This window comes from Lygodium microphyllum, unplaced genomic scaffold, assembly GCF_053477565.2.
Source record: "Lygodium microphyllum isolate KBCC unplaced genomic scaffold, Lygodium_microphyllum_v1.1.10 scaffold_76, whole genome shotgun sequence".
NCBI lineage: Eukaryota > Viridiplantae > Streptophyta > Polypodiopsida > Schizaeales > Lygodiaceae > Lygodium > Lygodium microphyllum.
Window position 1 is genome coordinate 347,414 of NW_028229559.1, and position 144,179 is coordinate 491,592.

Sequence of the window (144,179 nt, forward strand, 5' to 3'; positions counted from 1 at the left end):
CCAAGTGTATACATTCGGAGCATCCAAGTGAAAGTAGTCAACAAAGCATCCATTGTAACATCCGAGTAGGTAACTGACAACTAATGTCAATGTCCAAAGCTCCATAGTAACTCAAATGCAAGTCAAAAGGCAAAGCCCAGTGTCCATCAAGCATAGCCAATACATGTAGCATCCATATCAGACATAAACATCGAAGAGGATTCCCCAAGTATTATCCAAGGATAATAGGCATAAATAGTCTCAAAGAATGCTAGTTGTAGGCAAATGACAGACAATGACAATGAAAATGAGCTTCAATCACTACTCAAAGGCATTCTAGAACAATGACATAGCATGTTACATCAACCATAAGCATAGATATATCAAATGCAAGTAGTTAGTAAGCACCCGAGAAGCAATAGTCATGTAGTTCACTGGCAAAATAGTGCTCAAATCAATTCCAAAATGAGCTCAAAGCATAGGCATATCGTCCTTGAATATGGTGATATCATACATAGCCATTCATGCATCAAATGAGCATGCCATTGATCATGAGACATTAAAGACAAGGGGCTACCCTATTATAAGAGCCTGTAAACTGTAATGCACAGTCAATAGCTAAAGGATAACACTCCAATGAAGTGCTCAAGTAGCATGATATCAACTGAAGGGAGTGAGCCTTGAAGTGGAAGCATGGAGCTGAAGCAAGAGCTATGGTAGAGAGAGAGAGAGAGAGAGAGAGAGAGAGAGAGAGAGAGAGAGAGAGAGAGAGAGAGAGAGAGAGAGAGAGAGAGAAGATGTGGAAACTCCAACAATCACAATGTGTGACCGACCTTCCCTTTATTCAAATGTCACTAAAAGAATAAAGAATAAAGTGATAATGATGGGCGCTTGCCACTTATAGAAATAGGTGTGCGGGTAATCGATACATGGTGTGGGTAATTAATGCATGGTGTGGTATTGCCAATGTAACTAATACATGGGTGGCTAGGCATAGACGCCTTTTACCCCCAACAAAATTTCCTTAGATTTTGCATGGGTTTTTAATCGTATTAGTTGAATGGGAGATCCTTTCTCCCAAAATTTCAAAGTTTTATTTTTCCAAATTTGACAATTCATAGAGATCAAGTACAATAGTCAAAGGAAAAAAGGAGCTAGTATTTTGTTTCTACATTCTCTTTATGCTATGAAGGATATATGGCACTCTAACAATTGCTTCATCTTGGTTCATCTAGATTCTAGGGATTGTCTAGCTCTTTTAGGGAAATGGGGCTTTTCTTCCCTAGTTTTATGGTTTGTTTGATAATGTCTTGCTTCAAAAATGTTAATGTGACAGATAAGAGGCCACTTTAGAGCAAGTGTAGAAAATTTACCTTGAAACATAGCGTCATTTCTTCAAAGCCAGATTTTCCAGTAAGTGTATCCCTTGAGAACCTTTCAGATTTTTGTAAGGATACCATTAGCTACCCCAATGAGGAACTCTCATTGATTTCTTCTTTGCGATACAAATTTAACACTTTCAATACTAAATTCCAATGTAATTCAATTGATATTAACCCTCGTGCATGGACACTAATTCCTTCATAATTTGAGGTTGGTGATATATATAAGGGCCCCATCGCATTCGGGGTTGGAGGGGTGATTGGAGTGCTACTCCCCCCACTAACCCTATGGTCACACTCTTGTGGCTAGGGGAAATGGGATTAAGTTAACCCCCACCTCCCCCTCCTAGCATCTCAAAATGAGGTTCTAACTCAGTGCTAGCAAGGTTCAGGCTCTCACTGTGCTCCTATTGGTTGCTCCTTTGTAGCGGTTGTTACCTTTTTTATTAGCTATAGATAACGAACCAATGAGATTTTAGTTTTTCTTTCTACAAAACTGTCATTGACGTCTTGACCCGCTACCCTCATGGCGCGACTATTCTTTTTGGGGGGGGAGGGGGGGGGGGAGATAAACCTGCCAGCCACTGGTGTTATTGCTCTTAGCACTGGTGCAACTTGGGCCCTAAAGGGGATATCCATTCAACTTTGGAAGTTGGTGGCCAAGACCGACTTAAATAACACGGCACACGAGCACGTTCATCGTTGTGCTTTCAAGTTGGCTACGACAACTTTTGACATCCGTGCCACGTAAGTCTGTGACGTGGAGCAACACGGCTCCGAATTTCGGCTCTGATAAAATTTGCATTGCACCATCATGGCGACAAATCATATATCAGGCGAGCTATGGCGGCTCCTTCCTGCAGCTCTTCGTCTTCTTCGAGCCTGCATAAGCTTCTTCTACTGTTGAAATCCATCCTGATTGTGAGATTTCTCCTTCGCCTTTACACGAGGCGATCATCATCCCGTGCTCCTGCTAGTCCTCCTCCCCAGCAAGAGGACCCGCGCAAAGCTGAGTTCCTCTCCCAGTACAGGGAGCAATATGGCTATCCTGAAGGTCCAATCTCCATCGACGAGCTTCGTACCAAGGAATTCTCCAGGCTAAAAGGTAATGAAGCTTTCCTTTACAGGCGCTCCAGATTCATCATATACTGCTTTGCGTTCTCATAGAAGAGGGAAAATGTATTTTTTGCCATTGATCCTTGAAAATTTCCTGCAAGGTTCTGATTACGAATGCTTCATGCGTTTGTCTTCAGGAGAGGTGTACCTGGACCATGCAGGCGCTACTCTCTATGCGGAATCTCAAATTGTTTCCTCCTTGGAAGATTTGCGTACAAATGTCTACGGCAATCCCCGTATCCATGATTGTGACCTTAATATAATTCAGAGAGTCAATTTGCTTCCAGCCGAACCTGTGCTGATTTTGCTGAGACCGTCTTTTTTCTTTTCTAACAGTTTTTTGAAAAATCAAGTTAGCCGAGATTGTACAATGCTGTTCAATATTTGAATCCCATAACAGGTTCACACATTCTTAACTTGGGGAGAATTGATTACAAGATTTTATGAGATGATGTGCTTAGCTTGCATCTATTTTGGAATGTGAGACAGGTGCATTTGTTGCCCGAGACAATTAATCTGGGCTTAGTAAATGACTACCTGCTATCTATTTTCTTTTCCTGATAGAGGTTGTTTATGTTTGATCGTTTCATAACTCATTTATTTCAATTTACAGCTGACTATTATGCTAGACTTTGATTTTATGCTCAAAATCCGTCACAAAGATTAGTTTCGTGTGCTTCTTTTGCATCATCCTTGACTGTTACAAGATAGCCAAAGTGCTTGCAGCACCACTTCATCTGATGTTATAACACAAGCTCGTCAAGAGGTACTTGGTTTTATGGCTTGTCACCTACATATATTGTTATGAAACTGCTGTTTTTGGGTTCTGAATTTTGCAATTTCATTCTTAAGCTTTTGATGTTTGGTGACCATTACAAGGGTAACAATGTGGATGCTAGAGCACTATTAGGAGACAGATTGAGAGAATCCTCTTGGTGGGAAGCCATCTTTGTCTCTAGTGGCTTGGTAGGTGAGACCGAGGTACTTGCCATGTGTAACTGAATTGTAAGCTCCTCTCGACTGAGGACTAACAAAGGGGGATCTAGACTCTAGGCTATACTTAGAGTTGGGAGGTGATCCACATGTAGCTCATGTAACTGCAGCGATGTGCTTGTTTGAGCATATTAGGTCTCTGTATCACCTTTCAATGCTAGCTGTCTGGTTGACTCTACACCAAGTCTAGGAATCTTTACCTTTAGACACTTCAAGCCTCTGTTTAACAGTCACAGTCTTGAAAAGGACATGAGCCACGAAAGGTGATGCTTCCATCTCCTCTTTGTCTTACTGATGATTTATTCATGACCATTTGTAGCTCATCATGAGGGGCCACTCCATATGCTGCCACCCAACCTCCCTTTTATCGTGTGGTTCCTTTAGTAGTAGAGTCTAGACCCCTAGATAGAGGTCCATATAAGAATGCTAGTATGAGTGGTGTATTAATGAGTCCAGAGCTCATTGAATATGTGTAATCTTAGGCCTACAAAAGTGTGTTAGAAGTGGTGCAACAATGGAAGCGTAAACATAAGCTGTAATAAACTGCTGGAACACAAGATGAGAGAAAGGGAAAGAAAAAACACAATATAGATGAGAACTCAGATGTATGCTGAACTGACCAATTGAAGAGGAGGAGCCTAGAATAAATAGGCATGAATAATGCCATAAAATATGTCAGGTTGGCCAGCAATAAGCTCAAACTCGCACATGAGCTGACGTATCTGCTAACACCCTCTCTCAGATCATGGGTGATCTGATACAATACAATGGAACAATGAGAATGAATCAGAAACCATACAACATAGAACCACTGAGTAGAATCATGGATACCCAAGTAGTGGGTGATCAAGCCACCACCAAGGTACCTCGGAGAGAACCTGATGTTGATGTTGATGTTGATCGTACCAACTCCTGAAAATAGAGAAGATCATAGCAGCTCTCAATATCTGTCAACAATGTCTTTGAAGTAGCACACGTGACCATCCTATCACCAATGCCGCAGCGCATAAATGACCATGGATCCCCCTTCTTTGGCCAAATTGCCAAAGTGTCCCCTCATGTGAGCTCCAGACGAAAGCCACCTGCTTTGTCAAGTTACCGGCCCATGATGAATCTAGATGTCAATCCTAGCTCTAGGATTTGTACCTGCTAGACTTCTGTCGATGCGTCAGGGATGTCCCTCTCTGGATCTTGTGCATCTATATAGAGATAAAGATGAGGCACGACTGCCCCATCTCACCACCCTCTCACACTCCCTCTCTGGCACTGGAGAGTCCTGAGGGATGACCGCATCACCACCACCAGAAAGTAGCTGAGGAAGGGGCCATTGCTACCGGTCTATGACTCACATAAAGCAGTAGTTCCTTCAATTAACACTTGGACTTTACATGCACACACACAAACAGCAACCTCTCTCCCTTGCTCAGCACCAGATTGGCCCCGGAGACCGGCGCCCCTCTCGGTATTTTATTATCAATTAAAGATAGAAAATTACAAAAATGGTAATGTTCCAAAATACATAACCTGTGAATAGCTGGTTTTCATCTCTTCTAAGTAAATCCCAGCTGCATAGGAACAGTATAGCATGTGCAGAATTCACTGTTCTTACTGTTCAGCACACTGTTCTTGCTGTTCAGCATGTGTAGAGTTCAGTGTTCTTCTTCAGCATGAGTAGAGTTCACCGTTCTTATGCAGCATGAACAGAGTTCATTGTTCTTACGATTTAGCATGTGCAGAGCTCATTGTGTAGAGTTCACTGTTCTTATTCAGCATGAGCAGAAAAAAACACAGAATTGTATCTTCGATGGAATCAATCCATCATGCAAAGCATTTCTTTTGAGAATAGAGAGAGAGGTGATCAGAGGGAGCAAGCTCTACCTCCGTGCTTGAGTCAGAGACGTAGAAGTACTCTCCATGGCTGGTTTTCTTGCAACAATCTGCCCTCAGCTCCTCAAAACTTCATTCTCCCATCTGCCCCTTATGCCTATTACGTTTTTTTTTAATGCTCTCTCTCTCTCTCTCTTTTGAGAATTTGTGCCACATGGCATACATGTAACAATTTTCCCGTTTAGACCTTCCAGTCTAAAATTCTCCATGATCGGTGCAAAATTTGACCTTGGCACAGACCAGAGAATTAATCCTCGTGTAAAAATGAAGACAATAACGTGAACAGATTCAGGGGTCCAAAAATAGTAACTTCCTAAATTTTAGGGATGGTGACCCCCGCATTCCTCAAGTTGTTCTGTGCAACTTTTATCATTGCGTCCACATCAAAAGTGTAAAGTGGCTCAGTTACAGTGACTTTTATTCCGTGAGCATTCTCACATGTGCACATTCTATCTTGGCCAAGCTCATTGTCTTGCACCATCTCCAGTGGCTAAGCACACAGTGGCTAAGCACACAGTCCCAAACCACTGGCATTTATTCCCATTCAATATGGAACTAGTCCTAAGGCTCAGACAAACCACTAGTCCAATTTGTCCCAATGGCTACCTCTTCTGGCCATGCAAAGATTCCACTTATTCCAAGAGAACTCTGGGGGTAAATAAGAAAAGCAACTGTAAAAAGTATCACCACCTGGTGATAGCCACTAACCCCTTCCCGCGATTTGAAGAAGAGGATCTCTTCCGCGCCTTGGACTTCACCTTGGCTGGAGGATCTGAGGAATCTGAGGTAGATAATGACTCGTTGGAGAAGTTTGCATCCCGCTTTGTCTTTTGCTCCTTTTTCTTCCTGGAAGCCACTAACGCTTTGTAGTCCTTTCGCAAATGACCTTTGTTGCCACAGTGGTAACATTGGGCCTTCGACTTCTTCGTCTTCGAACCCCTCTTTGATGCTGCAAAAGCCTCATGGGAATCTCCATGTAGCGCATCATCAGTGGATGTGCATGGAGGAGCCATCTGTAGAGGATTGAGAAGAGAAGTAGAGAAAAGAAGGTATTTGGAGAGGGAACACAGCCAAAACAGGAGCATAGATTGCAAAAAACATGAGTTTACATACAGTAGAACCCAAAATCTGGCCAAAAGAAGACAAAAGCTGCTGCAAAAAATCAACAAATCAGTCAAAAACTGCCAAAAACAGCAAAAACGGCTTGAAAGTACAGTCGCCCAACCAGGAAGGAGTCAAGAACACCAAAATCAGGCTGAGTATTGCCACAAATAGGCTGAAAAATTGTCGCAACAGCCTGAAAACTGAAAATGCAGGTTATAGAGGGGTTGTAGATAACAGGTGATGGCAAATTTGCAAAAAACGTAGGTAAAACAGGTCGCTTGTATGGAGCAGCAATCACTTGATTAGCAAGGGTGAAAACAGTCTTGAAATCAGCAAGGAAACACAGCCAGAGCACAAATCTTGAAATTTGATACCATGTCAAAAGTGGTGCAGCAATGGAAGTGTAAATAAGCTGTAATAAACTGCTGAAACACAAGACGAGAGAAAGGGAAAGAAAAAACACAATACAGATGAGAACTTGGATGTATGCTCAAGAAATGGAATCCATATATCAGACACGAGACTGTTGCATACAACAGTGAGTCACTGGCTACATACGCACTAGCACCGGCTCCTCTCTCCACAGGACCTCCAAGTGGTGAACTGACCAACTGAGGAGGAGGAGCCCAAAATAAATAGGCATGAATAATGCCATAAAATGTGTTGGGTTGGCTAGCAATAAACCCAATATGACCATAAAATGACACAATAAAAAATACTTTGAATAGCCTAAATAATACGCCCAAGCCTCTACAGCTCAGACTCACACATGAGTTGACATATCTGCTAACGAAGTGACCCTCTAATAGACATATTCTAGATCAGCTTGACTATCATATGTAAAGTGAAATATTGATTGTCAAATCCATTGGTGGAGGTGTGAAACACCATAAGCTTGGTCTTTCCTAGGTTCACTGTGAGGTCTTTGTCTTGGGAGAAGACATGCAATGCATGTAGGGGTCGATGCGATCCTTTGGAGTATTAAAGATGAACATAATATCACCAACATGTAGTGGTGAAGCTCTTAATATTCACACACCACCATTGCCCCCCTCCCCCCCCCCAAAAAAAAAGCCGACCCCACCAATTAAAAAAAAAGAAAAGAAAAGTCAACTCCATGTACTCCTAGTTTTTTCAATATAATCTAACATCTTATCAATGCATAGCTCAAGGAGAGCAAGTTGGGGAGGGAGCTTAGCAAACAACCATACTTTCCCCCAAGGTATTGATAATCTCTTAGACTTTCCTCATGGAGCATGGATACCTCATGTGATGATTGACTCATATAATACAAACACACCGTACTGCATCTCAACAAGGCTCCTATGATTCTATAGTTTATGTCAATTTGGCTCTATAATGTCATATGCTTAAGTTCATCGAGTAACAATGGATCCATTTTTCATATGCTTTGCTCTCCTCTATGATGACTTAGAGTAGAATACCCTCTCTTGAATCTCACATGTTGCCAAAACAACATCCCTATATTCAACCTCTATATTGGACAAATCAACTATAGATTGCTTCTAAGTAATTGTTGCACTGCCAAGTGAAAACATGAAGCCATTGGTAGACTTTCTATCTAGTATGTTGCCATCATAGTCTACCTTTGTGTACCTAACTACTCATAGATCCTTACTTGTCTCAAAGTCCATCCTGCAAAATGGACTTTACAAACCTAAGTATGCGTCTAACTATTCAAAATGAGGCTTTTTAGGTACCTATATAAACCGACTCAATCCTAACAACATAACTTAAGTGTGACCTTATGATAGTCATGTAAATCCTAAACATAGTAGGGTCTTCTATTTCACCTCCAATATTAGTACTCAACTTTACATTTTCATACAATGGCATTGAAATAGGCTTATGTGCTGTTATATTGCACTTGGATAATATATCCAAGCCATACTATCTTTGGGATAACCAATATCATCAATACAATTGATCACCTTAATTCCAAGAAAGTAGTGTGGAGGAGAGAGAATGCCTGGCGATAGCTGTAGGAGGCAAACACAAATATTCTTGTGTGGGCGATAGGGTGCAGAGTGTAGGCAACAATGTGGATGACCTTGTGGAGGAGAGAGAAGATGAAACATAGGTAGTCTAGTGTAGATGATAGCACTTGGATGACGGTGACAGCTCTAGAAGGCCCAAATAACAGCAAAGGCAACCTAGATGATGATGCTAGCAGCTAGGAGTGAACACTTGGCAACAAATGCAAATTTGGGAGTGACAGGATCAGTAACCGATAGTTGGATGTGGGTGATGGAGGTTGGAATCAGGTGCTAGATTGTAGCAAACAACAATGGGAAGCTCTAACCACGATGCTCTCCACAGATGAGATGTGGGACTCTTGAAGCTTGCAAAACCAAGAGTGAGGCTGAATGGAGGGTAGCTGGCCTATTTATAGAAAGTTTCGGAATCTCGTACTGTGCAATGTATAAAAACTCTCTCGAATTGCACACCATTTTAGGGATTTAATTAATTAAGCATTTTTGGGGTTGTTTAAATGGCTAATTTAGCATGTAATGCTTATGTTAGCTCAACAGCTGCATGTACATCTCTTCTTGCAAATCATCATGCAAGAAGGCAAACTTTACGTCCATCTCATGTAAAGTACAAATGTTGGTTGTTGCCAAAAGCAATTACATGTTAGTCATGATTCTAGCAATTGGATTGGACATCTCATAGTCTATGCCAGATGTACGAGCATAGCCTTTAGCATTTAACCTTACCTTATACGTGTTAATAGAAGCATAATCATTATGGTTAATGTTATAGATCCTACTTACAATCAATAGTTTCTTGCCTTGACACTATCCCATGTATTGTTTGTTTGCCTCTAATGGAACCATCTCCTCATCCATAGCTGCATCCCAATGCATGATCAACCACCTCCCCAAAAGATATAGATGTGCTCAAGTTCCTAGTTGGGGAAGAGGGTCTAAACTTAGGTGGACTGCCCTTAGCCTTTGAGCGACACTCATTGTCTAAAGGGCCAACCTTGTGGCAATGTTGATAATATACCCATTCTTTTTTGGGACATTTTGCCAACCCGTTTTTAATATTGGAGGGGAGATACTTTGCTCCTCACTACTTGACTCAGTTTTGGTGGTGTTTTTTCCACCACCTTGCTTCACCTTCTGGAAAGTCAAGGCTCCTTCAGAGTATAAAAATTGGGGCTTCTGATTAAATTAATCAAACAACCAAGCATAACGTAGTAGCTAACATTCAAAACTCATAGAAGGTGGGTAATTGGGGTTGTGAGATAATTTGTTGGATAAAATTGAAGTATTGGTTTGGCAGCTTGTTCATGATCAAAGTGACTTGATCATCATCTCCTTTGGGCAAGCTAGTTGTGGTGAATTCAGCATGAGAAATCGCCGATACTTAGTCAACTTGGTAGTCAAATCATCCCTCTTAGTGATTTTGAACTCTTGGAGGGCATGGTTTGTGAGAGTGCGCAACTGAAGGATACGGAGAGAGAGAGAGAGAGAGAGAGAGAGAGAGAGAGAGAGAGAGAGAGAGAGAGTATATTAACGTCTCTAAAAGGCCAATGTGGCCTATGAGACCAAAGCAATACATACAATGATGGTGTGTTTCTCATCTGGAACGAGAAAAGATGAAAAACATGCCTATAAGACTGAAAAAATGAAATAGTGTCCTATAAAAGGGAAACATGTCAATGATCTAAAAGTGAAAGTAGAAAAAGGAAGACTCTCCATCAATGAGATGTTTGTCCTCTAAGGAGGTGTATCTCTGCATGGCTGAGGCGTCTCAGCATGTGTCTCTTGTGGCGCTCAATGATGGCTTTAATTTGTCTGTGGTGTGGATGTCTAGGCCTTCGTCCGGGTGGACGTGGGTGCCTAGACCGGCTAAGTGCCACTGCTCTATCCAAAGGGACACCTACAGAAGATGAGGTCCAATGATGATGTACTCCTGTAGGCTGTGTGACAGTAGTAGTGGTATCTGCCATACTTTGTCGTGTATCAGTGAAAAAGTCAGTGACTGCTCTCTGTCTATGTGAGCCGAGCTGTGGGGGCCTCCTACTCCGTAGAATTGTTGCTCTGCGCCTTTGGAGCTCCAAGAGGAAGAATCCCAAGTATCTTTGATCCTCAAACTGCACGATCCGTCTCAGGGGTCCAAAACCCTCTCGAAACAGAGAGTGGTATCTACCTTGTATATCATAATATACAGTGCATCGATAGATGTAGTGCTCCTCGTCTCTGGCTGTCGCATAGTGGGCATATGCGTTCCTCTGTCTGTATACCCTCCCATCTGCCTGTCTCAATCCTCAGGTAGTGGGATGAGGTGCGGATCTGGCCAATAACTGTGCGTAGTCCATGAGGGAGCTGTGTGTCCATGTAATTGGGTCGGGTGATGAAACCATCCTTAGATACCTGAAGGAAGTGGGTCTGGTAGTGTGCCATCCTCGTGCCATGGGGGAAGGGGGGTCGGATCCAGGTCTTCTCCGTATCTAACTTCAATATGTCTACTCTGATCACATGGTTTAGCTCTTATCAGCTTAGGTCAAGTGTAGGGCAATCCAGGCTATAGTCAAAGGGGGGTAGTTTGTCAATCTGCAGCCCATGTAGACTCATCCATATACTCATCTGAGCATACCAACGTCTGTCACCATCTGTTGCTAGTTGTCTAGAAGAGGCCAGGGCTAGCCATGGGTATCTATCTTGGGGGAGCTCCCATAGTCTATGTATGAAAGTCACTGCTTGGATCAAGGCCTCAGCCACCATGGGTGATGCTCCCAACTCAGCTTTGATAATCTCATGTGGGGTCGAGCTCTTCGCTCGTATCATAAGTGAGATCATCATGACCAGTGGTCTTTCCATATGCTCCCACCCATGATAGTATTCATTCTCTGGTCCATCCTGGTCTCCCAAAGGCTGTCTCCTCGTGTGAGAGAGACTCGGATCCCAAATAGTTGCCCCATATAGGAGTGGGGGTCTAACCAGGGTGTCAAAAAGCCACAATTTGGTGCGCGGCTCATGAAATTGTATGTGAGCACATTGCCTCTCCAATGCACCTAAGGCTGCATATGCTTTTGCCAAACGAGCCTCTGATGTCTCTCTCCAAGAGAACTGTGGTCCCTTCAATGTGACCCCCAAATAGACATACTGCCTAACCATCTCCACTGGCTCTCCATTAAAAGTAAACTGGTGCTTAGCTCTTGTCACCCAAGCAGTTGAAGTGTTAAATACCATAACTTTAGTTTTCCCAAGGTTTACCTTAAGATCTCTATCTCTACAAAAAGCTAATAATGCATCCAAGTGTCTATTTAGTCCCTTAGGTGAGTCGGATATAAGTACAATATCGTCGGCATAAAGCAGTAATGGTATCAGCACTCCAGCTAGGCTGGCTCCGGCTCCACCGGTTCTGTCCACATATTCTGAAATTTCATCTATGTACAACCCAAATAGTGTCGGTGAAAGTGGACAGCCTTGTCTCACCCCAATGGTGCTATTGATTGTATCTGAGATGCCTTCAGGTGTTCGTACTCTGCCCGTCACTGTCTCATACAAGGCATAGATACTCCACTATATCTCTATAGTCACATCAATGTTTTGTATTCTTCTCATGAGTCTAGCACGTGGCACTGTGTCAAAGGCCTTGCTAAAGTCCACAAAACAGCAGTAGATCTTTTTCTTGAATGCCTTGCCTTCTTTGATGATTGCCCTCAATGTAAAGATATGGTCTAGAGTTGTATATCCCCTCCTGAAGCCAGCCTGGCCTTTTGATCTCAGGCCATGCATCTCAGCCCATTCACTCAATGCTTGTTCCACAATAGAGCCATATATTTTGGCCAGCATGTGTCCAATCATGATAGTTCGCTAGGTAGCGCGGGGTCTCCACTCTTAAAGAGCGGCACAATAATATGGTCTGACCAACAGGTTGGAAATCCCTCACAAACTGCCCTATTAAAGATGTGGGCCAGCGTTGGTGCCAAGATATCACAAGCATGTGCCAAGTGTTCAGCTACTAAACCATCATGATCTTGGGCTTTTCCATTTTTCAGTTTCCATATGGGATTCTTCACTTTTTTTCTGTGAAAATCCTGCAATTTGCTGGTCTTGAGGTTGAGGGGAGTGGCATAGGCTCTTGGCCAGGAACATCATAGAGTGTGCAAGCATATCCATGCCAATCATCCGGTCTAGTAATCTGTAAGGGTGACTGGTTCTCATGCATCTTTTTCCATGCTTTCTTGCTGTCCTGTCCCAAGAACATGGAATACATTTCTGTTTCTAGTCTGCTCAGGTATTCCCGCTTCTTTTTGCGTACCAATCGTCTGAAGATTGTTCGAGCATGCTTATGCGTACATATGCCAAGTGCCACCTCTTGCTGAAAACGTGCTCGTGTCTCTCTGCACTCATCATCATACCAGCCATTTTGTGGGGCATTACCTCGTGGAGGTTTATCTGACGGTGTAGTGTGTGGGAAAGCGTAGGCTGCTGAAGTGTGTATTATCTCGGCCGACTGTCCTGTAAACTCATCCAGAGAGGCCTGTGTGTCTAGCTCCCTCAATGCATCTCGCGCAGTAGTGCTGTATATGTGTGAGGTCGCTTCCACAAAATCATAGCGTGGTAATTTTGGTATGTGTGGCTGTGCTTCGTGTATATGCCCATATTGCATTGTGAAAGCTAGAATAGCATTGTTTGCTGCTAATCCAATTGGTCTGTTTGAGATTTCAAAGCTTTTTATGTCAGGTAGCAAGTTGCGTGATCCAATCAAATAGTCCATTGTGCTTAACCCTTTCTTGTTATTCCAACATGTGAAACCATTAGATCTTGGCCACTGTTGCAGCCCGTTAAGGATGGCCAAACCATGTGCACTTCCCAATGCCAGTAGATGTGTTCCATATTCTGTTATCTATCTATCTTGGACTGATCTAACTAATCCCACTTCATCTAATGCAATATCTCTGAACATCTCATCACTAGTGTCAAAGAAAGCAGATTGGTTGCTTCTTGTGCGTGCATTAAAGTCTCCTGCTAGTAGAACATCCCCAATTCTCATAAATCTCATTATGTCCTCATATAGTGGTGTGTACGGGGATGCCTCTTTAGGGGCAAACTTAGATTATGCAGGGGGAAAGTAGCATATGGCAATATACATGTCTCGAGTTCTGCTTGTACGTAACTTGATCCACATGTATCTTGCCTCTACATCTCTATGTACCACTTGGACTGTACCTCGGAGCTCTTTTCTAAATAGAATTGCCACACCTCCTGATCCCCTCATCCCTCCGGGCTGCCTAGGCTGAGGGCGATATACACTTTCCCATCTATATCCATATACATCAGGTAGACGGCTGTCTTTACATTGATGTGTCTCAGTATACATAGCAATGTCTATCCCTTTGAAAGTATCCTCAAAATAACCTGCATCTGTCTTAAGGGAGCCATTGCAATTCCACAGTGTGAACTTTAGGGTCTCATAGGCCATGCATCGTCATGTTGTCCTTTTCTCCGTGATGATGACTCTTTCATCTCTGTAGACAGCCCATTTACCTGCTTTCCGTGCCTCTAGAACACGTGGCAACACGTGGCATATTTTCCCTCCTATGGGCTATTTGGGCTGGGGTGAGGTCTTCATCTATTTAGATCTTTTCTCCTTTGAGAGCGATCCTCTTGGAGAGGAAGACTCTCTTCTTTTCCAAGTCTCCAAACTTCAAGATGAGGACTTTTGTTTTTGTGTCAGCTTTTCTGACTTGCCAAGTCCCAATGATGGGTACATCTGTAGCCCCAATTTTGGTGGCAAGAGCTGTAGCATCTTCAATTGGGGAGCTTTTCTCATCTAGTCCAACCACTCTTACGTGGAGTGCGCGTGCCCGTCTTTTTGCCTCTTCTTCCAAGGTGGCATTCATAACTTCCACTTTGTTGCCATGCATTCCTTTGTTTTTTTTTGCCACATCTATCCATTCTGCATTTTCTTTGACAGTATTCTCAACATTCTCCATTTTCTTTTGGGTGCCTTTCACCACACTTGCATAGGTGTGCATATCCTTTTTTAAAACATCCATTTCTTTTGGTAGTTCCGGTGTGATTTGTGGTTCTTTTTGTGCGTCCAGTTTCTTTTGTATTCCTCTAGTTCTTCTTGTAGATTAGAGATCATTGAGTCTTTCTCTGCTGTGTGTGCATCCAATGTTTGTTGCATCTTCTTTTTTAGTTCTTCCATCATTTCAGCTCAAACCCGCTCTTGTATATCATTTTCCATTTCCTTTCTCATGATACGCATTTCAGCACGGAGTATGGTCAACATCTCCTCATATAGTGTTTCATTAATTTTGCGGGATGTCTTCCCATATCTACTTGACCGTGGAGAGAGATTCCAATCTCGGGTTTTACGCCCATAGGTTTTGTATCTCGTGTTCTTTGGCGGTGTATGAAACATTGTTTCCATGGTTGGTTTTGTGATTCCTTCGTTGTCAATTTCTTCCATCATGATTATAGTATGTGCTATAGCATAAAACTGTTTACAGTCTGACTAGAGTAGTAAACCAGTAACATAAACTATCACTATAGCATGAACTGTCAGTATATCATAAATTGTCAATGTGACTGCATCATAAAATATGACTGTAGCATAAACTGTCAATGTAGCATAGAACTGTCAATCTCACCTAAACTGTCACTGTAGCATGAAATGTTAATGTGCGTCAGTCTGAATTCACGCAGGTCTCCAGTCTACATAGCATGGCAAGGTGCACATCAGTCTGAGGACATCTGCAATCTCAATATATTCACACAGGTTTGTATTCACGTCAGTATGAGAGAGTCAACAGATTTCTTATATAGTCACAGTCACGACATAAAACTGTCCTATCAGTCACTGCGCATCCCTGTAGATACTGTTCATGCCCACCACTGTTCATTGCAGGTACATCCCGTCTCTGTTGAGAGAGAGAGAGAGAGAGAGAGAGAGAGAGAGAGAGAGAGAGAGAGAGAGAGAGAGAGAGAGAGAGAGAGAGAGAGAGAGAGAGAGAGAGAGAGAGTAGAGTAGTTTATTATCGTCCACAGAAGGCCAAATTATGACCCATGGGACCTTTCTAGATATACAATGATTCTCCTCCCCCATGGTAGGAGAGAGAGAGAGAGAGAGAGAGATTAACGTCTACATAAGGCCAATGTGGCCTATGAGACAAAATCCAGAGTACATCCATGTCTAATGTCATCTCATCAGCAAGGTAAAGATAACATTACAAATAAGTGGGTAGCCTATGAAACAATACTGAAAATATACTAAAAATAACTATACGATGGGACTATACTAGGGCTGAACCATGTGTAGTGTTGTTTCATCGATAGAAAAGAAAAGGAAAGGAAAGGATAACCAGATCTGATAGAGCCATGTACAAAAGTGTGGTGGAGACTATGGGCTGTAGCTGATCTCAAGATCTGTACATGATCTCAGCTATGATGCGGTCCCTAGCTGCTTCACTGATATGCTTGGTGGTGAATCTTCAGTGTCTCGTGATAATGACTCTAATCCGACTGTGGTGTGGCCTCCTCGAACGTGGTCCTGGTAGACGGGGTTGTCGTGCTCGACGAAGGGAAATGGCTCTATCCAATGTGACTCCACGGCGTGGCCTGTAAGGTGTTTGGCGGGGTGGCTTTGTCTCTGCTAGGCTAGTAGTGTTAGTAGGGTCGGCTCTGTAGAAGTTGTCTGTCTCATCACTGCTCTCTGTGTGTGTCCTTCTGGATGAGCTGGCCTCGTCTTGCAGTAGTGCAGTTCGGCGCCTCTCGAGCTCCAGGAGGAAAAGACCTAGGCATCTCTGGTCCTTATACTCCATGACGTGATGAAGAGGTCCAAATCCATTACGGAAGAGGCATGCTGTACATGCTGAAGTGTAAAGACAGAGCCATGCTGAAACTGTAACTGCACACTGCCAATACCTACAAACATGCATAGTTGTCCCCAAGATGGACAACACCATGTCGACCCCCTATATAGGCAGAGAACCACTCTCAATGACGGGTGACATGAAAGGAAGCACCTGAATCGAGAATCCATGTATGCATGTCCTCATCTGTATCTGCAAGTAAAGCATGTGCACCAAAGTATGAAGAGACCAAAAGTATGCCATTTCCACTGTCCTCACTGTCATGAGTGACTACATTCACCTCTTCAATTTTGACACTGCTCTTCTTGGGTGGACCCTCTTTCTTCTCTTCCTTGCTATCATCTGCCTTCTTGCCCTTTCCTTTCTCTTTCTTCTATTTGTAGCAATCATGTTTAAAGTGACCCTTCTTGTCTCAATTATGGCATTCAACATCTTTGCCATGTGATTTACTGCATCCCTTGCTATCATATTTGCCTTTCTGCTGTGATTTGCCCCTAGTATGCAAAGCACTGGAAGACTTACTGGATGCATTGTTTTGCCGATTCATTTTTTTCATGAGTGGAGCACTCTCTACATCAACATACAAAAGGATCGCATTCGAATTGCTCATAGCAGTCCTGAATGTATTCCAACTCTTTGGAAGAGTGCAAAGCAAGAACGTAGCCTTAAATTCTTCATCAATCAAGAACTTCAAGGCAACCAGCAGGCTGAAAATGGAGTTAAACTCACTCAAGTGAGTAGACATTGCTGTACCCTCTTTCATACGCAAATCCATAAGCTTTTTCAGCCAATACACTTTGCTTGTAGCACTCTTTTGGGCATACAGTTCTTCTAGTTGAGTCCAAATAGCATATGCAGAATCCAAGCCTTCAATGTTAAACAGCAAGGCATCAGATATTGATAGCTTGATGGTTGAGCGTGCAAGCTCATTTAACTCATCCCAATCTTCCTGTTCCATGTTTGCGAGCTTTGTCCCTTTGGTTTTAATCGGCTTTGCTTGCTTCTTTTGCAAGAGGATATTGTAGCACTGTTTTTACCAAACTGCAAAGTTATGTGCTGCTTCAAGCTTCTTTATGTACATGAGATTATTGCTGTTACTGCTGCCAGCCATGATTTTCAGCCCAAATGTGACAAAAAAATCAGTAAAATGCAGGCCCAAACTGTTACCCAGGTGACCAAGGTATAAACAAGTACCAACCAAAAATAAATGACCACGTAGAAGCACATATTTCAGATTTGTAAATAAATTTTCGGAACCACTCATGATGGGGGGTGACATGAAAGAAAGCACCTAAATCGAGAATCCAAGTATGCATGGCATTATTTGTATCTATAAGTAAAGCATGTGCACCAAAGTGTGAAGAGACAAAGAGTACGCCATTCCCACTGTCACTGTCATGAGTGACTACATTCACCTCTTCAATTTGACATTGCTTTTCTTAGGCTAACTTTCTTTCTTCTCTTCCTTGCTATCATCTGTCTTCTTGCCCTTTTCTTTCTCTTTCTTCCATTTGTAGCAGTCACGTTTAAAGTGACCCTTCTTGCCACAATGATGGCATTCAACATCTTTGCCATGCGATTTACTTCGTCCCTTGCTATCATATTTGCCTTTCTGTTGTGATCTGTCCCTAGTATGCAAAGCATTGGAAGACTTACTGGATGCATTGTTCTGCCGATTCATTTCTTCCATGAGTAGAGCACTCTCTACATCAACATACAAAAGAATTGCATTAGAATTACTCATAGGAGTCCTAAATGTATGCTAACTCTTTGGTAGAGTGCAAAGCAAGAATGTAGCCTTAAATTCTTCATCAATCAAGAACTTCAAGGCAACCAGCAGGCTGAAAATGGAGTTAAACTCACTTAAGTGAGTAGACATTGCCATACCCTCTTTCATACGCAAATCCATAAGCTTTTTCAGCCGATACACTTTGCTTGCAGCACTCTTCTGGGCATACAGTTCTTCTAGTCGAGTCCAAATAGCATATGCAGAATCCAAACCTTCAATGTTAAACAGCAAGGCATCAGAAATCGATAGCTCAATGGTTGAGCATGCAAGCTCATATAACTCATCCCAATCATCCTCTTTCATATCTGCGGGTTTTGCCCCTTTTGTCTTAATTGGCTTTGCCTGATTCTTTTGCAACAAGATATTGTAGCATTGTTTTTGCCAAACTGCAAAGTTATGTGTTGCTTCAAGCTTGTTTATGTGCATGAGATTACTACTGTTAGCCATGATTTTCAGCCCAAGTGTGACAAAAAATTTAGCAAATGCAGGCCCTGTTAGCAGTCATGTTTGTCATGTCTTGTCATCTCCTGCCTGTGAGCCTCAGTCTGAGTCAGATGAGGACATTGGGAGCTCTGACATGTCTGTCATGTGTTATGATGGGGGAGGCTTGTCACTCTTGAATGGCTGTCTTAGGATGTGTATTTCTTTTTGGCCTCTTTTAGTGGGCAGCCACTGGCTGCCCGGCCACTTTTTGGTCACTGTTGTGGGGCGCCCACTTTAGGGCATTTTTAGGGTTTGCGCCCATTTTAGGGTTAGGGTTAGGGTTTGTCCTTTTGCCTATTTATAGGCAGCCCCCCTCCCCACTTGATCACTTGTCTTCTTGCAGATTCCGACACTCCTCCCCCGTGGTGGTGCTGCCATCATCATCAGCCTGATCTGGTGCCTGACGCTGTGGGCTGCGTGCAGGGACTGATCAGTCTCCTTCTGCCTTCCCATTTGTATTCAGCATTCATTTCAGTCAGTGCAGATTTCTCTTCCTTATTTTCTGCTCTCTCTCTCTCCCCCTCCGTGTTCGTATTCCCTCTTCCGCAGCGCACTCTCACAAGCCCAAACTGTCACACAAGTGACCAAGGTATAAACAAGTATCAACCAGCAATAAATGACCATGTAGAAGCAGAAATTTCAGATCTGTAAGTAAATTTTCAGAAGCACCAAACCATGTGCTACAGCATTCCACAACTGATTACAGCTGTTGCAAGGGCAAATGCATCACATTACATGAGAAGTCCCAAATGTTAGATGCGATTTGTGTTGTACATGTACCCACGGGCATAAAATTCGACACGCACGGTCAAAAGCCCTAAAATTTTTGTGCTCAAAGCATTAACCACACATTTGAACTGTCTCTAACATGCATAGAATAGGTCAATTTTGCCAAAATAGAGCAATTTCAGCAAAACCCCCAAATTTCATTGACCAATCTGTTCCACTTGCATTAATACATGTTTCCCGAAAGCATAGAATGGAAAAATTTAGCAAATTTTCATAAAATCTTGCAAAAGCCCCAAATTTCTCAAATCCAATTGTGCACCAATGTCAACCAATCTGACTCAGCCGAACAAAATTTTACCAATACAGCAAAAGCCCCAAATTTTATGGGTACAATGTTGAGAAATTTCACTCGGATGAGCAAAATTTCAGTAAATTTGGCGAAATCCCCAATTGAAACCCGCACAATGTCTGTAATTTCTGACACAGATACCTCAATTTTGAATGAGTAGCACTCAACCTGGAAAAGCCCCAATTTTCTTGGCCTAAATCTACATAAATTTGTGCACTGTGCTTGCGTGTGTGAACACCCGGAAGAGAGGAGGCAAAAATAATCTCAAATATTTTTGAGAAAAAACGGCGGGTCAATGGCCGTTTAGGTCTGTGACTTGTCAGGCGACGTGGCACTTGCGAAATTGCCGTCCGTGCTGGTTGCGTTGCGCATGGGGACTGCCGAGTTGCGCTCGTTGCTGCCCGACTCCCTCCGTCATGCTCAGACCATTGAAGCCTGCCAGCGCTTGCTCCTCGTTGGTCGTTGCACCTATTGCACGCCCGCTAGACCATGTTGATCACACTAGTCAGCAGTTTGTGGAACCCAACTCAATTTGGTCGGGAACTCTAGCCGTCTCCCTACCCGACACGAACTCTAGCTGTCTGCACGCCTGACGATTGTCTGCACCGTATGCTCTGATACCAGTTTGTAGTGTCTGGGAGCATGAAGATCAAGACAGTTAGTGGCTGTTAGCATGGGGAGAGAGACTGAGAGTAAGAGTGAGCACGATTTGTGGGTACAATGACGAGTGTACCACTTTAGGTTTTTAGATAGATATATATATGAAAGTACAGTGTTAAGGGTGTGTTTAAACTTGAGCACATTAAAAGGCACGAGGGCCTTTATTCCCAACATGGAGGTTTGGTTTTGTTTTCCCTTTCTTTGTTGCCCTTTCTGAGAATGAGCAATAAGAGCCTCCTTTGAAGAGGAATTCACTTGAAATTGATCAAACAACCGTGCGTAACGCAACAACTGACACTCAAATTCATAGAATGTAGGCATGGTAGGCTTTGAAACTATACCTTTCACAAAATTGAAATATTTCATGGGGAGTTTATTTAGGAACAATGTGACGTGATTGTCAAAGGACTTTGGGAGTCCCCGTAGTGGAGAATTCAACGAGAAGACGTCGATACTCAACTAACTTGACTTTTAAGTCATCCCGGTTAGTGATTTTGAAAAGCTGGAGCTCATGGTCAAGATTGATACGACGGACCCTATCCCGAGCTGCATAGCGGTCAGTCAAGTGTACCCATTGCTTAGACGCTAAGTCAAAATGCTGAAGTTGAGAATGAGACTCAAGCAATAAGCCCTGCATCAACTCGACAATAGCGGAGGCATTCCTAGCCTTCCATGAGTGGACAACCTCGTATGGGACAAGCGCAGGATTGGGTTGGGGTTTCAACCCCTGCACAAGATCCTATAGGTTTTTGGAGTCAAGGACATGTTGCATGCTTGGTAGAAAATGAGCTAGAACCATGAGGTGTCGGGTAGGTGGGGTAAGATGGATGTGGGGGATAAGATGGTGGAGGTGGATATGCCTGATAGGTAGGAGGAGGGGGTAGAGGTGGGTAGGTAGAAGTAGACTGCGAGTGTCCAATGAGTGCTGATTGAGGTGGAAGCACTTGAACATGAATACTTCCATAAGGTGCCGGTGAAGGTGGAGGCACTTGGACACGGAAGCGCTATCCAAAGTGAGGCTGGGACACTGTAGTATGACTAGAAGGTCCACTAGGTAAACCCATGGAGGCAAACTGTGGAGTCAACTGATCCACACTCGGGAGAGACTGGGGGGGGTACCTAGGCCTCAATGATCCCGAAAATGTATGTGAAGTAGGTGGAACACCACCCAGCTGAGGGAAGGATGAGGTCCCAACGGATGTGCCTATGTGTCTGTAACCTCCTGGTGTGATGTGCGGTGCGACATGAGGTGTTTGAAATGGAAATGTAAATGGTGTGAATGGAAGTGGAGAAGTAGCGGAAGAATGTGGCGGGTGTTGAAAATGCGGTATGTGAGATGCAGATGCATTTTGTTCATTTTTATCTTTTAATGATTGGAAATGAAAATGTGAAGATGATGAAACACCATGCAATGAAGAAAAAGGAATTCATTCTAATTTTGTGAAGTAGACGGAAAAGAAGGAAGGTTAGAAGAAGAGGTACTTGACTTTTTCTTATAATCTCCACGAGGTGTGTTAACATACAAGAATTGGTCCTCAAGAGGACCTTTTCCGTAGTCAACAGATAGGATTTTTTCTTCCACATGATCTCTACTAGAATATTGTAAAGTAGAAGAGGTAAAAGAAGAAGGAACAAAAGACGAATCTAAAGTACGTTCCACCGGAGTGGACGGAAGAGGATGAAAGAAAGGAACATACTTTGAGTCTTGTTCTCCAAAAGAAGGGCCCATTCCTATTGGAGGTCTCGACGGCCCTGCAACAACATCAGATTTATGCGTAACATCTGAAGAGAGAAATTCATGCATACCTTCATTTAAAAGCTTTTCTTGAAGGGCAATCCTTCGATCTTTTCTTTCGTCTATAAGCTATGATCAGTTTGTATTCTTCAGCGATGAACTTGCCTAGCTTTTCTTCCAGGTAATCAAAAGTGTCTTCCACCAGTCAGAACTTTGTGGAGCAAGCTGATCGGCCCACTCTCACACGGTTCTCGGCATAGTTGGTTTTGGAGACTGAATTGGTGTTGTGTTTGAAGTCATTTGAACCTACTATTGATCTTGCTTCTTGTGTAGAGCTTTGAGATCAAAGGCCTAGGTTTCTCAAAGAATACTAGGCCTTGATACCATGTAAAGAAATACCCTAACACAGAAACATAAACAGAAACTGTACGACAAAGTATAGACTGATAAAAAAACACAGTTAGGGTTAGGATAACTCAGAGACAATGAACATAGTGAATGAATGAAGTGATATGACTACTGAATATACGATGCTCATGCAGCAAACACACTATGTAGTGAATGAATACTGTACCTCGAACTCTTGTATCTCGAGGATCAGGGCAGGGGTAATGAGTTGGAGAGTGTTTCGTACTTTGAATGGATCCTTAATCGCAGCAAGGTAGCCTTCGGATGTCGAACACCAGCAAACGCAGCAGTGAGAAGTTGGATCTAATGCAAATAGCAGTGAGGAGAGAGAAAGACTAAAAACGCAGGTAGGACAGCCTGTAGGAGAGAGAAAGACTAAAAATGCAGATTGCAGGAGAGAGAGGCTAAAAATCCAAGCAGGATAGCTTGTAGGAGAGAGAAAGACTAAAAAGCAGGCAGTAGGTGAGAGAAAGACTAGAAACGCAGATTGGAGGACTGTGATGATGTGGCGGGTTGTACGGCAGTAGGTCTACACAGGAACAGCAGTCGCCTGGCTGGAATCAGCTCCAAACTGTGTGAAGAGGGTTGGAAATTAGGCGCCAACTGATGGAGACAGCAATGGACAGCTTATGGGACATAGAAACTCTCTAGGATCTCGTTTCTTTTAAATAAACAATGTTTCTTCATTAATTAAGCATGTTTTGGGGGAGTGTTTAAGTAAAGCTAATGCATTTTTAGCTCAACATCGCCATCAGCTGGACAGCCAGTGGATGGCATGAACTAATGACTAGAACCTATAGGAGAGGGATGAACCGAGTCACCAGGCAGCCTCCTATTTAAAGATGTGGATTCTCCCAAAGTTTGGGTGTTTGGTTATGGGACACATAATTTGGGTAATATTTGAGTTTTGGGGCTGTTGTAGTGAGCTTATGAAGATTTAATGTGTAATGCATCTTTTTTAGCTTAACAAAATGTGCAGAGTAGAGGTTGTCAAGTCATCAATGTGAATGAAGTAGAAATACCTAGAGCCCATACAAAAGCTAACACTTTTACTCATAACATGTAAGTGATATCAGATTGGTTGAATCCATGATGTTGTGTGCTGCAAGTGAGCTTGTCTTAGGTTTGTTGTGGGTGGTTGCAATTGGGTTCTGTTGAGGTGTGCAGACTTAAAACATCAAGAACTAAAGTCAACATTAGCAATTCAGAAAGCAGGTGGAGTTGCTTTGTCGCTATTGGCTTTGGATTGAAAAATGTGATAGTGATGAATTGCAGGTATTGAATTTTTTCAATGCTTCTGCTGGAGAGTATAGTTGTGTGTTTACTTCAGGGGCAACTGCAGCACTCAAGCTAGTTGGAGAGTATTTTCCTTGGAATGCTGAGAGTGCTTACCTCTACAGTTTGGAGAACCATAACAGTGTGCTTGGAATTCGAGAGTATCCTCTTCCTTTGTAATATTGTAAGATAGTAATATTGTGTGGGTTCAGGCTTCTGCAGGAAATTCCCTTACTACAGTTTTTTAAACAAAGATATGCCCTTGCTGCTGGAAGTACAGTCCATGCAGCAGATTTCGAGGATTTTGAAAAACAGCATGTAACTGTTCAGCTGAGGAGTCCTCAAAAGCGTGATGTTCATGTTTCCACCATTGGACAGAAGGAAGGTGAACATTGTCGAGTAATTTCTTTGCAAAAGTCCTGGAGGATGCATTATTTTGTCTCCTGATTGCAGTATGGTCAATCGAGCTAATGATTTTAGGTGTTATCTTTTACAGCAGGAGCAATCTGCCATTTGTTCTCGTTTCCTTCAGAATGCAACTTTTCTGGGGTTAGGTTTGACCTCAATTTAGTGAATGTCATCCAATCTGGCAGACATGTTGAGGGCTATAAGTGAGTCCAAATGCAGATACCATCTTCAAATTTCTCGTTTCTACCTTTTTTGTTCCAACCATCATACATCACTTCTACCTTTTTTGTTCCAATATATTTTACAGATTTTTTCATGAGAATAATATGGATAGCAATTTGCAATCTTGTGATAGGTTCAGCCTTTGTTCCAAACTTTACCATCTTCAAATTTCTCGTTTCTACCTTTTTTGTTCCAATCAGCTGTATGATGCTAATATTTTACAGATTTTTTCACGAGAATAGTATGGATAGCAATTCGCAATCTTGTGATAGGTTCAGCTATTGTTCCAAGTTTTACTAAATTTTTCTTTTGCTTTATGTTGTGCAGGGGCCAGTGGATGGTTCTCATTGATGCAGCAAAGGGCTGTGGAACGTCACCAATTGATCTTTCAAAGTACCCTGCAGATTTTGTGGCCATTTCTTTTTATAAAGTAAACATTTTTCCAGATATTCTGTTTTCAGGGTGTGGTCAATGCTATCACAGTCTTCTGATATTTTTGGTCTTGATTTGGGCAGATTTTTGGATACCCAACAGGATTGGGGGCCCTGATTATGCGTAATGGTAATTATATGGTGGCTGCAATAATTTTTTGTAAAAATGTTTATTGAGGGCACCAAGTGTCTAGTTATGATTTAACACTTTTGCACTTGGTTGTGAACAGATTCAGCCAGGAAGTTGCAGAAAAGATACTTTGGAGGGGGTATGAGACTGAACTAAGGAGATCCACATAAGTTGAAGCAGACCCTATTTTTTAATTGTTCAGTTTAGAGCAATCATTAATTGATAATCATATTTTGCTAGTTGGTAAGTTAAGGAGCTTATACTACTTTTTTGATTTTTGACATGAGTCACGATGACTGCTAAGAATCTCTAAGAGTTAATAGTGTCCTAGTTGCTGTCTTTCCAAACATGAGTGTACATGAAAGTGGAAAAATGGAAAAACTTGTGTGTTAGAGTTCCTGCCCTCTGCAGCTCTGCCTTCAAAGCAGGCTGTAAACCACAATTTAACTCTACTTAACTGATGGATTATGGTCCATGGCTCAGTACCAAATGGAATAGTCTGCCTATAAAAGACTTTATATTACTGCTGCACTCTGCATTTGATCTACTTATTATGTGTGGCTGTAGGAGGTTGACAGACTTTTGGTAATCAGTGTCTGAACTGGGCGATATAGTCCTCTCTTGCTTTTCTAAGCTCTTCATGGTCAATTCTTTTTCTTTGTTCTTGGGCGTCTGGCTAGCCAAGTTTGCGCAATGATAATGTTGTATTTTGTAAACTAAGCATTCTCCATATGAATAGTTTTTCATCAACAGAATGTGTGTTTGTTTGAAGTTAATATTCCTTCACTGCTGTTGCCATGGTTCTTGCACATAAGCTATCATATCTGATTTGTCTTGGGTTTTTTACCTCCAGAAAATATATTATTTGCATTGATGTCCTAGGTACTGTAGAAACAACGATTGCAGACAGAGACTTTGTAAAGAGGAGAGAGAAGATTGAGCAGTGGTTTGAAGATGGGACAGTTGCATTTTTGAGCATCGCTGCTCTGCGTTCTGGATTTTCTGTTGTCAATAAGATTGGTCTCTCCAATATTGCTATGTAAGCCCTTCTAATCTTGTTCATTATTGACACATCCATGTCAACTTGTTGTAATTATGTTGGAGATGATAATGATATATCCTTCTGCTTGTTGTGATAATTGTGCATAGCAACATTGCCAGCCAATGACATTTGAGCAGCAAATGAGAGGTCATGTTTATATATTCAGTCACAGACTTCTAAAGTTTGATGTCTCCTACACCAGCCTTCTTACATTGAGGACTGAGAAACTCTTCTATGGGAGGAGCTTGCCCCGCTTGTCTTGGAGCATGACAGGCATCTCAAAGAGGTGGCCAGTGGATCCAACTCCATGAAAGCATTTACTGCAGGTATGAAAGTAGGGAGGAAGAGAAGGAGAAAACAAAGCCCAAGCCCAAGAAGGAGACATAAGAGCATGCTTCAGGCTCTGATATAGATTTAGAGAAGGCTAGATGTCCACACCATGGGAAGGGGACACATCTAGAGGCTAAATGTTGGAAGAAGTACCCGAAATGGAGCTAAATCATCTGAGTCTTCCTCTACTTCTACCCTAGCTCTTAACCATGGGTTTGTATTCCTCCACATCCGTGTGTTGGAGGAGCCTTCTTCAGTGGATGCTTTGTCTTTTGAGAGACATTGGCTTATTGACAGTGGTACTTCAAGTCTTATGACTCCAAAGGAGATTTGCTACATGATCTTTGTCCATTTGAGGGTCTTGTCACTATTGGTGACATTTGTTTAATGTCTATTAGTGGTGTTGGCACTTTGTCGTTATTGCGAGACTGTTCCTCAAGCTCCATTTTGAAAGTCCTACATGTTCCGGACTTGGGCTTTTCACTCCTCAGGCTTTTCAGTCCTCTTAGTTTATGGCCTTACTAGACTTGGTACCTAGGTTGTCTTCACGTAGTAGGCTGTGTTTATTGAGGATTCTTATTGCAGAGCTGTTTTAATAATAGGTTGACAGGAGAGCGAGCTCTACAATTTCCATTTCCCTTCTCTTATATAGGGTCCTCTAAGGTAGTTGTCTATTGTTGCACTTGTTCTTACTCGTGCACCATCTACTCCACAAGTTCGATTCCATCCCCCACCCTCTCCTCCTATGGTTCCCTTGTACCCCCCATCTCTATCAGAGGGGGACGATCTTAGTGATGTTGAAACCAGCCTTTCTTCCATGGAGGGGTGGTAATAACCTTATTATAACTTAATCACAGCAAGCAATAATTAATGAAATGCTGAAACACAAACATTTACCAATCAATCTTGGACATTGGACATTCTGTTGTCCCCAAATGTGGCACTCCTTTCAGTATTTCTTTATCTTTAATTGCAATTGAATTTGAATAGAATGGTATTCCTTCAGTCCCCTTTGCAATAAAAAATCCCCTTGCTGTAAAAAACGACCAGCAAGTCTTTAAATTGACTTGCCCCTTGTTTTGCTTGGTCAATTGGTCTTTACCAACTCCTTGGGAAATGAAATTTGCCCCAAATTTGAATGTTGCCTGGTCTTTCACTTGAATCTTGTTGAGTATTAATTCTCAGCCATGAGAATTCAAGTGTTAAAGCTTGAATCTCTTGGCACGCTTCCAGTGGTTGCTGTCAATACCCTAATTTTTGCTATAATTTAGGGTTTGTTGTAGAGAAAAATACAATTTCTTAGTCTCCAAGGATTAGAATGCTAAGATCTTCAGAGCAAAGCTGGGAAATGGTTGGAGAATGAGAGAGAATGCTGAATAGAGACAAAATTCAGACTTCCATCGCAAGAAAATGGAAGAAATCAGTTGTTGCTCTGTCTAGACAGCCATGAAAGCTGTCTCCATTGATGGAACGCACTGAATATGATGTTTTTTTTAAACTGAAGCAACAGTCAAACTGTTGTCATTGTAGTCTCTTCAAGGCATGTCTTCAGCACTTTGAGGGCCTCTTGTGTTTGAATATCAGAGTTGCAACATGGAAAGATGTGCACAAGAGGGAGAATGAGAGCTCACAAAGTATAAGATCTTGCTTATTTAGTTGCTCATGAAGCGACAATTGATGCACTCTCTCTCATCTATTGAGAGTGACCCTTGGCCATGCTTATATAGCCTTACTGGAGGTAGGGTTTTGAAGAAATGCTCTAAACACAAAAACACAAAACCAATCGTATTACAAAGCACAGATTGATAAACACAACATAGTTCGGGTTAGGGTTAGGGTAACTCAAAGATAGTGAACACAATGAATAATAAAGTGAATGAATAATGAATATGTAGTGCTCATGCAGCAAATACACTATGTAGTGAATACTGAACCTTGAACTCTCGTATCTTTGGGACCAAGGAAGATGTTATGAGCTGTAGAGTGGGTCGTACTCCAAATGGATCCCAAATTGTACCAAAGGTAGCCTCCAAGTATTGAACACTAGCAAACACAACCAAGGTTGGATCTGATGTAGACAGTAGTGTAAGAGAGAGAAATACTAAAAACGCAGGTACTTGAAAGAGAAAAACTGGCGATTGTGCAGAAGAGGTAAACACAAGTTGACTGTGCTAGGCAACAGGTGGAAACCGATGGTGATAGTGTAGGTGCTGATGACAACAGTTGGAGAAGAGAGATTGATTGCAAACTCAAGCAGGATGATGATGGTGACAGCTTCTACTGATGGCGACTAGCCATGGCAGCAGCAAACACAAATTTCTTGATGATGGTGATAGTTCTAGTAGGTAGATGATAGGTATAGAGGCTAGAAACAGGCTCTAGGTGATAGCAGTCTGCGACTGAAGGCTCTGACTGCGATTTACTTAGCGAACAGGGTGTGGCAGTAGAGATATAGCTCTTGAAACTTGCAAAAATGAGATTGAGGGAGAGTGGTGTACTGCATACCTATTGGTAGAAAGTTTGGGACACCCAAGTGAGGGTTTTGCATGTGGGACACAATAACTCTCTAGGACCGCATTTCTTTTTAAAATAAGAAGGTTATTCATCAATCAAATGTGTTTTGGGACTGTTTAAGTTAGGCTAATGCATTTTTAGCTCAACATCCCCTCTTAGGCCCAAAACTGAGCCATGAGAAATAAGCCCTGGATATGGATTTTTCTTTTACCCCAAGGCGTTGTTGGGTGTAAAGGCCCTTTATGTGCTCTCTCATGTATATATTACTTCACACATGTGAACTCACCCTAGCGGGTGTAAGTGTACCGTACCCTGAGTATAAATACATTCTTTTATTCTTTGTGTGTACCACACTGGTACACACCTATCAGTTGACTCACTCTCACTCTATCTCACTGTTCAACATTGTTCAGTTGTGGGTTATTGAGCTCCTCGATTAATGCGCCTGCTCTCAGCTCTCTTTCTCTATTTGCTTCCGTTTCAACTCTACAAACTGGTATCAGAGCTATAATGGTTCTTGCAGGCCACAGGCAGTAGTCGCCAGCTACAAGCTCGACAGGGCAGCGACAACTGTCAGACTTAGGTTACACGCAGACAGTGGAGACCAAGGTGACTCTTGCAGTCAACACGCAGGAGTGTTACATGCGACAGGCGTAATGGTTTGGGGACTGTTGAAGAGTGGGCAACCAGTCAACAACGCACGGGCATCGGATGGGAGACGTAGGTAGTTGATGGACTGATGACCAGCTGACGGCGCGTGACGGACTGACGACCACAGGTTCATATGAAGAGAATGTCCATTTTGAAGATTCCAAGGATGAGTGCACCATGCAAGAGAAGAAGGATGGAGGAAATTCAAGATTGGGATAAAGGGACATTTGGAACATAAAAAAATGCTTTGGTACTAAGTGGAGGAGCCTGAAGTAACGATCATCAATTTTGGTGGCTATTGGTTAGTGACTATGGGAGTTTGTTCTCCAGGGTTGCTTGCCAAGCATAGACTTGTGTGGAGAAGATATGATTTGTGGAAAGAAGCAGACAATCATGCATGATGCCGATGGAGCGTGTAAGATCGGAGTACAAAAATAAGAACAGTCACACAGTCCCATCATCATCTACGTACGGGAGAGAGCTAGTGTTAGGGCCTCGTAGATTCATAATTTATATGCAGGGAATTCAGCACGGTGCCATGGCAAGTTTCCTGCCTCGTTCAATTTTGGGGACTCCAACTCTGACACAGGTGGCCTTGTTGCGGCATTCGGACCCCATCCCCCTCCCAACAGTATCACCTTCTTCCACAAACCCTCAGGCCACTATTGCGATGGTTTCCTTGTTATTGATTTCATAGCTCAGGAGTTGGGATTGCGTTATTTAAATGCATATTTGCAATCTGTGGGATCAGATTTAAAGACGGGCCAACTTCGCCACGGCTGACTCGACTATTCTTGCAGAGAACACTACACCCCAGCAATTGGGTTTCAGCCCCTTCTATTTGGGTGTGCAGGTTAGGTAGTTCAAGGAGTTTAAACAGAGGAACTTAGTGTATCAGTCCCAAAAGCAATTTGCCAGCTTGCTCCCTAGACCTGACTATTTCGAGAAGGCATTGTATGTTTTGGACAGAGGTCAGAATGACCTTACATCTGGATACTTCCGAAATCTCCCAACCAAGCTAGTGAAAGCTTATATACCAGGAGAGCTCAAGGAGTTCAGCAGCAATATTCAAGCATTATATCAGGAAGGGGCTAGAAACTTTCTGATCATTTCAACAGGTCCACTGGGATGCTTGGCCTATGTTCTTACAAGGCTTCCCTACAAGCTCTCAGACCTTGATAACCATGGCTGTGCGATGCCATACAACAGGATTGCTCAATATTACATAAGATGTTGGAAGTCACAGTAAGCAAACTGAAGTCAGAACTTACGAATGCATAATTTGTACTATTGGATGGCTACCAACTAAAGTACAATCTGTTTGTGAATGCCCTTCTAGATGGATTTAGGTTCACATTAAGGGCTTGTTGTGGATTTGGTGGTGGCCCTTACAACTTTAATTTGGCAGTTGGATGTGGGACCAAACCTGTTATTGGAGGCAAGCAGCTCTCCTACAACCTATCCAAGGATCCCTCAGTCTATGTATGTTGGGATGGAGTTCATTATACTGAGGCTGCCAATCATCTCATTGCCAATGGGCTGGCTGGTGGCATGATATGGCCCTATTAATCACGGGCGCAGATGTGGCTTTGATGCCTTAAGGGTGGCCCGTGGTAATAGTTGACGAAGCAAAGTTGGCGGCGTTTTACAATTTGGATTGTTTTGATAACACGGATGATGGCAGCATACGCAAAGTGATGGCATATCGTTGATCCAAAAAGCAAGCAGTTCGGCTACTACTGAGTTGTGCAGATGATGAATATTAAAAAAAAAAAAAAAAACAAAGCAGTGGCGTTGGCATTAATTATGGCGGCCTGACAGACAGGATGACGACGAAGATGACGAGCAAGATGGTGACTTTGATGACGTAGGCGAAAAGTGCGGCATATCAAGCGTTTTAGCTTTTAAAGGTTATCCATTAAAGCTTAAACTTTAGAAAGCTTAGCCTTAACGTTCTAAAAGCCAGACGTATTAAAAAAGGCTTACGTTTTTTTGAGAGGCCAAAAGCAAAAAACCCAACGTGAGAGTAGAAGAGAAAAACTATAAAAGGGAGGCACTAGAAGAGCCTTGCTTCGCCCTCCTCGAAGATCTCTCCATCAAGTCCTCACATGGGGGTGGCTATTGAGTAAGAGCTTTGAGCTCCTCACCCTCCTCCAAGATCTCTCCATCATGTCCTTACATTCCACCTTCATTTCTTCTCTCTCTTAGATCGAGATTACGACCTTGACTTCTCATTGGCTAGCGATCCTTTGCTTGCTTTAAAGAGAGATGGCAAATTTCTCTACAATGGTCTCATTGTCTTTGCTACCCGTCTCTTGTTGACGACAGAAGTTGAGAGAGAATTCATAGGGAAGAGGAGGAAATCATTCCGGTGAGCAACATCATATCAATGAACAATTTGTCATCACAAGATTCATCTCAAGCTCTTCATATGTCTTTTGATCATATCCTTTAACTCCCCTTGACCAAGAGTCTTTTGAACATGTATCTTGACCATTTCTTTAATCAATGAGTATGTTTTCACATTCGCCTTTTATCTAAACTTCTTCTTTTGGGTAATTATCTTGCGTTGAGCACTCTTCAACGTTCTTTGCTCCTATCTCACAAAGCGTCCCTGCGGCGAGCGACTTTCAGGAACTCCCGTGCGTTTTCTGTGCGACCACGTGAGTGGTCTAGTGGCTGGAAGAGATGAACTGGCTTTGAATAAAGGTTACAAGAACTGGCTTAGAGGTATTGAGAAATTGAATTGGGGTAGTAAAGCACTTGTATGGGAACAACACATGGGTCAATGGTTCTTAGCTTTGAAGGGATATGTAGCAACTCTTATAATTTTTGACATTTCTTACATTATTGACAAATATGAATGTATATATATAAGGATATAAACATCAAGCTTTCATGTTCTTTTTCCAACGTACATTATGCATGTTTGATATTTCAGCAGTTGTTTTATCCTCTTTATTTGTGTTCTATACTATGTGATGAGTCATGAGCAAATGCCATGATCCAATCTGGATGATCCAATCTGCTCAATCTATGACAGGCATGTTGGATGCTTGGCCAAGTTCACAGCCTCAAAGTTAGCAGAACTAAGACATAAAAATGGGAAAAACGTTTGCATATTGTATGGAAGACATGATTCACAGGTAAATTGGTTGTTAAGTCTAAGTTGGCAGGAGTTTGATTTAAAGAAGTCTATGCAAGTGGCTAAGCATGTGTTAACCAAAAAAATAAGATTCCATTTAATACAAAGAAGGAATGTGTGCTAGAATATTTAAATGTGTCTCATTGAGACTAAAATATCAACCATTGGCATTGATAAAGCAAAAGGAGGAAACATTTGCTGCTGCTAAGTTTGACGGCTTCTAACCTGACATGCAGTGGCATATTCAGCTATGAGACAGCCCCATAACTGACACAAATGAAAGCAACAAGAGTTAGCTCATGGAGGGAACTGAACTGTTGGTTCCTTTTTAGTAGTGGATGAGACATGACACACTACCTAGCCATGGTGTCGCACAAAATTAGGCTTCTTCTGGTTTCCACATTTTTTGCACAAAGGAATGTTTAGCTTTATGCAATGACAAAGTTGGTGAGTTGTTGAATGCATGTATGTCGTGACTCATGCACCAAAGAAACCCTTAATGCATTTGTATTGTGTTCATCAGTGAAACAAACCACAATATGTTCTTATGGATATGTGTTGAGCCTTGTAAAGAACTGAATTAGGGGTATATAAAAGAGCAAAGGACACATGTACAGGTAATTAGTTTTTTTCACACAATAATACAACTTTGTCCTTCTCTCTCTATCTCATCCTGTCCTTTCATGGCTTCCAGCCATCTCTCTTCTTCTTTCCTGTCTTTCTCTCTCCTTGTCACTCTCTTTCTCTCTCTTTTGCATTTCTTCTGTCTCTTCTGCAGTTTTCTCTCTCCTCTCTCTCCCTCCAGTTCACTTCTTGGCAAGCCAAGTTTGTTATCAACAGCGTCATTGATACAGATGATCTTTAGCGAACAGTTTGGCTTCTCTTAACAAAGATAACTCTTTTGCAGGATTATTGGGGACAAGATTGCAAGCAAGGTGCAGTTGTGACATTCAATTTGAAACGCTCTGATGGAACCTGGATTGGTTACAAAGAAGTAGAGAAACTAGCATCACTAAATGGAATTCATCTCAGGGTAAGTGATAAGATGCTAATGACAGTATGTTGACATGTCAACTTGGTTAGATTTTCTAGCTAGGAACTTTCATTGGCATCTCATGAATCTACTGAGTTCATAAACATCATTTAGTGACAACATTGGTGTTTCCATATTATTTCCTGCAACCACTGCAGACTGGCTGCTTCTGTAATCCCGGGGCTTGCTCAAAGTATGTAGGATTGTCAGAGGCAGAGATACAAGCCAACCATGAGGTATGTGGCATGCTCTTACAATTAGTTCTTAAGCTTCATGGTATTTGCTTCTAGCTTCACCTGTTCTCAATACTGCCATCTAGGCTGGCCATGTGTGTTGGGATGACCATGACATTATTGGTGGCAAGCCAACTGGAGCAATCCGAGTTTCTTTTGGCTACATGTCTGTCTTAGAGGAATCACTGGTATGTTCACTTATTCGTTTTGAACAGTCCAAAAGAGGATGAATGTTAACAAGGTTTTCATGCATACTTGTCCACACATGTGTGAACGCTGTTCCTTCCATGCTGCAAAGAAATTCATGTGCCAAGGCTCATACACCTTACCTCTAGCAGAAAGATGCTCTCTTATGTGCATCTATGTAGTACACATGCTTGCACACAGATGTGCATATGCATGTGGTTGTGTACGTGCACACACGTACACATACACACGAATGCGGTTGTGTGTGTGCACACGTGCGTGCATTTGACAGTTTTCTGAACTTCAGATGTATCTACTTTTGTCTCATAGGCTGATTTGGCCTTTTGTAGATGTTAATACAACTCTCTCGATCTCTCCCCCTAAAATTATGCTACGGCTAAACCTAACCTTCCCTTTATATGTTCATCAGGCTTTACTCGACTTTCTATTGAAGTATTTTGTGGATGATCCTATCTTGCATTCTTATTCTCACTCAAGGCAAGGAAGTAACAAAGGCCATGAAGGTGTGCTTTATGTTGTTCTTTCTTCTTTCCCATGGTAATCACTTTGTTGTGTGGTGTGTAACTACTTCCTGAGGAAAATGAATAGAGCTTTTGTTTTGAAAGTAGGATAGTCTATGCTCGGGGCTTTTAGGAAAATTATTTCATAATAACTAATGCTCGAAATAGGCACGAGTCTTCTCTAAACAGCACAACTTAATTGTTTCAAACAGCAAACACAAAGTTCATTATGACAGTGCAGACTGATTTGGCTGCAAATAATCATTCCAAGCATCAAACACAGTTCAGTATGACTGCAGACAGATTTTAGCAAAAATGCGGACAAAGCATAAGCAAGAAATATAACCCTACAAGTAAATAAAATCTAAGTCATTGCACCTAGATTAGGCAGTGATGATAGTATCTTGAATTTGTCAGAAGCTATTATTTTTCTCCATCAACTATATCTTTAAGAGATGATTTGATCTGTCAAAGTTATATTCCTTAAATGAGTTCACTTAACCACCCTAAGCTGTGCACTCCTGGAGTCATTATCAGTTATACTATCTTGCATGTGTTATACACATAAGCACTACTTGTTAACTTCAGTTCTAGCACACTCTAGTGAATCAATTTATTCGCCAAGGCATTGCCATGTACATGTAGGGCTGTTAGCTTTCAGTTTTGCACAGGTAGGTAGTGTATCATTGCTACTGGATGGGTATCATTACCTACACTTGGATCAGAATGACAGAGAGCTGTTCTGGCTTGCTGTCATTGCTTCGATATATTGAATTTTGCAAGTGAACAGGCAGGTAGCACATCAGTACTTACCCTAGAACAATCCTTCTTTGTTACGGCAGTCAGCTGTTATCTGTAAAGAAAAATACCCTAACACAGAAACATAAACAGAAACCGTACGACAAAGCATAGATTGATAAAAAGAACACAGTTAGGGTTAGGGTTAGAGTAACTCAGAGACAATGAACACAGTGAATAAATGAAATGATATGACTACTAATAATACGATGCTCATGCAACAAACACACTATGTAGTGAATGAATACTGAACCTTAAACTCCTGTATCTCTAGGATCAGGGCAAGGGTAATGAGCTGGAGAGTGTGTCGTACTCCGAACAGATCCCGAATTGCAGCAAGGTAGCCTCCGGATGTCGAACATGAGCAAACACAGCAGTGAGAAGTTGGATCTGATGCAAACAGTTGTGAGGAGAGAGAGCCTGCAGGAGAGAGAAAGACTAAAAACGCATGTAGGACAGCTTGCAGGAGAGAGAAAGACTAAAAACGGAGCTTGCAAGAGAGAGAAAGATTGAAAACGCAGGCAAGACAGCTTGCAGGAGAGAGAAAGATTGAAAACGCAGGCAGGAGAGAGAAAACTATCAGAGCGGCAGCTGGAGTCTGCAAACATAGGAGTTTGCTGGTGTGGCAGACTGTACGACAACAGTGCAGATGAACAGCAGTTAGTTGCCAGGCAGAAACAATAGCAATTAGCGTGTGGAGGGCTGGAAACAGGTGCCAGACTGTGGTGAACAGTGATGGATAGCAAGGGTGAGATGTCCTCCGTGACCGGGGTGTGGGTAGTAAGCTGGTAACACCTGAAACTTGCAAAAACGAGATTGTGAAAGAGTGGAGGGCTGGCTGCCAATTTATAGAAAATTAGGGTTCTAGATCCTCTCCTACTTAACTTTCTCGATCCGCTCCCCGTTTTAGGATTTGGCTAAAATAAGCCTAAAATAAGCATGTTTTGGGATTGTTTGTGAGAGTGCGTTGTGGAAGAGGGAATACGAACACGGAGGGAGAGAGAGAGAAAGCAGAAAATAAGGAAGAGAAATCTGCACTGACTGAAATGAATGCTGAATACAAACGGGAAGGTGGAAGGAGATTGATCAGTCCCTACACGCAGCCCACAGCGTCAGTGAGGGCATCAGATCAGGCTAATGATGATGGTAGCACCACTACGGGGGAGGAGTGTCGGAATCTGCAAGAAGACAAGTGATCAAGTGGGGAGAGGGGCTTCCTATAAATAGGCAAAAGGACAAATCCTAACCCTAACCCTAAAATGGACGCAAATCCTAAAAATTCCCTAAAATGGGCACCCCACATCAATGACTAAAAAAGTGGCTGGGCAGCCAGTGGCTGCCCACTAAAAGAGGCCAAAAAGAAATACACATCCTAAGACATCCAATCAAGAGTGACTAGCCTCCCCCATCATAACATATGACAGACATGTCAGAGCTCCTAATGTCCTCGCCTGACTCAGACTGAGGGTCACAGGCAGGAGATGACAAGGCATGACAAACATGACTGCTAACACCCCCTCTCAGATCCTGGATGTGGCTGAAGGACGAAGAAGAAATAGATCCTGGGGTGGCAAGAGGAATGCCAATGTCGATGAAGTCCATCGATGTAGACTGCCCCCACTGAAGGACCTCCTCACGAACCTAGGAATCCCCCTCTAAAACACTAGGGGCCAGGGGATGCATAGCCACATCACCGAGATGGTCCCCCTCTGAAAGGGATGGGGGGTACGAGGGAACCATCGGAGGAGAAGGTGGGGGATGGGAAGGAACCTGTGGAATAGAAGGTGCACAAGCGGGAACGGGTGTAGCAATAGACTGTCTCGGAGGACCCTACATCAAAGAAGGGGAATGGAGCTTGTAAAGCCTGCTCTTCTACCAATTTGTAGATAAGACAACTCTTGTAAAAGAAGCCTCAATAACAATGGCATGCTCGGTGAAGATCACTCGTATGCCAAGGCTCGTAAGGCCATAAACTGAGGGAAGGGGAAGGCCCAAAGCCGGAACATGTACGGCCTGTGAAAAGGAGCTCAAAGGTTGGTCGGTAAACAAAGGCAATGTACCAACACCACTAATAGGCACCGATAAAATGTCACCAACAGTGACTGAACCCTCTGATGGATGGAGATCCTGTAACAAATCACCTCGGGGAGTCATATGACTCGAAGCACCACTGTTCATTAACCAAGGCTGCGCAGAAGACACTGCAGGCACGGAAGAAGGATCCTCCTCCAAAGCATGGATATGAAGGAACACTGACTCATGGGTAACAACTGGTGTAGAGGTAGAAGAAGGCTTCGATGTAGATCCACCCTTCGCTCCCGGATGAAGGTGAGGGTACTTCTTCCAGCATTTCTCCTCGGGATGGGTCCCTTTCCCACAGTGTGGGCACTTCGGTCTCTCTGAATCTGTGTCAGAGCTTGAAGAACTGTTCTTCTTTTTAGCCTTTGACTTCTTCTTCTTCTTCTGTCCTCCCGAACCTGCAACAAAGGCTCTAGTGGAGTCGGATCCACTAGCACTGACCTCTCTAAGTCGCTCGTCATGCTCCAAGACAAGCGGGGATAGCTCCTCCCATAGAAGCTGGGCACGGTTCCTTGAAGTAAGAAGGCTGGTGTAGAAGACATCAAACCGAGGCGATGGCAGCTGAGTCAAGAGAATCATAGTCATGTCTTCAGAAGATATCGTCCGACCGAGGGATGCAAGCTCATTCCTCATATCCTTTAATCTGTTGATGTGGTTCTTCATGGAAGGACTATCATCAATAGCGAGCATCCGCAACTTCTTTTCGAGAGATATCCGGTGGGCAAACGTCTTCTGTTGATAGAGAGACGCAAGCTTTCTTCACACGTCTGCTATAGTCTTCAACCTGTGAACATGAACAAGGACAGAATCTTGCAAACTCAGAAAGAGGAAAGATCTGGCTCTAGAATTGAGCTGATCCCATAAGGCTGCACGATCCATAGATGTCCCATCTGCGGGATCCACCTTAGGCCGGGTAATAGGAACAGAAACAAGCTCCCAAAGATCGAAGGAGTCCAAGATACACTCCACCTTGCAGGACCATAGAGAAAAGTTGGAGCTATCCAACCGGTCCTCTTTGGGCAGCTGAGGAAGTATGGGTACCTGTACAGGGGGTACCAAAGGCTGCATCTTCGGCCCACTGGAAGGGGCTAGCCGAGATACATGAATAGAAGGGGGACGGGAGAGAGGAATAGACTCCGGACGACGGTCCTCATGATAGAAATCACACCTCCGTTCAGATGAGTGTTGAGACAAAAGCTCGTCATCTGAGTCATCAAAGCTCGTAAACTGATGAGAAGACATCTTCCAATCTGCAAAACACTGAACACCAAAGAAAACTTTGCCGATGCCGAATAATGACCAGCAGTATGGTCACCAATCACCAAAACGCAGGCGGGGGAGGCCTGTAGACACCTGGAGCTGCAAACTGCAAGGTTGTTTGATGAATAGCACCAAGACAGAAGCCGTCAGCACCAAAACACAGCCTGGGAGTAGGTCGCCAGCATGAGAAGAGCCGCCTGGAGATGGAATGACAGCCAGATCAGCAAAAGGCAGACTGGAGGAATGTCGCCCAGCTGTAGGAGTGGCCGCCCTGACTGAAAATGCAAGCAGGAAGTGGTGGTTGATGACGTGGCAGCCTCTGGAGGGGGCGCCTGCAGCAAATGCAAGGATGGTGACATCTTGGAAGGGCCACCCATGCTGTTGGGGATGAGGCCAGCAGCAAATGCAAAGATTTGGGTGATCTTCCGCGTAAATCTCAGCTCCGTGTACTCTCCTTCAGCTCTGATATCATGTGAGAGTACGTTGCGGAAGAGGGAATATGAACATGGAGGGAGAGAGAGAGAGAGTAGAAAATAAGGAAGAGAAATCTGCATTGACTGAAATGAATGCTGAATACAAACGGGAAGGCGGAAGGAGACTGATCAGCACGCAGCCCACAGCGTCAGTGAGGGCACCAGATCAGGTTGATGATGATGGCAGCACCACCACGGGGGAGAAGGAATGTCGGAATCTGCAAGAAGACAAGTGATCAAGTGGGGAGGGGGGCTGCCTATAAATAGGCAAAAGGACAAACCCTAACCCTAATCCTAAAATGGACGCAAACCCTAAAAATTCCCTAAAATGGGCGCCCCACATCAATGACCAAAAAAGTGGACGGGCAGCCAGTGGCTGCCCACTAAAAGAGGCCAAAAAGAAATACACATCCTAAGACAGCCAGTCAAGAGTGACTAGCCTCCCCCATCATAATATATGACAGACATGTCAGAGCTCCTAATGTCCTCGTCTGACTCAGACTGAGGCTCACAGGTAGGAGATGACAAGGCATGACAAATATGACTGCTAACACTGTTTAAGTGGCTAAGTGCATTTCTTAGCACAAACCCCCTCTCAAGCCCAAAATAGGACGAGAAAAGTAGGCCAGCCTAAATTTTGATTTACCCTAGGCGTCCCACCCCAAAGCAGCCAGGGCATCAGACAAAAGGTGCACGTTGGTTGCCCAGTGGCCTACCAAGACTACAGAGGCGATGGATATCTTACCAAGGGAGCCCAAGTGATCACCCCATAGAGGTCAGGGCATCGGACCAAGGGTGCTCGTCGGTTGCCCAAGGGCCTACCAAGGCCTACAAAGGCGGATGGAATCAACAATGGACTTGTTTGTTTTGCTTTGTTTTTTGTTTTTAAAAAGTGTTTTGAAAATACATAAGTAATATAGGGGCAACGGCCGATTAAGTGACAGATAGGAAAAGATAAAGAGAGTTTTAAACCCAAGTTATTCACAAAACTAGCAAGCCAATCCCTCGCACTGACGAGGGTAAGAGCCTAAGGATGATAAAAGTAAGTGTACGTGCCAATCATGTGTTGAATATGTGAGAGGGAAAAAAAAACGGTGGGCTTAGCAAGACAAGCAAAGCAAGCAAGCAAGGGTAGGGAAACTGCCTTTAGGAGAATTGCCATGTGTTATGCTACGAATATGGTGGATCCTAGAGTCGACTACTCCAAAAGGCCGAAAAGAGATAAATGCGTACAAATGCATGTTGACATGAACAGAATGCCAATGCATAGGGTAATGCAAAGGGAGATGTCATGCTCATGCAATATGCTATGCAACGGTGCCAATGGGATAGTGTCCTCGTAGGGGAAGTGTTCACTTGTCCAAGTGCCCTTTTACAATCAGGTCATCCTGATAGCGCGGATGAAGTTACAAATGCCCATAATACAATACAAAAGAATAAGCGAATGTAGTGTCTAAAAAACTGTAAGCATCATCACTGTCACGATCAAGAGTAGGAGCCACCCCCTCTCAAACTGGAAGGGAAAGCAAGAGGGAAGCAGCCTCTCCCCGTCAAGCTGAAGAAGTAGAGGAGGGTGTACTCAAGCCGATCCTGGGTAGCAGGTATTGAAGAACCGGCCGATTGACCGCTTTGGTCAAGATATCTGCAAAATTATCTAATGAATGCACAAACTCTAGGCGAATAGTGCCTAGCTCATCCTGCTCTCTGGAAAAGTGGAAGTGGACTCCCACATACCATGTCTGTGGTGTGATGATCGGATTGCCCGCAAGGGCAATGGCACTCTGGTTGTCGTAGTAGACAACTGTGGGAGAGTCACATGGAAAATGAAGCGCCGCCAGTAAACTCCTCAGATAGATGGCCTCAGTGGTGCCATAGAAAAGAGCTCGGTATGCGGCCTCGGCCGTGGAAGCCGCCACCGTCTCTTGCTTATGGCTGGACCAAGAAATGGGAGCTGTGCCCAAGGTAAAGAGGTAGTCGCCATGGGAACGCCGGGTGTCAGGAGCGGGAAGTAGACCAGGCTCAGTAGGCACGATCTCTGATGATGTGGAAGAAGGAAGTGGATCGGAATCCGGTGCAGAAGACTGCACAATATCCCTCTCGTCAAAGACGACATCCCGCCTAACGATCACCTTGTTTCTCCGAGGATCGAATAAACGATAGGCTTTCGCTTTAGAGGAATATTCCACAAAAATAAGGAGATCAGCTTGGGGAGTAAGCTTTCCTATCTTGTCATCAGGCATGTGTGTGTACGCACGACACCCGAAGACTCTGAAATGGAAAATAACAGGACGAGAGCCAAAAAATGCCTCATACGGGGTCTTTTGAGGAAGAGCCGTAGTCGGACACCGGTTGAGGATGTACACCAAAGTGTTAACAGCCTCGATCCAAAGGCGCTCAAGAAGCTCTGCTGCGAACAACATAGAGCATGCCATGTCCATGACTGTGCGGTTCCTACGCTCTACGACTCCATTATGAGAGGGTGAGTTGGTAGAGGTGAGCTGGCGAGAAATGCCATGCTTTTGTAGAAACTTGGGAAACTCGTGGGAGATAAACTCACCACCGCTATCACTCCTCATGCACCCAACACGACGACTAGTTTGTTTATGAACCAGCAGCACCCAAGTAGAAAAATATGTGAAAGCATCTAACTTATGCTTGAGGAAGTACACCCACATGTATCGAGAAAGATCATCCACTATCAAAAAGAAGTACAACGCGCCGTTCAAAGCAGCAGTGGATGTCGGCCCACAAAGATCAACGTGAATCAATCTAAGAGGCTCCTCAGCTCTATGTGTAGACTGCTGAAGAAATGGGGTACGGTGCTGCTTTCCGAGCTGACAGGCTTTACAGACATCTCGAGCTAGCTTCAGGCGTGGAAGGCCCTCAACCAGCTCACGGCGTGACAACTCATAAAGTGAGTCATAACCAAGATGCCCTAAGCGAAAATGCCAAAGACGCTCATTGTGCGTAGGCTCCCGAGATGTGGCTAAGGCTTGGAAGCTATGGAACACGGAGCCTTTGGCGGTTGGCTCGGTCAGAAAGTGTGTCATGTGGCCTAGGCCATTAGGCTGTGCCTCAGCGCGAGCAATCACTAAACCAGTTAGAGTGTCAAGGACCTCGAATGTGGTCGTTGTAAATAAAACTACTCACCCCAACCGGCAAAGCTGCTGAACAGATAACAAGTTCACCCCAAGCTGAGGGACATGATATACATTGTTCAGCGAAGCCAGATCCGGACCCTTGTTAGTGACAAAACTGACGCAACCTTGAGCCTGAATCTTGACCGAGGAGTTGTTTCCTACACGGACCCGCTTGGCTGCAGGGACTTGGGTACAGAAAATGTCCTCTATAGGAGTCATGTGGTGTGTAGCTCCACTGTCCACAATCCAAACTGGAGCTGAAGTGCTCGGATGTGACGTGTGGGCCTCTGCAGTAACCTCGTCGGGAGGCAACTCACAGATGTGGACGAGACTCGCATTTGATGTCTCTATGGAGACGACATGGGCCTCTGTAGACCAGTTAGACAAGCCCTCTAGAGTTGAGAACGTTGTCGACTGAGGTGACTGTGTGGTGGCAGTGTGAGTCTAACCTTTAAATTGCCCCTTGCCATCACCTTGTCTCCCTTGCTAGGGGTTACTCGACTGAGGGGCGGGGGTCTGAGACAAGTTTTGGTGTTGTGCCTTGTGTCTTTGATCGACACTCGTTGTCAAAATGACCAACCTTTTGACAATGTTGATAATACCTATTCTTTTTAGGTACATTTTGCCACCTAGGTTTAAGTTGTGACTGAGAGTTTCCTTGAGAATCCCCAAATTGATTTAGCTTTTGGGTTTGATTTTGATTTTGAGTGGAGGTTTGGTTTGGTTTGCCCTTCCCTTGTTACCCTTTTTGAGAATGAGCAAGAAGAGCTCCCTCTGAAGAGGAATTCATATGAAACTGATTGAACAACCCTGCGTAACACGACAGTTGACACTTAAATTCATAGAATATAGGCATGGTAGGCTTTGAAACTATTCCTTTCACAAAATTGAAGTATTTCTTGGGGAGTTTATTTAGGAACAATGTGACCTGATTGTCAGAGGACTTGGGAGCCCCCGTAGTGGAGAATTCAGCGAGAAGACGCCGATACTCAGCCAACTTGACTTTCAATCCTGGTCATTGATTTTGAAAAGCTGAAGCTCATGATGGTCAAGATTAATACGACGGGTCCTATCTCGAGCCGCATAGCGGTTAGTCAAGTGTGCCCATTGCTCTGACACTAAGTCAAAATGCTGAAGCTAAGAATGAAACTCTGGCAATAAGCCTTGCATCAACTCGACAATAGTAGAGGCATTCCTAGCCTTCCATGAGCGGACGACCTCGTATGGAACAAATGCGGGATCGGGTTGGGGTTCCAACCCCTGCACTAGATCCCATAGGTTCTGTGAATCAAGGACATGTCTCATTAAATTCGACCAAGTAGTAAGGTTTGACCCGTTAAATCTTGTCATTAAATGCATTCTTGGCAGAATATGAGCTAGAACCATGAGGTGTCGGGTGGGTGGAATAAGATGATGGTGGAAAAGATGGAGGTGAGAGTGTCTGATAAGAGTAAGGAGGGGGAAGAGGTGGGTAGGGAGAAGTAGGTTGTGAGTGTCCAATGAGTGCCGATTGATGCAGAGGCACTAGAATATGAATGTTTCCATAAGGTACCGGTGTAGGTGGAGGCATTGGGACACAATAGCCTTGTCCAAATTAAGATTGGGACACAGCATTATGACCAGAAGGTCCACTAGGCAATGCTATGGAGGCAAACTGTGGAGGCAACTGATTCACACTCGGGAGAGACTGAGTGGGATACCCAGGCTACAACAATCCCGAAAGTGTGTATGAGGTAGGTGGAACACCACCCGGCTGAGGGAAGGATGAGGTCCTAAAGGATGTGCCTATGTTTCCATAACCCCCCAGTGTGATGTGCGGTGCGATATGAGGTGTTTGAAATGGAAATGTAAATGGTATAAATGGAAGTGGTGAAGTAGCGGAAGAATGTGGTGGGATGGGTGGGTTTTGAAAGTGAGGTGTATGAGGTGCAGATTCTTTTTGTTCATTTTTATCATTTAAGACTGAAAATGAAACTGTGAAGATGATGATACACCATGTAATGAAGTGAAAGGAACACTAAATTCATTCTGATTATGTGAAGTAGATGGAAAAGGAGGAAGGACAGAAGAAGAGTTACCTGGCTTTTTCTTATAATCCCCGCGACGTGTGTTAACATACAAGAATTGGTCCTCTAGAGGATTTTTCCCGTAGTCAACAAATTGGACTTTTTCTTCCACATGATCTCTATCAGTATATTGCAAAACAGAAGAGGTAAAAGAAGAAGGCACAAAAGATGAATTAAAAGTACCTTGCACTGGAGAGGACGGAAGAGTTTGAAAAAATGGAACATACTTTGGATCTTGCTCTCCAAGAGGGGGGCCCATCCTTGATGGAGGTCTTGATGGCCCTGCAACATCATCAGACTTACGTGCAACATCTGAAGAGTGAAATCCATGCATACCTTCATTTAGAAGCTTTTCTTGAAGGGCAATCCTTCGGTCGAGCTCCTCAATTTTCTTTTGTCGATAGGCTATGATCAGTTTATATTCCTCAGAGGTCAGCTTGCCTATCTTTTCTTCCATGTACTCAGATGTTTCTCCCACCATGTCGAAACTTTGTGGAGTAAGCTGATCGGCCCACTCTCGCTCCGTTCTCGGCGTAGGCTGCTGGTCTGGAGATTGAATCGGTGTTGATGTGTTCGAATTCATTTGAACGTACTGTTGTTTTTGCTTCTTGCAAAGAGCTTTCAGATCAAAGGCCTAGGTTTCTCAGAGAGTACTAGGCTCTGATACCATGTAAAGAAAAATACCCTAACACAAAAACATAAACAGAAACCGTACGACAAAGCACAGACTGATAAAAAGAACACAGTTAGGGTTAGGGTTAGAGTAACTTAGAGACAATGAACACAGTGAATAAATGAAATGATATGACTACTAATAATACGATGCTCATGCAGCAAACACACTATGCAGTGAGTGAATACTGAACCTCGAACTCCTGTATCTATAGGATTAGGGCAGGGGTAATGAGCTGGAGAGTGTATCGTACTCCGAACGGATCCCGAATCGTAGCAAGGCAGCCTCCGGATGTCAAACACCAGCAAACTCAGCAGTGAGAAGTTGGATCTGATGCAGACAGTAGTGAGGAGAGAGAAAAACTAAAAACGGAGCCTGTAGGAGAGAGAAAGACTAAAAATGCAGGCAAGACAGCTTGTAGGAGAGAGAGAGACTATAAACGGATCCTGCAGGAGAGAGAGAGTGAAAACGCAGGCAGGACAGCCTGCAAGAGAGAGAAAGACTAAAAACGGAGCGTGCAGGAGAGAGAAAGATTGAAAATGCAGGCAGGAGAGAGAAAACTGTCAGGGCAGCAGCTGGAGCTTGCAAACACAGCAGTTTGCTGGCGTGGCAGGCTGTACGACAGCAGTGCAAATGAATAGCAGTCAGTCGCCAGGCAGAAACAGCAGCAATCAGCGTGTGGAGGGCTGGAAACAGGCGCTAGATTGCAGTGAACAGTGATGGACAGCAAGGGTTGAGATGTCCTCTGTGACCAGGGTGTGGGCAGCAAGCTGGTAACACCTGAAACCTTCAAAAACGAGATTGTGAAAGAGTGGAGGGCTGGATGTCAATTTATAGAAAATTAGGGTTCTAGATCCTCTCCCACTTAACTTTCTCGATCCACTCCCCGTTTTAGGGTTTTGGCTAAAATAAGCCTAAAATAAGCATGTTTGGGGTTGTTTAAGTGGCTAAGTGCATTTCTTAGCACAACATTATCATCCGAGGGATCTTGAGGAGCCTGTGTTTATGTGCTATGAAGGGTGACATTGTACTACTGAGTTAACCAGGTTAATTGTGATGTATGTCTTGCTAGAAAGTCTAAAATTACTTTTATCTAGGTTGACAAATTATTTAGTCTGGCCTTTTCATGTAATTGGAAAGAGCCTTATTGAGTGGCATTTCTGAGCTAAAGGGATCCATTGTGACCCTCATATGGGTATGACACCCATCTTGGGGACCTCAAGAAAGAGGATAGGGGTTGGGAGTACCCATTATTGCAAAAGAGGATGTAACAGCTATTTTAGTTAGCATGCCTGAATAAAACTTTTGCACACAGTATCAAAACTTTCAGATTTACAATAAGCATTACACACATACACACACACAAAAGATTGTATGACCATGGAACAAAAAGCATGGTACCTTGAGCCCACTCAAATCCACCAAGGGCACTAGCTAATTTTATCAATTTATTCTATCCACTAGTTATGATGCATATCCCACTTAATGGAATATAGCCTACGAAAACGTTTCTGCCCAATATGGATTCTCCCCCAACAGTTTTTGCTTCATCTGCTAGCACCTTGAAAGTTCTCCTGGAGCAATTATGTCTATAGGGTTCTTACACAAGAGATATGCCAGAAAATGAATGTTAACTTTGGGTTCATGTTCTACCAATGTAATCTCAGTACCAGATTTTGCAGCTCTTCTTGCCATTACTAAATGCATTCTGCTTTTCTGTCAAATAGTGTGTACAGTCAGGCCTCAAGTGGACTATCACTATGATGTAATAATTGAGAGGCATAACAGACCTTTCACAGCAGAGTATGGAATATTATATCTCTGCAAGCACTAAATACAGTTTAGCCCCTTTAAGTGGATTGGAAAGCAGAAGCTTGCTATGTATAGCATAGAAAAAAATCACTCAAAATTTGTGTCTACATAAAAGTTGAAATGCTGACAAAGCTAGAGGCTTGGACAGGCTCAATACCCTCACCCTGGAGCTTTTTACTGAATCTGCACAACTATGCTCCTTATCAACAGTATTGCATAGGTTGGCATATTATGTCAAGGGCCTTGGGGTGAGGAAGCAATAGGGAAAATGCAATCTGGAGCTTCGTCTTTGCCACAGAGGATTCTGTTATGCTAAATACTGTACCATAGAGGTATTTTATTAGCTGGTCAATAAAGCTGGTTTTTGGGGCCATGGTTTCTTTACTCATCTAATGCCTTGGGATCTTTGCTTTTATCCAGCTACAGAATTCATGTGTGTTGCTTCAGTGCACTTCAAAGCATGTGCCAGTTCATTTCAATCTGCATGTGCACTCCTTGGCGACACTTCTATGCAGGGTAGTTGATTGTTCCAAAACAGGGATGTTACCCAGGGTAGGGATATCAGAGTTTGTCTGTCATGAGCACCCCTGTTCCTTCTTTCACTTATATTCAATTTAAACTTCCATGCCCCTTTCACATGAGTTCCTTTTGCACTGTTCTCAAGTGGATGCTACGAGTGCAAACAAAGTGGTCATTGCTCTTGGCAATGCAGAAGGAATTGGAAGCTGAAATGAAAGAAAGTTTGAAAGAGGAGCAGGAATCCTTACCTCAAAACAACACTATCCTCACTTTGCTTGTAAGGCATCTGTATTTTATGCCTAATAATGTTTGGGGAACGTTTTTAAGGAACTGGTTACATACAAGCACATAACCTGACAGTCTCAAATCCTTTTGTCGTTCTCATGACACATGATCTTATCTCAGCTAGTAGGTGATTATGTTTGTAGTTTTGTGCTTGTACTTCATGGTGAGTTTTCATCCCATTGGGGGTTTCCCCCATACTAATGTGAAGTAGTAAAAAACTAGTGTGTGTCAGGGGCTTTGTATAGTTTGCAATTCCATTGAGAGAGAATGTGACTCTTGTGCTGGTAGCAAAATTCAGATCAATTTGAGTTCTCCGCTTGAGCTGGCATGAAAATTTGTTTTCCCCAAATAAATGAAGGAGTTCTAATGTTGGTATCCTTAGCTCTTGACACTAGGTCATGTGGTGGACAAGTATACATATTACAGACTATGGGTACAGGGATAGGGCAAAAGGAATAAGGTGCAATGTGAAACTTCCATGAAATTGAAAAGTTTGCATCTTAGCATTGGGTTACATTGAAAGTTTCACCTAGCAAGTATTTCACTTAGGGAACTTAACTTATTAAGCAAGCCCTAAGCTTAACTTTGGTCCAATGGTCCAGTTAGCAGCTTACTTATGGTTAGTGATCAAGTAATTAATTGGCCCCTAATTAAAAACGTGATTTGATTAAGGGGCAGCTGATTATTCATTTAAAAACTTGATTTTCGCTATTTTGTGAGCGCTCTCTCTCTCTCTCTCTCTCTCTCTCTCTATCTCTCTCTCTTCTATTCTTGTATTTGAAGAGTTGTAGTAGCAAGAGGAGATACATGCTTGTTGGTATTTCACAATAAACAACAAGAGGAGAGTGTTTTGCAGCGATCCCAAGGTGCTAGACAACTTGGAATTAATTTCTTTCTTCTCCTTCTTTCTCTTGGGCTGTGCAAGCTCCTCTCTCTCTCTCTCTCTCTCTCTCTCTCGGGCAGATTATAATAAGGGTTTATTGTTTATAGTCGATTAATGGCTAGGGTTTGTAATAATTCAGTTATTTTGGGTGTGGAATCTCATATTGAAGACATTCCAAACGAAACCCCCAATTTTCCCTTGTTTCAGGTTGCCAAAATTTTGAAGAAGATTCAGGGAAAACATTAGGCCCAATTTTTTTTTCTACACATGCAGGTTGATTTCCAATCATTGGAAGCATTAGATTCCATATCCAATCTTAGGAAAAATGCATGTTATAGATTAGGGTTTATGGATGACATGTTTACTTGATAGTGAATTGAAGGTGCATTGGTTATGGGCAAAGCTCAAGATTGGATCGGTTTGGGACTACGATTTATGTGAATTTCTCATTGATTGCAATGTGACAACAGTGAGAGACCATGGATGCATTTTTAAATGTGATGTTGGTCAATATTGGAGTGAGAGACCGTGGATGCATATTAAATATAATGTTGGCAAACATTGGATTGGTTTGGGACCAAGATTCGTGCAAATTTCTCATCGATTGCAGTGTGTAGTAGTGAGAGACCACGAATGCATTTTTAAACATGATGTTGGTCAAAGTTGGAGTGATTTGCAGCCATGTATGCTTGAAGACATATTGGTTTGAGTATACTTGAGATAGATTTAAACCTTGTTGGTCAAGGTTGGTGAGAGCAATTGAGGACATATCAATTAGAGCGAATTTGGTCCATTGAAGAGCCATGCATGTGAGTTATGATTAGCAAAAAGAGTGCTGGTCTATGATGGCTACATTAATCACAAGGGCAAGTCACAAGTGGCTCATATAAAGGCTCATCTTTAAATTTTGTAAGGGGATGCTTGCCTTGAGGGCTAATTAGGTGTCATCTACTATGCAAGAGCACTCTAGCTCTCATATTCTTTACGTCATTTATTTTGTTTGTGGAATAGAATAGTGTGTGCTGTAACATACAAGGTAAGTAAGGGAATGAGCAGAAAACTATGCATGAGTCCTAGTTGCCTAGGGATGCCTTGTGTTTCATTTGCATTCTCTCTAGATCACCATGGATTTTGTTTGTTCATCTCTCCAAAAGAGTCATTGAGTTCGAGTTAGCTTGATGATTTTTGGCTTGTTTGTGTGTGGCTTCCAAATACGCCATTGAGTAATACTGGCAATGAGGTTCCATCTATGGTAGAGTCCTACAGACCATTTGTTTTGACAAAGTCTGAACTCTAAAATGACATTAGAGATGCTCCTCGTGGAGACAAATCAGTATAGTATCATTGACCCAAGGAACTGTTCACCAAGTCGCTATCTTTTGTCCCTGGGTGCCTTTTGGACATTATGTGTCCCTTTTCTTGGCATAGTTGATTGTATTGATCTTAGTGAAACATGGAAGCACAAAACCTACCAAAAGGGTAGGCCCTGCAAGCATTGGCCCAATTGATGAAGATTGTGGGTGCCATCCTTCACTCGCTGATTGTTGAGAAAAGGCCCCAAGTAATGCTGCCTAGGATCAATTATAAGCCCCTTTCCAAACCAATTGAGTTGGCTTGCACTTCCTGTTGGGAATAAATGCCTCGTGTCTTTTAAATGTGCTCGGGTGTGAACACACCCTTCGCACTTGTATTACACATATATATCTATCTAAAACCTAAAGGTACACACTCGTCATTGTACCTACATACGTGCTCACTCTCTACTCTGCTCTCACTCACTCTCTCTGTCTCTCATTGCGTGTAGCGACAGTCTCTGTCTCGATCTCTGTGCCTAATCGGTCCCTACAAACTGGTATCAAAGCGTAAGGTGCTGCAGACGATCGTCAGACTGAGACAGAAGACCAGCGTGGTGACGAGACAGCTCAAAGGCGAGCAGGAGAGTCACAGGCGTGAGCTGCAGGCATCGTGTTGCCAGTCACAAGCGACAGGGCTGGGCTCTAGCGAGGAGAGAGTGGCGGATTGGCGACCAGCTGACGGGTGTCTCCACAGACTTGACCTGTGGGTAGCGGGAGTAGCAGTTGACTGGAGCAGGCGCGCGACGGGCAGCAGCTGACGAACGCCAGTTGATGCACAGCGGACCGTATGTCTCCAGCGGGGCGGGACCAACAGGTGCTGATGAGCGCGATCAGCGGGCGGCAACTTGGCAGGCACGACAGGTCACAGATCTGAACAGCCTGTTGACCCGCAAATTTTCTCCTCTTGTTTTTTCCAAAAAACATTTGAGATTACTTTTACCTCCTCTCCTCCGAGCATTCGCGTGAGCAAGCACAATGTGCAGATTTGTGCAAAATTGAGTTAGAAATTTGGGGCTTTTCCCGAATTTGGGATCTCAACAAGGAATTGGACTATCTGACTCAGAAATTGCAAAGTCGGTGCACATTTGCTCAGGAATTTTGGGGCTTTTTCACATTTTAGTGAAATTCTTTCAATTTCACTGAAATTAGTGCACGCAGGACTTGGAAAAATTGGGGATTTGTCTAGATTTGGTGCTAGCAAGATGCAAAAGTGATATCTATCTTAGAAATTGCAGGAATTTGTGACATTTTGTCCCTGACATTTGGGGCTTTTAATGTACATGTGCAAATTGGGCTGAAATTTAACCGATTTCTCGACATTGATGCACATTGGACCCCGTGAAATTTGGGGCTTTTGCAGTTTGGGCAAAATTTGTGCAGCATTGGGCATTTTATGTACATGCAGGTTGAATTCCGCGCAATTTGGACATCAACACTTGGTAAAATTTGGGGGTTTTGCTGAAATTGCTCTATTTTGGTTAAATTGGCCTGTCCTGTGCATGACAGAGGAAATGCAGATGTGTGTTTGATGCTTTGAGCACAAAATTTTGGGGCTTTTGACTGTTCTTGTCAAATTTTATGCCCGTGGGAACATGTATAACAGAAATTGCAGCTGATATTTCGGGATTTCTCACATAATGTGATGCATATGCCCTTGGAACAGCTGTAATCAGTTGGTTAATGCTGTAGCACATCGTTCGGTGCTTCTGAAAATTTAATTACAGATCTGAAATCTGTGCTTCTACGTGGTCATTTATTGCTGATTGGTATTTGTTTGTACCTTGGTCACTTGGGTGACAGTTTGGGCCTGCATTTGCTGGTTTTTGGTCACGTTTGGGCTGAAAATCATGGCTGGCAGCAATGACAACAGCTGATGCACATAAAGAAGCTTGAAGGCGCACATAACTTTGCAGTTTGGCAAAAGCAGTGCTACAATATCTTGTTACAAAAGAAGCAGGCAAAGCCGATCAAAACCAAAGGGGCAAAGCCCGCGGACATGGATCAGGACGATTGGGATGAGTTAAATGAGCTTGCATGCTCAACCATAGACCTATTGATTTATGATGCCCTACTCTTCAACATTGAAGGTTTGGATTTTGCATATGCTATATGGACTAGATTGGAAGAACTGTATGCACAAAACAGTGCTGCAAGCAAAGTGTATTGGTTGAAAAAGCTTATGGATTTGCGTATGAAAGAGGGTACAACAATGTCTACTCACTTGAGTGAGTTTAACTCAAATTTCAGCCAGCTAGTTGCCTTGAAGTTCACGATTGATGAGGAATTTAAGACTACTTTTTTACTTTGCACTCTACCAGAGAGTTGGGATACATTCAGGATTGCTATGAGCAATTTTAAGGTAATCCTTTTATATGCTGATGTAGAGAGTGCCCTACTTATGAAAGAGATGAATCGGCAGAACAATGCATCTAGTAAGTTCTTTCAGTGCTTTGCATACTAGGGGCAGATCACAGCAAAAGGGCAAATATGATGGCAAGGGACACAGTAAATCATGTGGCAAAGATGTTGAATGCCATCATTGTGGCAAGAAGGGTCACTTTAAACGTGACTGCTACAAATGGAAGAAAGAGAAAGGAAAAGGCAAGAAGGCAGATGATAGCAAGGAAGAGAAGAAGGACAGTTAGCCTAAGAAGAGCAGTGTAAAAATTGAAGAGGTAAATGTAGTCACTCATGACAGTGACAGTGGAAGTGATGTACTCTTTGTCTCTTCACACCTTGGTGCACATGCTTTACTTGCAGATATAAATGATGACATGCATACCTGGATTCTTGATTCAGGTGCTTCCTTTCATTTCACCCCTCATCGTGAGTGGTTTTCCGCCTATACAAGGGGTCGACATGGTGTTGTCCATCTTGGGGACAACTATACATGTGAGATTGCAGGTATTGGCAGTGTGCAGTTACAATTTCAGCATGGCTCTGTCTTTACACTTTAGCATGTACAGCATGTACCTCAGCTCAATAAAAGCTTGATTAGCACAGGATAGCTAGATGATGATGGTTTTCATACCACCTTTGGTAATGGAAAATGGAAGATCTGTAAGGGATCTAGGGTTATTGCCAGAGGTTGCAAGAGTGATACTTTGTATCCACTTTATGTATCTAGTGTGCGTGACCATGTTGTTGTCGTGACCGAGCAGCCAAGTGTTTCTTTGTGGCATGGCCGGTTGGGACACACGAGTCATACAATAATGAAAGTGCTTTCTTGTTTGGGTTACCTGCCTTGTCTTCGTTATGCTGATTTTGAACATTGTAATCATTGTATTTATGGCAAACATGCACAGATGTCTCACAAAAAGTCTCTTGCTTTGAAATCTTCTCCTCTAGAGTCAGTACATTTGGATGTATGTCAAATGCCAGGATTATCTTTAGGGGGAAAGAAATATTTACCCTATTCGTAGCAAGGATGAAGTGCTTGACAAGTTTAAAAAATTCTTGGCATTGGTTGAAAATGAAACAAATAAGACACTTAAGTGTCTTCGCTCTGACAATGGTGGAGAATATGTGTCTAAGGCCTTTCAAGCATTTTGTGACAGCAAAGGGATAAAGAGGGAGCTCATTGCCCCTCAGAATCCGTCCCAAAATGGAGTTGCAGAGCGTATGAATCAGACCATACAGGATAAGGTCCGTACGATGCTGTCTCATGCTGCATTACCCCATGGGTTTTGGGCAAAGGCTGTTATGATAGCTGTTCACTTGATTAATCGATCACCAAACAGGTCTTTGGGGGGGGGGGGGGTGGAGTTTCCCAAGAAGCATGGTTGGCAAGCCACCTTCATATGCTCACGTGAAAGTGTTTGGCTGCGAGGCTTTTGTGCACATTCATAAAGAAAAACGCAGCAAAACTTGAGCCAAAGTCCTGTAAATGCATTTTCCCAGGATATGGTGACGAGGGCGAAATGGGGTATAGATTGTGGGATCCCGAGAAAAGGAAAGTAGTACGCAGCAATGATGTTATCTTTCGAGAAGATCGCATGCACAAACAGCCTGAAAAGACTGAGGAGGTCCGTAGGGTTGTATTCCGAGAAGAAATACCTTTTGGACAGCAAAATGTACCTGCTGTACAATGGCAAATACCTACTGTAAATGAACCTGTAAATGCAGGAAATGATCAGCCAGCTATTGCCCATGAAAATGAGCCATTACATGTGCAGGAATAGCCAGGACAGCAAGTTGTTAATGCTGATTTGTAGGGTGAAATGCCAGGACAGCATGCTGAAAATGGAAATTTGCAGGAACAGCCAGCAAACAATGACCATTGGGTTAGGAGATCGTCTAGGGCTACTAGACAACCTGACAGGTTTGTTCCTGGTGCAATTAATGTGGCTAATTATGTCATGTTGACAGACTGTGGTGAACCGTCTTGCTTTTAAGAAGCAATGGACAGACAGGAGAACAAGAAATGGCATAAAGCCATGTTATCAAAGATGGAATCTCTTGAAAAAAATGGCACTTGGGACTTGGTGCAGTTGCCTAAAGGACAGAAAACCCTTCCATGCAAATGGGTTTACAAGATGAAGGTCACTTCTAGTTCCTCACCAAAGTACAAAGCAAGATTGGTTGCAAAGGGATACAAGCAGGAGCATGGAATTGACTTTGATAAGATTTTCTCTCTTGTAGTCAAGATGACTACATTGAGAACCATTTTGGGCTTGGTTGCAGTTGAGGATATGGAGCTCATACAGATGGATGTAAAGACTGTGTTTTTACATAATGATCTGCATGAAGACATATATATGCAGTAGCCTAAAGGGTTTGTTGAACAAGGGAAGGAAAAAATGGTATGTAAACTCATAAGGAGTTTGTATGGGCTAAAACAAGTACCAAGAGAATGGTATCATAAGTTTGATACATTCATGCAGTCCCAAGGCTTTCATAGAAGTCAAGTGGATCACTGCTTATACACCAAGAAGGCAGCAGATGGCAGCCTGATTATCTTGGTTTTGTATGTTGATGACATGCTGATTGCTGGCAGGGATACTCATGCCTTGGATTCATTGAAGCAAAGTCTTCATGGCAGCTTTGACATGAAGGATCTTGGTGATGCAAATCACATTCTTGGCATGCGAATACTCAGAGATAGATCGAAAAGGCTTACTCTATCTATCTCAGTAGGAGTATATCTCCAAGGTTTTGTAGGGTTTCAATATGGAGGGGGAAAAAAAATTGGGGTTCCATTGCCTCCATATGTGAAACTCAGTGCAGAGGACAGCCCTACATTGGATGATGAGAAGGCTGAAATGGCCAAGATACCATATGCTTCAGCTGTTGGCAGTTTGATGTATGCTATGGTTGCTACAGGTCCTGACATTGCCTTTGCTGTGGGAGTGGTTAGCAAATACATGGCAACCCTTGGCAAGAAGCATTGGGATGCAGTGAAAGGTATTATGAAATACCTCAAAGGCACAAAGGAGTTGTGCATCTGCTTTGGAAAGCAGAAGGCATCTATCATTGGCTTTACCGATGCAGACTATGTTGGTCATGTGGATTGCAAAAAGTCCACTTCTGGGTATGTGTTTACTTTCACAGGAGGAGCAGTCTCTTGGATCTCCAGGTTACAAAAGTGTGTTGCATTGTCTACTACAGAGGTAGAGTATGTGGCTGCCACTGAGGGAGACAGTGCTTCATTGTCCCTGCTACTGACTGTGAGCCTATCATGTGCAGTGACCATAGGGAGACCTTTCTCATTGCTAATTGCTCCATATGCAATTCTAGAAGGCACTCTTATAAGAAGTAGTGAGGGGGGCAAGCCACTCCTTTGGGATAGCACCATCAATCACTTGACTACAAGCTACCACCATTCTCATGCCTCCTATTACTTGCACAAGAACTGCCTCATATTTTAATTGGAAGGTGCCCCTTTAACCTCTCATAGAACAGGCAGGGTCAGATTCCTAAGCTGGTCTTTTGCTCACCTGGCTGCTGGACAAAGACCACAAGCTGCTGGCCATCTTTGTCCTTGACTTACCGAATCTGATAATTGGTTTTCTATCAGTCTCCTCCTGGCATTTCAGGGAGTCAGGACTCCTGCACGAGCACCTTGTACAATTGCTGTGGAGGAGAGCAATTTGCTCCTGATTGAACAACTCTTACTAATCTAAAGATACACTTGCAAGGGGCGTCCACCTCGGCACAAACAGGTGTCATCGATCAATTATGGGAACTCTCTAGCTCCATGCCTATGAGTAAGCTGTGTACCGAGTCTTAGTTTTATTATTTATGTTTGCAATTTTAGGTGTCTACTGCCCATTGGTCGACTGAAGGCCAGTTCCACAGAAAAGGAAAAAGTGATAGCCCCACTTGAAATATTACTTGGTGTTATCATTAATACTTGGATGCTTTATGTAATTTTGATGGATAATACACACATTTTTGCTGCTTTTATTCTCTTTCCAGATGCAGTATTGCAATCAGTTAGTTGTGTTTTTCTTGAATGTTACTGTGTTCGGTTGACATATACGTGATAATTGCAGATCAAAGAATAACATTGGAGTCAATTACGGTCTATCCAATCAAGTCTTGTGGTGGATTCAATGTTGATTCTTGGCCTCTTGGTGATTGTGGTATGGTAAATAAGGCCCTCAGAATATTGTGTATCCTTTCAGTCTTGAAGACACTCACTAGGTTACTTGAAAGTATTCCTTGTAGGGCTGTTCTTAGTTTATAATATATGACATAAGGTAAAGATTTATTGAGATAGTACATGATAGCAGGCCTTCTATATGACCGTGAATGGCTTCTAATAACACCAGCAGGCGATCCACTGACACAGAAAAAGGTGATGCTTCACTTTCTGCTTTCATATTGATCCTAACTATAATATACTTGCACATTAGTCATCATTTCCTATTGATGTTCTATTATTGCACTGTTTGTTGGTCAACTAATTTATCATACTTACACATATTCTCAATTCTTGGCCAGCATCCAGTGATGTGCATGATAGGCACTTATATCGACCTCTCGGAAAATAAGCTTTTTGTAATCTCTGCCAACATGGAAAGGAAATTGATTATTCCTCTTGAGGAAAGATGTGTGGTTGATGCAGGATTCGGATTGTGTGGGGGAAGGTAGGTTCCTTTGGTTCTCTCTCTCTCTCTCTCTCTCTCTCTCTCTCTCTCTCTTTGTGAATGCCACCTAGGAGGTTATAGATGTGGCAAAAAAGAACAAAAGAATGCATGGCAACCAAGTGGAAGTTATGAATGCCACCCTAGAAGAAGAGGCAAAAAGACGAGTATGTGCACTCCACATAAGAGTGGTTAGACTAGATGAGAAAAGCTCACCAATTGAAGATGCTACAGCTCTTGCCACCAAAATTGGAGCTATAGATGTACCCATCATTGGGCTTGGCGAGTTGGGAAAGATGACACAAAAACAAAAGTTCTCATGCTAAAGTTTGGAGACTCATAAAAGAAGAGAGCCGTCCTCTCCAAGAGGATTGCTCTCAAAGGAGAAAAGATCTATCTAGACGAAGATCTTACCTCATCCCAGATAGTCCATAGGAGGGAAAACATGCCACTTTTCTAAAGGCACGAAAAGCAGATAAATGGGCTGTCTACAAAGATGGAAGAGTCATCATCACGGAGAAAAGGACAGCATGACGGTGCATGGCCTATGAGACCTTTAAGTTCACACTATGGAATTGCAATGGCTCTTTTAAGACAAATGCAAGTTATTTTGAGGATACTTTCAAAGAGATAGACATTGCTATGTATATTGAGAGACACTAGTGTAAAGACAGCCGTCTACCTGATGTATGTAGAAATGCATGGGAAAGACTAAAGCACATATCGCCCTTAGCCTAGGAGGCCTTGAGAGACAAGGGGATCAAGAGGTATGGCAATTCTATTTAGAGAAGAGCTTCAAGATAAAATCCAAGTGATACATAGAGATGCAGAGGCAAGACACGTGGATCTGGTTACGTACAAATAGAACTTGAGACATACATTGCTATATGCTACTTTCCTCCTACATACTCTAAGCCCCTACAAAGGCATCCCTGTATACACCACTATATGAGGATATAATGAGATTTATGAGCATTGGGGATGTTTTAGTAGCAGCAGACTTTAATACACACACATGAAGCGACCAATCTTCTGTCTTTGACACTAGAAATGATATGTTCAGAGATATTGCATTAGATAAAGTGGGATTAGCTAGATCAGCCCAAAATATAGAGAGAATACACACCTACTGGTATTGGAAAGTGCACATGGTTTGGCCATCCTTAATGGGTTGCCACAGTGGCCAGGATCTAATGGTTTCACATGCTGGAATAACAAAAGCACACTGGACTACTTGATTGGATTGCCCAACTTGCTACTTAACATAAAAAGCTTTGAAATATGAGACAACAGACCAATTGGATTAGCAGCAGACCATGCTATTCTAGCTTTCATAATGCAATATGGGCATATACATGAGGCATAGTTACACATACCAAAATTACCACTTTATGATTTTGTGGAAGCGACTTCACACATATACATCACTGGTATGCGAGATGCATTAAGGGAGGTAGACCTACAGGCCTCTCTAGATGAGTTTACAGGATAACTGGTCGAGATAATACATACTTCAGCAGCCTATGATTTCCCGCAAACTACATCATTAGATAAGCCTCCATGAGATAATGGCCCACAGAATGGCGGGTATGATGACGAATGTAGAGAGACACACGAGCACGTTTTCAGCAAGAGATGGCACTTGGCATATGTACACACAAGCATGCTTGGATTCTCTTTAAACGATTGGTACATGTGGAATGCCATATGGAACCATGATGGTTTAGTAGAAGAGCACTTCACACATGCTTGTGATATCTTGTCACCAGTGCTGACTTACATCTTTAATAGGGCAATCTTTGAGGGATTTCCAACCAATTGGTCAGACCATACTATTGTGCCACTCTTTAAGAGTGGAGACCCCGTGCTACTTAGTAACTATAAACCATCATGATTGGACACATGCTGGCCAAAATATATGGCTCTATTGTGGAACAAGCATTGAGTGGATGGTTCGAGATGCATGGCCTGAGATCAAAAGGTCAGGTTGGCTTCAGGAGGGAATATACAACTCTAGACCATATCTTTATATTAAGGGCAATCATTGAAGAAGGCAAGATATTTAAGAAAAAGATCTATTGCTTTTTTGTGGACTTTTGCAAGGCCTTTGACACAGTGCCACGAGCTAGACTCATGAGAAGAATGCAAAACATTGATGTGCTTGTAGAAATACAGTGGAGTATCTATGGCTTGTATGTGACAGTGTGATAGGTAGAGTTTGGACACTTGAGGATGAAATTTGAGAATATGTGGACAGAATTGGTGGGGCTAGAGCTAACAAAGTTGGAGTGTTGATACCACTGTTGCTTTATGCAAATGATATTATAATTATATCTGACTCACCTAAGGGACTAAATAGACACTTGGATGCATGATCAACTTTTTGCAAAGATATAGACCTTAAAGTGAACCTTGGGAAAACTAATGTTATGGTATTTAACACTTCAATTGCTTGGGTGGTGAGAGCTGAGTACCAATTTACTTTTAATGGAGAGCCAATGGAGATGGTCAGGCAATATGTTTATTTGGGGGTCACATTGAAGGGACCACAATTCTCTTGGAGAGAGACATTAGAGACTCGTTTGGCAAAGCATATGGAGCCTTAGGTGCATCGGAGAGGCAATGTGCTCACATATAGTTTCATGAATCTCACACCAAATTGCATCTTTTTGACACCCTATGTATACCCACACTCCTATATGGGGCAGCTATTTGGGGTCTGAGTCTCTTCCACATGAGGAGATAGCCTTTGGGAGACCAGGATGGACCAAAGAAGGAATACTATGATGGGTGGGAGCATATGGAAAGACCATTGGCCACGATGATCTCATGTATGATATGAGCGAAGAGCTCGATCCCACATGAGATTATCAGAGCCGAGTTGGGAGCATCATCTATGGTGGTTGAGGCCTTGGATCAAGCAGTGACTTTCATACATAGACTATGTGAGTTTTCCCAAGATAGATACCCACAGGTAGCCCTGGCCTCTTCTAGACGGCTAGGCGTAGATGGTGATAGACATTGTTGGTATGCTTAGATGAGTACATGGATGAGTTTACATGGGTTGCATATTGACAGACTACCCCCCTTTGACTATAGCGTGGTTTTCCTACACTTGACCTAAGCCGATCAAAGTTGAACCATGTGACCAGACATATTGAGGTTAGATACGGAGAAGACTTGGATCCCGACTCCCCTCTCCTCGTGGCAGAAGGATGGCACACTACCAGACCCACTTTCTTAAGGTATTTGAGAATGGTTTCGTCACCCAACCCAGATACATGGATACACAGTTGCCTCGTGGATTGTGCACAATTATTGGTCAGATCCGCACCTCATCCCACCACCTGAGGATTGAGATAGGTAGATGGGAGGGCATACAAACAGAGGGACGCATATGCCCACTATGTGACAGAGAGCCAGAGACAAAGTAACACTACATCTATTGATGCATGGTATATTATGATATACGAGGCAGATACCATTGTTTGTTTCAAGAGGGTTTTGGACCTTTGAGATGAATCATGCAGTTTGAGGATCATAGATGTTGGGGTTTCTTCCCCTTGGAGCTCTAGAGGTGCAGAGTAGCTCTTCTATGGAGGAGGCCCCCATAGCTCCACTCACATAGACAGAGAGCGGTCACTAACTTTTTCAGTGCTACATGACCAAGTATGGCACATACCACTACTACTTCCACAGCCTATAGGAGTACATCATCATTGGACCTCGTCTTCTATAAGTGTCCCTTTGGATAGAGCAGTGGCACTCAGCTGGTCTATGTGTCCACGTCCACCTGGACGAAGGCCTAGACATCCACACCATAGAAAAATTAGAGCTATCATTGAGCACCACTGGAGACAGATGCCGAGATGCCTCAGCCATGCAAAGATACATCTCCTTAGAGGAGAGACATCTCTGTTGAAATGCATGGATTTGAGCATGGCTATGGCAGCTTGAAGGTATTGAGTGAACTCATGAAGACATAGAGTTGAAGGTAGAATGCCACACAAGTGAATTAGGTTCCAAGATTGAGACTTGGACTCATAAACATAGTCTTGTGTGGTTGGACAATGGCTCATCATGCACTTAAGTGAAAGGACAAAAGTACCATCATATTGCATTGAAAATGAGAGGCAAGTACAATGCTTCATAGTTTGAGGGTAGGTGGTATTTTCCTGCTTTGTGCATATGGGATTCTGGATAACTTGCATGTCCTTTACCCAGACTGCTCCTCAAAGAGGCTATACTAGGTGTGATTGCCTAAATCTCAACAATCTCATTGATGGAGAGTTTCCTTTTTCCACTTTTGCTTTTAGATCATCTACATGTTTCTTTTTATAGGACACTGTTTCACTTTTCAGTCTTATAGGAATGTTTTTTATATTTTCTCATTCCAAGTGAGAGATGCACCTTCATTGTGTGTATTGCTCTGGTTTCATAGGCACCACATTGGCCTTTTAGAGATAGTAATATACTCTTTCTTTCTTTCTTTCTTTCTCATGTCTGGACTTCTTGCATATGCATTGTACTTCTGTAGATTTCCTTTCTTTACATGTTAATGATCTGAATTTTTGTGTCACAGATCCACAGGTAAGAAGTATGGAAAGGATGTCGAAGACTGGTTTACGCAGGCTCTAGGTACATGCTGTACGTTGGTGAGAAGGGAGCCGAGAAGCAGAGAAATGAGCTTGAGAAACTCTCGTGACTCAAAAATTTGTAGTGTCTCGAGGGAATTGAGTTTCGCTAATGAAGGTCAATTTTTGTTGGTTTCCAAAGAAAGTATTGAGGATCTCAACAAGCGGGCATATTCATACAGTCAATTGAAATACAAAAGTACCCAATATCCATGTAAGCTTGGACTTGTGAGTGCTCATATGAGGAAATCAAGTGCATACTTTTAAATCAGTGTTTTGCTTTCCTAGAAAAGAAAATCTATTAAGTATACGGTAGCTGAATGATCAAAGTAAATAATGCAACATACAAACAAGATGTCCAGATTATGGAAAGAGTAGGGTAGGCAAGGAAGCATCCCCCAGGCTGGATGCCCTTAAGGAGGGATGCCTTGTAGAAAGGGTCTGAAAAAGAAAGCCAATCAAGGGGGCTGTAGTGCCAAATCATATGATGCCTTCATTGTCTGCATCTTAGATAGGTAGGAAAGCATCTCTGCTCCTCTGTAAGCAATCTTTTTGTCTTCTCTACCATCTACCTCTCAGAGTATGTATATTCTCTGCTCACATGTGGGACAGCATCCCTGAGCCTCCAAGTGGTCTACTGATCTATGGCCCGTCTGCATCTATCTTGAATCTCTGTCCATATGTGAGACAGTATGTCCATGGCTGAAGTGGTCTGTTGGTCTACGCATGTCTGCATCTAGCTCACAGGATAAACCAATTTTTAATACTGGCACTCATCTCCCCTCTATCAAAATGTCCTGCTGTTCACGATGAAAAGCAGGCATCTCAATAGTTTCTATCTTTCAACTTGTAAGGCAATAGGAGATACTCCATTCTATATTCTTTTAGCCAAGCTGGACCTCTGTATGTGACCAGACTATGACGTCCCAATTCACAAGGTGCTCGACATCCCTACAAATATCAAGAGTGCTTTATATCAAAATGGTTAATCTCCTATATTTTTCCTCTTGTTTAAGTTGATGGGCATACGATCCTTGTAGAGGGATTGGGTAAAAGAATTATCTTTGTGGATGTTTGATTGCTCAAGATATGTGTTTTCTTCCCACTGGATTCATTGTTCACACAACCTTCATATTTATGATGTATTCAGCTGCTCTTTACAGGCACTTCTTTGTACTTTGTTTTTGACTTAGGGAAATTGCTCTAATGTGTCGTTGATAGAAGTTTCTTCTCTAGAAAAAGAAAAGAAAGTGTTTCCCTTTTATCCTTGTTGACCCAGTGTTTCGAAGTATTTGAGTCTCTTCAAATACATGAAACCACCTAATTTTAATGGAGTGAAAAGATAGAAACAAAGACACAATTCACATTTCCTTATGCATGATGTATACATATGCATATACTACTATCAACCAATTCAGTTTATAGAAATGACCTACCCTAGATTGCAAATGTGGATCATTGGATGGACTACAACAAATAAGGATTTTACTCTCATGCAATATGAGACTGCAGGATACGGTATCTACTCCCTTAATATTCGTCCTTATAAAGATTACCTTATCTTCACCCCATGTACAAGAAACGGGTGTCATAAAGACACCAAAAGAATCAACATCCAACCACAAAACCACAACTAGTTCAAAGCTCAGGCCAAAACCCAAAAAGCGAGCACCAAAAATGCTTTTGCTACCCTCTACAACATAATCACATCCAATGCTGCCATGGCAAGGACTCAAATCTAGGAGATAGAAATGGCTAGGGAATGATTGGATAACATCAAACATGTAAATTGCTTCACCACACAAAATGTGGAAGGGAGATCTTTGAGAAGCACGTTCCAAAAAAAGGTAGCTTAGAGGCTTAAACTAGAGCTCATAATTGTTGAGGGTGTTGGTTCAAGTCTTGCTAGGTGCATCATTTGGTTAAACACCTATGTTTACAAGGAGTATTTTGTTGAGCTAAAAATGCATTAGCTTTACTTAAACAGCCCCAAAACATGCTTAATTAATGAAAAAACCTTGTTTATTTAAAAGAAACGCGACCCTAGACAATTTCTGTGTCCCATAAGCACAAACCCACTTGGGAGGGCCCAAACTTTCTATAAATATGTATTTTTCCCTCCAGTCAGCTATTCATCTCATTTTTGTAGATTTTAGGTGTTTCAGCTTGCTACCCACATCCCGTTCGTGGAGGATATCTTAGCCGAAGTTGTCCATTGATGTCTCCATCAATTGGCGCCTGATTTTGAGTCCTCTTTACATAGTTTGGAGTTGATTCCAGTCAAGCGACTGCTGTTCCTGTGCAAACTTGTCGCCATATGGGCTATCACGTCATCATAGTCTTGTAGTCTGCGTTTTTAGTCTTTCTCTCACCTGTTGCGTGCGTTTTTAGTCTTTCTCTCTCCTGCAAGCTATCCTGCTTGCGTTTTTAGCCTTTCTCTCTCTCTTGCAGTATGCGTTTTTAGTCTTTCTTTCTCTTGGAAGCTGTCTTGCTTGCGTTTTTAGTCTTTCTATCACCTGTTGCTTGCATCTCTAGTCTTTTTCTCTCCTCACTGCTGTCTGTATCAGATCCAACTTTTCATTGTTGCGTTTGCTGGTGTTCGACATCCGGAGGCTGCCTTGCTGCGATTCGGGATTCGTTCAGAGTACAACACACTCTCCAACTCATTACCCATGCCCTGATCCTCGAGATACAGGAGTTCGAGGTACAGTATTCATTTACTGCATAGTGTGTTTGCTGCATGAGCATTGTATATTCAATAGTCATATCACTTCATTCATTCATTATGTTCATTGTCTTTGAGTTATCCTAACTGTGTTTTTTTATCAGTCTATGCTTTGTCGTACAGTTTCTATTTATGTTTCTGTGTCAGGGTATTTCTTTACATGGTATCAGAGCCTAGTATTCTTTGAGAAACCTAGGCCTTTGATCTCAAAGCTCTACACAAGAAGGAAGATCAACAGTAGGTTCAAATGACTTCGAATACAATAACACCAATTCAGTCTCCAAAACCAACTATGCCGAGAACCGTGTGAGAGTGGGCCGATCAGCTTGCTCCACAAAGTTTTGACATGGTGGAAGACACTTTTGATTATATGGAAGAAAAGCTAGGCAAGTTGATCTTTGAAGAATACAAACTGATCATAGCTTATAGATGAAAGAAAATTGAGGAGCTCGATCGAAGGATTGCCCTTTAAGAAAAGCTTCTAAATGAAGGTATGTATGAATTTCTCTCTTCAGATGTTATGCGTAAATTTGATGATTTTGCAGGGCCGTCGAGGCCTCCAATAGGGATGGGCCCTTCTCTTGGAGAACAAGACCCGGAGTATGTTCCTTTCTTTCATCCTCTTCTATCCACTCTAGTGGAAGGTACTTTAGATTCGTCTTTTGTTTCTTTTTCTTTTACCTCTTCTGCTTTGTAATATTCTGGTAGAGATCATGTGGAAGAAAGAGTCCAGTCTGTTGACTACGGAAAAGGTCCTCTTGAGGACCAATTCTTGTATGTTAACATACCTCGTGGAGATTATAAGAAAAAGCCAGGTACCTTTTCTTCTAATCTTCATTCTTTTCCGTCTACTTCACAAAATCAGAATGAATTTGGTGTTTCTTTTTCTTCATTGCATGGTGCATCATCATCTTCACATTTTCATTTCCAATCGTTAAATGATAAAAATGAACAAAATGCATCTGCATCTCACACAACACATTTTCAAAACCCACCTATTCCACCACATTCTTTCATTGCTTCTTTACTTCCATTCACATCATTTCCATTTGCATTTTAGACACCTCATGTCGCACCGCACATCACACTGGGGGGTTATGGAAACATAGGCACATTCTTTAGGACCTCATCCTTCTCTCAGCTGGGTGGTGTTCCATCTACTTCACACATTTTTGCAATCATTGCAGCCTAGGTATCCCTCCTAGTCTCTCCCGAGTGTGGATTAGTTGACTCCGCAGTTTGCCTCTATGGGTTTACCTAGTGGACCTTTTGGTCATACTGTTGTGTCCTAGCCTCACTTTGGACAGGGCTTTCGTGTTTCAATGCCTCCACTTAAACCGGCACCCTATGGGAACATTCATGTTCCAGTGTCTTTGCCTCAATCGACACTCATTGGATACTCACAACCTACTTTTGCATACCCACCTCCACTCCCTTCTTCTACCTATCAGACATATTCATCTCCGCCATCTTATCCTCCACATCCATCTTACCCCACGTACCCGACACCTCATGGTTTTGACTGATCTTCTGTCAAGCATGCATTTAATGACAAGACTCGTTTTAACGGGTCAAAATTTTCCACTTGGTCGAACTTGATCAGACATGTCCTTGACTCCCAGAACCTATGGAATCTTGTGCAGGGGTTGGAACCCCAACCCGATTCCGCACTTGTCCCATACAAGGTTGTCCGCTTATGGAAGTCTAGGAATGCCTCCGCTATTGTCGAGTTGATGCAGGGCTTATTGCCTGAGTTTTATTCTTAGCTTCAACATTTTGACTTAGTGTCTGAGCGATTAGCAAACTTAACTGTCCGCTATGCGGCTAGGGATAGGATCCGCCGTATCAATCTTGACCATGAGCTCCAGCTTTTCAAAATCCGTGATCGGGATTACTTGAAAGTCAAGTTGGTTGAGTATCGGTGTCTTCTCGTTGAATTCTCCACTACGGGGACTCCCAAGTCTTTTGAAGATCAAGTCACATTGTTCCTAAATAAACTTCCAAGGAAATATTTCAATTTTGTGGAAGGTATAGATTCAAAGCCTACCATGTCTACATTCTATGAATTTGAGTGTTAGCTGTTGCGTTACGCAGGATGGTTTGATCAGTTTGATATGCATTTCTCTTCAGAGAGGGCTCTTGTTGCTCATTCTCAGAAAGAGCAACAAGGGAAGGGAAAACAAAACCAAACCTTGACTCAAAATCAAAATTAAAAGCAAAATCAATTCGGGGAATCACAAGGAACATCCCAATCTCTCAAACTGAGGCGGTAGAATGTACCTTAAAAGAATAGGTATTATCAACATTGTCAAAAGACTGGCCATTTGGACGACGAGTGTCGATAAAAGGCAAGAGGCACAACACCAAAATCTAAGTCATAGACCCCTACCCCTCAGTCGGGCAACCCCCAGCAAGGGAGGTAGGGTGATGGCAAGGGGCAGTTTAAAGGTCAAACTTCAGAGGGCTTGTTTGATTGGTTTGTAGAGGTCCACATGGTCTCTATAGAGACATCCGATGTGAGTCTCATCCACTGCTGTGAGTCGCCTCTTGATGAGGTTACCATGGTGGTCCACTCGTCACCGCCGAGCATTTTAGCTCCTGTTTGGATTGTGGATAGTGGAGCTACACATTATATGACTCCTTTAGTAGACAATTTTCATTTCGGAGCCCCTGCAGTTGGACGGGTCCGCATAGGAAATAACTCCTTGGTCAAGATTCAGGCTCAAGGTTACGTCAGTTTTGCCATTGACAAGGGTCAAGATCTCGCTTCGCTGGACAATGTATATCATGTTCCTCAGCTTGGGGTGAATTTGTTATCTGTTCAGCAGCTTTACTGGTTGGGGCGAGCAGTCTTCTTTATAGCGACCACAGTCGAGGTCGCTGGCTCTCAGACTGATTTAGTGATTGCTCGCGGTGAGGCACAACCTAATGGCCTATACCACATGACACATTTGTGATCGAGCCAATAGCGGAGGGCTCGGTGTTTCATCTCTTCCAGGCCTTAGCCACATCTTCGGAGCCTATGAACAATGAGCGCCTTTGGCATTTTCGCTTAGGGCATCTTGGTTATGAGTCTCTTTATGAGTTGTCACGTCGTGAGCTAGTTAAGGGCCTTCCACACTTCAAGCTAGCTCTAGATGTCTGTAAAGCATGTTAGCTCAGTAACACCATACACCATTCCCTCAACAAACCTCACATGTGCTGAGGCGCCTCTTAGATTGATTCATGTTGATCTTTGTGGGCCGACATCCATCGCTGCCTTGAACAATGTGCTGTACTTTTTTTTGATAGTGGATGATCATTCAGGTACATGTGGGAGCATTTTCTCAAGCATAAGTCAGATGCTTTCACATATTTTTCTGCTTGGATACTGCTGGTTCATAACCATACTGGTCGTCGTGTCGGTTGGATGAGGAGTGATAGCGGTGGTGAGTTTATCTCCCACTAGTTTTTCGAGTTTCTACAAAAGCATGGCATCTCCTGCCAGCTCACCTCTATCAACTCTCCTTCTCAGAATGGAGTCGTAGAGCATAGGAACTGGAGAGTCATGGAAATGGCATGCTCTATGCTATTCGCAGCAGAGCTACCTAAGCGCCTTTGATCTAGGCTGTTAACACTTTGGTGTACATTTTGAAACGGTGCCGATTGCAGCTCTTTCTCAGAAGACCGTGTATGAGGCATTTTTTGTCTCTCTGCTTGTTATTTCCCACTTCAGAGTCTTCAGGTGTCATGCGTACACATACGCCTGATGACAAGATAGGAAAGCTCACTCCCCGAGCTAATCTTCTTATTTTTGTGGGATATTCCTTTGAAGCGAAAGTGTATTGTTTGTTTGGTCCTCGGACAAACAAGGTGATTGTTAGGTAGGATATCGTCTTTGACAAGAGAGATATGGTGCAGTCCTTTGCACCGGATTTTACTCTGATTCATTCTTCCACATCATTAGAGATCGTGCCTATTGAGCCTGGTCTACTTCTCACTCTTGACATTTCTACAAATTCTTTCACTCCTAGGTTCCCTCCACGAGACCCATACCTCGCTGGTACCAGTAGACTATGCGGGATTTGGGGATCCTAGCACCGGATTTCACTCCAGAGGGTCCTAGATGATCTGCTCGGCTTGCTCCTCAGGGATAATTTGCATCGCTGTTTACAGTTGATTATATAGCGCATTTTGACCGTGATACATGGTAAGAGGCTCTTCAGCATCCTCAATGGCGAGAGGCCATCGAGAAGGAGCTAGAGAGTATTGAACGAAATGAGACTTGGATATTGGTGGATCGTCCAAGCCATAAGAAAATCATTGGGACAAAGTGGATTTTTAGGACCAAGGTAAAAGCTGATGGGACTTTAGATAAGTACAAGGCTTTCCTTGTTGTGTAAGGGTTTCGGCAGAAGCATGGCATTGATTATGAAGAGACCTTCACTCCTACTGCGCAGTTGACTTTCTTTCGGTTGCTACTCACGCTAGCTGCTCACCACGGTTGGCTGATACATCAGATGGATGCCAAGACCTCTTGAACGGTTTCTTGGAGGAGGAAGTCTATGTGGAGCAGCTACCGAGCTTTTCTTTAGGGAATCCTAGGGATAAGGTATTCCGCTTGCATAAAGCTTTTTATGGGTTGAAGCAAGCGCCGCGGTCTTAGTTTCATAGGATGGATGAGTTCTTGCAGACTCATCGATACCATTCTATCCCTTGTAACCCCAACTTATATGTTCGATCTACTGTAGAGGGGGTTAGCTATATCCTGCTATACGTTGATGACTTACTCATGACAAGCTCAGATTCTACTGCCATAGCAGAAATCAAGGCTTAGCTTAAAGCTACATTTGAGATGACAGACCTTGGTTTTTTGTTCTATTTCTTAGGGATGGAGATAGTTCGTTCTGGGGGCTGTATTTTTGTGTCATAGCAAAAGTACGTACTTCAGCTCGTGAAACAGTACACTCCAGATTAGACATGGCCAGTGGCCACGCCTCTAGATCTTACTGTCCACTTGTCGAAGGATATCCTAGGACAGCCCTTCGATAAACATACCTATCGTTCTGTTGTATGAAAACTTCTTTGGTTAATTCACACTAGGCCAGATTTAGTTTACTCAGTCAGTATACTCAGTAAGTGTTTCACAGCACCTAGGATGTCACATTGGATTACATGCCTTCGTGTGTTGTGTTATTTACGGTGTACTTATTCTTATGGCCTAACATATGGTTCTGGTTTATGTTTATAGGGGTACACTGATTCTAATTGTGCAGGAGATCCTGATACTCGACGTTCCCATGGCGGCTACCTCTTTACCTTAGGCACGGCTCCCATTTCTTGGTCCAGCCGCCGTAAGCAGGGGACGGTGGCAGCTTCCACGGTTGAGGCTGAGTACCGGGCTCTCTTCGATGGCACCATCGAGGCCATCTATCTGAGGAGTTTACTGGCGGCGCTTTACTTTTCATGTGACTCTGCCATAGTTGTCTATTGTGACAACCAAAGTGCCATTGCCCTTGGGAGTAATTCGATTATCACACGATGGACACGGCATGTGGGAGTCCACTTCCACTTTTCCGGGGAGCAGGTTGATCTAGGCACTATTCGCCTAGAGCTTGTGCCATCATCAGATTATTTTTACAAATATCTTGACCAAAGCAGTCAACCGGTTGGTTCTTCAGTACTTGCTACCCAGGATCAGCTTGGGTATACTCTCCCCTATTTCTTCAGCTTGACGGGGAGAGGATGCTTCCCTTTTGCTTTCCCTTCTAGTTTGAGAGGGGGCAACTTCTACTCTTGATAGTGACAATGATGATGGTTACAGTTTTTTTAGACATTACATTCATTTATTCTTTTGTATTGTATTATGGACATTTGTAACTTCATCTGCACTGTTAGGGTGACATGATTATAAAAGGGCACTTGAACAAGGGAACAATTCGCCTGTGAGGGCACTGTCCTAGTGGCACCGTTGCACAACATATTGCATGAGCATGATATCTTGCATCTCCCTTTGCATTACTCCATGCATTGGCATTTTGTTCATGTAAACATGTATCTGTGCGGATTTATCCCTTTTTGGTCGTTTGGAGTGGTCGACTCTAGGATCCACCATATTCGTGGCATTGCACATGGCAGTCTCCAAGGCAGTCTTTCCCAGCTTGCTTGCTTGCTTGATATATTTGCTATATACACATCTTAGCCATTTTCTTCGTCATCGACACCCAGTAATAGTAGGGATAGTATGCTTGTCTTGTGAAGGACTTGGGTCTGACCATCCCTTATCACTCTCCCGTTTGGGGCACGGATACTCAATAGGACGAAACTGATGTGAAACCCTCGCTTAATGCTTAATCTATCAAACCTAAAAAGCCCTTAAAAAAAAGAAAGTGCATAGCTGATTTCATCCACCTTTGTAGGGCTTGGTATGTTGGGAGAGAGGGAGAGAGACAGAGTGGAGCAGAAGACGAGCCTCAGCTCATTCTTGTTCTTCTTCCATTATTCTTCCATCATATAAACTGAAAGAGACTTACACACACAGGTATGACTAACCAAGACTAACTCTGGTTAAGTCACTGACTACACCGACTTATTCAATGTCACACATATGTATAGTTGTATCCAGTTAATGTCGGCCACACACATAAAGATAGACTGACTGAAGAGTAACGAGAGCTTGATATCCAGTTAATGTCGGTAAACAAAGGCAATGTGCCAGTACCACTAATAGGCACCGATAAAATGTCACCAAGAGTGACTGAACCCTCTGATGGACGGAGATCCTGTAACAAATTACCTCGGGGAGTCATATGACTCGAAGCTCCACTGTCCACTAACAAAGGCTGTGCAGAAGACACTCCAGGCACGGAAGAAGGATCCTCCTCCAAAGCATGGATATGAAGGAACACTGAATCATGGGTAACAGTTGGTGTAGAGGTAGAAGACGGATCCGATGTAGATCCACCCTTCGCTCCCGGACGAAGGTGAGGGTACTTCTTCCAGCATTTCTCCTTGGGATGTGTCCCTTTCCCACAGTGTGGGCACTTCGGTCTCTCTGAATCTGAGTTAAAGCGTGAAAAACGGTCATTCTTCTGAGCTTGTGATTTCTGCTTCTTCTGTCCTCCCGAACCTGTAACAAAGGCTCTAGTAGAGTCGGATCCACTAGCACTGACCTCTCTGAGTTGCTCGTCATGCTCCAAGACAAGCGGGGATAGCTCCTTCCATAGAAGCTGGGCACGGGTCCTCGAAGTAAGAAGGTTGGTGTAGAAGACATCAAACCGAGGTGATGGCAGCTGAGTCAAAAGAATCATAGCCATGTCTTCAGAAGATATCGTCCGACCGAGGGATGCAAGCTCATCCCTCATATCCTGTAATTTGTTGATGTGGTCCTTCATGGAAGGATTATCATCAATAGCGAGCATCCACAACTTCTTTTCGAGAGATATCCGGTGAGCAAACGTCTTCTGTTGATCGAGAGACGAGAGCTTTCTTCACACGTCTGCTGCAGTCTTCAACCTGTGAACATGAAAAAGGACAGAATCCTGCAAACTCAGAAAGAGGAAAGATCTGGCTCTAGAATTAAGCCGATCCCATAAGGCTGTACGATCCATAGATGTCCCATCTACGGGATCTACCTTAGGCTGGGGAATAGGAACAGAAACAAGCTCCCAAAGATCGAAGGAGTCCAAGATACACTCCACCTTGCAGGACCATAGAGAAAAGTTGGAGCCATCCAACCGGTCCTCTTTGGGCAGCTGAGGAAGTACGGGTACCTATACAGGGGATACCAAAGGCTGCATCTTCGGCCCACTGGAAGGGGCTCGCCGAGATACATGAATAGGAGTTGGGCGAGAAAAAGGAATAGATTCCGGACAACGGTCCTCGTGATAGAAATCACGCCTCCGTTTAGATGAGTGTCGAGACAAAAGCTCGTCATCTGAGTCATCAAAGCCCGTAAACTAATGATAAGACATCTTCAATATTTGCAAACACCAAAACACAACAAGGGAAGGTTGCCGGTGCCGAAACACAAACACCAGAAGCTCCTGAGCTGGCCGCCTTTCACAAAACGCAAGGATGATGTCAAACGCAAGTGCTAACAATGCAATCACCACAGAAAAACAATCTCTTGCCTCAAAACGCAAGGAGAAATGAGGTTGCCAGCTTGGAGGAGTGCCGCTAGAGGTTGAACGCAGCCACAGAAGCTGAAAACGCAGCTTGGTGGAGTGTCGCCCAGCTAGAGGAGGGCCGCCGAGACTGAAAACACAGATTTTGGGGATGACACCAGCAGCAAATGCAAAGATGTGACACCAAAACAAGCTGCTGGTGTCACAGGCCGCCTTGATGAAGAAGATGGTGCAGAAGGTGACGCCTCTGCTGTTGGAGATCTCTTGACCAGCAAACGCAAGGTTGTGGGTGTTCTCCCGCGTAGAACTCAGCTCCGTGTACTCTCCTTCGGCTCTGATACAATGTGAGAGTGCGCTGCGGAAGAGGGCATACGAACACGGAGGGGGAGAGAGAGAGAAAGCAGAAAATAAGGAAGAGAAATCTGCACTGACTGAAATGAATGCTGAATACAAATGGGAAGGCGGAAGGAGACTAATCAGTCCTTGCACGCAGCCCATAGCGTCAATGAGGGCACCAGATCAGGTTGCTGATGATGGCAGCACCACCACGGGGGAAGAGTGTCGGAATTTGCAAGAAGACAAGTGATCAAGTGGGGAGGGGGGCTGCCTATAAATAGGCAAAAGGACAAACCCTAACCCTAACCCTAAAATGGGTGTAAACCCTAAAAATGCCCTAAAATAGGCGCCCCACATGAGTGACCAAAAAAGTGGCCGGGCAGCCAGTGGCTGCCCACTAAAAGAGGCCAAAAAGAAATACACATCCTAAGACAACCAGTCAAGAGTGACTAGCCTCCCCCATCATAACACATGACAGGCATGCCAAAGCTCCTAATGTCCTCGTCTGACTCAGACTGAGGCTCACAGGCAGAAGATGACAAGGCATGACAAACATGACTGCTAACAAATGCAATCTCACTCTGCTTTCCAGTTGTATTTCCAAGTTTTTCAGCAGTTTCATTAACCAAATTGCTTCGCAAGCTGCTAAGGCAACTCCTCTGTACTCAGCTTCTGTACTAGACAATGCAACAATAGGCTGTTTTTTACTCTGCCAATTGATCATATTGTTGTCCAATCCAAATGCATAACCACTGGTTGATCTCCTATCATAGGCACAACCAGCCCAATTAGCATTAGTAAACCCTATCAAATCAAGAGATTTTCCATATGCATAAAACAACCCATAATCTGTAGTATCCTTTACATATCTCATGATCCTCCTAATTGCATCTAAATGTGGTTTGCGAGGCTTTTGCATGAACTGACTAATCAGCCCCATTGCATAACATAAGTCAGAACGGATAATAGTCAAGTATATCAAGCTGCCCACCATCTGTCGATACATGGTCACATTCTCTATATCATTCCCAACATCAATCTGTAGCTTGATATTCTGATCCAAAGGTGTTTCCATAAGCTTGCATTCAGCCATACCATACTTCTGTAACATGTCATGAGCATACTGCTTCTGTAGCAACCATATACCTTGAGACATAGAGACTATCTCAATCCCAAGAAAATACTTTAGTTCACTAAGGTCTTTGACTTTGAATCCAGCCTGTAAACATGATTTAATTTTAACAATGCCCTCTTCATTATCTCCAGCGATGATAAGATTATCTACATAAACAACTAGAAACATATATCCATGATTTGTCTTATTCGTGAACAGATTGTGATCTACATCACCCAATCTAAATCCATGTTGCTGTAAATAACTGCTGATCCGAGCATTCCATGCTTTAGTTGCCTGTTTCAGTATATATAAAGCCTTTTTCAGCTTACATACATGTGTAGGAAAGTTTGGGTGAACATAACCTTGAGGCTGCTCCATATATACTTTCTCAACCAAATCACCGTTCAAGAAAGCATTCTTGACGTCCATTTGTCATAATTTCTAGCCTTTGCATGCTGCCAAAGCAATGATAGTTCTGACTGTTGCCATTTTAGCCATCGGACTGAAAGTCTCCTCATAGTCAAGGCCATACTGCTGCGCATACCCTTTTGCAACCAGTCTGGCCTTATAGCGTTCCAACGAACCATCTGACTTGCACTTAACCTTGTACATCCATTTGCAGCCAATGGGGACTTTGCCTTGAGGCAACTTAACCAATTCCCATGTCTCATTTTCAGCCAGGGCTGCATACTCCTCATCCATGGCAGCACACCAGTTATCATATGTAACTGCATCATCAAACTTTGTAGGTTCTTTGTAACCTGTCACACTAGCCATATATGCATAATGGTGGGTTGAATAACCAGTGTATTTAAACTTGTCAATTGGTTTTCTGACTCTCTCAGATTTCCGTGACTGTGGCTCACTCTGGGCTTGCCTCTCATGAGATGGTACATAATGACTCTGCCTTGCTCGAGGCGTTATAATAGACGGAATGCCCAACTCACTATCCAAGCTATCACTGCTGGACGACTCATAACTTGCTGTAAGTGGAACTGTCACATTCTCAAGCATATTTTTTTTTCTCTTATCCAATCTCCCTCTCACTGACATATCCGTGTCAATGGAAGTAGGAGTACGACTCCGCAAGTGTTCTGACCAAGGACTTACTGCAGGTGACCCATCACCTGTAGGACCACTCATAGATGTACTCACTGTAGGTGTATTTTCAGCATTACTAGTGCCGGCTGATCCATCAGTAGCCACTGCAATAGGATTATCATACCACGATGCTAGCTCATCAAAAACATCTCTGCTAATCAATGTCTCATGTGTAGACGGTACATAATACTTGTAAGCTTTCCGGTCTTGTGCATAACCAAGGTTCACACTATTGATAGATTTAGGATTCAATTTCTTCCTCTTTTCATTAGGAACATGCACATATGCAATGCTGCCAAAAAAATTCAAGTGTGAAATGTGAGGCTTATGACCGGCTTATGACCATACAACTTTTCATATGGAGTTACATCATGAATCCTTGCTGTAGGGGTTCTATTCAACACATAGACAGTAGTCACAACTGCTTCAGTCCAATAACCATTTGGCAAACTCTTCTCATTCAGCATAGCTCTTGCTGATTCCATTAGTACCCTATTTTTCCTTTCTGCTACACCAGTTTGCTGTGGTGTATAGCTGCAAGTTAACTTTCTTTTGATCCCATGTTTAACAAGGTACCTGTCAAAGTAATTAGAGACATTCTCCACCTCTATCTGATCTAAGACATGAAGTTTTACAGCTCAATTCATTTTCAGCATGCTTCTTGAAGTCCTTGAATGCATCAAACACATCATCCTTATGTTTCAATATGTAAAGCAAAGTATACTTGCTGAAATCATCAATGAAGGATACCATAGATTTCAGCTTTTGTACGTTCACATGGCCAATCCACTTATGCCATATCTCAACATCTCGTATAGCACCATAATCATGTGCAAACATGACTGCTTTCAATTTTGGAATTGATGCATCAAGAGTAAACATTTTGCCATCTCTTCGGCCTCTAGCAATCAATTTGTAGCCATTACCATATTCTTCAACAAAGCATCCATCTCTATTAAATCTCACTTGCAGATTCTATTCAGCCATCTGTCCAACTGACAAAAGATTCTTGGTTATTGTAAGTACATGTAGTACATCATGCAAGCTCTTTTTCTTGCCATCAGGCATCAACAAAGGTACAACTTCTTTATGCTGAATAGTATGCTGGGTGTCATCCCCAGTACAAACATGTCCATGTGAACCTGCAACCATCTTATCAAACCATTCTCCATGGAGTGTCATATAATTCGAAGCCCCTGAATCAATGTACCATCTTTCATATTTGTTCTTCCTAGATGTATTCTTAGAAATATGCTGCATGGCAAACAACCTGTCACCTTGATTATCAAGAACTCCACTAGATGAAGCATAATTTCCATGCTGTCTGCCCTTGGCTTTCATGTTAGCCTGCTTCTTATGAGAATCTTTGGCTATATGTCCATATCTACCGCAATAATGACAGTCCTTGTCCATGTTGGAATAATCATTTGATTGCTATGAACCCGATCCACCATGTCTACAATGGGGCGATCTCCCCTTGCCTCTAAAGCCACCAAATCCACGCTGGCCTTGTGTATTTGTGCCATGCCAGGCATTCTGCTGATGCTGTTCATAAGTGTTTCGAGTGTCTTCTCGACCTCGAAAAGAGCCACAGCCTCTGCCGCCTCTGCCACGTTGGCTAGAGTAAAGAACAGTGTCTCTGCTTGAGACGTACTAGAATCTATATTTAGCCCAAGCTTAACTTCCTTATGTAGCAACAAATCAATCAGCTCATCCGAATTAGGGGATGCAGCTCTTATAGAAATAGACATATCAAATACTTTATACTCTTTGCCAAGTCCATTCAATGTCACTGCAATCATATCATCCTTAGACACTGAAGATCCAATGGTGGCAAGCTGATCCGCTATGTTCTTGATCTCCGTGGTGTAGGCCTGAATGCTTCTTTCATTTTTAGACATGTTATTGAATTGTTGCTTTAGCTGAATCTTTCTTGCATGTGTTACATTTTCATAATTCTTCACGAGTATGTCCCATGCATCCTTTGGGAAACTGCATCCAATAATGTGTATAACTATAGCATCTGATATACATAAGAAAAACCAATGTAACACCTTGCATGCTCTCTTAGTACATAGCTAATGAGCCTTTTTTTGATCATTTGTTGGATTCCTTTCATGTATTTCAAGTTCAGCCTCATCACCTGTACATAAGTCCCAATAACCTCTGCCAACCAAAAAATTCTTCATACGGAACTTCCATAAGGTAAAATTTTTGTTGTCTAGCTTTTCTCCCACAATTTGAGTGATTTTGTCAGTGCCTTGAGTATTTGCCGTAATTGTAGCTTAGGTATTCAGTGATGTATATAACCTGTAAGTATTTGACTCATTTTCCTACAGTTTAGGACCAGTTTTCTGCTATTCAGGATAGTTTTCTGCAATTCAGGACAATTTTTCTGACAACCAATTTGTTATAAACTATATTCCAACAATGAGAAAACACAGTCAACTGAGTATAAACCAAGCTCAAATCAATTCAAAACATTCTATGGTAGTGGCAAAACATCCCAACAACAAACTATGTCCATACAAGTATCAATGTTTGTACTGTATGCAAGTAGCAGTACCAAATACAGTCAGCCCACTGCTATAACCAGCAGTATTTTCTCTGTTAAAACAAGAGTATTCAGATCTCAAAACAGCCCCAAAACATCTCATTCAGTTGCCACTCTATGCAGGAGTTGATACTTGTCCAACCGGTCAGAATATATTGCATGTATGTCAAGTGAAGATGATAGTTATTTTTCCTGTAGACAATAACTAGTCAATACCCTGGTATAACCAGCAACAAATCAGTCAAAACTTTGGACTTTTAGCACTCACAATACCCCAAAAAGTATTGACCACTCAAGTGGTATGATCCAAGCATTTGTCAGTAGCAAATAAGCATCACAGATACTTCAACCCTGTAGGTATATTGTTTCCAAATTTAGGACAACAACCAGTTCAGTGTTTCCACCTGCAAATAAGCTCCAAAATTGAGCATTTAACACTCCAATATCATGCTCAAATGCATTATGATAAGGGCATATACATTGTTAGGATGAAAGCCACTAGTGCCCTAGAATCACCTGCTATTTACTACAGTAAATAGCTAGTCTACACAGGTCTGTGTTGAATATCTCAAAATCTATGAGGAATTTGAAAAAAATTTCTTCTGCAAAGTTATAGACCATGTCGAAATGGTTATGAATGGCGGGCCTTCTCTCCAAAAACCTTTTCTGTAGCAAGATATAGCTTGTGTAAAAAAACGGGCTGCAAGCACAATCTTCTTTGATGACGTTTTTTTCAGATCTGATGTCTTGATGTCAAATGGCCACTGCCAAGCCTTCAAGCTTCAGGTGTTCAAGCTTTGATACCATGTTGGAAGAGAGGGAGAAAGGCAAAGTGGAGCAGAAGATGAGCCTCAGCTCATTGTTGTTCTCCTTCCAGTATTCTTCCATCATAGAAAGTGAAAGAGACTTATACACATAGGTATAACTAACCAAGACTAACTGTGGTTAAGTCATTGACTACACCGACTTATTGAATGTCGCACACATGTACAGCTGTATCCAGCTAATGTCGGTCATACACATAAAGATAGACTGACTGAAGAGTAATGGAAGCTTGATTTTCTAACATGGTAGGCCAGGGCAGCCGATATGCACCCTTTGTCCGATGCCCTGTGCTCTCTGGGGTGATCACTTGGGCTTCCTTGGTAAGACAATCATCGCCTTTGTAGTCTTAGTAGGCCATTAGGTAGCCGACGCACACCCTTTGTCTGATGCTTTGGTTGCTTTGGGGTGGGACGCTTTGGGGTAAAATATAAACCAAGAAAGGGCTTGGTTGGCCTCTATTCTCGTGGCATTGTTGTTAGGCGTTAGAGGGGGTGTTGAGCTAAAAATGCATTAGATTTACTTAAACAGCCCCAAAACATACTTAATTAATGAAGAAACCTTGTTTATTTAAAAGAAAAGCAATCCTAGAGAGTTTTTGTATCCCATAAGCACAAACCCACTTGGGAGAGCCCAAACTTACCATAAATACGTATGTTGCCTTCCATTCAGCCCTTAATCTGGTTTTTGCAGATTTCAGGTGTTTCAACTTGCTGCCCACACCCCGTTCGCGGAGGACATCTCAGCTGAAGCTGTCCATTGTTGTCTCCATCAATTGGTGCTTGATTTCTAGCCCTCTTCACGCAGTTTGGAGTTGATTTCAGCCAAGCGATTGTTTTTCTTGTGCAGACCTGTTGTTTTACAGCCTGCCATGTCATCACAATCTGCAGTCTGCGTTTTTAGTCTCTCTCTCTCTCTGCTGCTGTCTTGCCTACTTTTTTATTCTCTCTCTTCTGCTGCCTGCGTGTTTAGCCTTTCTCTCTCCTCACAGTTGTCTGCATCAAATCCAGCTTCTCACTACTGCGTTTGCTAGTGTTCGACATCCGGGGGTTCCCTTGTTGCGATTCGGGATCCATTCAAAGTACAACATACTCTCTAGCTCATTTCTCTTGTCCGCCTTGATCCTTGAGATACAAGATTTCGAGGTACAGTATTCATTCAGTACATAGTGTGTGTGCTGCATGAGCATTGTATATTGAGTAGTCATATCACTTCATTCATTCATTGTGTTCATTGTCTTTGAGTTACCCTAACCCTAATTGTGCTCTTTTATTAGTCAGTGCTTTGTCGTACGGTTTTTGTCTATGTTTCTGTGTTAGGGTATTTCTTTAAATGTTTATGTGGGTTTGAGTTGTTACTTGAATACTTGATTGGGCCTCCTCTTTGTTAGGATCATTACAGAGGGTCCCAATGAAATCAAGCCCCACTATTCACCTTGCAAACTATAGTATCTAGACGTATGAACAATGCTAGCATGGCCCTTGCTTGCTAGGTGTGTCTCTTATTATAACAGAGAAGATATCTGAGAAGCACGTTAAACTTACTTGACAGTTATAAAATCAGCCAAGGAGCACAAGATGAAATAAATGTTCGGAAGAGATTGGGCCAAAAGTTTTAGAAAGTGATGAAACGACAGTGACAATAAAAGCTCTTAGGAAATGGAGCTTCCATGTGGTGGGGATATGAATTGGTTACTTCCTATGACTACGCTCTACAAGGTCCTCAAGTCTTCCAAGCTACCATAATTGACCCAAGAGACAATGTGTAGCAAATAAGAGTATATAATAAGTCAAAGGAGTGCTACCGACTATAAAGAAATGTTTGTCTATGGATAACAAACGCAATCGTACAACAAACCATAGATTGATAAAGAATATAGTTAGGGTTAGGGAAACTCAAAGACAATGAATATTGAAGAAGATAATGAATGGATGAATGCTAAATATATACGATGCTTAATGTAGCAAACGCACTATGCAAAGGTGAAATATTGATCCTTGAACCTCTCTCTCTAGGATTAGGGCATAGAGTATAAGTTGGAGAGTGTGTCATACTTTGATGGATCCCGAAACGTAGTAGATAGCCTTTGGAGATGTCTAGGAGCAGCAAACACAACTCTAAGAGGTTGGATGGGACAGGGCAAGTGGTAGTGAGAATCAGCAAACGCAGGCTGAAGTTATGATTGGCAGTCAGATGATGTGTGTAGTTAGTAGAGCACAGGTTGAGAGGCCATGTTGTAGTGTAGTTGACAATAGGTATAACAAAACATAGGCAAAAAAGCCATGTGGCAAGCTAGTGATAGTTGTTGGGGACTAAAGGGTAGTAGCAACAAAAAATTTAGTAGTAAATGTGAGCCAAAAACAAGTCACTAGCTAATAGAGGATTGGATAGTAGGCAGTTTGTGTTGCACAGTAGCTCAAACTGAGATATCCTTTGCAAACAAGGTGCGGACCACAAAGAAAGGCTCCAATTATAGACTGGATTGGTCCTCCCAAATTAGGGTTTGGCTTATGGGGGAGAGACACTTTTTTTGTGTGCTAATAAAGTGTGGCTAATTATATTACTTCAGAAAAAACCTGAATACAAGGAAGTACTCATGCTCAACAGACTAGGTGGAGCTGATGCAGAGGCACAGATATATCAATTATACAAGCCTCTCAGGGGGGTCTAGGGGGGATGGGGGCAAGAAGCTATGGAGGGGGTATATCGCTATCTAGGGCAGCTTGCTTGCATCACGAAAAACAGGTCCTGGCCGCCCCAAGTGCGCATGAAATGGAAAATGGAGCTCTTGACGAGCTGAAGACTCGCCTTGCACCTGGTCCCATCGGCCGCGGAGGGAGTGGATGATGGAGGTTCAGAGCTCTACTACAATTGCTTGTATTGAAAGTCTCTCCCCACCAAAACCCTCCTAACACCCCGCCTTCCAGATATGCCATCCAGTAAAACTCCCCATGATCTCCCATACCTTAGAGTGGTTTGCTATGGGCTCTAGTAGTTGGCGGATGGGTAGAGCCTCCAAGCCGACCACTGCGTACGACTCTGCCTCAATAATGAATATCGTGTCTTGCATCCCAGCCTCATACAGAAGGTGACGGCCCTGGCCGATTGCCTACTAGCAGAAAGCTCTCCATGAGATACATCCAAGGCTGGGTGCTATATGGTGGAGGATGTGGCATGCTCCTCTCCACATGAGCTGCCCCGTTTCACATGACCAAAGGCAGTGCTTTGGAGTTTCCAGAGGCTGATGTATGCAGCGTTTACAACCTCCCTCCTTCTACATGTGGGCTAACCAACTTTCCACAGCCAGGCCTCCATGTGCCACCAGCCATAAGAAATACGATACGCTCCTCGGCCTCCAGCTATCCTATAGGCATTGCCAGAAGGTCCGTCGAAAAGCCTCCGTGGTGCTGTGCTCCGCCCAGTACCTGCTATGCGATGGTGCCCAATCCATGTTCTCCTGTATCAGTACATGTCTCATAATCTTGGCTGTGTACTGCAGGAACATCGGTGGCTTCTTGGGGACTGCAGTAGTTAGCCATAGCCACTCTCCCGGATCCCACTCTAGCTCATCAAGTGGCATGCCCTCCTAAATTTAGAGGCACCACTCCCTGAGCTCCTCTCAGAAGACATAAGGGTCTAGGTACCATGTCTTCCCTTGAAGGCCAACCACCCGAATCCTCCTCCACGAAAGGATAGCTATCCCCTCATCTTGTTGCCCTCTATCAAGGGCCAGACGTCCCTCCCTCTTGTACGGTGAAGGTCCCATGTGGGGCGTCGCCCACTCTACTTGCCACCTCTAGGCGGATACCTATCGGTGAAAACTTAGCGGTCCATACCTCCTCGAGCTTTACCGGTGTTGCGCTAATCTTCCTTCTCCTCAACTCAACTCCTCTCTGGCAACCTGATGCCCGTTGCAACACCTCCTCGTTGACCATCCTATACACCTCCGGCCAAGTCCTGATAATGCAAGTCGGGCCGGCCCGCTGGATGTAGGGGCGCTCGCCAATCTCTACCGCCTCCTGACCTCTAACTTGGGGTTTCTAGCTCACCGACTGGCAGTCTATCTCCTCCTAGCAGCTTGGGGAGCTCTGAATTAGGGCCTTGCGGAGGCCCTGCCATACACGAAGCAGGTTGCGTAGGAAGGGGGATCTTGGGGGGGGGTGATCTAGGCCATTGTAAAGATCCATCTTAGGGACGGCTTCCAATCACCGCCAAGCCTCGGTCTACACTCTTGGAGACCCTCTTGCAATAGTGTTGGGATTTAAAGGCCCGGTAACCTCCGTGTATATTACACACACATTGTACATGTGCACGCACCCCTTACTGCCTAAGTATAAATACATTTTATTCTTTGTGTATCAACACATTGTTGGTACACTCTAATCGACTCGTACTTTCACTTTGCTCACACTCTCTTTAGTTGTCACACTCTCACGCTCACTCCAGCTTGACCTCTCTCTCTCTCTCTCTCTCTCTCTCTCTCTTTGTGCTGTGCCCCCTCTTGGTCCAACAACCGGTATCAGAGCTGACTTTTGTGCACGCTTCCCGTGAAGAAGACCAACAACAGAGTGGTCGTGTAGAAGACGAGCAGAATACTGCTTGAGGTGACCAGGTAGGTGTGTGGAGAGACCACATTGTAGACCAGTGACGCCGAGGCAGTGGGCAGGGTATGTAGGTGACAGTCAGGCGACCTCTGCGGGCGGTGCGCAACGGGGAATTAGGCGACAGCCAGGTGACCTCTGCGGGCGGTGCGCGGCGACTGGACAAACAGGCGATGTCTGCGGGCGATGGGACATTCTGGCAGACATTAAGGGTTTAGATACAGGTTATGCAATATGGGAGAAGCTGAAAACTACTTATGAGATCACCACACCTGTTAATCAGGTGCATTTAATGTGCAAGTTAGTGAATATGCGACTGGATGAGTCAAAGCCTGCAGAGCAGCTGAGCACTTGAGTGCATTTACAGGGATTCTAAATCAGCTCAAAGATGCAAATTTGGACTTTGATGATAAGTTGAGGGCGATCTTTTTGATCATGACACTGCATGACTCTTGGGAGACCTTGGTGGTTTCACTCAGCAGTAACCCCAATCTCTTATATGATGGGGTGAGGGGTTCTATCTTGAATTAAGAAATTAGACGTATTTCTAGTGGAGAAGGCAACAACTCAGCTTATAATGTAAGAGGTAGGGCTGAAAAGAAAAATGCAAATGCAGGACACAGAAACAGGAGTAGGAGCAAAGGAAAGGATAAGAGTGACATTACTTGCTATCACTGTGGTCGGAAGGGCCACAAGAAACCTGATTGCAGGTATTACAAGAAGGAACAAGAGAGAAAGAAGAATGTAGGAGATAAAAAGAAGAAGGAAGAAAAGACAGATGCATTGGTGACAACCAAAGGCAAAGAGAAGGCCAATGTGCCCTCTAGCGTAGTCATAGAAGAGCTTTTAGATACAGAGACTGATGTATTATGTGCAGTTGATTATGATGCCCTTATATGTCACATGCAAGATATGCAGATTACCAAGGCTAATGTGATTGATGCACTCTTGTCAGTTGATGATGGTGTCACTCAGACTTGGATTGTAGACTCTGGTGCCTCTTTCCATGTAACTCCTTGCTTGGAGTGTTTTGCTATGTTCAATGCAGGCAGTTATGGAAAGGTGTATCTTGGAAATAACCATGCTTGTAGCATTGATAGGATTGGCACAATACACTTGCTATGGTCAATAGCTTGTGTTGAAAGATGTCAGATATGTGCTTGGCATTAAAAAGAGTTCATCATCTAGCATCAGTCAGAGGGAGGGCTTGGGATCATAGACCAAGAGGGGTCACAACAGAGAGAGAGAGAGAGGGAGGTCGAGTTGGAGTGAGCGTGAGAGTGTGACAGCTGAAGAGTGTGATGGCTGCTCACGTGTGCACCTCCTGTGCGTGGAGGATGGGATTCCTTGGTACCTCCTGTAGTAATCTCTGCGTGGTTGCTAGGTCTTGCTGGAGTCACTCTCTTCTCCTCCCAGCTCGACTCGGCTCGACTCAGCTAGGACCTCTGCAACCTCCTTTGCGATTCGGTCCCTCTTCACCCACTCCCTAGTCCAAATCTACTCAATCTGTCTCTTCACCTTCTCCATGCTATAGATTGAGTTAGGGTTCCGATAGGATCATGTGTCTAGGGCAGAAGCTAGGGGATCAAGTGTCAGGAGCACCGAGCAGTGATTGGACAAAGTGGTGCCCGCCAACTGCCCTACCTGGCCTTCACGAGAGCATCCCCACTCTCCCACATAGAACCTATCTAACTGCTCCAGCAAGACTCCGCCTAGTCGCCTGTATCCCCAAGAGAAATCCAGCGACCTCTCCTCTCCCTCTTGTGGAAAGCTGGGTCTCTCCAAGCATCGCGTACTCCGGTTGCTAGTAATAAGAAGACCTCCCATGCCTCTTGTTCCTCCCCAGGCATGCCCTAGTAGTTTCTACCTCTGCCTTGTTGGTCCTCTAAGGCCTCCAGGTTGTTGAAGTCTCCTCCAACAATCTAGGAGTCCACCTCTAGGAGTCTTGCTGTGATCTCCATCCAGAACCTGCTACGTGCCCTAACCTTAGTAGGGGCATAGACATTGAGGACTCTAGGGCATGAGTCCCCAATGTCCAATTTGATCCATAGAACCCTTCCTGTCACTATCGTCCCGTGGTCTCGTACATAGGTGGTGAGGCTCGGGCCAATAGACGTGCATACACCTCCACTCCTGCCGTGGCACCGATGGCGTGCTCTCAGTAAGTGTGTGAATTGCTCGGGAGTACCTTTCCTACCCGCTGGGCCTGGGCGGGAGTGAGCTTGTGCTCGTGTAGAAGTAAGATGTCGATCCGTTCGGCAAGGGCAGGCTACAACTCCTGTTGAACAATCAACTTCTTGGAACCACGTGCTCCACTATAGTCAAGGCTATTCACATTCTAGGATGCAAGATGTAAAACCATAGGGAAACCGGTGGCTAACCGAACAAGCATTTGTTCGGTGTGGAAGCTACTGATGAAGAAGAGGAGCTATGAGGCATGTGGATACGCTTGGTTGCCAGCCTGGACGGTGAATTCCATTCCCCCATGGACCATGGGGGTGATGGATGCGCCTGGTGGTACCACCAGGGCATTGATAGACCAAACCGAGAAGCGAGACTTTGTACATTGGTAGAAATGGGCCGCTTGTGCCAGCGGCCACTCGACCACATCCATCGGAGCTCTCCACTGCGGAGGGGCTTGAAAGATAATGCTCAGATGTGGGACCTCTGCCCCAGCCCACTAGTTAATGTCCATCATGTAACTTGGTCAGTGCTGGGAAAAAAGTGCAAGTCCATTTTCTCCCATCCACTGGTAGATGTGATCTGCCACCTGACTCTTCACCTCCTCCTCTATCTGCGTCGTCGTTCAGTCTCTTGTGTGAGAAGTCTGAAGGAAGAAGGCGTAGTTTGATCCATCCGTTGGTGCTAGTAGATGGACCTTGCCGCTCCTTGACTTGCGTACCACGAAGATTCCCACCTCCAAGGGTAGCTAGAACTCTCTACGTTGCGCAACTCTCAGGTAAGACCATGGCCCACTGCGAAAAAACTCCTGTGGTAGCAGCTGCGCCTGTCTCGGGAAAGTGTGACATGCTACATGGACGGATGAGCTAGTGGCTGTGTGGGGAGGGGCGACTAGACTGTCGGTGAGTGGAGGATGGTCGGCGTATGGGGCTCCTCACCTCCTGTGGGTGGGGGGGGGGTCACTTGTATTGGGTGGGGATCAGGGGGGTTGGTTGACAGGGGTGATGGTGGGGAGGGGGAGGATGGAGGGATGGTGACTTGGTCGGAAGCACACGACGGGTGTTGGGAGGGGGGGGGGCCCGGTAGCTCTGGAGGAGGGGGGTTTGTGGACTAGGGTCGGGGGGGGGGGGACCGTGGGGAGGGGGGGGGGGGTGGAGGATATGGGTGCTCGAGTGAGGTGGCTTGTGATGCCTCCGTGGGGGGTGGATGTGTAGGCTTGAGGTCCTACCAGGTGGGGCTGTGGGGTGCTTTGCCGGGGGGGCAATGCTTGCTCTCTTGCCCCCTACTGCCGTGGCTGTGGTTTGAGGGGATGACTGCGGCCCCCCTGCAGTCTCCCTCTCTGTCGTCTTTGGACCTGTGTAAAGCCGTTCGAGTCCACCTGTGGGCCTGTCGGCGGAGCCGCCTTAGCTTCGAAGTGCGTGCACTGTGCTACCAGATGCCCAAAGTCATGGCAATGCAGGCACTGCCCTAGTTGCCCAATCACAATGACCTGCTGCCTAAAGGAGTATCCGCCTGCCTCGATCTCTTGAAATTGTGGTATATTCTTTGTCTCTTTCATTGCCACCCGTATCTTTGGGACTCTTGCGGCTGTCACTGCCTTCGCGAAATAGGTTGGAAGGACAATGCCGAAGAGCTGTCCAAAGTCTTCCACAAGATGGCGATAGTCTATCGCCAGTTTGGGGAAGAATAGGGTGACCGGGTGTCTAACCCACACTTAACAGGATTTCAAATGCTTTTTCAAGTCTATTTAGACATTAGAATTCTTGGCTGGCATTTGTCATATGTATGACATGGGATATGTGTGTTGGAGGTTTATGGATTGAGTTGAGCATTAAGTGATCATGGAAGTTGAAGTCTAAGGCTGGTAATTACTGCAGTGACATTGTTTTAGTGGTTGCAAGCAGTAAATGCAATCTATGAATTGGATTCATGAAGACAGGATGCCTATAGTTACCCCAATGCTCATGTATTGGACCTAACACTTCAAAGTGAATGTTTGACATGATTTGAGGCTGTTTTGGAGCTGGATAGACTTTGGTTTACTGAGAAGTTGATGATTGCAATCTGTAAGCAGAAGGTTTGACACTTATACCTGCTATCTATGCACTGACTTGTGCCCCGTTGGTTATGCTTGGACTGCTACATGTCCTAGGCGAGACAGACGGCGGGGGAGTTGGTGCGGTGGCAGGGGTGGAACAGCAGAGCGCGCGACGACAGGAGTGTTTTTACTTGAAAATGAGATGTGAAAAATGGGGGGGGGGGGGGGGACACTCTAGGATTGTGTTTCTTTTTAATGAAAGTTTGGTACTTTTGAGTTTCAAGGCTAAGAGCTAATTGGTTTAATTCATTTTTATCCCAACACCCTCTCTTAGGCCCAAAATTGGAGCCAAGAAGGGACAATCAAGATAACTCAAGTCCAATTTTTCTTTCACTCCAAGGCATTCCATCCCAAAGCAAGAGGGCATCAGGCAAAGGGTGCATTGAACCCTTTTTTTTTGGACTCTCAAGTAATCTGTTCCCTAGGGGGAAAATGAAAGGGATGTCCCTAGAGAGTTTTTGTGTCCTATAAGCCAAACCCTAATTTAGGAGGATCCACACTTCTATAAATAGACATCCTGCCCACCACTCATGCCTACTCCTATTTTGCAAATTGTCTCTTTGATTTCCCTCTTCTTTCATTGCTATGTTAAAGACAGGAGAATGTAAATTCATTGGAGTACTTCTTTTGAAGCTCTTCTTCCACTTCAAGGTCAGGAAGAAAAGCCATGTCAATGTGCTAAAGATCAGCCATGAAGACAGGCTAATTTCCCTTCTCTTCCTACTCTCAATTTGCATGGTAAGTATATGTATGTGATGCTGTGTTTTCAGCAAAAGTGTGTGAATTTTCTCAGTGCTGGAAACCTGTAAATAAAATCTCCTTCCTGTTCTGGGGCTGCTTTGTCCTAGAAATGCTGACTTGGCAACTGCTGTAGCATTTTCCAGCAGTCTCGAATGTCTGTGTGGCAAGAGACAGCTGTTTTGGACCAGGTTGATGCTGTAACCTGCATATTTTTATGTAGTTATGGCAGCCTGCTTCCTGACATGGCAGGCTGAGACCCAGTCAGCTTCTGCCCAAGGCCTTAAATGAAGTTATGCGACTTTGTTGGAGATGTGCTGCTCATCTGAGAGGTTTGGTTTACTTTTTGAACAGTAATAGCTGCAACTTATGCAGTTATGGCAGCAAAAATTCTAGTCATGGCCTGTCAACTGATCATTCCCTCTGTCCTATATCAATTGCAGGCTTTAATACCAATGATAAGATTATAGGTGACTGTTATGCTTGTTAGTCTTACTTGAGGGAGGAGACTATGAAAAACATGGACGATGAAATACATATTATATATAATATTTAATTAAGCCTTAGTTAATTATATGCATGCTTGTTGCATCTGTGAGAGTGCGAAATGGAAGAGAAACACGAACACACACACACACAAAGGAAGTAGAAGATGAGGGAAGAATACTGCATTGATTGAAGAAGAATGCTGATACAATGATGATGGACTGATTGGTCCTTATACACAGCCCACAGCCTTAGTGAGGGAACGAGACGAAGCTGATGATGATGGCAGCACTAGAGGAAGATGACGGAGTCGGAGTGTGCAGTTGCTAGAGAGGAAGAAAACTGAATGAGATAATTTGCCAAGTGTGGGATGGGCAGGCTATAAATAGCCATAAATGCCCTAAATTGGTGAACTTACTTCAATAAATGTCATAAATTTTGGGTGACCAGCATTCAATGTTGTTCACATTGGGAAAATGCTAGAAAAAAAGATAGGTGGCGATAGAAAAAGCTGACTGGCAAGGAAAATGTTTGGTAGGTGTGGATAGCCTGGGAAATGCAAAAACTGCCCATGGAAAACACAATAGAACTCGACAAAAAAAAGAAATGCACCCAGATAGCCACTCTAGAATGAGTAGCCTCCCCCATCAAAACACACGATAGACCTGTCGGAGCTCCAAAGTCCTTGTCTAACTCAGACTGAGGCTCATAAGTAGCAGATGACAAGGCATGACAAACATGACTGCTAACCACCCCTCTCTGATATTGGATGTGGCGGAAGGCCAAGGGAGAAACAGATCTTGGGGTGGCAAGAGGAATGCCAATGTCAGCGAAGTTCGTCGATGAAGAAGCTCCTCACGATCTTGGGGAACCCCCTCTGAAACACTAGGGGCCGGAAAATCTACAACCGCATCACCAAGATTGTTTTTCTTGGAAAGGGATGGGGGGTACAAGGGCATCATTGGAGGAGAGGGTAGGGGATAGGAAGGAACTTGTGGAAAATATGGTGCACAAGCAGGAACAAGGGTAGCAAGAGACAACTACCTTGGAGGACCCTACATAAGAGAGGGGAATGGAGCTTGTAAACCTCGCTATTCTACCAACTTGTCACGATAACAGTCCTTGTAGAAGAATCCTCAATACAAATAGCTTGCTGAGTGAAGACAACCTAGGTACCAAGCCTAGTAAGGCCATAAATTGAGAGGAGTGGAAAGCCCAAGTCCGGAACATAAAGGGTTGGGGTAAGGGAGCTCGATGCATGGTTAGGAAATAAAGGAAAAGTGTCAACACTGTTGGGTGTAAAGTCCCTTCGGATGTAAAGTCCCTTTAATCTCTGTGTGTATAAACTTATAGGTGTGAACGCACCCTTATTTGTATCCCAACATACAAATTCATTCTATTCTTTGTGTATTGGAACACTAACTGGTACACTCATCTTGGGATTTTGTCACTCTCACTCTCAGCTTTGCTCTTGTTCAATTTTTGTCTCGCACTTCATTGCACACTTATCTCAACAAACTAGTATTAGAGTCACGACAACAATGTGTGCGCTTCCCAATAGTGCGAGTCAGTTCTGAGCTCGAGGAGGAGCCGTTCACCTTTTTTGTTAGTCACTAAGTGTTCGTCACGATTCCAGCAGGTGTGTGGAGGTGGCAGACTGCGTGACTGCATTGACCAAGGTACTGGCTGTTCATCATGACTCTAGCATATGTGACCTGTGTGGCAGCTGTCGTGACCATTGTTCGTGACCTGATGGACAGCATGGACCAGGCATAGCAGGTCAGCAGGTGACGGCACAAGCCAAACGTGAGGCGACATGCCTGGTGGAGACCTTGCGCCAACAGGCGTGGGCAGACGGCAGCATCGCACGGTAGAAAGCCACCAGGAAATAGCATGTGAAGTTTTTTTATGACATGGGACATCTTCTTAAGCCCTGGTTTGTGCATGCAAGCATGGTTCTTAGATTAGTGCATTTTTATGCTAAAAAATTTGGGGGGTTTCCCAAATTTGGTACTGTTCATACATAATAGTGACAGTGGACTTGGAAATTGCAGAAATTGTGTACATTGGCCTTGAAAACTTTGGGGTTTTTATGTAATAGTGAAATTTTACTCGGCTGAGCAGAATTCACTGACATTAGTGCACATTTGGACCCGATAAATTTGGGGCTTTTGCAAAATTCTGTAAAATTTTGCTAAATTTGCCTATTTCATGCTTGCAGGAACACAATCGAGGGAGATTGATCAATGAAATTTTGGGGCTTTTACTGAAATTTGTGAATTTTGGCAAAATTGATGTGTGAAATGTAAATTGGGGACATTGCTGAAGCAATCTTGGTGCAATATGCAGTGAAACTTGAGCATATTATCTCTCTCTTGTGAGATTTTGAAAAATTGCAGAGAATTCTGGTGTTTCTATGTACTAGAAGTACTTTTGGGCACGTATGTATGCAATACACATGTTTGACAGCTCCATAGAGTTGATATATTACTGAATATTCATGGTGCAGTAGTCTTAGTGATCACTTGCAGATCTGGGATTGTTGTAAATGCATTTTTGGTTATATTGCTGAAGTGGGAGTCACTTTGCAGTGGTGTATGTATGGATTATATGCTGAAATCTTAGTTATATTGTTGAAAGTCATTCCTTCTACTGCTGTACATGAACTTGGATCAAATCTTGCTCTTATCTCTTGAAATTATGGGCTGAAATTAGCTGAATATTCGGTCTAATGTTTACTTTCATAAAATACAGCATTGGTACTTGGCACTTTGGTGAATAATGGCCACTAATGCTTCTAGCAATAGTGACACTAAATCCCTTCTTGAAATCAAGAGGTTTGATGGCACTGGCTTTGGCTTGTGGAACGACAAGATGCAAGGCATTTTGTTTCTCAAGGACTGTGATCATGCTCTCTTGGAAATCAAGCTTGCAGCTATGATGGGCTACACTCAACAAGAAGGCCATTACATACATTAAAATGGTTGTATCTGATGATGTACTTACAGACATTAAGCGTCTTGATATGGCTTATGCCATATGGAAAAAGTTGATGGATACTTAATGAAAATACAACTCCAATAAATCAAGTGCATCTCATGCGCAAGCTTGTGAACATGGAGTTGAATGAGTCTAAGCCAATATCGGAGCATTTGAGTGCTTTCACAGGGATTTGAAGTCAGTTTTTGCAGGATTTTAGTTTGTAGCCCTTCAATGATAAATTAAAGGCTATTTTTTTTGTTGATGACCTTGTCTAATAGTTGGGAGTCTTTGGTTGTTTCATGAAGCAACAACCTTGCTTTAACCTTTGATGGTGTTAGGGCTCTATTCTCAATGAAGAGATTAGAAGAAAATGTTGTGGAGAAAGCAGTGGTTCAGCCTATCATCTTAGGGGCAGGTTAGAGAAAAGGGGTAATGCAAGGAGTACAGGCAAAAGTAGGAGTAAAAGCAATGGCAAACAACAAGATGTTATTCACTATCAATGTGGACGTAAAGGGCATAAAAAGCTAGATTGTCAGTACTACAAGAAAGAGCAAGAAAGAAAGAAACATCAAGGAAAGAAAAAAAAGGATGTCAAGAAAGATGATGACAACTCTCCCTCAAAAGAAGTTGCAAAGGCAAATGTTGCATCTAGTGTGGTCATTGAAGAGCTCTCTGACATTGGAGAGATACTTGTTGTAGCCTCATGTAATGATGTAGATGTTATGGTAGCAATAGGTGATATGCACATCACCAAAAATGAGGTGATTGATGTCTTACTTTCAGCTCATGATAGGTTGTTCCAATTATGGATAGTGGATAGCAGTGCCTCCTTTCATGTTACTCTCTCTTTGGAGTCATTTTTTGAATACATTGCAGGTTGCCTAGGTAAGGCTTGGGCAACAATTATGCATGTGAAATAGAGGGTGTAGGTATTATTCACTTGGCCCTTGAAAATGGCCAAGGGCTGATTTTGCAAGATGTCGGATATGTACTTGGCATAAAGAAAAGTTTATTGCCAATGGGCGGCTTGATGCGAGAGGATATTTTACTACCTTTGGTGGTGGATATTGGAAGGTCCACGAGGGCTCTATGCTGATTGTTAAAGGCAGCAAAAAGGGGACTTTGTATTTTTTGCATTATAGAGCATTACCTGGCAAGTTTTTGGCTATGGCTGAAGTTCATTCACATATAGAACTTTGACATAAAAGACTTGGCCATATGAGCCAGAAAGACCTTCAGGTTCTTTCCTCTTTAGGGAGATTTTATATAAAAGGCTCTGGTCTCGACTTTTGTAATGATTGCATATATGGAAATCATGTGAAGTCTCTTTATTACTCTGGTGTCATTAAGAAGTCAAATGCTCTTGATTTAGTAGACTTTGATGTGTGCACTATGCCTGTCAATTCACATGGGGATGCATGGTGCTTTGTCACTTCTATTAATGATTTCAATTAGAAGTCATGGATATATGCATTAAAGAGCAAAAAGGGTGTTGGATGCCTTTAAAAGGTTTCATGCTTTTGTTACCACACAGAAAGGGCTCAAGTTAAAAGCTATAAGAACAGATAATGGGGGCAAGTATGTTTTTAATGAGTTCGAAAAGTTTTGTGAGATGCATGGTATTAAGAGGGAGTTGATAGCCCCTTACAATGCATCAAATGGTGCGTTTGAAAGATAATCACACACTTTGTGAGAGAGCCAGATGCATGTTGTCCATAGCTAATCTTCCACAACAATTCTATGGAGAGGCCCTTAAAACTGCAGTTCATGTATGCAATCGTTCTATCAATCGTGCATTGGAAAATGGCATGCCTGAAGAGGTTTGGTCTAGCAAACCTACTTTATATGACCATTTGCATATCTTTGGTTGTGATGCCTTTGTGCATATTCCCGTAAATGAGAGGAATAAACTGGATATGAAATCTATCAAGGGCATCTTCATGGGATATGGAGATGAGGGAGATGGGTTATATAGTTTGGCTTCCTCAGGATAGGAAGATAGTACGCAACTGAGATGTAGTATTTAATGAGGCAAAGTTGTTGAAAAATGCTACACATGGTGACCTTGACAAAAAGAAGGTCAAATGTCAGCATGAACAGCCAGCCATTCAACAACCATTAGTTGAAGATTTTGTCCCTTTTGATGCTGAAAATGAGCAGCAACCTATTGTGCTACAGCTAGAAGATAATGGACAGCAAATATATGCACATGATGGAATAGAGCAACAAGAAGAACATGCTGAAAACAGGTTACAACAGCAAGAAAATGCTGAAAATCAGCCACCAGGTGATGGTATGCACATACTTGGGGATGTAGGTCCATTGCCTATCAACACAGATCATTGGGTAAGAAGGTCTATACTTGTTAGAAGGCACCCACACAAGTTTCCGCCATCTTTGGATTGGAAAGAGATAGGTAAGATGGAGGTATATTGGCCACAAACAAGTTCATCTACTCATGTACAACTATCTCGTACTCCTTAGGTCCTATCCACCAAATAGGAGTGCACCATGAAGCAAATCATCAAGTTTAGTAGCATATTGATAATTGTGATACACTCTCTCAGGAAAGTTGACCAAGATTGAAGGGAGCCTTACTGGATGGCATATTTGAAAGGGGCGGTGTCAGGAGGTTTTTGGTGGGGAGAGACTTTCTGTACAGGTGACTTTAGCAGAGCTTTGGACCTCCATCATCCACTCTCTTCGCGGTTGATGGTACTAGGTGCAGGGCGAGTCTCAAGCTTGTCAGGAGCTCCGTTTTCATTTCATGCGCACTTGGGGTGGCTAGCATTCGTTTTTTGTGATGCAGGCAAGCAGCCCTAGATGTGGCGATATATCCTCCCCCCCCCCATGGCCGCTTGCCCCCATCCCCCCTAGACCGCCCTAAGAGGCTTGCATACTTGATACATCTGTGACTCTGCATCAGCTCTAGCTAGTGTATTGAGCATGAGGACTTCTTTGTATTCAGGTTTTTCCTGAAGTAATATAATTAGCCACACTTTATTTGCAAAAAAAAAGCATCTAGATGTCGTTGTAGTCTCTCGGGTGAATTTGAGATGAGCACCGTATCGTCTGCATATAACAAAATTGGTATTAGTACCCCCGCCAAGCTGATACAATGATGATTGATGGATCAGTCTCTGCAGGCAGCCCACAGTGTTAGTGAGGGCACTAGATCAGGCTGATGATGACGGTAGCACTGGAGATGGAGGAAGATGGAGTCAGAGTGTGCACCTGTTGGAGAGGAAGAAAACTGAATGAGATAATCTACCTAGTGCGGAATGGGCAAGCTATGAATAGCCATAAAAGCCCTAAGCTTGCCGACCTGCTGCAATAAATGCCATAAATACGGGCCGACCAGCATTTAATGCTGGTTGCATTGGGAAAATGCCAGAAAAAAGGCAAGTGGCCACAAAAAAATCTGACTGGCAAGGACAAATTCGGACAAGTGTGGACAGCCTGGGAAATGCAGAAACTGACCATGGAAAACACATTGGAACGCGACAAATAAAAGAAATGCACCCACATAATGTAAGATAACACCTGTGTTGATGTCTGAGATTCAGTTAAGTGTCCCCTTTGTTCCAGTCCTAACAGCACGAGAGAGATCCTTTGATTCACCACCCAGCCTCGCCTAGAAGGTTGCTGGCTTCCTCATCCTAATCGGACTGCCAGCTGTTAGCTTCAGGTGAGTCATACTATCCTTAGACTCACTTACTCTCTAGACACCCCTTGACCCCGTTCGGGTGCCCAATGCCCTCGGATGATCGTCCCTCGCACTTGTCTCCCCATAAGTTACATTTATTAATGTAACATTTCCTTCCCCTTAAGAATCGGTTTCATCCTCGAAAACGATACTTTGAAGGTCCAACCGTAAATTGGAAAACCTTTTCCTTAAAGTACTTACTCACTCCCAGGGTGAGCTTTCTTTTGAACAATCTTTCCATTTGACCAGATATTCTTGATAAATAGTGTTCCTTGTTCGTCTGCTACGAACATTTAAAATTTTTTTTGGTTCATGTGGATTAGATTGGTCATCTAATAGCTCCTCAATATTATCATTTAAGATTAGATTATCCAAATCACCCAGCTTCTTCCTTAGCTTACTTACATGAAAAATTGGATGTGTTTTACTACCAGCAGGTAGTTGGAGCTTGTAAGCCTGTTCTCCCACCCTTTTAAGTATTGTGAAAGGACCACAATACCTGGGTGAAAGCTTTGAACATCGTCTCGTTTTCATGGTTTTAGTTTGTTTAGGCACTTTAAGATAGATCAATTCCCCTTCTTCAAAGGAGATGTCTCTTCGGTGAGGATCTGCATAAGCTCTAGCCCGATTTTGAGCTTTCTTAATATTTTCTTGAGCAAATTTTAACATATTATTCATATCCTCCAAAAAATCCTTGGCTGGCTGAACCTTTTCCTTATGCAGTGAGCTCTGGGCTGAAACCCATACATTAGCATAAATGGACTATATCCAGTGGAAGAGTGCTTGGCACTATTATATGCAAACTCTGCTATCGGTAGATACTCTTCCCAATTAGTTTGCCTTTTACTTACATATGCCCTGAGCATATCTTCAAGGATTTGATTAATCCTTTCAATGTGCCCATCAGTTTTTGCGCGTGCTCCGCCGTACTCATGCTAAGTTTAGTATCAAACTTCCTAAATACTGCCCACCAAAATTGACTATCCCGATCAGAAACTATATTTGCCGGAAGGCCATACAATCAGTATATGTTCTCTATGAACAATCTAGCCAATTTTGGTGTTTTAACATCAGTTGAAGTTGGAATAAACTTAGCCATTTTGGTTAACCTATCCACAATCACCCACACAGAGTCGTGCCCCCTCTGTGTCCTGGGTAATGAGACAATAAAGTCCATGGAGATACTCTCCCATTTTCTCGAATGAATCTCTAATGGGTGAAGTCTCCCCATTTTCAATCTTTCAGCTTTATTAACCTGGCATTTATTACATTTGACCACATAGTCAAGGACGTCCTTATTCATTCCAGGCCAATAGAATTGCCTTTTAATGAGACTAAGTCTTATTAACTCTTGGATGTCCCGTACTAGGGGTATCATGACACTCAAAGAGTATCTGGCGTCTTATTTCTTCATCTTTCGGGACACGTACCCTACCCTTGTAGAGTAAATAACCATTATCAATGGTAAAGTTCTTCCACTTGAATCCCAATTGAGCAACCCCTGATACTCCATTTCCTTATTGAACATCCTCAGACATTCCTTCCTCAGTGGAGGCCCTTCCATTTGGATCCCCATTTTTTATTGCTTCCCATATATTGAAATATGCCGGATCAACTTGACATTTCCCTTTTAAGGATTCAAGTAAATCGGAAGTGAAGTGAATAAAACTCAATTAATTTATGATGGGTATTCTGCTGAGTGCATCAGCCACTATATTGTACTTTCCCTTTCTATATCTTATTTCGTAGTCGAACTCTTGGAGGAGTTCGGCCCATCCAGCTTTACGCCCTTGTAGATCCGGTTGGTCATTAACCCACTTAATGCTTTCATGATCCGACAAGATCAAAAGTTTGGCACCGTATAGATAGTGCCTCCATTTCTTCATTGCATGTACTATTGCATACAACTCCCTCTCATAAACAGAATAATTCCGTTTTGCATGGTCCAATTTCTTGCTTTCAAAAGCAACTGGTTGACCTTCTTGTAATAAGAGCGTGCCTACTTCCTTATCATTGGCATCAGCTTCAACCACGAATGGTTTATTGGGATCCACAATTAATAGTACTGGAGCTGTAGCAATAGCTACCTTAAGTTTTGGAAAACTTTCATTTTGGTATGTTCCCCAATTAAAGCTCTTTCCTTTCCCTTTAAGTTGGTCCGTCATTGGAACAACTATCTTGGCATAATCTTGAATGAATCTACGATAATGTCCAGATAAACCTAGGAAGATCTGCAGCTCTTCGAGGTTCCTTGGAGATTGCCATTCAATAATTGCCCTTACTTTTTTTGGATCCATTTTGATTCCCTCTTTCAAGATAATATGCCCCATATTTGACCTCTTGTGCGAAGAATTCACATTCAGTTTTCTTCCCATAAAGGGAATGTGTTCTTAACAATTGGAATACTAATCGTAAGTGTTCCAAATGTTCTTCTCTTGATTTACTAAAGATCAAGATATCATCCAAGAAGACTACTATAAAGTGTCCTAGATAGGGCCGTCACACACTATTCATTAGCTTCATAAAAGTAGCTGGTGCATTAGTGAGGCCAAAAGGCATTACCAAAAAATCATAATGCCCATATTTAGTATGAAATGCTGTCTTAGGAACATCCTGTGCCTTAATTCTTACTTGGTGATAGCCTGATCTTAAGTCTATTTTTGTGAAGAATTTTGCTGCTTGTAATTGATAAAAAAGATCATCCATTCTGGGCATAGGAAATTTATTCTTCACTGTTATCTTATTAAGTGCTCTATAATCAACACAAAGTCGTATAGAACCATCTTTTTTCTTCACCAATAAAATTGGCGAAGCCCAAGGTGAATTGCTGGGTTGTTTAAACCCTTTATCAAGGTAATCTTTAATTTGTCTTTCAATTTCTTGGTGCTGTGTTTTACTTAGTTTACAAGGTGGTTTACATATAGGTTGTGTATCCTTATCTATGTCAATTGAGTGATTTACATTACCCCTATCTAGTGGAAGGCCACTTGGTAAATCATAAGGAAACACATCTTTAAATTCATGTAATAAACCACTTAATTCATTACTTACATTCAACTCACAAACATAAGAAAATTTTTGCTTTACATTACAGAATATAAAAGTGTTCTGTATAGGAAGGGACCATAACATATATACCTTACAAGCTTCCTTCTTTATCAGCTTTTGAACTTCAATGGAACACAACAAAGGGTTATCAGATACTTCATGTTCACCTTGAATCACAAAAGTCTTACCATCCCTTTCAAATTCGAGTGTATTATGGTGATAACTACGTTTTAAGGATGGTTCCAATCCCCCTAGCCACTCCCTTCCTAAAGTAATATCAGCTCTTTCCATATTTATAATTTGAAATCAAGCTTATCTTTATATCCTTGGATCTCGATTTCCAAATTGGATACCATTGTATGCCATATTTTATTATCCTGACCTTGCATCATACGAACAACACATTGATGTTTACTCTTTTGTCGGGAAAGTTTTAATTTTTTGACAAGTGCATAATTTATGAAATTGTGGGTGGCAAAGTCATCAATCATGACATTAATCCTCTTTCCCGTTATCAATCCATGCACTCTAACTAAATCACGTGGTCCGAAAGTAGGCTGCCACATAGAAGTTGACATACAACACCTGTGTTTTACATCCTTCTGCAAGTCCTCTAAAGATTTATACTTTTCATGCCCCTTTAATTCCAAGGTCTGCACTACGTGGATTTGCTTATCTTTTCCCTTGCCCTTGTCCTTATCCTTTCCTTTATATTTCCCCTTTTTCCTTTGAGGGCAATTCCAGGCAGCATGGTTAGGGGATAGGCAATTGAAACACAACCTTTCTTTTTTAGCTTTATCAAAGTCATCTTGGCTTAACTTTGGCATTACATATTGTTTCTTTTCAAAGGGTTGTTTCTTGCCCTTAAGAAATAGTATTTTCCTTTTAAATTTGCCTACAAATTTTGAGGCTTCAAATTCCTTAGTCTTGGGCTCGATATCAGTGAGACTAGTGAGTACACCTGGACACGTATTATCTTCATTGATTAATGCAAATTTAATTTCCTTTTCAAACGTCTTGGGTGAACTCCTTTTCACTTCCTTTTTACAGGTCTTATTCAATCCCCTTATGAATCCTCTTGTCTTTTGAAATTCATCTATTCCTTCCAATTTGAGGATTATCTCACGATACTCCTCGAGATATGTCAGCAAAGGTCTTCCCTTTTGTCCGACATAATCCCAATCTTCCCAATTTCTTTCCATTTTATTTTCAAGAAGGAATTCTTTCAAAAAGACCGATTTAAATTGAGCCCAAGTTTCAGGTATTTTATTTGTCTCCTTTAAAGTTCTCCACCATTTATATGCCTTTGGTCCCAAGGTTAAATTGGCCTCCAACGCTTAGAGATGTAGTGGAGTATTCTTAAGTTTGTGCAAATCCTCCAATTTTTGGAAAAAATTAAAGATAGTGTTTTTATTTCTGTCTTTTTCCTCCTCGTGAAATTGAGGGGGTTTCATATCTTTTAACACTGGGTTATCCCTCAGCTTTTGGTGGGGTTCCCTAGGATCTTACATAATCACATCTAGATCTTTCGATGAAGATGGAATGTCTGAGGTTTCTACCTTATTTTTATCCCTTTCTAATAATAAGGCTAATTGAGATTTTATTTCTATGAGTGCTTGAGTTATCAACTCCATATGAACCCCCTCTGCTTGCACACGAGCAGTTAAATCATCAAATTGTTCTCGTGTAGCAAAAAATTCTTCCCATTGTTCTTCTTGAATTTCCGTTTCATGGGGATCCACCATAGGATGGTCCCCGGAACTAGAATCTTCGGTTACCCCCTTTTCCTCTTTGCCCTCCATAATACACTGAAATTAAAAAGCAAATATAAGAAATTTTGCGTACAAGATGAGGTACTTCCCTGATTATAGTAAGAGGGCAGATGTCGATGGCCTTTATAGCTTAGTGATAGCAAAAGCGTGAGGAACAGTTCGACTTTCCTCCAATCTGTGCAGGTCGCATTGAAATAAGGCCTGTCGGGCAGGAACACAGGATACACAGACGTAATCTGTCAGGCGACGCCCACAGATTCGAATCCGGACTCAAACTGGAGACCTCTAGTGTGTGAGACTAGCGTGATAACCACTGCCAATTCTGCAGCTATTGCCAACACGAAAGCATCCACATCAGGCTAAGACGGGACCCAACGGCTCTTCCGAAAAGACCCGCCAACACGGAAACGTCTAAGGCACTGGATTTAGGCTCCAGTCCGGAAGGGTGACGACTGATGTAACCCTCTCACACTTCGGCTGCAGACGAAGACGAAAGCCTTTTCGACTCTTTCCAAGAAAACGTAGCCCAACGGCTCTGATACTAGTGTAAGATAGTGCCTGTGTTGATGTCTGAGATTCAGTTAAGTGCCCCCTCTGTTCCAGTTCCAACAGCACGAGAGAGATCCTTTGATTCACCACCCAGCCTCGCCTAGAAGGTTGCTGGCTTCCTCATCCTGATCCGATTGCCAGCCATCAGCTTCAGGTGAGTCATACTATCCTTAGACTCACTTACTCTCTGGGCACCCCTTGACCCCGTTTGGGTGCCCAATGCCCCCGGATGGTCATCCCTTGCGCTTATCTCCCCATAAGTTACATTTATTAATGTAACACATAACCACTCTAGAATGAGTAGCCTCCCCTATCAAAACACATGATAGTAGACCTGTCAGAGCTCCAAAAGTCCTCGTCTTACTCAAACTGAGGCTCACAAGCAAGAGATGACAAGGCATGACAAACATGACTGCTAACAACATCACCCACTTGCTTGGCTTTAGGCCCCTTTCACATACATTAAATGGCTTGAACCCATGTTGTTTGGCATGAGGTTGTATTCACACTTGTCTCATATGTGCATAAATAGTTGTTCCCTTGAACCCTAAACGTGTACATTCTATAATGCAGGATAGTCATGAATCTTAATAATGTTTCCTTGTATTGTCACATTAATCACATGACAATGTGGCAGATCTTCATGAAGAATGTGCAAACGTGAAAAACTGATTTAGTTATGTCTTTGTTTCATTTCCTATTCGAAGAGACCATTCATGCATGCTTTTGTCCTTTCAGATGCCATTATCGTCCTCTTTAATGAACAAAAGTGTTTCTTTACAAAAATATTTGAAGGGATTAGATTTCTATATAAACATTTACACAAAACACAACATTCCTCCAAGGTGTCACGATTAAGGTAGCAGCTGGAATCAGCCAAACAGGGGCTGGAGCAGTCGCAAAGAGGGCTGGTGTGATGGCAGCAGCAGGGGGAACCAAACACAGCAGTGGGGAGCCTTAAGATGGAGCGGCTGGTAATGATAGGCAGACTGGATGACAAAGGGATGCAACTGCTATTCTATGACCTAATACAGTATTTATAGAGATGGAACCAACCAAAATTTAGGGTTTTGCTTATGAAACATCAAAGGGCACTTGTCCATTTGAGTTTTGGGGCTGTTTAATGATCTAATGAAGGTTTAATGTGCCACCTTTTTTATGGTTTTGGGGGGAAGGATCATTTCTTAGTGGGAAAGAGATATTGCACTTAGCATTAGAGATATGGCATGTGCTGGACTACTGGCTAATAGATTCATACTGCTTGGATAAATTAGATGCTTTCCTGCTTGCTTGTCTGAATAGTTTCACTATTGTACTTGAATATTCATCTTTAGGGAATATGGCAGATCTGATTGAAGACTTGGGATGCAAACTGCTTAAATACCCGCAAAGAGAATAATAACTTGTTTTTTCCACGTTTCATTTCTTGCTTGAGTACACTTGTGTGCAAGCTTTGGTTATCAAAAACTAGTAGAGGATTGTATAGAAAATTTAAGTGAATGTCTTGCTCCAGCAAAACCGCACATAACTGCAATGCAATTTCGGCCCAATTTTGTGATTTCTGGTGGAGTTCCGTTTGAAGAAGATGGGTGGCAATCCCTATACTTAGGGGGGGAGAAATTTCTAGTAAGTCTTTCTTTTATGTAGACCTAAGCTTTCAAAGCAAAGATTAGGCTTTTGGGTGTGCATGTGTTCTTGTATGCATGCAAATACATTCATGCCCTTGCTGGTATCCAATAAGCTGATAGATCTATCAGTTCTTAGCTAAGATTTTACATGAATCAGGTCTTGGGTGGATGCAATCGCTGTCAGATGATAAATATAGATCAAAATACTGGAAGGCTTCAAGAAGAGAGCAATCCTTTGCTGATACTTGCATCTTACAGAAGATTCCAGGTACACCATTATGCTACTGTGCAAATAAGACTATGAGTGTCTTTTGTAAAGTAAAAATGATAGAGTGCTAGATACTCAAAAAGCTAGCCCTCAAATGTTTGAATTTTGTTTTGTGAAATTTGCAGGGAAAAATCATGTTTGGAGTACTCTTAGCACATGTAGAACACCACACAAAAAGAGAAGATAGCTGTTTAACAGTTATAAAAGTGGGTTGCCCTGTCTTCTTGAAAAGAGCTCAAGAGTGCTAAAAATGGCCCATGTGCAACTGCAGAGCTCCTCTACACATACTTGTTGGTGGCACACAGCTATCAGCAGATAGGCAAAGATGACTCTAGATGCTGACAAAGGCATCTTACTCGCAGAAGAGCGATAATCAAAGCTGGAGCCTATCTACAGTGCCTACAATGAGTTGGTTATAGACAAAGCAAAACCCTGGGTTATCAACAGTGTAATAACCCTACAGGGTGGCCATCTTGAAGGCAATCAGACTGAAACATATAAGAAGTTTTGAAGTGATATTGGCTGAGCTGAGAGACATTCTGGGCATGCTTTTATACATTTAACATCTATGTGTATGCCATGAAAGATTGTTCGGCTGGTTGGCTATAGCTTTGGTGACTTGTCAGTTGTAAAAAAGCTTCCCACCACATTGGAATGGGATACAGCAAAATATCATTAAAAAACTCTGTTCATACATCATGTCTAAGCTGGTCAGTAACATTCATGCCAAACACTGCCATTTGCAGAACTAGAAATATGATAGGATAGATTAGTCACAACATTACGGCCATTCTCTTTATAAGAAATTTCGATGGCATGACTACCTTAACAACTGCAAACAATTGAGCAGTGAGCTTTTGAATAGTACAATTAATGGAACTCAATTAATTGATTCTGCTCATATGATCTTGGCATATTAGGACTGTTGTTTTCTGACATCAGGGTTGCATTTTTGCCACCAGCTTGGACTGTTCTTTTCTGACATCAGGGTTGCATCTTTGCCACCAATTTGCCTGTCTCATTGTACCTATGCCTTGATCTAGAAAGCTTGGCATTCAAGAGCATGCAAAAACACTCTTGAGATGTCTCAACCAATCCTCCAAGGCCTACTCCCACACATCCAGTTTTGCCTTCTTTAGAAGCTCCAAGGGAATGGTACCCTAACTGTTCAACCATGGTTCGAAGGGAATAGTTCACATAGAAGGATTACCATTTCATTTCTTTCTCATAGCCAATCCCATTCTAAGCTCCTTTCGACCACTTAATTATAACCTAACAAACATATTGCTTTCTTCAAAGCGGGATCTACTATCATCTTCTCTATTAGTTGTCCATCGAGAGACACTAATTCATCATTTGAGACTTCCTCAAATTCTTCATCGGGATCATCTTCTATGTCTTCTTTAAATGATTCATCATCTGACACTGGCTAGTCACTCAAGATCTTGTGCTGATACAAGTGCACAATTACACACAAAGCTCAAGTCATATACTCTAGTTTCGATCTATACAACAGCTTCTGCAAGCTCTTTGAATAGTGTCAAGTCATGACCTTATGGGCAATGCTAAACACCCCACTCAACATATAAAACGTATAGCCAAATAGATACAACATTTACAAGTGGAATCGATATGCCTTTTCAAAACTACAATCGCAACAAAGTGCATGTTTTTTTCCTTATTAAAAGACAATGCATCCAAATTCTTCTTTAGTTTCATGATGGGATCCAATGGAGAGACACTATTCAAACACTTTTAGGGAAGACTCCATCTAGTATTTGAAGGGCACATTTATGTTGTGGCACAAATACCATTGAAATGTTACAATGCCTTGTATGCGTAAGCAATAAGTAAGAAATAAGTCCGATGAACAAGATTAGTCATCTCAAATATGGAGCTTAATTGTACCTTAATGGAAGCAATAATGTTAGAATTTGAGCTAGTAATAAGGAGATCGTCAAACATACAAAAGCACATAGCAAACCCCCTCTAATCTGATGAATGTAGATATTTACATCGAGGGATAGAAAGAGTGTTCTTTAAGAAAAAATCCATCATGTGGTACCTTAAACGACGAGTTTGCTTGAACTTGTAAAGCCCCGAAGAGCTTGCTTGAGCTTGTAAAGGGCTTTATGCAAGCAAAATACTTTTTCTCACAACCTAGAAAGTAAGCAATGGGAGCAGATTTTCTTCATAATCAAGACCATGTTGCTATTGAAAATCCTACAGCAAGCAATGGGAGCAAATTTTCTTCATAATCAAGACCATGTTGCTATTGAAAATTCTACAGCACTAATAAGGCCTTGAATCTGTCCAAGTTCCATTTGCTTTGAGCTAGTATAGGATATTCATCTGGTCCCTGTGATCTCCCTATCATAAGGATGATTCATCAAAGTCTAAGTCATTCTCGTAATGCTTTCAAGCTCGTTTTCTGTGGTGAGACACCAATCGAAATGCTTGAGGGCTTCATGCCACATTTAGGCTTGACCACTTTGCAGCTTCCCCCAAGCTCTAGACTGGGCCAATGTTTTCATAAGCTGATAGTAATTGAGGAGCTTTATGAGGTGAATTTAGTGGTTGGAAAGGAACGGCTTGCTTCTTTTGATTAGTTATGTACTATCCATCTCAAGATCTCATGGCATTCTACCTTGGATTAAGGGAACTAGCTTGTTTTGGAGGAGAAATTTACATGTAGTTAACTAGCACCTTATGGGTTTCTTTTTTTCTCTTCTCTCTTTTTCGTTTTCTTATTTTAAGGGATGGAATCTTTCCCTTATTGACGATCACAATTAGCACAAGAGGAAAAGGTTATCATATCTTTGTATGCTTTGTAGCTCCCTCACCCCATGGTGTCAAGTCGTGTTGATGTGCATTGATAGCTCCACTCTCCACTCATGACAAGGAACCTTGTTGTGCCTCTGACTACCATGTACATTCTTTCTTGATGTGAATATGACGTGTTGCCCTCAAGATGGGCCATTTTGCAAACAAGTGAGCATGTTGTGATTCGTGCCGTATTGGGGTGTCCTTTGACACGTTGAGTTGGTGATATGGATGGGTTGTGGAATGGGTCTAGTGCTTCTCTGGAGCTTAGACAGGGTCAAGAGAGGGCCCTATGCGGGTATCCGAGGGTTGGCCCTTCACACTTGAGCAAACAAGGTTCATCATTGACTCAAGTATTTGAGATGTGTTAAACCCTCACAAGAGAAAAACTACTGAAGGCAAGTTGAAGCGAAGCAAGGAAGATTAAAGAAGTTGAAGAGTATCCAAGTCCAAATTTTTAAGATCATAATTAAATGAAGAGGGCTTGATGTGTTAATCTAGGCACCACTTATCTGAAGGTACTCTTGAAATATCTCTGAATTATTTCTTATGGGTGGATATTTTTTGTTGCAAATATTTAGTGAGAGTCACACTCTCAACTGTGAAAATGGTAATTGTTCTTTGAGGTACATTTAGAAAACCCAAAAGTATTGAGAAGTTTGTAAACAATCTCTATTCATTTTTACCTAAAACCATATCCACAAAACTCAAAGTGCATGCACAAGGGTAAAGGACCAAGTACAAGCCTAATTGAAATGGGTGATATTGTCCAACTTAAATGGAGAATTCTAAACCTAAGCCTAATGTATATAATGTGTAAAATTAACTAGATAGTTGATTCTTGTGTGCATAGACTTTGGAGCTTCCACTCTTCTTGAATGGGAAGTGGAACCCAGGAGGAAGAAGCTTGGCGGTGAGAGCTATGGCAGATGGAGAGCAAGAGCCAAGAGAGAGAGAGACTCAAAAGTGGGAACTCCAACAACCACAATGCGTGCCTGGGCCATCCTTTATTCAAACTGTCACTAGAAGAATAAAGAATAAGTGACTGTGATGGGCGCTTGCCACCTGCAATGTGCAGTGGTGGGTACTGTCAATGGGTACTGTTAATGTAGTAATACACGAGCGGCTAGGCGGAGGCGGCTTTACCCCCAACAACCTTCCACTTAAAGGTGAATCTGCCCCACTGAGAGAGAAAAAAGAAAAGACATTACAACATGTACACATGTACAACAGGACGAGGAAAAGACGTCATCTCATCCAATGCCCATCAATCTCGTGAGAAAGACAAAGCTCTCAGTAGTGAGACTCTTTATGAGAAAGTCTGCAGGATTTTGCTCAGTGGGAATCTTGACAAGGTCAACAGACCTGTCCTCGATGACCTCACGAATAAAGTAATACCTTACCTCAATATGTTTTGTCTTTGCATAGAAGACCGGATTCTTGGCCAATTGAATGACACTCATAGAATCCGAATGCAGTGTAGGTATAGCATCTGTCATACCAAGGTCTGCAATCAAAGGGCCTAATCAGATAGCCTCCTTGCAAGCCTCTGTGGCTGCAATATACTTGGCCTCTGTAGTAGAGTCCTACACTTTTGCGCCCTGGACATAGAAGAGATAGCCTCTCCAGCATAAGTGAACACATAGCCAGAGGTAGACTTCCTACTATATGCATATCCTGCATAATCAAAGTCAGTGTACCCCATGACTCCTGTATCTTGGTTGCCATAACAAAGACATATATATATTGTGCCCTTAAGGTACCTCATGATACCCTTCACAGCATCCCAATGTTTCTTGCCAGGTGTGGCCATATAACGTGCCACAACCACAATTGCAAAAGCAATATCTGGATGGGTAGCTATCATGGCATACATAAGACTGCCCACGGTGGATGAATAGGGAATCTTGGCCATCTCGGCCCTTTGCTCCATTTGTCTGTGGAAAATCAGCTTGTGAAATCTTCACATGAGAAAGTAATGGACAACCAATAGGCTTAACATCCTGCATGCGGAAGCGCTCAAGGACTTTATGAATGTACTTCCTCTATGACAAATAGAGGAGTCCCTGAGATCTATCGCGCGTAATGCGCATACCAAGTATATGATAGGCCTGTCCTAGATCTTTCATCTCAAAGCTCTTATTGAGCTGAGCCTTAAGAGCATCTAGCTCCTCATGAGTTGTCCCTGCTAAAAGCATGTCATCCACATAGAGTACCAAAATCAGTAAATAACTGTCACGGGCTTTCTTCATGTACAAGCACGGATCCATAGCACTACGATTGTAGCCTTGTGACTGCATGAATGCATCAAACTTATGGTACCATTTTCTAGGTGCCTCCTTCAAGCTATATAGACTCTTCTTTAGCTTGCACACTAGGTGTTCCTTGCCAGGGTCTGCAAAGCCCTTAGACTGCTCCATGTAAATCTCATCATGCAAGTCCCCATGTAAAACGGCCGTCTTGACATCCGTTTGGTACAAGTCGAGGTCAAGCTATGCAACCAAGGCCGACTAAGTGTAGGGTGGTCATCTTGACCACAAGAAAAAAGACTTCATCAAAGTCAACACCATGCTCCTGCTTAAAACCCTTAGCAACCAATCGAGCCTTGTATGCCGGCTTGGGGTGTCTAGGGGTACTTTTTAGCTTGTATACCCACTTGCATGGCAAAGCCTTATTACCCTACGACAAGGAAACCAAATCCCAAGTCTGATTCTTATGCAATGAGTCAAACTCAGACTGCATAGTCCTCTCCCAAGAGTGACAATCACCCCTGCGCATAGCCTCATCATAAGTGAGAAACTCTCATGCATGTGTTGTCTATCTCTAGTAGAACGCCTCAACCCAGGCTCTGCTGCCTGACCGATATCCTGTCTAACATCAATATGTCTAACATTTGGGCCATGAGCATCAGATGATGCTGCACACTGTCTAGCTAGTCGTGGAGCGGGCTGAATGGGAGTAGGTGGCTCCTCCTGAAAGATAACTCTGTGTACCTCAATCACTTTCTCAAGCTGCATATGCATTTTGTCCTCATGAAAGATGACATCACGACTGTGGATCACTTTTCGGGCCTGTGGATCCCATAGATGGTAATCCATCTCTCATGCATCTCAATAGCCAATGAAAATGCATTTGACACTTTTAGGATCCAGCTTATTGCGTTTGTCCTTGGGAATATGGCAGAATGCCTCACATCCAAAGACACGCAAATGATCATAAGAGGGGGGACTTGCCTGCCCATACATCCTCTGCAACGTGAAAGTCAATGTCATGGCTGGGCGACCTATTAATGAGATGTATTGCAGTAGTAACTGCTTCAGCCCAAAAGTGTTGCGGTAAGCCAGCCTGACTAAGCATGCTATGGACCCTTTCTTGAATGGTCCTATTCATGCGTTCAGCCATACCATTTTGGGGAGGGGTATAAGGGGTGGTCAACTGACACTTAATACCCTGCTCATCACAAAACTACTCAAAAGCACATGATACATACTCACCCCCATTATCTGACCTTAGGTATTTTAGCCTTCTCCCAGACTAGTTCTCTGCCAATGCAAGCCAACACTAAAATGTGTCTAAAACATCGAATTTTCTCTTTATGGGATAAGCCCAAACCTTATGTGAATAATCATCTATGAAAGTAACAAAGTACTTTGCCCCACCAAGTGACTGGTAGGGCATGGGCCCACATACATTTGAGTGCACAAGAGCCAATGGCTCACCCATGCATTTCTCACCAGACTTTTTATGGTATTTCTAGTCTACCTGCCATACAAACAATGATCACAAGAATCAAAATGCGAAGAATCAAAAGGCGGAAGATACTGCAAAGCACGGAGCATTTTCATTCCTTTAAGAGACATATGCCCCAAACGAGCATGCCAAAGGGATACATGGGGAATAGAACCCACATACAAAACATGATCCAATGTAGCTCCAGATACAAGTAAGGGATAGGGGTTGCCAGTAGACTTGGCACCTCTTGCAAGCACAAGCCTGCCACGAGTAATCTTCCATGCAAAGTCTCCAAAAGACACAAAATACCCTACATCATTAAGTTGTCCAACTGACATAAGGCTGCGAGTCAATGCAGGTACATGGCGCACATCATGCAAAACAAAAGAACTGCCAGAAGGAAATTGCAGCCACAATGCCCACAATGTCAAGAGACCTGTCATCACCAAGATGCACAGAACTAGAGATGGTATGATAGGTATGAAACTAATCTCTATAGGGTGTCACATGAAATGACGCACCCGAATCCAAGAGCTAGCACTGCACATATATAGTATGTATCTCAGAAGCGTGTAAGGCATCGCATGAAGAAGCTGCAAGTATGTAATCGTCATGTGAATCAGTGGCATGCATGACATTAACCTCTTCTATCTTCACACTGGACTCTATAGGTACAATGTTGCACTTAGAAGACTTTTCCTACACTTTCTCTTTTCCCTTTTCCTTGTACTTATCATCGCACATTTTATGGCACTCCGGCCTAATATGTTCCGCTTTCCCACAATAATGACAGGTAAGATTAGACTTTCGTCCATGGGACTTACCGCGACCACGTGACTTGGACCTGGACTTCTGAGAGTCCCTACCCTTATGATCATTATCATGCCTGCCATGTCTGCTACCTCTAACGGTCAATGCATGTGAAGCATAATTGTGTCTCCTATTGATTTCCTTAGTCAGTAAAGCACTCTCAACATCTTTGATTTTCAGCCTATCAAGCTTGTTCGTGCATATGGCAGTACAGAAGACATTCTGTGATTTAGGCAAGGTGCCAAAGCAGAAACAACGGGTACAAGTTGTCTTTGAACTCAATACCCTGTGACAACAAACTCTTCATGATAGCATAAAACTGACTAAAATGAGATGAAAGGGAGATCCCCTCCTTCATGCGAAGGTCCATTAACTGCTTCAGTCAATACATCTGTGACGCAGGACTCTGCTGCGCATAGAGCTCCTGAATCTTCTCCTATAAATCCCATGCACTCTGATTTTCATCTTCAACAACATTATGATGGACCTCTTCTGAGAGTGACAAAATAATGGTAGACTTACATAGCTCATCAACTTCCATCCAAACATCATCATCCATATCTTCCAAGTTTAACACCCTTGAAACGCAAGGGATTAATCTGCAACTTCTGCACCAAAACCTGCCATATTTGGGACTTCCAATACCCATAGTTGGTACCATCCAACTTGGCAATATTAAAGAGAGTTGTGTCTTTCAAATGACCAGCCATACCGTCTGAAATCAAAGCAAAAAGGCAAAATTGAGGGTTGCTGTAATTAGCAGAAAAATACACTAAAACCACTGCTAAAACATGCTAAAAGAGTGGATATCACCAAGAGAAGCACCTATCCACCAATATGACCAAGATAACATCAAATAGTAAGCATTACCCTCATAGAAGTGCTCAAAATCTATAGATTTTAGCTTGCTGCAATAAACGACAGCAATATGTAAAATTGTCCCAAAAAGAAGCAATCACTGATACATATGCCACTGCAAGTGCCAGGTAGCAAGATACATCCAGCAGTGAGTGTCTGAGGGCAAGAAGGTACCAACCAACAACCTGTCAGGCAAGAGATATTTCATAGGTCTAGAAGTCATGCATGTAATGGGTCTTGGGGTAAGAGAAGGGACCAAGCATAAGCACAACTGATAGAGCAAGAAGCTCAGTACATAACCATCCCAGATGCATACAAAACTGACAAACCTGTGACAGAGATAGCTGCCGGTCCCAATAGGCGTATCAAATCAGCCCACTATAGACTAATTGCAGACATAAAGCTCTCAAGAGAGAAAATGCATGTAATTGTCCCACAAGCTCAAGCTCAAGTGTAAAAAAGACTCTGTGTCTATCCAAATATACCAAGAGGCTCCCACTGGAAGCAAAGTCAAATGCAAAGACAACAAGCAATGCTCTAATACATCGAATACATAGCATCAGACATGCTAAATCCCAGTAGGGTACATCCGAAGCATAAATCCCAAGCTATCTGAGACCTGTAAAGCATAAGCATGAAATCATTCAAAGAGCATGTAACTGACAACCAAATGTAATGCCCAGTAGATCCACAATGCTCACATACATGTGAAGACGAAGCTCCAAGTAATTGTCAAGCATGGGCAAACCAAGTGGCATCCATATCTGACCAAAGCATAAATCCCAAGAAGCCTAAATGTCAAGCAATGAGAATAGGCATAAACCGGTCCAAAGCATGCCAATTGAAGCCAAATGCGAGTGGAGGACGACCAAGTCGGAGCCTAATCCAAGATCAAAACCATTCTAGAACCAAAAATAAGCATTTGACAATCTCCAAATACATCGATACGATCATTCAAACCTCGCACCTCGTATCCAAGAACCAATGCATACACCAAGTAAATGAGCTTCAACCCAATGTATTACAGCAAGCAATTTAGTGTTAAATGAAGTTCAAACGGTGCTAAAATCTGCTCCAAATTAGTCCCAAAGTAGAGACATAGCATCCCATAACATCCGGGCATCATCGGGCAGCATCGATAGGCATCAAACAGGCAATGCTAAGAAGCATCAAACAGTAAATGTCAAGTGCTGCCCTGTTTTGACAGTCCTGGTACTGTGTATACAGTAAGGGCTGAAGGGGGAAGCACTCGAATCAATCACCGAGATCCAAGTACTAATGTTGGGGAGTTCAACAATCATCGAGAAGGTTGCTAAGAGTGCCGGGAAGCCGAGGAAGAGCGGGAGCAAGAGCAGGTCAGCCCAGCTCCCTAAAAATGCCGGGAAGAGTAGGAGCAAGAGCAGGTCAGCCCATGTCCCTAAAAATGCGTCGAAATTTGCGCTAGCTAGATTGGGGGGTGTTGGGGAACTTGGCAATGTCGAGGGGGGTCCAATGGAGCCCAGGAAGAAGCTGATGAAGGTTCGAAAGCTCAGGGAGGAGGCGAGAGATCAAAACATACCTGTAGATGAAGGTGCCATGGCTGTCATTGAAGATCGGGTTGAAGCTCTTTAAATTCGAGTTGAAGAGAATGTTGGGCAAGCTCTAATGCCTTTACTTTGATACCAGTTGAAAGGGAAGTGGAACCTAGGAGGAAGAAGCTTGGTGCGGTGAGAGCTATGGAAGATGGAGAGCAAGAGCCAAGAGAGAGAGACTCAAAAGTGGAAACTCCAACAACCACAATGTGTGGCCGGGCCTTCCTTTATTCAAACTGTCATTAAAAGATTAAATAATAAGTGACTGTGACGAGCGCCCGCCACTTGCAGTGTGTTGTGGCAGGTGCTATCAGTGTAGTAATACACATGCGGCTAGGTGGAGGTGCCTTTACCCCCAACACTTCTATCTTCTTATGCACCATTGCTTCACACACACACACACACAGCTTGTGAAGAATTGCTTGCGTATGTGTGTGTGAGGGACCAATTGAGGAGAATCTCTTCTTCTTCTTCTTCTTTATCCTCTTCTCTTATTAATGGAGTTACTTAATGTGGCTCTGAAGGAGTTGAAGTAGCTTGACTAGCACATCACTCACATTGCGAGATCACCTATGAGCCTTAAAGCTTTCTGATTACAATGTAGGAAAGTATGTAGGTAAGTCTACTACAACTTTGAGTCTCTTAGTTTCTCACTTGCATAAGGACTGCGAGGAGAAGATTAATGGTTTGGAGCTAGAGGACAAAACAACTAAGTGAGAGCTAGTTGAGTGATGGGAGAGATGAGCTCTTAATTAATCAGAGTGTCATCCAATATTTCACCAGTGATCATTGGGTTCCACATTTTAGTTCCATTGTTGGAAAATATGATAAAATGAACATACTCAAGGTGTTTGCATTCTCATCACATGACTAAATAGAAGGCATTTATGCTTGAATGGGATAAAACAGTGAGGAACCAATCTCACTCGTATACCTTGTTTACTTCAAATGCATGGGTAGATTGGAGCACCGTATCAGTGAAGGAATTAGGCGGGTTGATTGAATAGACTAGGAATTAATAAACAAAGAAATACTTTAAAAAAATCATACAAAAATTAAACCGTTGATTTTCTATTAGTAATATTGTGCTTGAAAATTTCATCTATTGCTTATGCGAGGTCATTTGTTCTTCATGAATCATTTTCTTGGACTTGTGGTGCATTTAAAAATATGGATAAGTTAATAGGATTGTGAGTGGTTGAGTACTCAAACTTGTCTAGTTGATTTGGATTACTAATGATTGATAAGCTTAGAGTACATAGATAAGCTTACCTACACTTGAATTTTTTTGCATATACCTAGTCTTCTCCTACAATCACACTAGCTTGCATGTACTCAAACTAGCTTAATTGTGCCTGGACAATCTACCTATACTTGGACTTGTTTGTATGTTGTGGATACTAAGACTATTTGCAAATAGCCTACTTGATTAATTAATCTTACTTGGATATTCCATAAAACAAAATATTTACATGCCTAGTCCACCCCACTTAGACTTAGATTTGCATACTTCTAAGCATTCCAAAATTGCAAAAGTAAGCTTGGGTGTCTTGTAGGAGATAGAGTTTGAGGCGGATCAAAACAAGGAGATCCATAAGGTTGATAGAAGAAAAATAGACACACTATATTCATAGAGCATGCTTCTTGAAATAGGGACACGAGCACATCAAGAACATTGGATTTGATCTAGTTTGACCTACCAACTCAAATCCTTATCCATCTACCTCAAAACTCTCATCTTTCCACACTAAGGTATAGTTCATATTGTTTTGTATACAAGGAATGCACCACATATATGCACATGCATACACATGTTTTAGCAAACCCCTTGGTTCCTTATTTGGCTATTACAAGATGGTCAAGTGGTTACATTGGATACATTGATTGTTGATTGGTCACCTCTCACTAGGTGCCTACTTATTTCTGCTAGTATGTAATAGGCATTCTATATTCTTTTTCTTTATCTTCTTCTAGAAAATGTTGCATTTCGCCTTTATGTCATTGTTGTTTTCTTTCATAAAGTTCGATTGTCTTTCAAGCTTGCATTCATCTTCATGATGAGCAATCTTTTTGTAATGGTTGCATTTAGGCACGTGATTTAATGTCCATTTTGAATTGATGTGACCTTTTCTCATGTAGTGATAGCATTCTTTAGGTTTCTTTATTATGCCCCTCTTTGTAAAAAACTTAGTGTCTTTGCTTGTAGATGACTCAACTTGCACTTTGAGTTACTTTTCTTTTAATTAAGAGTGAAGAAATACATTCTTCAAGAAGTGTATCTTTTAAAGATTTGTACTCCTTTGGAAGACTTATAAAAAGAATTGCAATTGCATCCTTATTAGGGATAGTCACTTTGATACCTTCAAGCTAGCCCATTATGCTTTTTAGTTTAGACACATGCGAGAGAATCTTTAAATTTATTATGTAAGATCTAATGGTCAATTCTTTAAACATTTCTTAGTTGTTTGACTTCGATCTAATTTTTTTAAAAAATTATTCCCATGCTTCTTTTGCAGCCTCTTTAATGTTCATATGCTAGATGAATCCTAGGTCTAAGTGAGGACTAATCAAGGCTAGTGCTTATTCATATATTTCAACCTATTCTTCGAGTGATTTTGGTGAAGGATCATCTCAAACTACAATCCATACATTCTCCAAGATTTTCAGTCCTGAATAAGCTACTAGAGATTTATGCTAAGGTATTTCTAGAGAGATGTTATCAAGATTATAGTGATGCTTGGTAATGTCTAACTCCTTAAGAAGTTTTTTTTTTTGGGGGGGATTTACAAAGAGCTTTGATTAAGGAAAGGTCCTATACACAATAGACTTTTATGCTTGGATTTAGCTTTATAAGAGTGTGTGAATATCCTTTTAGACAAAATGATTTTTTATGGCCCCAATCTTAATGTAGCTTACACTACAAAGGATTCGAGCCCACAGACAGCTAGATTGATGCATTTGGGCCAAAACTTACAAGCACATCAAACTTTTTGATTAATTGAGCATTAAACACTATATTAGAGAATTTGAGAATCTTCCAAGTCCCACTTTCAAACAAGGGATAAAGATTTGGCCATGTGGCTAGATCTTACCTATGCTTCAAAGTGGAACTTGGAAAGACAATCTATATAGTAATTAGGGTAGACTCCACTTTCAAGTAAGGGGACAATATTTGATAATGTGGCTAAATATTAACCATATTGGGAATTCCCAAACTACATGAGAATTCCCAAATTCTCTAATATAGCATTGTTTAGGAGATCCGCATCTAAAAAGTATTTATATCACGTTATATAATTGTGACTTTTTATGCCAATTTAAACTTGTGCTTTTCTCTACAATTTTCATGTGCTTCCCATGCGACTCTAAATGTGCTGCTTGTGCAAGCAAAAAACCTGATACATATCCTCATACATAATTTTCATTCCTTAGTAAGTGGGTAAGCTTCAAAAAGATACATGTCCTCATACTAGTTTGAAACTTAGGCTAGCTTGGCTTAAGTGTGTGGATCATGGAAGTTTAGTAGTCGGCAAGGTTAATCCAAGTTGGCAAGCTTAGGGCAAGCAAACTTGATAGGCATTATTAGGGAGAAAGGGTCATGGGTAGGCACACTTAGGCTAGCTTAGGTAGACAATCCTAGCTATGGGTTTTGAATACTAAACGACATTGAATCACTGCAATGACTTGATGAAGGTGCTCTATTCATCAAGCTAATAGAGATCCTCTCTAATTTTGTATACTTCAAAATCTCACTTTCATCAAGTTTAAATCACAAACCTTGCTACTCCTCGAGTCTCCTCTAGAGTCAAATCATAGAATTTTATCATTAAACGTTCTAGGGTGGCAAAGTCAAGAAAAATATTGTTACATTCATTGAATATAAATTCTTTTTTCTTGCCCTTAAAGATATCATTGATATGAAAAGGCTCACCCAAAACTTCAATCACTTTATTATTAACTCTTTGTTTGATAGTCTTCACCATTAAAAAACGTCGGAATTAAACAATTGTGTACTTCAACTTATTTCATATTTGATTGCATTCACCATAATGAATATATATATATATATATATATATATATATATATAAACTAATACTGATACCATTCAGAGTCTTTTGCATTAGCTTAATATCCAAAAAATCATGCTTATTGAAAGAATCAAAGCATTGTATCTTTGCTTTTTTGAATTTCTTTCTCTTTAGATTTACATGTCTTTAAATCAAGTGCTACTCATTTGTCAATACAAATTGCATGGGAGGGAGTTAGGATCTCTTTACATCGTTCAAAGTAATGATACAACCACGTAAATTTTAAAAAAATATGGATCTTCCAAACTCTTTTCTTCCTTCATGTCTTCATATTGTTAACATTTTATCCCCTCCCCTAGTAGTCCCATGGCACTCATGTCATATAAACATAGTGTAGATGGTAGGGATGGTTGGGTTACTCGATAAAGAGATATCCGTTGGGACTACTGAAGGCAAAAGATGATAAGAAAATTAAGGTACCTTTTAAACATCTCTCTCACTTGCATTTGGCTGAAGGAAGGACCTAAACAAGATCAATATCACAAATCAAATACAATTGTAAACAGAGTCATATTTTTCATTTTTGAAGCAAAAAAGTATACCTTACCTCTAAGATTATTTTATTGTAATCAAGTCTTTCTTTTTTCTGAGCGAACTTTTTTTAGCAAGATGAGGAACCGAGCAACATGTGGCAAAGTACATGAGGTATAGTAGGGACACACACACACACACACACACACACTCTCTCTCTCTCTCTCTCTCTCTCTCTCTCTATGTCCTAATTTGTTTATATGTCTCTACATATATTATTCTCAAATTAGATATGTGCAAGGCATAAGATTCACAAATTGTGCAAGTCATAAGGTCCACAGGTTGTCCAAGACATAAGGCACATATGGCACTCACTATTTGAATGTTCGACCAAGTTTTTTGTTGCCTTCATTACCTCTAGTGAGACAAGTCCACTTTGTGCCAATGGATACATCATTCAAAACTTTCAAGTTCAAATTTTCAAGTATGGCATAACTATCAAGAGCCCACTTTAAGGAAAACACATGCTCGTGCCGCACATCTCCAAGTTTTGGATCTAAAATATCAAGGATTTATAAAAATGAAAAAATCAGTCAAAAAATTCACTAACCCTTACGACCATTTCTCACACACAATATATGAAGGTTCATATACCTTTCAAAATCTATCACCATATTGTATGGCAAGATCTCTTAATTCTTTCTCTTCTAGTGCTCCTAACTTCTCTATAAACATGTTTACCCTTGATTGCCAAAGCTTGCAATTGAGAGCTTAAGTGATGTGGATTTCTAATTGTATCATAGCTTCTTATGAATCATATTACATTGTTGACCACGACTGAACAATACTTTAAGTTCATAACTCAACCATTAGAATGTTAGGATACAAAAACTTGAAAAATCAAGAAAAATGAGACATTTCAATCCAACCTCAAAACATCAATTGTACATTGTAGACAAGCTTTCCCAAGTAGCATGAAGTAAGGAAATATACTAAGGTTTAAAACCCTTTGTAAACTTCTTTTTAATCTATCTAAAAATCTTTATATCCTTATCTACCAACTCATTCATCTAAACTTCATGGTTGGAAGAACAAATATTGGTTATATTTTTATCAACTCATCATGAAGGGTAGTAGCGAACAAAGCATGTGTATTCAAGCTATATGAACCACTTTTGTTAACCCTAGTGCACGAAAAGAAAAAAGAAAATAAAAATAATCCATTTTTTTTGAAATGCGGACCCAATGAAGTCAACAAGAAGGAGAAAAGGCAAAAGGTGCAAATGCAACCTCAGAAAAATGCAAAAGACGAAAGACACATTTTTAAATGAAAGATGCCCCAAAAATTTTGTAAAAGAGTGCTAGGCTCCCTCCTATGCAAATTGTAAAATCTAGACAGGCATAGGTGAAGGGATAAGGTAAATATAAGGGAATAGGAAAAGAGGACCTTGGCAAGACGCCCGATGATGTAAAAAGGTGATGGGTGCCTAAAGGATTTAGAGCTTGTATATAAACTCAAAAAGTGAATGAGAAGCTCATTCTCGATGTGTGGCAAAAGTAACTCTCTTCTTCTTTGCTTCTCTTCCTCTTGCTTGTGCTTGTGCTTGTGCTTGAGAGAGGGAGTGTGATAGTGTGAGGGAGTGAGTGTGTGAGGGTGAGGGATCATGGTGGAGCTCTCCATCTTCTCATCTCTTTTTCTCTTCTCTTCTCTTCTCTTGTCTCACGCACACGACTATGGCAGATGGAGCTTGAAGGTAGATGGTTGAGCTTGCTTGAGCTTGCATAATGGATCGCGGAGCTATCAGAGTGCTTAAGGGACGAGGCTGCTTGTTCGGGCATCAAGGTAAGCTCAGTACACTCATGATTGAGAGATAGCCATTAGAGCCTACTTGAAACACTTGAAACAATAAGTAGTTCGTGGGTCTTGACAGTGGAGCATGAGCTCCCACTTCATTTTGGTTCTATTGCTAGGACCAATGGATTCAAGCTTGAGCACTTACGTGCTTCAAATCGAGCGTCGAAGTAGGGTTTCATCCTCAAATCGGTGCTTGACGTAGGTAGAAGATTTGAGAGTTTAATCTTCAAAGCAAGTAAGTATTTTGAGTTTTTAATGATTAGCAAGTAGGATACATCATTTTAGTACTTGAGCTTTGATTTTTGTTGCATTTAGAGTAAGATAGGGCCAAGAAATTGAAGCAAAATGCCTTAGGGTTGTTATTGTAAATTAGGCCCAAAATAGAGCAAAAACAAGGGAAAAAGGGGATTGAAATCCATTGAGAAGGCAAGAGCACAAATGGGGCAACACTCGAGCATTAGAACAAGGGTTTGAAACCCAAGAAAGAGGGGTTGAAGGCTCAGTTTCAGTCTCATAGTGTGAGTGAGAGAGAGAGAGCTTGAGAGAGAAGAGAGAGCCCCAAGGAAAAGCATGGATTGATTGTCACATACGAGTGTCTTCCAGTCGTGTGAGGTATATATGAACCTTGCCCCTTGTCTATTCTTGCATTCTGGAAGTTTGTGTAGCCTTGCATGCCCAAAATCATTGACATCGATTCAATTTTCATCTTATCTGAAACCATGGCCATTGGAATCAGACGTGCCTTCTGATTCTTAGAAATCAAATGATCCAATTTTGAAAATCAGACCACTCAGACACCACCTGGCTTGTCCAATCGGACATGTGACATTTGATTCGGACAATCGGATGATCGGGAATCAGACAATCGAACCGATCCACATCCAGACGCTCTAGGAATCAGATTCGGACCTTCATAATCAAACACATTAGGATTGGACCACTCGGACTCAGACTGTTTGAGTAGGCTGATTGGACCAAACCAAAATTGGACAGTTAGATTCTAATAATCGGACACCTGCAAATTGAACCAAAAGTTGACATGAAATATTTTCCAGATCTAGCACATCACAGGCTAGGAAGAGCGCCTCTCACAATAGGGAAAGCTTTCGATAGCATTTTAGATGCATCAAACAACTCGTAGAGCCTCTTGAGTGCGAAAAGTCCGACTTGACAACCTAAAATCGACAGCTAGCTAAACCATTAGCTATCCGCCCATTTAGAGCCTCAAATTGACCCCACAAACTCCAGTTACACCCTGACCAAGCTAAGAGATGCAGTAGAGGCCCTAGTGAACCCATAAGAGCGGCCAAAAATTGCGCTTAGAGCCATATTTGGCTGAAAATGGAATGAGGGGAGAGCGAGAACTGCATTCATCATCCTGCTTCACACCCCACATTGTTTTTCACTTGAAGTGCACTTGAAAGCTGAAAGCCCGATTTCACACCATGCACAGAAAGATCACTATGCACACATTGAGTGAATGTAAGTTGAGGGCTATTTTGTAATAAGAGGAACACACTCAAACATAACAAGCATAACAAACCCACTAATAGGAGACTTAGATGGATGATCGAGAATCCCAGCATGTAGGGCCAAGAGAGAGGCAACACAAAATGCTAGAGGCATCGAAGGACTGACACCATTGGAAGCGCAACACTGCCAAACCTAATCAGCCTCATTGACAGCCTAGTGGAGCAAGAAGCTATAGACATGTCAGGATCTAGCTCCAATTGTGAGAATGATGAGCTCGACTTGGGAGATTTCCCATTGACATCCAACATATGGTGAATAAATATGACTTACAAACCAAGATGGACCACCATGGTAGGCCATCTAAAGACATCATAGTAGACCTCAAGGAGGAGAGAAGATTAGAACAACAAGCACTACAAAAGATAACAACTCACAACCATGAGCAACAAACTAGGAAGTTGCAGCAAGACATTGAGATGCGAAAAATCCAGTGCATTTTAGCTCTAGCCAATAGGAATCGTATAGGACCTAACGTGGAAAGAGAGAGAGTGCTAGAGGCAAACTTGATGCTGAGCGAGCTTCTCACAAAGTGGCTCATAGGAAATACGTCTGTAGAGCAAAGTACAATAGCCCTAACAACCTCATTGCTCGTAGGGTTAGTAGTCACCCAAGGCTCCAAGAGCCAGTCGAAAATCCCCTAGTTATGAAGTAGCTAGACAAATACTAGCCGGGTGGGCAATGATCCATACAAATTCATAGAGCAGTTTGAGCAAGTCTACGAGGCTAACGGCCTCACGGATCTTGCCCAATGCTCGCAAGCCTTCGGCCTTTGCCTAGGTGACAAGGGTAGGACATGGTACACCGGCTTAGATGTGGTGGAGCATAACAACTTCAACAACATCAAGAATTTCTTCATCAGAGGTTCTTTGAGGTTGGGTATTTCGACAATCTCATAGTTAGGGTAATGAACATCAACAAGCAAAAGGACAAGGAGGACATCGGGGATTACATTACCCATGTGCGAGGTCTCTTTAAGAGAATCTCAACTAATGAACGACCCAATGAGAGAGTGGGGGTCATAGTCTTTATAAATGGAATTTGCAGCAATGAGGAACTCTACAAGGCCTTGGTAGGCAACTTGAGCTTGCTGAGAGACATACTAGCTAGGGTCTTTGAAGAGACCATATGAATGGACAACTAGCTCAAAGAGAGAAGCTCTAAGAACTCAAATTGAGACAATGCTAGCTCTAGATCCTCAGAAGAGAGCCACGACATCTAGCAAAAGGTTAGTTCCAAGTATCCAAGATAAAGGAAAAAGTGTTGACCAAAGCCAAGAGCTAGCACAGATGAAGATGGAGCTAGCAAGGCTGCAAGAGATAGTGAGGAGACCTACGTGCCCACATGTCCAGTGTATGCATTGTGGCAAAAATCACATTCCAGTAAAATGTAAGGACCCTAGGTCCCGATTCCAATCTTGTGCCAATTGTGGTAGGTTTGGCCATGATACCATGCATTGTAGGCTACTAAGGAGGCTTCCATACTCGCAACCGTACAACTAGCCATACCTAGGGAATAGGACACCAAACTTATTCGGAAGGGGAGCCCCATTGGCTCTTCCAGCACCTAATAATGTAAAACCGGCCATCCCTAGAATGAAGATTAATCCCACAGGCATCCCTAGGCCACTTGGACCTTTCTTAAGCCACCCATCGACCAGTCCATTATGTGGAGGAACCAAATGATGAGGAGGCATACGTAAATCCTTACATCTCGTATGATGAAGAGGACAATTCCATTCTCATGGACTATTGACCAGTGCTAGGTGATGGCATTAGGCAAAGGTAGAGGTAGAGGCTTGGGAGGGTAGAACCAAGAGCCAAATGTTGGACTTGCGGTCACCCAAGGCACATTTCTTCACGCTACCCCGAGAGGGAGCAAGCCAATAGAGAGAAGGCTGACCTTAGATGACCAGAGTGCGGAATCACCCATTAGTTTGCCGATTACCCTAGAAGGAAACTATCCTCTAGTTTGGCAATTGTGCCATTAGTGCCATTGGGACTGTTCGAAGTTGAAACACTGGACGAAGAGGCTACACCCATCCCATTGCATGTTATGACCCGTCTATATATCATTGGCTAGGGCCTAGTAACCTAGATGCAGCCTCAATAGGAAAAATGAGACGCAAGTGAAGGAAGAAGAGAACTAAGGAAAAGGTCACACTTAAGATGGAGAGTGCCATGACACTACCCACATAAGAAAAAGAGTCATAGATGTAGAGGCAGAAACATTCACTTCAAAGATTGTGGAAAAAGGGAGTGCTAAGGTCTGTAGGGAGTACCCTAACCTGAAGTGCTAGCTTGAAGCCATAGATAAGGTTAAGGAATAGGTGAAAGAAGCCAAAGAGCACTTAAAGGATGTAGAGCCCACCTTAGAAGATAAAATCGATGAGCTCTCTAGTGTGAGCACACTGGTCTTATTGAATCAAAAGAGATACATTTGCACCACGAGCAGTACTGCATAGACAAAGGTTAAGTGCCATGGGCTAGCATACTAGCCAAGACCATTGGCCAAGAAACATGGAATTAGGAGGAAAGGAGGCATCTGGCAACCTTCTTACGATGTTAGTGTCAACCCATGTGACTTTGCACTTAGGAGACCTACTTAGGCAACACCCAACGTTGTGCCAAGAGTTGAAGAAGTGGGTAGAAGGGCCAATCAGGCAATGTGAAACTGACCTATATGACTTTTATCCAGTGACTTAGATATCGAGCTTGATGCTGCACTCAGTGCCCAAATCCTTACATATTAATGCTTTCTGGGAAGGCACTGAAATGCATCAGTCTTGCTTATCCTAGCATTAGGAGATGCTATAAGGAAAGGAATTGTAGACATAGGGGTAGGAATCAATGTACTTAGCCACACAATGCTCCAAGCTTGGGGAAACCTACTTATCAAGAACGCTAGGTTTAGTGTCACATTGGCCAATGGGATGAAAGTTAAGCCATTCGGGGTGTTGAAGAATTGGACATTGAAGATCGCCAGAGTCCAGTTTTCAGAGGATTTCATCATTGTGAAGGAGGTAAACTATGACATCCTGCTAGGCCAACCTTGCATGTGGAACGCACGAGTCATAGAAGACTGGGGCAACGGTCTTACATTCTTGGGAAATTGAATGAAAGTAGTAAGGGTAGAGATGGATGCCTAGAAGACCACACGAGTCGACCTAGGTACCATCTCCACCATGCTGACGGGTGACGCTCAAGTTAGGCAATCTTACAGGACACGAACAAATTATATTCCTTACATTGAGGATGAATGGGATTGGATGCACGTGCCAGCTACAATTGATCTACCATTCTCAGACACAATGAGAAGAAATACGAGCAAGCCGATAAGCCCATGAGTAAGCTCTCAATACCTTTATGCATGATGGATAGAAGCTCTTGTAGCCGGCCCACCCCTATCATGTTCCACATCCCCAATAACAAGCAAGAGCTCCATGAGATCTCAGAGTACTTAATGAACAAGCTAGAGGTAGCAACCCAATCGCTAATCTTAAACCCCTCAAGGACAAATCCAAGTGGAAATGGACCGAGGTACATGATCTAAACCTGGTGTACAATTGGGCCTTGGCCACAGATTAGAAGAAAGAGGAGTGTAGAAACCTAGAAGTTGATGAGCACTCGACGGAGGATAGTTTGGATGATGAGTACCAGGACTATTATTCCTTCTTTAGAGAAGAGAGTGAATAAGAGATTGATACGATAGAGTATGACACTGATGGACATGAGATTGAGCAAATACGAGTAGATTCCAAGTCATGGAAAGAGAGTAACTTTAGAATCAAGGGAGGAATCATGTCCATGGAGTGCAATCGCATGTGATTGGAGCATATAGGAGTGATTGACTACTAATGGGCAGGGCTCACCCAACCAAGTGGCACACCACTACTTAGGATGGAATCACCTTCTTCGAAGCTATGACCACACTAGGAGAGACTTCCTCTTCCAGTGAAGAGAGATTTTTTGACTCTGAGTTGGAAGTAAGCTCAGATAGTGACCTTGAAATACCCTGTCTGCCACCTAAGACCAAATGCACCAAGGGGGACCTGCTAGTCCACCTAAGATGCAGATGGTTGAAGGAGGAAAGAAAGAGGCAATCTAGAGAGTCAAACACTGAGTAGAAAAAACTACAAGATCTACCAAAGTGATTCATGAAATTTAAGAAATGTGATAGAGTAGTGATCTTGCTAGGTACCAAGAGACAAGGACAAGAAAATGAAGGGCCTGCCAAGGTCAAGGAGGTCAACTTGGATAGGAAAGGGGAGAATCCATGACCTGTCTTCATAGTTGACAATCTGATGAAGTAGGAAGAAGTAGATCTCATTGCACTGCTATGAGAGTACATAGACGTATTCGCTCGATCCCTTGATGAGCTGAAAGGAGTAGATTTGAGTGTAGTGACTCATAGCATTCCCATGACACCAGAAGCAATGCCAGTCAAGCAGTGACCATACCCTATGAATCCCAAGCATGCTCATGTAGTCAATAGTCAAGCTGTTAAGAGTGGGATTCATATATGAAATTGAGCACATGGACTAGGTTTCACCCATTGTAATCTTCCTAAAGAAGAATGGAAAATCAGAGTGTGAATTAATTATAAGAAATTCAATGCTACTATGAAGAGAGACAACTATCCACTACCGTACAGAGAGCATATGCTCGAGAGAGTGGTTGGCAAAGAAGCCTACAGTTTCCAATATGTCTTCTTGGGTTTCAATTAGGTTTCAATCAGGTGCAAGTCCACCCTGATGATAGACATAAGATTGCATTCGCTACCAAATGGGGTGCCTTTGCCTACATAGTTATGCCTTTTGGGCTAACAAATGCAGCAGCCACATTCCAATGGCTCATGTGTGCCATCTTCAAGGACACACTTAGAGAGAGTTAGAAGTGTTCTTTGACGATTCGTGTGTTCACTCGAGTTGGAGGGAGCACCTAGACAAACTCTATGCAGTCTTTGAACGATACAGATTGTATCATCTCTCATTGAACCCCCTTAAGTGCCAATTCTGGGTGAAACATGGATGCATCCTAGGACATGTGGTGTCCAAGAATGGCATTTCCATCGACTTCTCAAAAGTCAAGGTTATTGTTCACCTTCTATCGCCAACCAACTACAAGGGAGTTTAGTGCTTCTTCCTAGGACATATGGGATACTATCATCGATTCGTGTTGAAATATGCGTTAATCGCTAAACTACTCTACAAATTGCTGATAATATTTGAATGGACTGAGGAATGTCAATGCACATATGAAGAGTTGAAAACGGCTTTGACATTTGCACCCATTCTACGAGTCCGAGACTGGACCATCACCTTCCACATACACATTTGAATGGACCGAGGAATGCCAACACACATATGAAGAGTTAAAAAAGGCTCTAACATCTGCACCCATTCTACGAGTCCCAGACTGGACCATCACCTTCCATGTACACATTGATGCCTCGAAGTTTGCTGTGGGAGCTGTGTTGTGTTAGCCTCGAGAACACAACTTAGACTACCCTATGAGTTTTGCTAGCAAAAAGCTCATGGATACTGAGATGAACTATTCCATGGCTGAGAGAGAGGGTTTGGTCATGGTGTTTGCCATAAAAAAATTTCGACATTATCTTCTAGCTATGCCTTTCACCTTCTTTGTTGACTATAAAGCCTTGCTTTATCTTGTGAATAAACCTTGTGCTACATAACATATTACTCGATGGTTACTTCAGCTTTTAGAATTCAACTTCTCTGTGGTTGTACACAAAGGGAAGTAGCACTACATAGCTGATCACATGTCTTGCATACCCACGGGAGAAGCCACTGGACAGGGTATAGTAGACAACTTATGAGATGCACATCTTTTCAACTTGTCTAGCGAAAAGGACTTGTTTAGAGCCAACTTGATGCCATACTAGGCGGAGAGCATGGACTACCCAAAAGACCTATCAATAAGGCTCGACTTAGGTGACTTATCCTCAAGATACAACCCTATCAGTTGTTGATATTGGTAAGCTCTATAGGTTAGGACAAGATGGCTTACTATGACAATGTGTGTGTGAACATGAGATGCATGTGACATACTTACAGAGGCACACATCGAAATCACAGGAGGACACTTCAGTGGAGACATGATAGCATGCAAGGTGTTGCACTCTCAACAGTGGTGGTCCACACTTTTTTGTGATGTAGCACGATTTGTGAAGCACTGTGATGAATGCAAATAGACCAAGGTCCCTATTTGCAAGGACACAATGGAGCTCACCCTAATCATCACAAGACAACCATTTGAAAAATGGAGGATTGACTTCATTGGGACAATTAGTCCTATAGCATAATACTCGTAGGTCAAGTACATCATAATCACCACAAACTACCTCACAATGTGGGTAGAGGCAGGAGACACTAGGAAAAACAATGCTAGGACCACGACCAAGTTCCTTTGGGAGCAAGTAATCTTATGATTTGGTTGCCCTATTGAACTAGTTAGTGATCAAGACATGCACTTCATTAATGAAGTGATTGCCCACCTCTTGTCTATCTTCCTGATCATCCATATGAAATCTTCACCCTAATATCCTTAAGCTAACGACCAAGCTGAATCTACAAATAAGATCTTAGTGAATGTCATGACCAAGGTAGCCTTTGCTTCTCACAATGACTGGGACAACAAGATGATGGCAGCTTTATGGCCCTATCAAACAACCTATAAAACAGTTGTGGGAAAAACTCCCTTTAAGCTGACCTACAAAATTGAAGCCATTCTACAAGTAGAATTCTTCGTTCCTAGCTTGAGAGTGGCCATCCAAGAGAGATGGGATGGAGAGGAGGCATGGATGAATGCCTAGTTGAGCTAGAACACCTATCAAAGACTCGATTTCTAGCCACCCATCCATTGATTTGTGAAAAGGCACGACGTAAGAGCTGGTTTGACAAGCACATCAAGCAGTGAGACTTCGACTAGGGCTACTTAGTGTTGTTATACTTAGTGAAAGGCCATAAGAAAAAGATGAAGTTTAGGAGATTAGGGCCTTTTAGAGTCCGCACCATCATCCAAATCGAAAATGTAGAGCTCGAGACCCTAGATATGCTTCTTTAATAGTAGTTGCATAAAGAAGTACTACCCTCCCATGCATCCATCACATGAGCCTCCGATGCTAGAGTCCCCTGTGAACCTATGAGTTGCCACAATCATAGAGATTGAGGATGAAGATGAGAAAGTAGTAGCACGTTCTTTCCTACACATAATGGTCATTGTGCAACATACACATACCTTTGATGCCTTGATTGATGAGGGAGCCAATTTGAATATCTTAACTCATGATCATTGGACTCTAATTGGTCAACCGCAACAACTACAACCCATGAATGCTAAACTCATTCCATTTGGGGATCAACCATATATGCTTTTGGGAACGTGCAAAGTCGTAGTCTCTATCGAGTCTGAGAGCATACCCATGGTCTGCTATGTGAGAATAGCCACACCAAAGCCCGCAAAGCCACTGATAGAGAAACCTACAACCAAGTCTAAGGAGGGGGTCATGACTTGTCACAACCTACCAAGCCTCAATGCCAACATGCGACTGAGAGTGCAACCAAAGCTAATGAGCCCAAATTCAAATGGGTACCTAAATATCGAGGACCGCTACCTAGAAATAAGCAGACATGTTCTCATAATGCTAGAAACTCATACTCAAGACCTAGAAGGCAAAAAATGCACTATAGGCATCAACGCATGGTCAAGTCGCTATGGGTTCCCAAAACCCTATTGTAAGCACAAGGCTATTATGAGGCCAATAGTTGGATATGGGTGCCTAAAGCCAAGATTGCCAAGGGCACTACTCAAGCGCAACCCTTGAACTTGTCTAAATAGGACAACATAACAGTTAATGAGCTGAAGCCACAAAAGACTCAAGTTGTGAATCCCATAGAGCCTAAACCCACTAAGTCTATAGAGCCTCAACAAGTCTGCCAACCAAACGTGTAGGTTGTTGCCTCCAAGCCGCCTCAACCCAATAGCATTGCTAGTGTTCCAAGAGCCTTACAAGCATCTAGCATCACAACAACAAAATTACAAACCATGCATATCACACAAGAATCTAAACCGACCCCTCCATATCCACAAAAGCCATAGACATTAGTTGCTACTGAGCTATCTAGTTCAGTCAAACCTCAACCTCCTCCAAGTCTTAAACCTTGTTATGAGTGGTGGTCTATCCTTACCTTGGCTTTAGACTTAGTTGAGAATATTGGGGATGACTTGGTCACTTGCATTTGGTGCTTATATGCTACATTCACCATGCTTGCTTAAAGCTATAATCGACTAGACTTTGGTCTTTTAGAAGAGCCTTTAGCAAACTGAAGCGTGTATGCTACCTTGCTCCTGGGAGGAATCTGAATTCGTACTTGTTAACGATTCCACGGTAGCTAAAGAGTTAATCGACAATGAAATATCTCGTGAGCAAGTGCGCAAATGACGGCTCATCGCATCTTATGACGTGTGCACGATCTTTGCCATGACTTAAGAAATTGAAGTGTTAAAAGCTCTAACCAACACTAAGTCTATATTCTTGTGTAAATGGTATGCTCTGCAACTCTAATGGGAACAAAAGGGTTGTTGCATTATGACCAATGCCGAGCAAAGACATGCAATCAAAACCTTAGAGTATGATCCAAATTATGCGGTTCCTACCTCATTCAGAGTCTTAGCCATCACTCATAGTTAGGACTTTAGATGATCACGAACTTGCCCATCCCTACCTAGACCGTGTTCTGACTGAGGAGAAACTACATATTGCTAGCCAGATCACCTCTGGTGACTTTCTAATGGATGTCTTGACATACATAACACACGTTAGCATCTGACCTTTTGACATGGACTCCCACACCTACTTGGAATACAACCCACAATTCTACACTTGGCTCATGTAGAAGTAAAGCACTGTGAATGTGTGGTGGTTGCCCTTAACCCTTCAACGTCTAATTTTAGGAAGGATTCTTCTCATTTCCAAGGGAGGAGGGGGTAAGGTGGAAAAACATAAGTTAAGGAAAATTGGAAAAACATATTTTAAGAAAAAATTTCATGGATTTTTATTGGATTGTGTAGATTGCTTGAAGAAAAAATTATTTATGTACTTAAGCATTTCATTTTTCTATAAGCACACAATCATTCTCTACTCATCTTCCTACAATGAATTATCTTAAGAAAACTAATGGTGAGCTGTGGTATTATGATAGGGACCCACAATGTCAGGTCAGGACAAAAGCAACAAACTTTCATTCTCAAAAGAGGAATGTGGGCTATCCAGTAGAGATAAGGGCCTTCAACCAGTTCAAGAAGGAAGAAAGAAAAAGCAGACTTATTGAAGACACAAAGAGAGTCAAAGAAGAATGAAGAGGAAAGAAGGAGGAAGGAAAAAGCCAAATTGGAGAAGATAGAAGAGGAGTCCAAGAGAGCCGAAGAGGAGTGAAAAGGAAAGGTAGATGAAGAGATTGAAAAGTTTAGGAGGAAAGAAGATGAGGACATGGCTACGGCCATCCACATGTAGATAGAGTAGTGCTACAGGGAGGAGGAGTTGGCTGCCATGAGCCCTTTTAGAGGAGAAGGCCTAGGAACTAGTATCCAAGCGCCAGATGTCATACCACCCCGAGTGAGACAGAAGGCAAGGGCAAGGGCTTGCTTCATCCAATCTCACCCACTCTTGTGCCAACTACCCTAGCTCTACCACAACTACCCAAAGCACTACACCCAAGGTAGATGCCAGCAATCTCATGGCCTGGGTGTAGTTCTTGGTAGATAGTGCATATGAGAGACATCCTCTAATGTAAGTGCAGGAACCCTAGTGTGATGGAACTAAGAAACTGGCATTGCAAATGCCACGAGTCAAGACAAGACCCCAAAGGCCTTAGCTCTAAAGCCCCTATCTCCCAATCTTGTCTGGCTTTCATTCCCATTAGCCATGGTCGCCCGAGAATGAGCGGATAGCCGTCCCCCTTCACTGGCATCACATACATGTCAAGCTCCAATTGCACTCCACACACCTTTACCTTGACTTTCTTTATAACTCCCAAACAATTTACTACTACATTGTTAGCCATTTTGGCCCCAAATTTAGTAGTTTCATTTACCTCTAATCCCAAACGATGCATCAACTTTTCCGTCATGACACAAATCTTTGCACCTCCATCCACATATGTCTTTGACACTCTCTGCCCATTGATTTCGGCTTCCACTAGAGGCACAATATCTTTCATCTTTCTAGCCTGGATTGCATTCACATGTCTATTCTTCATGGGTCTAATGCTTACCATCTTGGACCATTGTCGCCCCACTGTTGGAGATAGATGTAGTAATTGTGGCCATGAAATTTTTGGCCCTTGATTCTTCACATCAGCAAGCAAATCATAAACTCTAGTACCTTTACCTAGGGAAAAATCATCTAGCTCAATGTGTCGGCGTGAGAGAGCTCTCCTCTTTTTACTGTTGTGTGTCTTTGCAGCCATTGATGACTCTGCCTCCTCTTCCATATTTTCAACCTCCTTTGGTGGTGTAGGCTCCATTCTCTCAATTCTACGGGCTTTCTTCATCGGCATTGCTTCAACCTCTACTACTTTGGCCTTCCCTTTGACATCACTCTCATCTAAACTAATTATCTTGACATCATGATTCTCTGGCGGCTGGACAGGCAAGGGCGGCACCTCTGCAAGTGGTCGAGGATGCTAGAGAACTTGAACCGATGGTGGAGGCCCTGGATTCGGTGGAACAAACCTTTCCCTAGGTGGATTCACTTGTTGTCCCGTCCTTCTTGGTTGGAACCCATTTCCTGGAAAACGCCTAGGATGAGGGCAAAAGTACATACCATGGCCAGTCTCCCCACAATTATAGCAAACATACTCTCTTTCTTATCTCCTTGGATCTCGATTGCCTTCATTTATGAGGGGAGGGGGCCTTACTCCTTGCACCAAATTTAACGAAAGGCTTTCAAGTTGATTAGTAATGCGTTGTAGGAGCTCTTGCTGTGGCATCTCCGGTTCAGGTGGGGCCTCTGCTATTTCTCTAGGCCTTGGCATGGTTGGTAAAACCTGCATGGGCTCAACTCCCCCCTTCAACTAGGCTTGATACTTCAATTTTCTATCTTTCTCTTTGGCATAAGTGACTGATTCTTCATAGGATGTGGGAAACTTTCGAGGATGGAGTCCGGCTAGAAAAAATCTTTCTTAAGGCAATCAGGTACTCTTTCTCCCTCGGCTAAAGAGGCTGTCCATTTATCCCATAATTTTATAAACATGCCTTCATATGCTTGGTACTCCCCTGGTAAGGTTTGGCAAAGATCTAAGAGTTATCTCCAAATATCTTCAGGTGGCTCTGTATCTTGGTACTTGTGCATGAATGCGGTCTTGAGATCCTCCCAATTACCTCTTGTAGCCTTCGAGAGAGCTTGATACCACACTCGAGCATCACCCTTTAGAACTAAAGAGAAGGCCCGTACTTTGGTTGCTTCATCATCCCGGTCTATGACTAGGAAGGCCATTTCTAAGTCATCCAAAAAGTCTAGAGCTTTCTCCCCTTTGTGCCCAAAAAAACTTGGAAATGCCATGTTTCCTTAGTAGAGTACGAAGATGAAAACGTCTAGACTTAAGTTGTATTTTATGAGGGGAAGGATGAATGGGTTCACAGATGCATTGATTTCAGCAAGACGTCTAGGCCCCAGTATGCTTCTAATAATGCCTTGGAATCTAAGCTTTGTGCTGGCTACAATATGCACAGTTTGCATAGCAAGTGAATGGATAGGTCCATACAACTCGTGGTGATTCATGAGAAACTATTATAATAAGATAAAGACATGTACATTGAAGGATGCATTGTAATCTAGCATTGGGAAGATTATAGGTTCTGGTGATACAAGAATCTCCCTTAATCTTTCAGCCCCAAAGTACATGACAAGACGCTGCTGGAAGAAAATCTTCCTACTGATGCATACATTAACTCGGATGTTTTGTATAGAGTGGAAGGTGTAGAAATTCGGGCCATTATTATTATTCATGAGTGGAGACTACTTACGGGAGTAGAGGGAATGCACTTTCTTGAATTATAAAGGATTTTCCCCAGAGTATTTCTTTTTGGAATCCACCAACTTTGCTATACAGAGAATTTGCTCACCATTGATTGTTCTTGCCTTAGTGTGTCCATCCTCGGCAACATATATTTCATAAGGTGTGATGGCCACCTTTTTAACCACACCCAACCTTCGAGCTAACAACAGTTGAAGGTAGTCTTCATACTTTGCACTTCTACAAAACTCCACACCGTTCATGCGTAGTTGTCCTCCTTTGATGTGGATTAGGCCAGAGAGAGAGAGGGATTTGATGATTTGGAGACGAAGACCTCTTGAAAGGGCCTTCACTTTGTTTGCAAAACACTCACCACAATTATGAGAACCTAGCAATTGATGGCAACATGATTTTTTCCGTTGTGAGAGAATGGAATTTCTAAGGTGAACACCTTTTACCCGCATACGTGCCGTTATCCGATAGGCATACTTCCTTTCTTGGGCTTCCTTGGGAGACCATTGTGGGAGTCGTGGACTTGTGCATGCCATGTTGTCAAGCGCGCCATGCCTAACATATGAAACATGTGATATATACGTGGTATAATAAGAAAGTGTCTGAGAACCTTTTGAGGAATGGTTTGCCCTTGCAAGTCCTATTGATACTTGTGAGCACCACATTTCAGACATGTCTCCATAGTCTCATAGTCTCCTTGAAAAACCAATCGTGCATCATCACGGGACTCATGCATCAGTTTTTAGGTGACAATATGTGATATCTTAGCAGTGATATCTTAGCAAATTGAAAAAAAAACATTTGATTCAGATAATAAAGAGTGTTTTTATAATGGATTCAAAAACAAGAAAGCATAATATGTATCTAAACAACTCGGTCACACTTTCAATGCTCCACTCGTACTTTGCTTGCACACTTAGGAGTGCAAGTAGCATCTTTAAGGGAGATACTCAGCACCCATCATACAATGACATGGATGCTTCCTCTCTTAGTAGATCAAATGGCTCGACATCCATGGGCAGTAATGCATCGATCATTTCCTCTATCTCAGGCTTTAAGATTGGAGGAAGGTTTGAAAGGTCCATCGTCTCCTTTGGTATCGAGGGTGTAGTCTACAACATGCCCTCCAATGGGTTTATAAGCTCAAGCACTCAATCCATTGCACACCTACAAACTCTTTTGGTAGGCCACAATAGGTGCATTCCTTGGGATGGAGGGTCACCTCTCTATAGATATTTCCAAGGCATGTCTAATATTGTTATATGTGATATTTAATTACTTTACAAATGTAAAGCATAATTGATATACACTTTTCTTATCGTTCGCTCAAATTTTGAGATTGCTTGGTCAATGATTTTCAATTGAAACTCGCTGAAACGTCACACGTGGTTTATAGACAACTTACCACATGAACATGGGACATCTTAATCAATATGTCCCATGTTCCGCATCGTGGCTGTGTTGTGGTTCATGTGCGGTTTGGTGGTCTTGCGGTGGCCTAGCTGTTGGACACGTTTGCGCGAAGGCCTGTGTCATTTTGCATCCACTTGTCACTTTGTGAGAGTATATGCTCACTTGTGTTTAGTACATCGAACAAATGCAATCATGTTAAGACATAATTTTTCAGAACTCTATGATGTCTATTGGAATGCCTATTTCATTTCTTGTTAAGGTCACATACAGTAACGAGAGGTAACATAAATGTGTACAAGTGGGGATCTTTCCCCTTTACTCATCAAAAACAAAAAGTTATGGCATGCTGACTTGTCGAGATACTTGTACATCATAGGGGTTTAGTCGATAGGTATGAGGCGGGATGAGTCTGGTTGGCTAGGCGACCGGGATGGTGCTAGTGCGGGGTTCCTGTGAGGTTGGGTGGGGAACATGTCGGCTGGGACATGAATGGTGTAGTCTCGGGCCGCTACCATGTCCAGAATGTCTTTAAACAATTCATTAAATTCTGCCCTATCCGGGCCACCTTGTCACTTCGTGAGCACCTGGTGCCCGAGCGCGCGTTGGGGGTCTGTGCCACTAGCATTACCACTTGCTGCGCGTTTCATTGAGTCTTGACTTTCTTGGCCCAAGGATTCTTCGGCCTTTGTTCGAGACGGTGTCGCTTAGGGCCTCGCTTCTTTGCGTACCTTTTGAGGGTGGGCACATAGCGCACAGATGGAGGGGCACGTGCCGCATGTTCCAGGCGTGTGCGAAGAGCGTCCTTGCATGCCAGCTGACCGTGGTTCTCCATGTTTTTCTCTGGAAACCTGCAAAATGCAATCCAAGTGTTAGGATTTGATACGGGATAAGAGTGTTCCCACAAGAGGGACTTGGTGTGGGTTGTCAAACGTATGTGATTAGAAGGGGAAGTGCAGAACATGCTAGACTCTTGTAGTGGTGTCCCTCTAGCTGCTGACTACGAGCAGGTCTTGACTCACGCCGAGTTGGATCGGTTGGTGGTTCTACATTTGGAAGGCTCCTCCTCGAAAGGATAGCCGGGGAGGGGATCTCGTGCATAGAGAGAGAGACTGCGCCTTGCTTATGTCCTTAGGGATGTTGGACAAAGCTACCATGGTGGTAATGCAGAGCACATGCTCTTTGCCCGGAGGCGGGCATGATCTGGTGAACATGGAACCGGCCTGGCATAGCTTGGCAGCCCCGATTTGTCTGCTTGCACTTGACTTGTTGTGGCTTGTGTGTGTTGATAATGTCTATACATGGTGATATGAAAATCATTGGATATATATGTGTACATACATTTGTCTGAGCCCTTGTTTCTTCACTAGGATAGAAACCAATGGTAGAACTCGGGATTGTATTGAAGCGTGGCATATGCATCTAGCATACATGGTAGCTTACTTAATACTGATAAATATTTCGCCACATTGAGTAGCATGGAACCTTGTCCAAGTCTACTGGCGACATGTAACTCCTCCTCAGCAAGAACTTTATCAAACAGAGGGTTTTCTTGGCCTAGTTCGGTCAAGTCTTTGCCCCGAATGGCAATTAGCACCCGAAGAGAAGTTGGTGCCACATAGGTTGGGTCTCTTTGGGATCTCCATTTGGCTAATCGCTCCTCAGAGACTGTCATGATCTGAGCCCCTAGTTCGGCCATTGCAACGCGGCCTTCGCACCAACACTGCTCAAATTGACTCTGGCATGCTGACAGTCGCTTTAGTTGCTCTATGTCTACAAGATTCGGTTGACAGAGCACTTCATTGAACGTGACGGTTAAGCATAGTTCGTCAGCTTCCTCACCCGAGATGAGTCGCAAGCATTCATGTAGGAGCCTGCTATAGTGCTCATCAAGGTGTTCGTGCTCTTCCCAAGATAAAGGGAAGGGCAAGTAACCTTCAAGCTGCTCCTTAGGGATTGTGCCCATGTCCACAAGGACGTAAACGCATGCGAACACCTTGAGCTTAGCCTCCAACTTAGTTAAGCATTCTGCGACACTTCTATGTTCAATGAGGGCTTGCTCGGTTGCAATTTCATGCAAGGTTCTAGGAGTTTGCCTAAGCTTTAGCATAGTTGGGGGTTCAGGCCTATATGAGCAAGATTGGTCAACGCTAGGATTGCTCATGCTCTTGGGGTTTCCATGTTTCTCTTGAGGCTTCATTATTGCGTCATGGTTCTCCTTGGGTGTGACTGGTGTGAATTTGTCACCCCGTCGTTACAGTGTTGTATCCACTTTTGATTTGTCAATGTGAGTTCTATTGTCAGTGGATAGAGTTTTGCAAGCAGCCATTGATGGTAATGACTGCTTTGATTTATCAGAGCTCACGGATGTGTCTGAGGTTTCACCTCTATTAGGAGAGGCATTAGTGGGCTCATTGGTGGATGGACTCGATGCTTTATTCATCAGCTCTCTAGCACTCTTCGTCCCAATGTCCTTGGGGTCCGCAACCACTTGCAATTGTTGTTGTTTTCACTGTTTTATCCTCTTTTTCTTGGTCAGTGCAGGTGCATCTAATGTCTCAGAATCCTGGGCTACATCGATCGTTGATGTGCTTGGTTGGGCCTTAGCATTTCCCTTCTCTAGTGGGTTCTCATGGCACCTAGTCATGGCTTGCAGAGTAGCCTTGCCAGGTTGCATGGGCACAAATGTCTCCCTTTTGGGAGAGTCTAGCTCTTCCGCCTGTTCCCCTGTGCTTAACTCCTCTAGCCCAGGTTGTAGGAACTTTGGAAGTGCTGGAGTTGTTAAGGAGGTAGGTCGCGACACCTCCTTCACAGGTAAACTACTAAGGGCATGTTCCGCAAGGGGCGTTGTCACGGCCAAAGGCTGTGACTGTTGTGGTCCCTGATTGGAAGTAGTGGTGGCCAGTACACTGGACTGGCTACCATTGGTAGACTACGGTGTCAAGTCCTTAGGCAGATCAGAAGTGATAGTGTCTTTTGTTTCCCTTTACGCATTCGCTTGTGCAGGTTGAGCAGCATCACGAGGCTGCTACTGGCGTGCTTCCCTCGTCCATTTAGGTGAAGATGATGTAGGAGATTTGGGACTCCTACGTGGGCTTGGCACTGACTAGAGAATTTGCTCATGATTGTTAGGTGATTCTGTCATTAGCTTTGTTGAGCAATCGGCCTTATCATGAGCAATGGTGTGCCTGTGGTGTCATTATCCTCTTGGGAAGTCGAAGGCTCCTTGGGCACTAGTGGACCTTGTGCGCACTCGACAGTTACCTCTGATATATGCTTGCTAAGCACGCTAGGATGAGGATCTACTTTTTGATCGGTCATGTTCGATTTCTTGATTTCAATCGTGAGGGGCTCAATCACTCCAATATTTTTGGTTCGAGACTTGGATTTTTGTTTAGATTCCCTCCTATGCCTCTCTGCTTTTGACATAATTGGGGCTTCTGACAGAGGTGGTTTAGCAGGGGGTTTTGGTACCCAAATCCATTGGTTGCCTGCATAATACCCTTGAGCACGAAGCAACGCTTTGGATATCCATCGTGGTGTTATGCTGACCCTCCATCGATGCCTGCATCTATAAGGCTTTGGCTTCTTTTGGGGTCTTCTAAGATATTTGTAAGTCCAAAGCCTGCCCTTGGCATTGTCTCTTGACCTTCTTGTTTCAGGAATGGCCTCACTCACTAGTTCTCGTTGTTCGACCTGTGCTTGTATTAACTCTCCCAACAAGTCCTTGCTCTCATCAGCAAGCTTGACTGTTGTGTCAACACCTTTCTTGCCTTTCCCTTGAGGTTCGATGAGGTCACCCTCGCTAAAGGTCGTGACTATCCTTACACTCGGTAGTGTCAAGTGTATCCTCTGTGTTACATAGTCGGCCTCACACTTGGTTGCCCTTTTGAAGGGTCTTCCTAGGAGGGTTTCTTTCCCGCAGCTAGCACTATCTGGAGGGACATGAAATAGGATACGCAAGCTTTTCGTTTCAATTGTCGCAAGGATTTTGCACTTCCCTATGAGTGCTTCTGGGTGTCCCTCATAAGGGCTAAGAGTTGCACTAGTCGGTGTGAGCTCAGGTTGGCCTAGTAGGGTCCATGATTCATAGGTCAAGATGTTAAAATCTGCTCCTTCATCAATCGGAGCATCAATAGTATGCTCTCTTTCCGTGGTGAGTTTGACCCTAAGATAAGCAGGTGGTACTATGTCTTCATCGTTCGGATCTTGGCTTGTAAATTTAAACCTTCTATGTGACAGATGCCCTTGAGTCCCCACTTGCACGACCGGACATGGATTCTCCACCAATGTCTTGGGTTGTGTGTGCAGTGTTGCTCAAGGTACATCTCTCGTCAAGAGTGTCATGTCTAGTCATCTTGGCATTTGTAGCTTACTGATGTTGCATTTCACTCTGACTAGACATGGTCTGAACACAATGTCTTTGTGTTCTCGTGGTGTGGCCTTTTTGCCCTTGATGGCTAGATTGGCATGTTAAGGTTCTAGGGTCTCTGTTTGCCCCTATTCGAGTGCGGGCTTCTGGTTGTTCTTCTACAAGGGAGCCTCCATGCTCGCATAGGGCCATTACTGCGTGAGGGTCTAAGTTAGACGGCCTGATAACCTTCGTTGCTCCGGTCCTGGCCATTCCAGCAGATTCTAGGGTCTGGCTGCTTCTTGCTGTTCACTCGGGGGTCGATCACAGGTCCTATGATTGAATTTCCATTCTCAACACATCAGGTTGCTGGGGAGTGCTCCAGCACTGTTCCCCTGTCCCTTGGTCGTGACTCCTATTTCGGGAACTGCCTACGAGGCGTTCGCTTTGTTGTCCTGGAGCGGGTTGCGCTTCCAGTCTGCGCGGGGGTCAATTTTTTATGTTTTCTTTTTTCTGCCTAAGGGTGTGTCCGATTCTGAGAATCCGATGTCCAATTCACCAGTGGTCCGATTCTTAGAATCGGACCAGGTGGGTTCGATTTTGAGCTGTGTCCGATTCTCAGAATCGGACAGGGGTCAAGTGTCCGATTTTCAAAAATCGGACTAGTGGTCCAATCGGACTAGGTGGGTGGTCCGATTGCTGACGTGTCCTAATCGAGCGTCCGATTGTGTCAGAATCGGACACTGGATCGGGTGTCCGATTCCGCCGACCCGAATGCACTTTTGAGCATGAAATCGTCAAAAATCTTAAGATATTGATTATTACAAGCTACAAGATTCAACAGGAATGATGCTGGAGTGATGAGGAAAAGATCTATATACCTGGGGATCGCCGATAGCAATGTAACTCCTTGCACTGATCGATCGAAATGGGTCACCCAAGCTCTCTCTCTCTCTCTCTCTCTCTCAACTAGTTGCAAATGAGGATTTCCTTGCCCTCCAGAACTTATACCCCTGTTGGACATTACTCGGATGTTACCGATCACTCTCCTTGCGATTCCTACACATTCAACTGAGCATTTCCTCCCTTTTCCACTTGTTTTCCTCGATTTTCTCCCTGTTTTACAGCAGCAAACCCTATGCCTCTCGGGTATGATTTCCTAATGTTAGCTTACTCTAAATGCAACAAGAATCGAAAGAAAAAAACTGAACTAATTTCTCCATGTGTTCCAATCATCAAACAGCCAAAATATCCCAAAATACTTACTTGTTTTGAAGATCAAAAACACCCAAACTTCCTACCTATCTCAAGCTCCATTTCGGGGATGAATCCCCTACTTCGATGCTCGATATGAGGCACGCAAGTGCTCAAGCTTGAATCCGTTGGTCTCGGCAATGGAACCAAAATATGGGAGCTTTCGCTCAACCGCCAAGACCCACGGATCACTTATTGCTTCAAGCGTTTCAAGCAAGCTCTAATGGCTATCTCTCACCTAGCCGACGCACCGTCGATCCTACGAGTGTAGTGAGCTTACCTTGATGCCAATGTGAGTAGCCTCCTCTCTTGCACACCTCGGTAGCTCCATGATTCTCGATGCTAGCTCAAGCATCCTCAATCATCCTCCATCTCCAAGCTCCATCCTCCATAGCCATGCGCGCAAGAGAAGAGAAGAGAAGAGAAGAGAAGAGAAGAGAAGAGAAGAGAAGAGAAGAGAAGAGAAGAGAAGAGAAGAGGAGATGGTGAAGAGCTTCACCCTCTTGATCCTCACTCCCTCACACTCTCACACTCCCTCTCTCAAGAGCACACACAAGCAAGAAGGAGAGAAGAAGAGAAGAAGAAGAAGACTCCTTTTGCCACACACAAAAGAATGAGCTTCTCATTCACTTTTCAACTTTATATACAAAACCCTAAATCCCTTTTGGGCGGTTATCCCCTTTTTTACATGGCCAGATCCTTTTTTCCATTGTCCTTCTATCTTCCTAGCTTCCTTTCCACCGCCCGTCTACATTTACAAATTGCACGGGTGAGAGCCCGGTGCTCCTTGAATTAAACCATGATGCGCTTGTGCTCTTTTACAATAGTTTGACTTGCGCTTTTCCTTGTGCGCCTTTGTCTTCTGTTTCTCTTGCCTTGGCCTTTGTCTTTGTCTTCTGTTTTAGCTTTCTGGATTTTTCACCGCCTGGCACTCTTTTACAAGATTTCAGGGTGCGCCTTTGTATTTTAAAATGCATCTTTTCCCTTTTGCATTTGCCTTGGACTTTTAAGGTTGCCCTTGCGCTTTTGGCCTTTCCTCCTCTTCTTTCTTCAATCGAGCTACCTTTTTTCCGCCTTTACCCTACGTCTTTTTATTTCCTTTTGCTTTCCTCGTGTTGGGGTTAAAATGGTGTCTAAAGACACTTGATGGAGTAGAGTGAAAGAGATTAGAAGAAAACATGTTTTAAAGCAGAGATTAATGTGAATGGACTTTGAGTGTTGGAGAGAAGATGTGAATGGGGTTTAATGAAGAATCGGTTTGTAGTGTGAAAAGATCTTGATTGAGTTAGAGCCTTTTTCAACCTAAAGTTTAGACTTTAGAAAAAAAAAGAAATGAAGATAATGTCGAGCAGGTGGTGAATATGATGAGCTGCTTCAGGCGGCACTGTTTTTTTCATCCCACGGCATGTTCTTGAATCAGTCGATTGGGGAGAAAATAGACTTGATTACCATGCATTGAAGCTTAGACCCTTGAGCTCTTCACAGAACCACCTCTTCTTTCTCTTCTCTCTCTATATTAGAACCAGAAAAAACAAACCCCCTACTTCTTTGGATAGGCAGCTCTCTTGCTTACAGAGCACAAGCAAGACCCCTTTGATGAGCCCAGCTTAAGCAAGTCTTTTTCCAAACCTCAATGGCACACCAACATGAACCTTGAACCAACCTTCAATAGTTGCACCCTTCTTCTACTCCTTCCAAATGATAGCTTGAGAAAAATGGAAATGACAAGAACTTTCAATACCTTCAAAGTGAAGACTAAACCAAGCTTCTTGATTGCCTTGAGTAGCACCTTCTTCCTTGAGCTCTTGCAGGAGTGCCTCCTTCCTTGAGCTTCTTTGCCTCGTACACACACTTGATGTTGGATGGCTTGAGAGATTGGGATGGAAGTGGACTTGTACAAGGAGAAGAACGAAAGAGGCTCAGATTGTAGAGCTTGCATTGCAAAGAAGAAGAAATCACACCACTAGCTACCTAGCTTTCAGCCATGGCTCTAATACCATGTTGAGAAACACGGATCTCAAGCAAGGTTTAGCTATGGTGATGAAAGATGAACACACTACTCATGATGACATGGACTTAGATAGACTAACTATTACATAAGTGAATAAGGTTCCAAGATGGAAGCTTGGACTCATAAAGACATTCTTGTGTAAGATGGACAATGACATTGACAATGACTCAAATTGATAGTTCCACTGCATTGAAATAAGTGTCAAGTACATGCTTATATAGTAGTTGGGTTGTTCCACTCTACCTCACTGTGCTTATGGGATTCTATCATCTCTTCCTAGAGCATACATCATATGTTTATCTTCCATACAAAGCCACTTATGGGCAAGCCTCTTTTGGGCACACATCCAACCTCTATGGGCATACATATCAAGCATCATTTGCTATTTTCAACAAGGATGGCAGACCAAAGGAAGTTACAGCCTTTGGGTATTCTTAGGAATCAACAAATTTGCATGGCTATCCTAAAATTCAGGGTGAATTTTGGTGTGTTACAAATGTCAAAAATTGAGGATTCTTATACAATGCTTTGGGTAGACTGTGGTTTAAATTGGCCAAATTGAAGAAGGACTAGGGCAATGATTATGTATGTATCCCAAGAGGACTCAAGGAAATCAATTTATCAATAGTTAATAAGGCTATCTTAAAGAGTTCTTCTCGACCAATAGTAGCTCAGACTATTAACCTTGCAAATGAAGTGGAAGATGATGAGGATGAGTTATTTCTTTAGGGAAATCCTTCTATTGCTTCATTGTTTAAAATAGATGTGGATAATATTATTTAAGAGTATCAGGATTCTCCTAATAAGTGCAAGAAATGAAGTTCTAGAACACCAAGTAATTCAAACTACAGTTCAAAACCAAACAAGATAGAATTCTAAAGGCTTTCTTACAAGTCAGGAGCAACCTAAAGTTCAGGATAGGTCAAGGAATGGGCTATATAAAATAATTCAGGACCGAGGAATTAGTCATCTTGAAGTTTCTCAGCAGGAAGTACTTGAGAAACAACAAGCTGGTGTGGATAGAATCCGAGTTCGTTTGCCCACTCAAAATCAAAATATCCACTTGCCGGGAAGTGTGAACAAAAAGGACATGAACTGGTCATTTTAATGATGTAACCTTGGGCTTTATTAAAAGAGGGCAAAAACCAAAAAAACTGATGAGACAGGGGTTTGCGTCCTCTCAAAATCTGATCGATGCCTCTCCCATGCTCAGTCTTCTAAAGAGAGAGAGAGAGAGAGAGAGAGAGAGAGAGAGAGAGAGAGAGAGAGAGAGAGAGAGAGAGAGAGAGAGAGAGAGAGAGAGATTGATTGCTGATCTACACAGAGAGAAGAAGATGATGGCTATAATCTTGTCCAATTTCATGAAGGATTGAGAAATCTAAATTTTTAGTCTTTCGCTCTCCTCTCTCCTCTTTGTTGTTGTTCATATGCATCAATTCAAGAGAGAAGGGGGAGGATTGTGATGAAGAATCCGGAGCAAATGATGATGCTAGAGCAGTAATATCATAGATCAGGCCAAGAGAGTGTGTCAATGACAAAGAACGAGCATGAATAACCTCCCAACCATGACATACAAGCCTCAAACCCACGGTTTCTATGTGTAAGTGAGCGATTCTCAGTGTTTTATGGAAAATCATTGAAGAAAGTACTTGATTTTGATTGTTCCTGGTTTCTCATGTCACATTCTCTTTGAAATGTGAAAGAAAACCAAAAATTACAACGTTATAATAATTTTTCACAAAACATGAAAAATCTACAAATTGCGGTTTTGATCAAATAATGGAATTTGGGGTTTCTATTGAGTGTTTTGGGGTCATATGGAATGGAAATTGATATGGAAATTATGCTGAGTATCCTTGATCCGTAAGAACTCATAATTCTGAATTATCACATTTTTATGAACAAATAAATGGGAAAAATAGAAAAAAAATTAGGTTTTGCACCTGAAAAATTAGAAAAAAATACATTTTATGTTCATGAGCATATAACAAGGCTGGACCATGAGGATTAAGCCTCAGTCAAGCCTTGTTTTGATGTTATATTATATTCTTATCGATTTTTAATGAAAAAATTACATAAAAATGAACCCTACACCTACCCAACGAATGCAAAACCTAAACGGTAGGAGGGAAGAGGGTTTGTGAAAGTGGTTAGTTGCTAAACATGATTCAAATTCTGATCTATTTGGCTATGCATAGCATATAGGACAGACTATCATTTTAGCTAAGGAGACTAGTAGTAGGAAGAAATTCGATTCTAGTCTCTATCAACACCGCACGTATGATTAGTTGGAAAATCATTGAAGGGTTATCTTTGCACTTCACCTAGTTGGCTTCTAATGATAAAATGATTGAGAACAATGGTCATCCACACTTGCATTAAGCATTACATGGTATTAAACCTGGACGCATTGCAATTGTTGATCTACGTGGATTGCGTAAGGAAACCCGAGCTGTAGGGTAGATGAACGATTTCTTGGGGCAAGCTTGGTAAGGAAATATCAAATTTCCTGGATTGTTCAAAATATATAAGAGTGGAGATTATTCATATACTTTTTATGTTAGAGCAGCGCATCGAGGGGCCAATCCTCTCGGTGTAGGAGAGCTACAGTGGGACCGCGGCATTCAGCCAAGGGGTTGTCTCCTATGTTTGTGTTATGATGATGTACTATACCAAGATGTATTGGATCTCTCTCTAAGGAGTAGGGAAGGGAAATCGTTGGACTACGTTCTATTGCAATATCTATAGTCGTGATTAGGGCAGTGTGTTCCTTAGATGCTCCTGGCTGAGAGGGCATGTGGGGTTTCCTTGTGTGTGTTATAGAGGCCCGGCTAGTGCCTATAGCTAGTGTCGGCAGGACCGTTGTAGGTCTCGACAACCATACAAGAT

The 144,179-nt window shown here is 42.8% G+C and overlaps 1 protein-coding gene and 1 pseudogene across 3 annotated transcripts; both read left to right on the plus strand.

Moving 5' to 3' along the window:
- Positions 1-2,110: 2,110 nt before the first annotated feature.
- LOC148008705 (molybdenum cofactor sulfurase-like) lies at positions 2,111-103,369 on the plus strand. Of its 3 annotated transcripts, XM_087674046.1 has the most exons (23): positions 2,111-2,466; positions 2,615-2,713; positions 3,185-3,243; positions 23,749-23,909; positions 24,003-24,133; positions 24,245-24,359; positions 24,464-24,511; positions 24,706-24,808; positions 24,894-24,939; positions 25,040-25,078; positions 25,822-25,978; positions 32,520-32,622; positions 33,529-33,654; positions 33,813-33,890; positions 33,974-34,075; positions 34,504-34,597; positions 56,432-56,521; positions 56,672-56,736; positions 56,883-57,028; positions 61,608-61,873; positions 102,094-102,206; positions 102,366-102,476; positions 102,602-103,369. In XM_087674046.1, exons 1-23 carry the CDS (start codon positions 2,205-2,207, stop codon positions 102,722-102,724), a joined length of 2,637 nt encoding a protein of 878 aa, XP_087530172.1. In that variant the 5' UTR covers positions 2,111-2,204; the 3' UTR covers positions 102,725-103,369. The 3 variants fall into 3 exon arrangements, with proteins under 3 accessions (XP_087530172.1, XP_087530173.1, XP_087530174.1); XM_087674047.1 differs by lacking the exon at positions 24,464-24,511 and having other exon boundaries at positions 56,669-56,736; XM_087674048.1 differs by lacking the exons at positions 56,883-57,028; positions 102,094-102,206; positions 102,366-102,476; positions 102,602-103,369 and having other exon boundaries at positions 61,608-61,750.
- On the plus strand, positions 29,870-31,045 carry LOC148008706 (alpha-L-fucosidase 3 pseudogene; annotated as a pseudogene).
- Positions 103,370-144,179: the final 40,810 nt, after the last annotated feature.

What these genes read in the sequence shown, in the direction of transcription:
- LOC148008705 (XM_087674046.1), top strand. Translation starts at nt 2,205, where the DNA reads ATGGCGGCTCCTTCCTGCAGCTCTTCGTCTTCTTCGAGCCTGCATAAG. An exon ending in AGACATGTTGAGGGCTATAA is followed by an intron (nt 24,360 to 24,463) that starts GTGAGTCCAAAT and finishes TATATTTTACAG; the next exon opens with ATTTTTTCATGAGAATAATA. An exon ending in TTGGCCTCTTGGTGATTGTG is followed by an intron (nt 56,522 to 56,671) that starts GTATGGTAAATA and finishes ACATGATAGCAG; the next exon opens with GCCTTCTATATGACCGTGAA.